The 139,912-nt window shown below is 55.3% G+C and overlaps 4 protein-coding genes and 2 long non-coding RNA genes across 27 annotated transcripts in view; 1 reads left to right on the top strand and 5 right to left on the bottom strand.

Moving 5' to 3' along the window:
- The window catches only part of NFIC (nuclear factor I C), an 82,292-nt gene extending 74,866 nt beyond the window's left edge, over positions 1–7,426 (bottom strand). For 5 of the 6 annotated variants that reach the window (XM_067734277.1, XM_067734275.1, XM_067734274.1 and 2 more), the window contains exon 1: positions 710–870. In XM_067734277.1, the coding sequence (XP_067590378.1) occupies positions 710–739 (30 nt within the window). In that variant the 5' untranslated portion in view covers positions 740–870. Of the gene's footprint in view, positions 1–709; positions 871–7,067 lie in introns of those variants that run through there. The other variant, XM_067734279.1, reaches the window with a different exon arrangement.
- Positions 7,427–38,049: 30,623 nt separating this feature from the next.
- On the bottom strand, positions 38,050–42,501 carry LOC137222684 (uncharacterized). The gene is made up of 3 exons (XR_010942551.1): positions 42,266–42,501; positions 41,872–41,991; positions 38,050–39,646 (listed from the first exon to the last, which is right to left on the bottom strand). It is a non-coding gene; the product is annotated as an uncharacterized lncRNA (long non-coding RNA).
- A 3,666-nt stretch (positions 42,502–46,167) lies between these two features.
- On the top strand, positions 46,168–52,794 carry LOC137222677 (uncharacterized). 2 transcript variants are annotated; one of them, XR_010942547.1, is made up of 3 exons: positions 46,168–46,235; positions 46,399–46,508; positions 52,319–52,794. It is a non-coding gene; the product is annotated as an uncharacterized lncRNA (long non-coding RNA). The 2 variants fall into 2 exon arrangements; XR_010942548.1 differs by lacking the exon at positions 46,168–46,235 and adding an exon at positions 49,056–49,295 and having other exon boundaries at positions 46,253–46,508; positions 50,147–52,794.
- A 553-nt stretch (positions 52,795–53,347) lies between these two features.
- CELF5 (CUGBP Elav-like family member 5) lies at positions 53,348–103,173 on the bottom strand. 4 transcript variants are annotated; one of them, XM_067734271.1, is made up of 13 exons: positions 102,872–103,173; positions 84,316–84,398; positions 70,769–70,820; positions 68,798–68,926; positions 67,239–67,318; positions 65,443–65,589; positions 64,545–64,686; positions 64,314–64,460; positions 62,761–62,823; positions 62,029–62,112; positions 59,278–59,421; positions 56,590–56,755; positions 53,348–55,246 (listed from the first exon to the last, which is right to left on the bottom strand). In XM_067734271.1, the coding sequence occupies exons 1-12, from the start codon at positions 103,128–103,130 to the stop codon at positions 56,628–56,630; spliced, it is 1,458 nt and encodes a 485-aa protein (XP_067590372.1). In that variant the 5' UTR covers positions 103,131–103,173; the 3' UTR covers positions 53,348–55,246; positions 56,590–56,627. The 4 variants fall into 4 exon arrangements, with proteins under 4 accessions (XP_067590372.1, XP_067590371.1, XP_067590374.1 ...); XM_067734270.1 differs by having other exon boundaries at positions 53,348–56,755; XM_067734273.1 differs by having other exon boundaries at positions 53,348–56,755; positions 59,278–59,380.
- A 6,478-nt stretch (positions 103,174–109,651) lies between these two features.
- NCLN (nicalin) lies at positions 109,652–129,135 on the bottom strand. Of its 13 annotated transcripts, none has more exons than XM_067734262.1 (18): positions 128,832–129,132; positions 128,569–128,742; positions 123,438–123,628; positions 123,166–123,310; positions 122,264–122,356; positions 121,437–121,531; positions 120,527–120,607; positions 119,033–119,136; positions 117,933–118,021; positions 117,711–117,850; positions 117,290–117,468; positions 116,361–116,448; positions 116,248–116,286; positions 116,009–116,172; positions 115,064–115,117; positions 114,891–114,969; positions 111,781–111,873; positions 109,652–109,746 (listed from the first exon to the last, which is right to left on the bottom strand). In XM_067734262.1, exons 1-18 carry the CDS (start codon positions 129,013–129,015, stop codon positions 109,654–109,656), a joined length of 2,085 nt encoding a protein of 694 aa, XP_067590363.1. In that variant the 5' UTR covers positions 129,016–129,132; the 3' UTR covers positions 109,652–109,653. The 13 variants fall into 13 exon arrangements, with proteins under 13 accessions (XP_067590363.1, XP_067590361.1, XP_067590359.1 ...); XM_067734260.1 differs by lacking the exon at positions 109,652–109,746 and adding an exon at positions 110,223–110,418 and having other exon boundaries at positions 128,832–129,133; XM_067734258.1 differs by lacking the exon at positions 109,652–109,746 and adding an exon at positions 111,033–111,689 and having other exon boundaries at positions 116,009–116,169; positions 128,832–129,135.
- Positions 129,136–135,129: 5,994 nt separating this feature from the next.
- On the bottom strand, positions 135,130–136,354 carry S1PR4 (sphingosine-1-phosphate receptor 4). Its single transcript, XM_067730202.1, has one exon. It carries the CDS (start codon positions 136,337–136,339, stop codon positions 135,182–135,184), a length of 1,158 nt encoding a protein of 385 aa, XP_067586303.1. The 5' UTR covers positions 136,340–136,354; the 3' UTR covers positions 135,130–135,181.
- Positions 136,355–139,912: the final 3,558 nt, after the last annotated feature.

Raw genomic sequence — 139,912 nt, 5'->3', positions numbered from 1 at the left:
TCCCGGCGGCGGCGGCTCAATAACTCACAATCGATGCGGCGAAAATATGGGGATGGGGTTGAGGGACAGGGGGAGGGGGGGAGAGGAAGACCGAGCCGGGACGTCGGGGCCCCCCTCCCCCCACTGCTGGCGCCTCCAACTTTGCGGGCCCCCTCCCCCTCCGCGCACACGTGGGCCAATAATGGGGGGAAAGGCTGTCCAGGGCCTGGGTGGCGGCACACAAGCTTGGGGGGGGGGTCCGGAGAACGCATCAGAGGGGTCCTCGTCTCAAGAGTCCCCGGGCATCCAGGGTCCAACCAGGACTCCCTCGATTCCTCCTAGGGGCAGGCCTGGGTCGAGGCCTGGGGCTCGCGCAGAGCCCCACCTTTGGCCTTCTCCCGGGCGCCCCCCGACCTTCCCGGCTGGGGTGGGGGAGCGCGTCCTGCGTCCGGGGAGGGCGAGGCTGTAGGGCGAGCCAGGGGGAGAGGTCGCGGGGGGCGGGGCGGGAGTCCCCGGTGAGGGTCCCGGGTGGGGGGGAGGTGTCCCCGGCCCAAACCAACCCCCCACCGGACCCCGGCCGGCGGCGGGGGCATCCCGGCCGCGGCGGCGGGAGGGACGCGCGCCTTTTTCGTCCCGCCTCCTCGGGCTTCCAAACTCCGGGGCCGGGCTGCGGGGGACGCGGGGCCGGGGCACAGTGGGGCGCGGGCCGGGGGCCGGGCGGGGGGCGTACCTGGGTCAGGCAGAGCGGGGACGAATACATCCCGGGCGCGGCGGGAGGCGCAGGGCCGGCCGGAGCGGGCGCGCTGAACTTACTGAGTCATTTTTCCAAACCCCCCCCCCCCGCGGCCGCGGCCGGCGCGCTCCTCGCCGCCTCCTCCCTCGGTCTCCCTCCCTCCTCCCTCCCGCGCTCTCCCTCCCTCCTGCGCCCGACTCCCTCTCTCTCTCCCTCTCTCTGTCTCTCTCTCCTTTCCTGTCCCCCCCCACCTCCTCCTCTGTCTCTGTCTCTCTCTGTGTCTCTGTCTCTCCTCCCTCTGGCAACCTCCTCTCTCCCTCCCCCAATTTCTCTCCCCTCCCACCCCGAACCTCCTACTTCTCAACATCCAACTTTCAAAGAAACGAGGGAAAAAAGAGCGCGAGCGAGGAACGAAAGTCGCTCCCCCTCTCCATGCCTCCTGAACCCCCATCGTTGCTTATTATTACGAATTTCCAGCCGCCCTGGGCCGGGCCACCGGACGGGGACCCACGGGCCCACGCACACCCCGACCACAGCGGGTCCCCCTGGACCGCCAGCCCGAGTCGAGTGGGCAGGGGGTGGGTGGCTGCAGGACATTTGGGGTCCATAGGTGGACTCTGAAGACCCCCCCCCCCAACCCGCCCCGAGCGAGCCGGGAAGTTGGAGAAAGGAGCGGGGTGGGGGTGGGGGGGTTGGGAAAGAACGAAGAAGTGACGTGTGCAGAGGCCCGGCGCGAGCGCGCCTCTTTCCCCTTAAAGATGTACAACCCGGGGTGCTCGGCGGGAGAAGGGGTCCCACGGCATCCTCTCCCCCTGCTCCTCCCGAGAGCCAGACAGGGGCTGCAGTTCCCAGGCAGAGGAGCTTGGCTACAACTGCCCTTCCGTGGCCAGAAGGGCCTCAACCAACAGGGGAGTCTCCAGAAATCTGCTGTCACCTCCTCAGCCAGCATCAAAGGGGAACTGGGAGTTGGGGGGTCTTCAGCCTCCCCCATACGTCGCCCCCGTACCCCAGGAGTAAGGTGTCCAGGCAGTACCTCAGGCTGGCCAGATAACACCTCGCAGCCTCTTCCCGAGTGTCTGGTAATTCCTACTGCCTACCCCCGCAGTGTGCCCATTTCATGGATCCAGAAACTGAGGCATGCGGAGTGGCTTGGAGCCCGGCTACCTGGCCCCAGGGCCCGCACTCTGCAAGCTTGGTTGTTCTCCCTCTGGAATAGATGGGCACAGAGCTGCCGCTGACAACTAGCCTCCCCCCTCCCCCAGTTCACTCCAAGAATCCTCCCAGGCTCGCTCAGAGGCCTCGGGCCACCTAGCAGACCAGCATGCTCCTCCATTGGTGTCCTCCCCTGTGAAGTGGACGAACAGTGCCCACCCCATGCGGTTGATCAGCATAAGAATACTGGCACTTAGCAGCGCCTTGACCTTCCGTCAAATATGCACAGAGACATTCTTAGAAAGCTTGGCCATTTTGCCCCGTGTGTCCCGAGTACAAATGATAACCTCTCGCCAACTTCGGGCAGCTGCCCCATGCCCAGGGGCATGGAAGACGCCAGCAACTCTGTTATTCTCCCGTGTTACAGGGGAGGAAACCGACGCCCCAGGAACGGATGCTACTGACCTGGGGCCCTGGAGCTGGACCAGAAGTGAGCAGGATTCATACAGGACACATATGCCCTCCGTCCCGCCGGCTCCCCCTGCACGTGGGTGACGGTCATTCAAAAGCACTTCACAAATGGTTTTTTTAAAAAAACCCACTGTGCAGCCATGGGGGGGCATTTAAACCCCAGAAAGAAAGGGAGAGGCAGGTGTCTAGGAATCCAAATGCCGACGTAACATAAAGCAATATTTTATTATTTAAAAAGACGCCATGAACACCTGGAGGGCAGAATCCCCAATTCACAGACATTTCCAAGTACACGTTGGCTTCGGAGCATTCTCCCAGGTGGCAGTGACCCCCAGACTGCCCCCACGCCTGCCCCACGGGCAGCCTTCCCAAGGCAGTTTAGGTTACTCTGGAAGGCACAGTTTGGAGACCACAGACTCTCTCTCTCTTTCTCTCTCTCTCTCTCTGAACCTCAGTTTCCACATCTGTAAAATGGCAACAATAGACGCATCTTGCATTTTGGAAGTCTGGGCAGATGGGAATCCTTAAGATAACGTGTGGGAAGACTGAGTTACTATATTAGTGGTGGCAGGTGCCAGTTCACAAACATCAGTGAAGCGTTACATATATATATATATATATATATATATATATATATATATATATATATATAATCCAGTTCAGCAGGAGCGGTCCCTACAGTGTACACAGTAGGTCCAAAGCAGGCCAGTTGCAGTGCAGGGTTGCAGTCTGGGTCTATGTCTTCTCCCTCCAGGAGCTAAAACTCCCTGTGCCTCAGCTTCCCGCTCTGTGAAATGGGACGATAATAGTTTCTACCCCTCTGGGCTGTTGTGGGTAAACCAGCCAGTGTTTGGACCGCACCTAGTGTTTTCTAAACAAAGCAATTGCTGGATTGGACCTGTGTGTATCACATCCCAGAAAGGGGCCGCATGATTTAGCTCCTGACACTTTGGCGCACAGTCTAGCTCATTTCAGTTTAAAAATGCACTCTCCCCATCACTCACTCTTAGGCTCCGATACGGACTGTATCTGGGACTGTCCCAGATACGGACGCATGAGGGTTGACTGTCACCCTGTAACACTAATGCCAACAATTTGGAGCCAGCCACCGTGTCCATCTGTGGGGACCAGTTCAGCAGTGCCACCCGGGGGCTCCACAAAAGAACAAGGGACCCCCACGTGGAGACGCCTCCAAGAAACGCGCAGGGGAAAGCATGCTGCAGCGCAGGACTCCTCCCCCCTCAGCATTATGGACCATCCCTGGTGGGGCCGTCTTGGGCACTGTGGGGTGGAGCAGCATCCCTGGCCCCCACCCCCTGGGTGCCAGAAGCCCCCCAGTGTGACAACCACAGGTGTCCCCGGACATTACTCAGTATCCCCTGGGACAGAACCACCCCAGTTAAGAACCATTGCTGTAGACTCAGCAAGTGGACTCAAGATCTCATTTGGGATTTTTTGAAGAAGAATATACATATATCCTTTATAAGAATATATGTGTGTCCTTTATGAGAATGTGTATCTGTGACATGTGGAGTTGCTCAGACAAAGCCGGATGAAATAGCGCTTTTCTGGAGTAGGGGTCCCAGCGGGGTGGGGTGATGAGGAAGGTCTGATTTTTACTCTGGGTACTTCTGCATCCTCTTTAGATGTTCATGAGTCGCTCATGTTATTAAAAAGCAAACTTAAAACATGTGAGTGGAATTCACAGCAGCACTTTCAAAAGTGAGAGCAGCTCAGGGAGGGATGATCAAAGCCTGAGACCACCAGGGAACTCCACAGCGGCGCCGTACCCAGCGAATAGAGGACACAGCCAGGGGGCCAGGACCTGTGAAAGCACGGCTGACATTGCCACCCCTCCCGCAACCTTGTGGGGCATCCTGTGTGTTCCCATTTTACAGATGAGAAATTGAGCCTCCAGAAGGGGATGTTAAGGTCCTCTGCCTTGAGAAGTAACGGGGTATGACGTATGGGCTGGTCCAGGCACAACACAGAGACACACACACACAACATGCCACAAAGAGACACAAAGACACACAGAAACACACCACACGGAGACACACACATTCTCACACGTCACACAGACTCCAGCAGATACAGACACCCAGACCCGAGGGGACACACACAGACTCATGCAGATTCCCACAGAGACACACAGACCCACACGAGGTCATGCACAGCCCAAACACAACACATGTGCAACCAGCCACAATAACACACACGCCAGAACACAAGTATACACTTACAAGCACACGAACCCATGGACAGAACCCCTCCCACTATTTATACACTGGCACACACACACACACACCCGGTGACACACAGCACCCGCATTCCTGCTCCCCCCTCATGGTTGTCCTCCCCCCAAATGCACCCACCGCTGGGGTCTTTGCTCTCCAGATCCTGCAGGGACCTGGTTCGGACGTGGAGGTGGGAGGAGGGCGCGATGGGCTTGGCTCCTCCCCCTCCCACAAACGCAGGTGCCTGTTTACGAGTGTCTGCGTGCCTCTGTGTGTGGCTGTGTGTGCACCTGTGTGGGGGCAGAATTCTGTACACGTGTGGCTGTGAACAGATAGCTGTAAGAGCGTGTCAGGAGCGTGTGCTGCTGACTGTGCACCAGGTGACAGGTGGGGATGGAGGCCAGTGTGGTGGAGGGCAGTGCCCGGGTGTGGGGTGGGGGAGCGCTGCGTCTGAGCACTGGCGGTGGGTGTAGGGCAGGGTGAGCACGGGGAACGGCGGGGCGTGAGGATGGGTGATCTTACCTGAGCGGGGATCCCTGAGTGTTGCGTATGGATGCACCCCTGTGTCAACGTGGGACCCCTTTTCTCCTCTTCCCAAACAGCCCCCCAAAAGGGAATGCAGGTTCAAAGTTGAAAGCAGAGACTCCCACCTGGCCTTGGGGCTTTTATATTTAGAAAATTATATAAAGCGCCCTGGGGTGGGGATGGGGGCGCGACGGGGATTCCCCTGGAGGGGAGAAAACAACCCTGTGTGCCCGCCAGGGGTTTGGCCCGGTCCCGGGCAAGCGCTGGGAGGTAGGGCTGGGGGCGCGTCTCCCTGCCCATCCGGGCGAGGGGGTCTCCTTGGCTACCCCCCTGGTCCAGACTTAACCCACGCGCTTCGGTAACCATCCATCCCTCGAGACCTCCTCTGGGGGGGAGGGGGGACACCCCGCCGCCCCGCCCCCCTCTGGGCCACGCGCACGCGCAGCCCCTGGCGGGAGACATCGGCGCCGAGTGATCGCGTCCCGGCGCCACCTCGCGCCCGAACCTCAAGCTGGGACCACCTGGGGCCGTGCAGATAGGGGACCCTGAGGCAGGGGTAATTGGAGCGGACGGGGTAGGGAGTGAGAGGAGAGGACAGAGATTTGGCGAGGTGGAGGAAGCACCCGTTCCCCATCCGGCAGCCCGGGTTACAGGAGAAAAGGAAATGGGCGGGGAGGGGGGGGGAGAGTGTAGACCCATCCCCAGGAATAGTCACTCAGCGCGTCAAACGCACACAGCGACACCCAACTGTCCCCTGAGACGCAGCCACCCGACATAGTTCCCCACTCACTGGCAATCCCCTAACCTCCACACACTCATACGTGGACACCCCCATGGTCATCCAGGGACATCACGTCCCCCGGGACATCCAACTCAGCCACACGGCTTCACAACACCGCCCCACGGGGACCCGTGGCACAGTCGCCCAGTTACCCTAACACACACACACACACACTGTCCCATAGCCGCACAATGCTCTAACAACACGCAACACAACACACACACACACACAGCCACGTGGATGTGCAGACACACAGATACATAAAGGAGAGGACCCCACGCCCGGGGACCCACGGACCCACGGACAGGCATGGGACCACCTAGCTGCACAGACCCGCGAATGCACCCCCGGATTCCCGTGCTGACTCGTTTGAGAGCACAGGGGCCTCCAAACGCACCCCTCGAGTGAAGATGCCACTGACACCGGCGGACCGGACACCGGAACCCTCAAGTGCAGCTACCGGCGCTCGCGGGCCTGGGGCGCGCCCGGCGTAGACCCGGTGACCCCTCCCGGCTGGGACCGCGGCGGGGCTGGGGTCGGCCGAGGGGCGGGGCTCAGGCGGCGCTAGGGCCGGCCGGGTGGCTGCCCCTGCGCGGCGCCGAGAGCGGCCGCCCTCCCGGCTCCAAGTTCAAGGCGCCCGGCGGCGGCCGCTGCACGCTCTCCGCCCCTCTCCGCAGCGGCCATTTTCCGCTAGCTGGCGCGCCGCGCTCGCCCGGGCCGGGGCAGCCCGCGGGGGCCGCCGCGACCCCCGCCCCGCACGGCCCCCTCGGGCGCCCCCTCACTGGGCCCGGCTTCCCAGCCGGCTGCGCGCTTGGGGGTCTTGCGCCCGGAGCCGCGCCCTCCCGCCTACCTTCTCCCGCCGGGCCAGGGAGGGGGCGGAGGCCTGGCCTGTGGGGGACCCTCTCCCGGGAGCCCCGCCCTCCCCTCCAACTCCTTGGTGCCCGCGAGGGGCCCCCCACTTGGGGTCCCCCGCTGCGCCCCGCGCGCCAGCTCCGCCCCCAGCCGCGGGGGTGTTGGGTTGGCGGGCGGGGGTCCCGGGGCGGCGGGTGTGTGTGGGGTCCCCGCATCGAGCCCCTCCCCCGGGCGGCCCCCGCCCCCTGCCCCCCCAGACCTCTCAACTTTCGCCCGGAGCCCACGCACCACCCCAAAAACTCCCCGGGCGAAAACGAAAGTGGGGGCGGCGACGTACCATGGCGCTGCTGCGAGGAGGCGAGGCCGGCGCCGGAGCGAGCGCGCTCGGTCCCCGGCGAGGGGGGGCCGGAGGCGGCGGGAGGAGGCGGCGAGGGAGGGCGCGCGGGGGAGGGAGCGAGCGCGCGAGGGAGGGGGCGCGCCGTGCCCGCCCCCCCGGCCCAGGACCCTCCCCTCGGCCCGCCCTCCCCCCGGTCCCGCGCGCCGCCCGCGCCTCAGGCCGCTCCGCGCCCCGGCCCCGGCTCTGGCGGCTCTGGCTGCGGCTCCATCCCCGGCCGGGCCCGCGCGAGGGGAGGCCAGGCGAACGGCCGCGGCGGCGGGTCGTGGGGCCCGGGTCGGGCTCGCTGCGGAGGGAGCGGATCCACCTTCACGGCGCGCGCGCGCTCTCTCACACACACACACACACACACACACACACACACGCAGACAGCTGGGGACACTCGCGGCCCGGGCCTCCTCGACTCCGACACCGACACAGAACACACACCGACGCGCCTGCGGCGTGTTACAGGCACACACAGTCTGCGGGTGTCACCTAGATACACCGGGGCCCACGCTCACAGCCGATGCGGTTCTTGGACGCACACCTCCTGCAGGATGCCACGAACAGACTCACACTCACAACCTGCGGTGTCACCCAGACAGACACACGGGGACCCACATGCTCACAGCCTTTGGGGTGTCACCCAGACACCCACAGCCTCCACGCTGTCACAAACACAGACTCACAGCCAGCAGGGTGTCACTCAGACAAGCACACAGATTGACAATCGTAGAAAGATATTTCAGACCGCGGGCTGAGCCACACGCCGACCCCCCCAGGACCCCTCCCCCAGGCCATCGCAGCAGCCACCCTTGCCCCTGAGTGCAGGTGTCCCGGATACACAGACACAAACACGCACAGCGGGGAGACGGGACAGATGGGGACACAGACAGAGACTAGGACACTGAGGGTGACAGACCTTGGGGGCAGGGGTTCCCTGGGGGTCCCGCAGGGGCTCCAGGCGGGGCGGGGGGCGGGGAGCGCGCGCGGCGGCTCGGTAGGTGTGGGGGGGAGCGGGCGCCCCCTCCCCGGGTCGAGATTAAGGGAGAAGCCTCCGCAGCGGGGGGAGGGGCCGGGCCGTGGAGGGTCAGCGCCCCCGCCCCTGCTGCGCGGGCTGCTGCGGGCTGGGAAGCCGTGCCGCAGCGCCCCCGCCCCCCACCACGCGCTCTCCCGCAGTCCCCCCTCCTCCGGCAGCCGCAGAGTAGGCACCGCCCCCTTCTCCCCGCCCCCTCTCAGGCTCTGCGTCTGGCGCAACTGGGGGACGACGGGAGGGGGCTCGCCGCGACCTGGTGGGGTGGAGGAGGTTCTGCTGCCGTCCTTCTGTCTGGGTTTCCCCCTGCCTGCGACCTCACTTCCCCCCAACTGGGGCTCCAGTATTCAGGGACCCCTTTGGGGAGGTGGTTCTCAGCTTCCCCAGGGAGGACGCCAGGGTTTCGGGCGGGGGCAGGCAGCACCCCGGGAACAGAATCAGGCCCTGGCCCGCCCTTCTGGAGCCATGGCTGACTCTGGGGTCTTCTGGAAGTTAATTCTGTGCGTTGTTGGGCGCCCCGGGGGCCGGAAAATCTCAGGCAAACGGTGGTTCACAGCAGCTCTGCCTACATAGTAGGTGTTCAGTATGTAGCCAATATCTCAGGCGTCCAGGGAGCGTTCGCTCTGGGACGCTGAGCTTTTCCGACTTCATCTGCACATTCCTTTCCCCATTTTTAAGAAGAGAAAAGTGAGGCCAAGAGAGGGGGAGCTCCTCAACCAGCACGTCAGAAGCCCAAGGATCCTAATCCTGACGGCTCTTCCAGGGTGCTTTGCAGGTGAGGGGGTGAGGTTCTGGAGGTGGCCTCCCCTCTCACAAACCTGAAGCCCAAAGGAGCCAGGGTGGATATACCGGCTCTGGCTCCGGAGAAGAAAGGGTCAAGAGGATAGAGACCCCCTGCTCTCAGCTCGACTCTAATCTGCCTCTGTTAATCCCCAGCTTGAACCCTCAGCTCCTCCCCTACCTCAGGGAATTAGGTACCTGGGAGGAGAGGCGAGGAGGGGGGGTGGACTGATGTCAGCCAGGCAGGGATTCGGGTCCAGATGGCAGTAGTAGGGGCACAGAAGCTGTCCCCCACCCATCATTTTCCCCACAAGGCCACCCCTGGGCCTGCAGGCATAGAGTTAAATGCTTTACACGAGGCTATGCACTTACCCTCACAGCAGCCCCATGAGGTGGGTGGTGCTATCACCTTTTTTTTTTTTTAATTTTTATTGGCACGTAGTTGATGGCTATTACCTTTGTATCCCCATTTCACAGATGAGGAAACTGAGGCTCAGATTGGTTTAGACTCTTGCCCAATTTTACCCAGTCGGTAAGTGATGATTGATGGTCCGGAGGACACTTTCCTGACAGTGAACCTCCTGATTTTGGCTTCTTTTGCGAGAGTCTCCCAAATTACCAAGTCCTGGTTCCTTTTTGCTTAACAGTTCTTCCCTCTATCTATCTCTTTCCTCTCACATTTTGCTATAAGCAGCGAGAAGAAACGGGGCTGCACCTTCGACACTTGACTGGAAAGTCCCCTCTGCTAAATATCCAAGTTCATCACTTACAAGTTCTGCTTTCTGTATAACTATAGGACACAACTCTGCTAAGTTACTGCCACTGTATATAAAAGATCCCCTTTCTTCCAGATGTGTTGGCTTACATTGCTTCCACCCTAGAACATTCCCAAAAGACAGACTGATTAGTAAACACATAAAAAATGTCCAGGCTTACATAGACCAAAGAAAGGATAATGAACGATGAGAACCTACCATGCTTTGGCACCCATCAAAATCAGTAAAGATTTCTAAGTTGATAAAACCCAGTGCTGGTGAGGATGTGGTAAAAACGGGCGTTTTCCTAAATTGCCTGGAGGTAAATGTGTATATGAACTGGGAAGGCAGTTTGGCAGGCATGGCAGAGGCCTAAGCCAAGTTCAAACCTTATGGTCCAATTTCCAGGAGTCTATCCTGAACTTGGGAAAAGGTATGTATGCCCCTCATCGCCATAGACTTGTGACAATTGCTATAAGTCAGTGTTTCTCAGCCTTTTTTCATTATCCCCCCCACTTGTTTTAGACATTTTTTTCCTAATCATCCCTTATGAAATTTTAATACCCAGATACACTGAGTATTTGTTTATATACTGTATGTATATCTGCGTTTTGTACATTAAAAGAGTAAGATTTTTTTTCACCCCCCCAAGAACTTATTTTTGTCCCTGCTGAGAATGCATGCTATAAATAATGGTATAGCCTTCTGATGGGATGATACAATCCTTTAAAAAGAAGTTTCAGGGCTTCCCTTGGTGGCGCAGTGGTTGGGAATCTGCCTGCCAATGCAGGGGACACAGGTTCGAGCCCTGGTCCGGGAAGATCCCACATGCTGCAGAGCAACTGGACCCGTGAGCCACAAGTGCTGAGCCTGCGCGTCTGGAGCTTGTGCTCCGCAACAAGAGAGGCCGTGACAGTGAGAGGCCCGCGCACCACGATGAAGAATGGCCCCCGCTCGCCACAACTAGAGAAAGCCCTCACACAGAAACGAAGACCCAACACAGCCATAAATAAATAAATAAATAAAAATAAATTTTAAAAAAGAAGTTTCAGTATGAAAAAGGCAGCTACCCCAAAAGAAAGTGTGCAGAAAGCACGCAAACAATGAAACACGGGTGGCCAATAAGTGCATGAAGAGATGTCCAACCTCTTTAAGGATCAAGAAAATGCCTGACAAAGCCACATCAAGGCCCCGTTATCATTGCCCCAAATTGAAAACGTCCAACAATACCAAATGATGGAGAGGCTGTGGGCACACAGGGCTCTTCCACACTGCAACCACTTTGGAAAACAGACTGATATTAATGACAACACTGAACATTCATGTGCCACATAACATAGCCTCTCCTCGCCTAGATACATAGCCACAAGAAACCCTGGCTTTTTGCCCCAGGAAACATGCCACAAAATCGTCATTACTGCACTGTGAAGAAGGCGGGCACCCAGAAACAACCCAAATGTGCTCATTGCTGAGAGAATGGAGAAGTGCATTGTGGGAAATTCATCCAGTGGCATATTAATCAGCAGCCACAGTGGTGTTCTCAGCCACAGGCAAACAGTAAGGATAGACTTAGCAACATTACACGGAGTGGAACAGAAAATCCCCAAATGTTAGACGCAGCGTGAGTCCCTCTTTATGAATTCAGAGTAACTAAAATGAGATGACATTTGGGGGAAATATATATTTGAGATACAATTATTTTCAAGAAAAGAGAGGATTCAGGAGGATGGTTAACTTTGGGGAGAGGAGCCCAGAAAGTAGGACGGGGAAGAAGCACTTTGAGGTGTGAGTTATTGTGAAAGTTCTGTTTACCCTGGTGGTATTTATTTTGAGGATTTGGGTATTTATTCTATGAGCAAACATTTAAATTTACTAATAAATGGAACAATGATAAGTGCAAGTCGTGAGTCAGACTGGGATTAAACTCATGCCAGCATCTAAATCCCAAATAAACAGCTAAATCACGAACTCAAAATTAGGATGTTCCGGGAACACTGTCAGCTCCATGGCAGGGGAGGGGAGGCTGTCTGTATGGCTCACAGCTGTGTCCCTGGCACTGAGAACAGTGCCTGGTACATAGTAGATGCTCAATACATATTTGTTGAATAAGTGAAAGTCTCCGAGGGACGACGCCTGTTTAAAATCCCATTTTTAAAAAGAATCATATGTGTGTGTATCTTCAGTCTTTATATACATATAAAAATGAATCACATAAAATTTATGTGTACTCAACATGTATTATGTAGCATATATTATGAACACATGTATCATTATTAAATATTATAATTTATATTTGTACATTTTATAATATGTGTATGTGTTACATGTATATTTAAAAGAATCACACACACGCACCAGCGTTCCTCAACCACAGCACTGATATGAGCTCATCTCCAAGATCCGTTATTATGCAGAGGAAAAAAAAAAGAAAACCCAAATCGCTGAATGATAAAGACACGCGTCCAACATTTACATAAGAACATGAAGAAAGCCACACAGATGCCCACACCTGTGCGTAGGTGATATGCTTAGCCCCATTTTTACAGATGTGGGAACTGAGGCCCAGAGACTGACTTACTGACTACCCAAAGTCACTTACGACTCAGCTCTGTCTCTAGCACAAAAGCAGACAGACAGTAAGTAAACCAATGGGCGTGGTCAAGTGTCAATAACATTCTTTTGTGTCTGGCTTCTTTCACTCAGCATAATTATTTTGCAGCTCATCCACATTGTTCCATGTACCAATAGCTTATGCCTTTTTATCACTGGCTAGTATTCCCTTGTCTGGATGTGTTAACCTTGTATCCGTTCACCTGCTGAGGGACATCTGAGTTGTTTCCAGTTCCGGACTATTACAAATAAAGCTGCTATGAACCTCCGTGCACAAGCCTTCGCATGAACATTTGCTTTTGTTCCTCGTGGTGGTAAACGTCTGGCAGTGGAATGAGTCGTATGCTAAGTGCATTTATGTCAAAGTCTTTCATGGCCATAGGCTTTCATTTCTCTTAGACAAAAGACTCAGGAGTAGAAGCTGGATCCCACGGTGGTAGGTGTGTGTTTAACTTTTTAAGAACCTGCCAAACTATTTTCCGAAGTGGTTGCACCATCTGACACGCCCTCCAAAGGGATGGGGAATTTCAGTTGCCCCACATCCGGTGGCCAAGACTGAACAAACACGGGAGCAGATGCATCATTGCAGACCTGGTGAGTTATGGGGAGAGTGCCAATCAGATGGCAGCAGGGGTGGGGGAGCGGGGAAGGTGAGGGATAAATCCAAAGCTTGCTGGATTCTGCAGAGCCCTGCTGGCCCCGCCCCCCTTCCCAGGCCCAAGGGAAAAGCAGCTACTGATTTGGGGCGGGGGCCCCCAAATCCACACCTGGATTCTACCCAAGCGTTGTCACTTCCCTGTCCTGGAAGAAATGGCCAGTTCTCCTGGCTAATCTCAGAGTCCAGGGCCTGCCTTCGGGAGGCCTTAGGTGGGGCTCAAGCATCAGACGCCACGTTGGCCCTAAGTGATCTTCAAATATATCCAGCGAGGACAGTTTGCCAGTGAACCAATGGAGTCTTTGAATCCTTGTCCCCCTCTGCTGCAAGGACTGGGCTTCTGGGTCTCTACCTCAAGGAACGAGGAGAGCGGCCCAAGGCACAGACAGGAGTCACGCAGCCTGGGTTCAAATCCCAGCAGTGTGACCCTGGGCAAGTCACCTCAATTTGCTGAGCCTCAGTTTGCCCATCTGTAAAATGGGGGAGGGGAACACAGTAGTCATACCAAGGATGAAATAAGTCGATATTTGCCAAGTGCCTAGAACAGGACCTAGCACCCAGTGTATGATGGAGGGCGTTTGTTGCATAAAAGCAAACTAGCTTGAGACATGAGGCTGTCCACCGCAGCTCTGCCTTAGCAAATAGGAACAACCTAAGTGCCCAGCCGCAGGGGATTGTGGAGGAGATGGCACAGGATGGGGGAGTAAGGCAGACTTTCAAGAATCCTCAGTGGTGTGGGGAAGAAGCTGGAGATTAGACATCGACAGGGGAAAAATAGCCCAGATTTAGTAACAGTAGTGGACACACCTGGACCAAGCTCATTTTGTGCCCACTGAAGTTCAAAGGAAGCCAGGGCTTGCAAACTTTTTCAGCAGAGAGCCAGAGAATGACTCTTTTCAGCCTTGAGGGCCAGAGGGTCTCTGTTGCACCCACTCAGCTCTGCCCTTGTAGCTCAAAAGCTGCGTTGGACAACATGTCAACGGATGGGCATGGCTGGGTGCCAATAAAACTTTATTGACAAACACCAAAATGAGAATTTCACATAATGGTCACAAAATATTATTCTTTATGATTTCTTTCAACCATTTAAACATTCTTACCTCGATGGCTGAACAGAAAAACCTAGCCCCTGGGATGTGGTTTGCTGACCTCTGCATTAACTCATTGTTACAGCTCCGAGTGGAAGGTACTGTCATCATTCCCATGGTATAGATGAGGATGCTGAGGCCCAGAGAGGTTGAGGGAGTTGCCCAAGGTCACACAGCCAGTATACCTTTTCAATGTTTCTGCAGGAGGTGTTATTCTAATGGAGGGGCGAGGGCTCCAGACTTCCCAACAGAAGCGATTGTCCCCCACTTTCTCAGCCTTCACAAGGTCCCTCTGCAAAGCATCATTATTCCCCTTTGAATCCTCCAGGGCCCTGGGAGGTTAGCCATAGCAGGTATCATTACGCCCATTTTATAGATGAGGAAATTGAGGCCCAAGGGTGGCCCTGAAGCCCTAATAACAGCTTACATTGTGTAGGCAGCCATCTCCGGCTATTATGCCATTTCATGCACAAACAGCCCTCGGGGTCGGCAGGAAAACCCTTATTAGATTGTGTGATAGAAGAGGCCTCATTCAGGCCCAGGGAAGGAAATGACTTACCCAGGGTCACACAGCGGGTAAACTGAGTGACCAGCGGGCCTCTCAGTGCTGGCGCTTTTCCATTATCGCTAGCGCCCATGTGGCTCTCTCCTTTTCAGTGTGTGTCTCCAGTGATGGGGGCCAGACGCCTGACCTTCGTATTCTTGGCCTTGTCTCCATCCCCAGGCCTTGGTTTCAGCCTGGCACAAACTAGATCCCCAGGGCTGAAACGTGGATGAGGCCAGTAGAGGCACTTATAGAGGGGTGCAATATTTAAGGGGGCACCAAAAGCTCAGTCATCAAGACAACTAATCTGTTAAAGCATCTGCAGAAAATCTGGGACAAACAAAATGTCACGTGTAAATAAAGTCAGGATTGGTATTACTGATTTTTTAAATTTTTTTTTTGGCCTCAGGCTCCAACCTCAGGCCTCTAGGCCCAGGGGGACGGAAGACCAGATCCGAGGTGGCCTGGGGAGACCCTGAGATGGATGGGAAGGGCAACCAGGCAGAAGGAACAGCCTAAGTAAAGGTGTGGAAGCAGCAAAGCCCGTTGAGCAGTTAGTGGGAGATGGGACAGCAGCCGGGGTTGGGGGTTGGTTGAAGGCCAGGTCTGCTGTCCTTCGAGGAGGCCACCCCCTATTCTGAGAAAGTGGTGCAGGCAGAGGAGAAGTACCATTGTCCCTTCCCGCCAGCCCCCTCCAGCTGCCGAGCGCAAGGCCAGGAGCGTGATTCAGAGCGAGCCGGGCCCAGGCTTAGCTCCAATGCCTTCCTCCTGCCAAAAGCTCTCTCTCCTCCTTTGGATTCTGTTGGAAAAAAAACAAAAAACAAAAAAACCTCTCCCTCCCCCCACCCCCCAACTGCTGCCGGGAGGAATTTGACATGGCAGCGGGCCCAGGCCTCCGCCCTCCCCACAAGGCTGTCTTCTGCCAACCATGACGTGGCCAAACCGGGGGACCCTCCGAGGATGGTACCCCCCAAACCCCGGACGCAGAGGCACTCCCTGCACCGGTGATGCCTCCAGGGGGGCTGCGGTGCCCCTCCAAGGCTCAGCCCAGCACCCCACTCCCCGCCAGGCCTGAGACCATCTGTTCATCATCGAAAACCTCAGCACCAGGGTTTGGCTGGCAGAGTTTCTGGAGCTGCGGGGCAGGGACCCTGGGCCCAAATACAGGAGCGGAGGGCTTGCCCAGGCCTCGGCGCCCCCCAAGATGAGCCAAGCTGGGCTTCTGGGCCGGATGGGGGGTCGAGACCCCTACACACGTCTGCACACACCCACATGGACCCGTTTCCTCGGTTCCCGCTCGGGAATCGGGCCAGAACTGAGTCCCAGCCAGCCGTCTAGCAAGGCCGCGCCAGGCCACCAGGCCACGAAGCCTTCCCACAAACACAAACATGGTCCGCCCCGATTACTCCCCCTCCTCTAATTCAAAAAGCAAATCCTGCGGACAGCGGAAGTGGCTGACGGCTGTTGGAGGGGGCTGCCCTGCTGCCAGCGCATGGGGGGCCCTGTCCAGACTCTGGAGCGCTGGGGGGCCCCTGCCTGGTACTTCTCACCACACCTGCTGTTCCCTCTCTCGGCCCAGCGAACCCCAGGGGCACCCCCCAGGGCTGGGGGTGGTGGGGAAGGGGTGGGCTGGAGGGGATGGACAGGGGCTGAGCTGGAACAGTTCGGGGGGAGGTAAAGATAATTAAAGTCTTCTTTCATTAATTCATCCGTTAACATTTATAGAGCACCTTCTTGTGCCAGGCACTGTTCTGGGCACTGAGGTTGCCATAGGGAACAAAAAAGGCAAAATTCCTGCCCTCATGGAGCTGATGGTGCAGTGGGGGAGACAGATAGGGAGCCAGATGTGGAGGGAGACGTCAGGTGGTGATGAGCAACACGGAGAAAAATAAAGAAAGGGAGAGAGAGGGAGGGGAAGTGGGGGGTCAAGCTTGGGGGTGCAATATAATAAGCTGGGACCTAAAGGAGGTGGAGGGGGAGCCATGTAGGTGTCTGGGGGGAGAGCATTCCAAAGGGCACAGCACGTGCAAAGGCCCTGGGCAGGGCCACGCCTTGTGCAATGGAGGAACAGCGGGGAGGCCTGTGTGTCTGGAACAGAGTGGGGGGGGGGGGAGAGGGAGGAGGGGAGGGCCGGGAGGGGACGGGGCAGGTCGTGCAGGGCCTTGTGTGTCCCAGGAGGACTTGGATCTTTACTGGGAGGGAAGTGGGAGCCCTGGAGGGTTGTGGGCAGAGGAGGGGGCAGGGCCTGACTCAGGTGCTCACAGGGGCCCCCTGGCTACTGCGCGGAGGACAGACTGAGGGCACGGGTGGGAGCTGGAAACCAGGATGAGGGGATGTGCTGGTTCAGGTGGGTGGTAATGGGGGCTGGGCTGGATCAGGTGAAGGCTGTGTACCCACCGTGTACCAGCTACCTTGCTGGAACCTTCCTTTACCGTCACATCAGCTCCCTAGGTAGGTATTATCACTCCCCAATTTGATGAATGAGGCGATTATGGCCCAGAGAAAGGAAGGACCGTACCCCAAATCCCAGTCCTTCGGTGGCACAACACATTATCCCACTGTCTAAAGACCTCCAGGGCTCCGTTGCCCTCACGATGACTAAAGTCCTCCCCGCGGCCCACAAGGCCCTGCACGACCTGCCCCGTCCCCTCCCTGCCCTCCCCTCCTCCCTCTCTCCCCCTCGCTCCCTCTGCTCCAGACACATGGACCTCCCGGCTGTTCCTCCAACATGCCAGGCCCGGTCCTGCCCCAGGGCCTTTGCACGGGCTGTTCCTCTTCCCAGACTCCTCTCCTTCAGTGTGGCTTTTCCTCCGCATCTGCCTTGCTCATCTTCACCTGCTCACTGCCCAGCACGTGGCAATTGATCAATAAATGTTTAGTGAATGACTTACTGAACTTTTACGTATAATTCTGGCTTTGATAAGGTGATAACAGCCCTGGGGCACATAACTGAGCAAGGAGCTCCCTCAAACCAACCCCGAGGCCCCCAAATTAAGAAGCACCAGCAAAGGGATGTCTGTAAGGGACCCAGAGTGCTAGATTTGGGGGACCAAATGGACCCACCCCGCACCCCTTCATTGGGCCAATGGGCTTCGCTTGGAGATGGGGCCTGACTCTTTGTGGCATTCTCATTGGTCAGCACGTACCCAGCTGTGTCCTGATAGGCCACACAGCAAGGCACAGTCTCTGATTGGGTCCTTCTCCTCCCCTCCCCGCCCCCACCGCCGCATCCCAATGCCTCGGTTTCCACCGTTTGTGCTGGTGCCCAGTTCTGAGTTGCTTTTTCTTTCCTGGCGGTGCCCACGGGGCCGAGGCAGTGGCACTGCCCAGGCATGCCGGCATGCCGCCCTTAGATTTTGCAACTGTGGCATGTCTTGGGCTCCTTCTGCCAGTTCCTGGAACCCTGGCATGGCCGGTGGCGTTGACTGCCCACCTCTCCCCAGGTGGGACCAGAGTCCTGCGCAGCGCGGGCGCCTGGGGCAGCAGCAGGGGCTGGCCCCACCCTGATGTGCTGTGCGCCCTCTCTGAGCCTGAATTCTCTCTTCTGCTAAAGGAGGCCTCTGAACGTGAGGGTGCTACTGAGGCCATGGAGGTTGTCAAGGGGGCGGTTCTGCCCCCCAGGGGATACTGAGGACATTCGTGGTTGTCATGACGGGTCGGGGGAGAGGGAGGCTGCTCATCGCCCACAGTGCCCATGACAGCCCCACAGAGAATGACGTGGCCCCAGATACCCACAGGGTCCACGCGGGGAGAATATCTGCAGGAGAGGTCGAGGCGTTTTGGAAGCTGAAAAACATTGTGTGCGAGAAAGAGGCTGCCTGAACGTCACGATTTACCCAACGAGCACGTATTTGCCTGCTGCCGCAGCCCAGGCCCTCACAGGGTGGATTTCACTGATCCTTCTGACAGCTATGGGAGGCATGGACAACAAAAGCACGACAGGTTTCTCGAGCACCTACTCTGTGCCAGGTACCTCCCATGCCTCTTCTACATGTGACTCCATCGGGTACACACATCCCCCATCGACGGGCCCATTTCTCCTCAACCCATTTCACAGGAGTGCAAACCGAGGCACCTACCCACCATCACACACTGAGCCCGAGACCAGCTCAGGCTCCCTCCGCCTCCTCACTGCCCTGGTCCTGTCCTGGGCTCTCTGTCCTCTGCCCTGTGACCACTGTGTCTGCTTCCCCAGGCTGCCCTGGGCTCCACAAGAACGCACAATTTGCGGGCCTGTGGTCCAGCTCACCCCCCGCCCCCCACCACGGTCGCTTCCCTGGGACACAGAGCCTCCTCTTCACCTATCCAGAGGTCGGTTCCCAGCGTCCATAGCTGAAATCTCTTCTTATTAGTCAGCCTGGGCTCTGCTACTCGTTAAATGCTTTGGGTAGCACCGCTGCCTGCAGTGTAGACAGACTCGCTCACTGGTATCATAATAGGAGCATCAATAGCCAATATCAACCAGTGCCTGCTGGGGGCCCGAGCCTGTGCTAACTCTTTTACACACTCAATGCAGGGATTCTCAAAGCTGCCCTATGAGGGGGTGTAGTACTATTGCCCCCACTTTACAGATGGGGAAATTGAGGCCCAGAGAAGAGCAGGTCCGTTTCAGGACTCTGTGGCCCCATGTGACATACAAGTTCTCAGGTCACCTCAGACTTGCACCCCTGTTTCTGCCGACCTGGGCCCTCCCTAGCCCTTCACCCCAACCCTCCCAGAATGTGGGAGGTGCTGCTGTCGACCTGCTCAGGGTGCAGCACACACACACACACCCGCAGCCCCCGGCTTCTCTGGGCTCATCGCTGCAGCCCTCCAAACAGCAGGGAAGGGAAGGGAAGCAGCAAGAGAGACTGGGGCTAGACACCTGGTAGCACTTCCTGGGTTTGGAGACCCGGGGAACAGGAAATTTACCCCGAATTTCTCCCCCTCTGGACACATTTCACGCCCTTGAAAGTGGAGCAGAGCAAAGAGCAGGTGAATGATGACCCTTCCGGACGAGACAGGGAAGATGTGAGCCCTTGCCTGTGGGCAGGGGGACTCCTGGCTGGCCGGCGAGCTGCATCCCTGAACGCTTTGAAATTCTCCAGACGCCTTGGCTCTGGAGTTGGGCTGAGCCAGGTTGGAATCCTGCTTTTGCCACATGCCTGCCCGGTGACCTGGAGGGGCAGCTTGCCATGTTTCGGGACAGCGAGAAGACCATGGAATGTGGCGGCCGGAGTCAAGCCCAGCCCTCCACGGAGGCGATCGGGGAAGGCCTCCACCCAGAGCCTTTGCCGGAGGGCCTGGCGCGGGCACCTGGGTGTAGGCTCGGGCACCGCCTGGAACTCCGAAACCTGCCCACACACGCCGGCCCCGGGCCCAACCTCCGAGGTCCTGCTCGTGTCTCTCTGGCATCTCTCCTTCAGTTGGAGAAACTGAGGCCGGATCTCACGGGGTGGGAGTTGCTGAGCCATCCGGGGCAGGCGCGGGGACACTGCCCACCTGGCCCCCAGTACTGCCCAGCTTAGGCATCTCCCACCGTCGCGTGGGAACTCAGGACAAGTTACTTCCAGTTTCTGGGCCTCATTTTCCCCATCTGTCCCAGAGGAACTCACTGACGTGCCTGGCAGGGGCCACTGCAGGGAAGAGACCATCCAGTTCCGTGCAACAATGGGAGCGGGAGTGGCACTGCGAGACCTCCTCCCCTCACCCCCACCCAGCAGGCCCCAGCAGTCAGGCCTTTGGAGGCTCAGACCCTAGCATTGCTGCTCACAGGTGGCGTGGCCTCAGGCAGGAGGCATCCTTGCCTCAGTTTGCCCATCTGTAAAATGGGCATAGTCATATGATGGCCGTGGTTGCCATTATTTGCAGGCTGCCCTGCTGGCTGTAGGCGTGTCCCCACAGATGCCCCCTCACGTCCCTTGAACGGGGCTGGGGTCTCCTCTTCCCACCATGGGGGCTCCCTCGCGCATCCTGCCAGCAGCTCAGAAAAGTCCTGCCAAATGGGAGGTTTCTTTGCCTTCCAGAAATCAGGAGGCAACTCCTGCTCCTCTAGATCTGAAAAGGGTGCTCCTTGGCCTTTGCCCTTTGCCCTCTGACCTCCAGCTGTGGGTTAGGAGGCAGCCAGTAAGCGATTTCCCAGGCGAGCAGCAGAAGGAGCCTGGTGATGGCCCCTGGCAGCCACGGTCACCCAGGTAGACATACCACTTGAGGGGGTTGGCTTCCTGGGAGTGGGAGCCTCGGATAAGGACTGGACTCCCTGGCTCTGCGGCCCGGGGTGGGGGGCGCGGTGGGGAGAGGGCGGCTGGCATCCAAGGTGGGCCATAACCACAGGAAGTCGGTTACAGAGGGAGAGAGTCGTTGGCACTGTGATTTCCGGCTGTGCTGCTGGGTTACGTAAAGGGGCAGAGTGGCAGGGTGGGGAGGGCGGGCACCCTGACATCGCCACCCACCCGGCCCATCTGTTGGAGGAGGGAAACAGAGGTTCAGAGCAGGGGTGGCCATGACTTGGAATCGGGCCATGGGGACTGATGCCCTCAGCTCAGTTCTCCATCTTAGCCTCCCCTCCACTGGGCGCCAACTCCCAGCCCCGTCCCGGACGCACAGGGGAACCCAGCCTCAGTTTGCCCATCTGTGCAATGGGCCTGGCTTATGTATTTATTTATTTATTTACTTATTTTTAGGTTCTAACTTTCTTTTTTCTCGAGGATAAGAGGCTTTTTAATTATTTTAATTTTTCAGATGACCACCATACATTTATCCATCATTCCATGTAGATACAAAATTAAAGAAATAGAAAAAAAAATTTTCCTTATGATGAGAACTCTCAGGATTTACTCTCTTGACAGGCTTAGCTGAGGGGAGGTGGCCTCCCCACTTCACAGAGGGCCGCACCGAGTCTTGGCGAGGGTCACCAGGGTCATGGGGATGGGGTCCCAGGGCCAGTCCCGGGCTGTCCTGTACCCACTGCCCCATGGTGGGGTTGGGCATCCCACCTCTTGGTTCATCAGAATGGTGACCGGCCCGCGTTAACTGACCACCTACTATGTGCTCGCTCCTTTCGTGGCCTTCTGCGCAACCTGGAGGTCGGGCCCCCTACTTTCTGGAGGAGGAAACTGAGAGTGGGGTCAGAGCCTGACTTGGGTGCCCTTGCTCTGGGCCCTATGCTCCCGTCTCTCAGACACGCTGCATCCGCTATGCCCACCCCTCCTCCCGGCACCCCTTCCACCACCTCGACCTGGCCTTGGGGGGTGGCAGAGGCCCCCACTTGGATCTTCATGGAGAGAGACGGGAGTGGCTGGGGTTCGGGCTGCAGAGAGAGGCCTGACCGGGAGCTCCGTTAACAGGGCGATTAAAGAATGACAGATGAGGGGAAAAGCCTGAAAGAATTAAGCCAACGAATGGAGAGGTTGGTTTATATAATCTCTAGTACAACGTGTCCTCTGGAGCCAGGATTAGGCGTTGGCGTTTCCCAGGCAGCCCTGGGGGTCAGAGGCAGCACCCTGCTCCCTCTCTGCCCTGCCCCAGTGTCCGCCCCGGCCACACCCCTCCCCAGTCCAGCCCTCCTGGACCCCTGCTGGGGGGAAGCTCAGGGCTGGTGGGGCCGGTGCAGCTGGGAGGATGCCAACTCTGCCCAAGGAGGGGAGGCAGGTCCAGGAAGTGTGCCGCCCGGCAGGTCCGCTCCCAGGCCCTGCCTGCACAACTGGCTCGTGACCTTGGACAAACCCGAGACCTCACACTCTCTTCTGGGAAATGGGTTTTGCAGGGTTAAGCCGCGATTGGAGCATGGTACACAGTTGGCACTAAATAATCGCAGGCCTTGGGAGGCCTTGTGTGGAACGTGGGCTATCCACACTACCCATTGGCTATCAACAACGCCAGGTGAAACAACAGTAAAGTCTAACGATCATTTCTGTTTTCCTTATGGCACTCAGGGTCCCTCAACACTGTTCTTCTTCCTTTGTGGTCTGTCTCTCTCCCTGGAATTCCAGCTCCACAGGGACCCGGCACCCGGGAAGCACCCTGCACACATTTGGGGAGCCCTTCGTGTGTACTGTATAGCCGCTCAGGACCATGCTCTGTCTGGGATGTTCACATGGGCATCCCTCGGGAGCCTCACAAAACCAGGAAGGGCTGTTTTATTGTTCCCATTTCCCGGAGGTGGAAACTGAGGCTCAGAAAGGGAGGGTCAACTGCTCAAGGTCACCCTGCAAAGAAATGACAGAGCCGAAGTTCAAATCCAGCTCCCTTTGATGTCCAAGACTCCCAGCCAAGTTGCTGCCCTGCTCCTCCTGGATCCAGGCGTCTGCGGGACCAAGGCTCAAGAATGCTTGGGGCAGCCAGGGATGCCTGGGCCTTTTTCTGCACCCACTTGTCAGACCTTGCAGGGAGCTGTGGGAGGGGTGGGCAGTGTCACTTCGGGGCGGTGGGGAACCTGTGTTGGGGGCAGTGTGGGCACAGTAGGGGGTAGAGAGTGCAGGGGGAGGGGAGGAGGAACCTTGACCCGGTACACATCATGGCCATGGTACCCTGGTCTCCAGCAACCAGACTGGGGACCCAGAGTGACCCCAACCCCAGGAGGATGCGCTGCAGCTACTCAGCTGCCTGACTTATTTTTCCGGTAACGATTACTCAGCTCCAGGATCCGGGAGAAAGGTCAGGGCCTCGGCTGGCAGCAGTAACTGGACTGGATGAGGGACAGGCTGGAATTCCCACTCCTCCCAACTCCCGGGCTGGCTGCCCGCTGCCCCTTGCAGGTGTCTGATGTCCCCGGAGGCAGGGAGGGGGCAGTAGAGGCTCCTTATATGGCCCAGGCCGTCCCACAGGGTGGTCCCCGTGCTGGCTTATGCCATGATCCACTCCCTCCCATCCCTACCACTAGTCCCCAGCCTTTTCAGGAACCACACCCATCATAGTAACTGAATCTACTAGGAAGTTCTGGGGAACCCCCCACCCCGTGACTGGCACAGACCCAGGGAGAGTGAAAGGGGAGAGGACAGGAGGGGTTCTGCCCCCGAGGACTTGCCAAGCAGGGCACGGCTTCAACCCTTCACCCTCTGTTCTGCACCCCCATTCCGTGCCTCTATCTTCCTGAAATTGGGCATTTACCCAGTTTCCGCCACTGCTCACACCCTGGAGCATCCCTGCGGGCCTACTGTGTGGGGGGCACTGACCGGGCCTAGGTGGTTTCTAGCAGCTCAAGTTAGACCTCGGATCTTCATCCGACTCCAGGACCTGCGCGTGTGAACATACCGTGGGCTCTTGCTCTGCTGTGGAGTAAGTGGGTTTCATGGTGCCATTTTACAGATGGGGAAACTGAGAATCTGGAAGGTGAAGCCATTTGCCCAACGGGGGCTGCTGCAACTCCTTTCTGGTTTCCTGGATTTCACTCCTGCCCCTACCCCATCCCATCTGTAAAAAGGCCCTCGATTTCTCCATGGTTCCCATCACCCTAAGAATAAAATCCCACTGTCCTCCCCACAGCCCACAAGGCCCTGCACGACCTGCCCCGTCCCCTCCCTGCTCTCCCCTCCTCCCTCTCTCCCCATCGCTCACTCTGTTCCAGCCACACGGGCCTCCTCGCTGTTCCTCCAACACTCCAGGCCCAGTCCTGCCCCAGGACCTTTGCATGGGCTGCGCTCTTGGCCAGGGACATCTTTCCCCAATTTCTTCAAGGCTGGCTTCTCATCTTTCAGGACACTTTCTCTATGAGGCCTTCCCTCCCTTCTCCCCTCCCACTTGCCACCCACCAGTCATCCTGTTTTTTGTTTCATAGCCTCCTCATTGTTAGAAGTTATTCATTTCTGTGTTTGTGCACATCTGTCTTGGTCACTGCTGTATCTCCAGTGCCCAGAACAGAGCTGGACACCCAGCAGGGTTTGCTAAACATTTAGGCCAGTGGTCAGCAGACTACAGCCCAGGGGCCAAGTCTGGCCCACCACTTGTTTTTAGAAATAAAGTTTTATTGGCACACAGCCATCCCATTTAGTTACATGTCATCTATGGCTGCTTTTATGCTGGAACTGCAGTGTTGAATAGTCATGACAGAGGCTGACTGGCCCACAAAGCTAAAAATATTGATTATCTACCCCTTTATAGAAAAAACTTGCAACCCCCTGCTTTACACTAACGGACATAAACAGAACCAATGAAAACACTCAACCTGCCCCAGCTTCCGGTCCTGACTCTACCCTCATCCTCCCACAGTATGACTTTGGGAGTTCTCTTCCCTTCCCCGAGCCTCAGTTTCCCCAACTGTCAAATAGAGTAAGTGTCCACACCTCACCAACGGCATCCAATGGGGCAAGATGTTTAAAATAATCAAATGAGCCCATCAGAGAGAGATGAGAGCCCATCAGAGAGATATGAGAGCCCAGAGGTGCATCCTCGGATATCTGCAGAGGTGATGCCTCAAGCCAACGACGAAAAGACTGGGGTGGCTGGACCAACAGCATTGAGGAAAACTGGCTTGCTCCATGAGAAAACTCAAACTGGTTCCCTGGTTGATGTCACCTGCAGATGGATGCCCCCCAGATTAAAGACCTAAATGTGAAAGAAAAAACGGGAACATTGATAGAAGAACATGTAGGAAAAGAAATTTAGGACCTGGGGGTGAGAAAGAACTTCTTAAACAAAGCCTCAGAAACACAAACCAGAAGGCAGAGGATGTGTGAATTCCATGACATTAAAATTAAAGATTTCTGTCCAGTCAAGGACACTAGGAACAGAGTGAATAGAGAGATGATGGGACAGGAGGAGAAATGGCAGGGCCAATAGCTGGAGTATACAAGGAACTCCTACCCAGGGCTGCTGTATTGCATATTGCAGGGGAAGTCATTCTCACTCTAGTCTAATTGAGTCCTAAGACAACCCAGTGGGAATGTTTGCCCTGGAGGTGTGCAATATACAGTGGCCCTGCTCCTCAAAACCATTACAAAAAGATGACGCCCCTAGAGCAAAGTGGACAACGTGTGTGAACAGGCGACTTTCAGAGGGAAGCAGAAGTGGTCAACCCAGGAGCAATAGCAGAGTAGCACAGCTGTATCACTTTACATCTGTCTGAGGGACAAAATGAGAAAGACGGGTGATGCTGAGGGTGCTGGGAGCCCACCTGTGTGTGTGTGTGTGTGTGTGTGTGGACTGCGGCAGCCCCCTGGGAAGCATCCTGTCACTATCAGTTGACACAGGTAGGTACACACCTAACAGCAATGCTGCATCTATTCACCAGAAGGCACATATAGGAACGGCCATAGCAGCTTCACTCATAAAAACCCCAAAATAGAAACAACCAGAATGCCCATCCTTACTAGGACAGATGAAAAAAGTGAGGTATGTTCATACAGTGGAATATTATACAGTAAGGAGAAAGAACCATCCACATTTATAACAGGGTACTACGAGTCAAATTGTATCCTCCCCAAATGCATACACGGGAGTCCTAAAACCCAGGACCTCAGAATGTGACGGTACTTGGAGATGGGACCTTTACAGAGGTGATCAAGCTAAAAATGAGGTCATTAGGGTGGGCCTTAATCCAATATGCCTGGTGTCCTTCTAAAAAGGGGAAATGTGGGCAGAGATGTGCACCCAGGGAGAGGCCGTGTGAACATGAAGACAGATGTCTACAAGCCAAGGAGGGGGATGGGGAACAGATTCTTCGACGCGGCCTCAGAAAGAACCAGCCCTGCGGACACCTTGATTTTGGACTTCTAGCCTCTAGAGCTGCGAGACAGCGAATTTCTGTGGCTCGAGACACCTGATTTGTGACATTTCTAACAGCCCCAGGAAATTAAGACATGGGTGTTGGCACGCTGTGGCCTATGGATCGAATTCAGCCTGGGATGGTTACATTTTGTGATCCCTCGTCTAAATGTTGCTGTGCAAGGATTGTGTAGATGCCGTTCACATTTGCATCAGTTGACTTTAAGTGAAGGACGTGGCCCTCCAGGATGTGGGTGGGCCGCGTCAAATCAGTCGAAGGACTTAACTGCAAACACTGAGGTTTCCTGGTGAAAGAAGGAATTCTGCCTCGAAACTGTAACACAGAAGTCCTGCCTGAGTCTCCAGCCTGCCTGGCCTACAGATTTCAGGCTCAAGGCTGCAACACTGCCTCATAACTGAATTTCCAGCATGCTGGCCTACCCTACAAATTTCAGACTTGCCAGCTCCCACATGGCATGAGACAACTCCTTAAAATAATTATCTTTATTTCTACATCTATCTGTCTATGTCTATACACACACACACACACACACACACACGCACACACACACCCTATTGGTTCTGCTTCTCTGGAGAGCCCTGACCAATACACAGCCCATCCCTGGCTATTATAAATAAAGTTTTATTGGCACACAGCCACACAGTCACTCATGCATCATCTTTCCAGGCATATTACCTACACATGCAACCTAACAAAATACATTTTCAATGACACATAGATGTAAAAAAGACACACGTTGAACACTTGAGACGTTTGCCTATGGAGGGAAAGTAATAGGAAAAAAGGATAGAAATACAGAGGTAAATAAAACAAAACAAAAAAGGTGGGAAACAGAAAGGAAACCTTCGGTAACGTGCGAACGTGTATCAAAGCGTTAAGGCGGGTCTCCCGGTCATGTGCTGCCCTCTCGCGGGACCTATAAGCATTGCAGCCTTTATCACTTGGTTTGTCCTAAGAGAGGGTTGCCCATCAACAGCCAAAGCAGCTTGCTAAGGACTGAAGTCAACTGCATGGATGCACACTTTAAAAAAAAAAAAATTGTGGTAAAAGATGTATAACATAAAGTTTAACATGCTAACCATTTTTAAGTGCACAGCTCAGTGGCATTAAGTACATTCACATGTCGTACAACCATCCCCACCATCCATCTCCAGAACTTTCTCATCCTCCCAAACTGAAGCTCTGTTCCCTTTAAACACTGACATCCCATCCTTCACCCCAGCCCCTGGTCCCCACCATCTACTTCCTGTCTCTATGGATTTGACTCCTCTAGGGACCTCACGTGAGTGGAATCAGACACTTTGTCCTTTTGCGTCTGGCTTTTTTCATTCACTATGATGTCTTCAAGGTTCATCCATGTTGGAGAGCACGTCAGAATTTCCTTCCCTTTTAAGACTGAATAACATATTTCATCGTATGGATGGACCACATTTTGTTTATCCATCATCTGTCGACGGACACTTGGGTTGCTTCCACCTTTTGGCTGTTGTGAATAATGCTGCTATGAACATGGGGTGTGCAAATAGTTCTTTGTGACTCTGCTTTTGATTCAGATGGGGATGCACCCAGGAGCGGAATTGCTGGGTCATATGGTGATTCTGTGTTTAAGTTTTTGAGGAACCACCATCCTGTTCTCTGCTGACCACGGTTTGTATAAATTAGTCTTCTCTTGAGGCTAATTTTCGTTGTTACCAGTGTTTGTTACCACAAACAATATGGTGCCAAATACCTTCACACACGTATCTCTGCAGACATGGAGGATATATTGCAAGAATTGGAAATGTGGTGTTGAAAGGTGTTTGCCGGGTTGGGGGGAAAGGTAAATTATGAGTTTGTGATTAACATATACACACTACAGGGACTTCCCTGGTGGTGCAGTGGTTAAGACTCTGCACTCCCAATGCAGGGGGCCCGGGTTTGATCCCTGGCCAGGAAACTAGATTCCACATGTGTGCCGCAACTAAGAGTTCGCACGTCGTAACTGAGGAGTTGGCGAGCCACAACTAAGGAGTCCGCCTGCTGCAACTAAGAAATCCGCCTGCTGCAACTAAGACCTGGTGCAACCAAATAAATAAATATTTTTTTAAAACCATATACACACTACTATGTATAAAATAGATAACCAACAAGGACCTACTGGATAGCACAGGGAACTAGACTCAATATTTTGTAATAACCTACAAGGAAAAAGAATCCGCAAAGGCCGCAGAGCAGCTAAGCCCGTGCACCACAACTACTGAGCCTGTGCTCTAGAGATGGCGAGCCACAACTACTGAGCCTGGGTGCCTAGAGCCCGTGCTCTGCAGTAAGATAAGCCAACCGCAAGGAGAAGCCTGAGCACCACAACTAGAGAAAGACTTTGCACGGCAATGAAGACCCAACGCAGCCAAAAATAAATAAGTAAAATAAATTTAAAAAAAAAGAATCTGCAAAAGAATATATACATAACTGAATCACTTTGCTGTACACCTGAAACGAACACGACATTGTAAATCAACTATACTTCAATTAGAAAGAAATTTTTTTAAAGATGTTTGCACTTTAAACTTTGGCAGATGCTATAATACCAAATTGCCTCTAAAAAATGTATGTTCTCCCAAGTAATACACAAAAGAGCTTGCTTCCTTATTGACGTTTTGGGCTGGAGCATTCTTTGCTGGGGGAGGGGCAGGCATCCTGTGCATTGTCGGGTGTTGAACCCCATCCCCTGACCTCCTCCCGCTAGATCCTAGTAGCCTCCTCCCCTTAGTCATGACAATCAAAAATGTCTTAAGACATCGCAGAGTATCCTCTGGGGTCAAAATCACTCCTGGTTGAGAACCAGTGCCCCATGGCTTACAATGCAGCATACAAGAAAACTTTAGCTTTTTAGCAATCCAAACGATAGAAATCCCATTGTAGCTTTATTGTGAATGTCTCACCCTATAAGGTCAAACATCTTTTCACAGATTTTGAATCCATTTTTATTTCTTTCAGGTCTTTTCTGGGATGGTCCGTTCATATCCTTTGCATCTTTTTTCAGTTGGTCTTTTCTTGTTGATTTGTAGGCACTCTTTACATATTTGTTGTCTGGCAAAAATCTTTTGCAAGTATGTGCAAATATTTCTCTCACATTTGTTGTTGATTTTGGGGCCTTTTTGCCCTCCATGAAATTTTATTTTTTATGTAATAAAACATAACATTTCTTTTATGACTTCAGGGGACTTTGTGCTTGCTTAGAAAGGCCTTTCCACTCTGATCCTATAAACAGTTTCTCCCATATTTTCTTCTAGTACTTTTGTGTTTTAATTTTTTTATGGCTTCACTGTTGACCCATTTGTAATGGATATTGCTGAAAGATATAGTATAGGGAGGCAATTTAAGTTTTCTTCTCCGAGGCTTAAAAAATTGTCCTGCCCCCTCACAGGAGCCACCTGAAAGAGCTCCAATGTCAAAGCCAAAAAAATCAAAGCAAAAAAATGAATAATGCAGTATCAGATGATAAACTAGAACCTAACATTAACATGTCATCAGTCCATACTGATCATAATAAACGAATTAATAAATAAATAAATGGAGGAGACGAGAACAATCTCCCTTGCAGAAGAATTTTACATAATTCATGTAGCTATTCCTCCCTCCTGGAGGCGAGTCTAGGGGTGCTAGACTTAGTGACTGGCTTCCAAAGAAAAAAGCACGAAAAGGGGACAAGCATAGCCTCACAGTGGGGAAAGCTGGTGGACCATCATAACCACGTGATCAAGGTTGACCTCAGTGTATAAACAGAATGAAAAGACAACCTATAGACTGGGAGAAAATATTTGCAAATGATGCGACCAACAAGGGCTTAATTTCCAAGATATACAAACGGCTCATACAACTCAATATCAAAAAAAAAAAGATGCTCAACATTGCTAATTATTAGAGAAATGCAAATCAAAACTACAATGAGGTATCACTTCACACTGGTCAGAATGGCCATCATCAAAAAGTCTACAAATAATAAATGCTGGAGAGGGTGTGGAGGAAAGGGAACCCTCTTACACTGTTGGTGGGAACGTAAGTTGGTGCAGCTGCTATGGAAAATGGGATGGAGGTTCCTTAAAAAGCTAAAAATAGAGTTGCCATGTGATCCAGCAATCCCACTCCTGGGCATATATCCGGAGAAAACTCTAATTAAAAAAGACACATGCACCCCAGTGTTCATAGCAGTACTATTTACAATAGCCAAGACATGGAAACAACCTAAATGTCAATTGACAGAGGAATGGATAAAGAAGATGTGGTATATATATACAATGGAATATTACTCAGCCATAAAATAATGAAATAATGCCATTTACAGCAACATGGATGGACCTAGAGATTATCATACTAAGTGAAGTAAGTCAGACAGAGAAAGACAGCTATCATATGATATCACATATATGTGGAATCTAAAAAATAATACAAATGAACTTGTTTACAAATCAGAAACAGACTCACAGACATAGAAAACAAACTTATGGTTACCAAAGGGGAAAGGCGAGGGGAGGGATAAATTACGAGTATGGGATTAACAGATACACACTACTATATATGAAATCGATAAACAACAAGGATTTACTGTATAGCACAGGGAACTATATTCAATACCCTGTAATAACCTATAACGAAAGAGAATCTGAAAAAGAATATATGAATAAATATGTAACTGAATCACTTTGCTGTACACCTGAAACTAACACAATATTGTAAATCAACTACTGTTCAATTTTTTAAAAAAGGTTACCCTCAGGGTGATGTCGTGTGCACGTCAGGGACCCCTGATGGGGTGTAATGAGAAGGGCATTTCACCTCTGTGTCTTCCTCCCCAAAACCCCGGTCTAATCATGAGAAAATATGCAAGAAACCCGGATCAGGGAATGTTCTCAGGATGCCAGCCAGTCCTCCTCGACACAGTCAAGGTCATGATAAACAAGAAAGGACGGAGAAATTATCATAGCCCAGGGAGCCTAAGGAGGCATGATGACTAAACGCCATGTGGGATCCTGGAGCAAAAAGAGGGCATTAATAGAAAAAATGGTAAAACTCAGGTAGTGATGTTAAAAGACGGAGTTTACTTAATACTACTGCCCTGATGTTAATTTCTTTGTTGTGACAAATGTACAGCTGTTAAGAAAGATTTTCCCATCAGCGCAGTCGGGTGAGGGTACATGGGAATTCTCTGTTACCTTTGTGACTTTTCTCTAAAACTATACCAAAATAAATTTTGGAGTTTTTTTTCCTTAAAGCTGTCCTTCGATCAAAATTTATCGAAGAATCCGTCATTTCTCCACCAATTGGAAAAGTCCCCCAATATATCGAGGTCTATTTCTGCCCTCTGGATTTGTCTTATCTCGTATGTAACTGAATCTTAAAAACGGAAAGTAAAAAAAAAAAAAGAGTGGCATCTATGAACTACTCTTTTAAAATCATCATCAAGTCAGCCAGAGCAGGGCGAATAAAGGTGCTGAGCTTTGAGAGATGGGAGTTTCTGACTGCGCTGTCATGCACATTATTTGTGTGATGTTTATCTACTTGTTTGTTCATTTTTCAATAAACATTTATTCGGCACCTCCTGTGTGCCATGTCCTATGTGGAGCGCTGGGGACCCAGAGAAGGCCAGGGCAGAAATCCCTGCTCTCATTTGTGGTCCAGTGGGAGATACAGAATTACACAGAATATAATTGCAACTTGTGCTTGTTGCATTCAGGAGAAGAATGGGGGAGGGGTAAGGACAGAACAGCAGAAAGACCGGCTTTAGTTGGGAAGGGGGGGCTGTCCGAGGGCCATTTGGGCTGAGAACTGAAGAATGAGACAAAGCCAGTTTGGCCAAAGGATATGGAAGAGCATCTCGAGTGGAAGGCACAGCCTGTGCAAAGGCCCTGGGGCAGCACCGTGCCTGGTGTGTTGGAGGAACAGTGAGGAGGCCCATGTGTCTGGAGCAGAGTGAGTGAGGGGGAGAGAGGGAGGAGGGAGGGCAGGGAGGGGACGGGGCGGGTCGTGCAGGGCCTTGTGGGCGGTGGGGAGGACTTGGGCTTTTACCCCAGGGAGGTGGGAGCCCTGGAGGGCTGTGGGCAGAGGAGGGAGGAGGACCTGCCTCGGGTGCTCACCTGCACCCTCTGGTGGTCCTTATGGGGAGGACAGACTGTGGAGACTAGGGTGGGAGCTGGGGGAATCAGGGCAGAAGGGATTGTCCTGGTCCAGGCACAACACAATGACGGTATCAGGTTAGTTTATCTAACTGTGGGCCTCAGTGACCCCATCCCTAAAATGGGATTGCCCAGCACATAGTAAATGTTCAGTAATTACCAGTTTGCCCTGAATAGCTCACTGAATCCTCCCAACAGTTCTATGAGGAAGGGGTTATTATCATCCCTGTTTTACAGATGAGGAAAATGAGGCACAGAGAGAGAAAGTGACTTACCCAAGGACACACAGCTGGTGAGTGGCAAAGTGAAGTTCTTGCTCTTAACATTATACATACAGGTGAGCAGGGCAGAGAGTAAATGATTGGAGGAGTTGATCTGGTCTGGGGAGGGCTTCCAGGAGGTGGTGCCATTGGGCCTGAGACTTAAAAGATGAGCTGAAACTACCAGGCACCCCCGCAGGAGGGATTGCAGGGCAGAGGCCCTGAGGGAGGACCCACCAGAATGCGGGGCCCAGGCTGGTCCATACCTAGAGCCCAGCACCATCTTTTTCCTGGATTCCCATCACGACCACCGTATGGCCCTTCCCCTCTCCCGGCAGCACTGTTTCCAGGGACCACCCCCTCCCTCTCCCTTTCAGATTGGGTGGCTCGGCGCTGATGCCCACCCCCAGCCACCTCCAGCTGGTAACAATCCCCAGAAAGGGGTCATTAAGTGGCCCAGCTGAGGCCGCCAATAACCAGCACACAGACACTATTTTAATTTTCCACTGATTTGTCTGCGGTGGGCCCCCTAGAGCTGAGCCATGTGTGTGTGGAGAGGAGTATCTAGCCCCACAGCTGTCTGTGGAGAGTGAGGACAGAGGAGAGGACGTGGGGGGGCCTCACTGCGAGAGAGTTATGGGGCAACTGACATGGTTTCTGCCCCCCCCCCCCCCCCCCCCCCGCAAATCTCACTGGCCTGGCCCTCACCAGGCTGTGCTGGGCCCTTTTTCCTTCACACTCAGGGTAGCCACTTCTGTCTTCAGCCTCCACCCACCCATCTGTCCATTTATCCATCCAATTGTCCATATGTTCACCCACCCATCCCTCCACCCGTCTATCCATCCATCCACAATCCATCCATCCGTCCACCCACCCACCTACCCATCCACCCATCCACCCATCCAGCCATCCAACCACCCACCCACCCATCCATCCACAATCCATCCATCCATCCACCCACCCACCTATCCATCCACCCATCCACCCATCCAGCCATCCATCCACCCACCCACCCATCCATCCACAATCCATCCACCCATCTACCCACCCACTCGTCCATCCCTCTATCCTTCTATCTATCCCTCCCTGACCCTCTGTCCCTCCCTCCCATGGATAAGCAGTTACTGATCACGTGAGATGTACCATGCACCACTTTAGGACCCACTGGTTTTCTCCACACCTTACTCAGCATCCCCCCCAGGACAACCCCTAGGATCCCTAGACTCAGCCTCTTCCCGCCCCTCCCCCACCCCATGTCCCCACTTCAGGGACGATTTCACCGTCGCTCACTGCCCCCGAGGCTGGGATCGCAGCATCGGCCTCCCCTCCTCCCCTTTCCCTCTCCGCAGCCTGTGGGTCTTCACGTTCTGCCCATTCTCCCCCTCGGGCCTCTCCCCCATCCATCCTCAGGTCTCCTTTTCTACCATCTGGATCACCGTTTCACTCTCCTCCCAGCCCCCATTCCCAATCCCACAGCTGCCTGAGATCTGGCCATGCCCCTCCCTACTCATTCACCCAGCATGGCTCCCTGCTGCCCGGGAGGGAAGGCCCAGCTCCCACCAGGGTCTGGCTTCACACTTCTCTCTCGCCTCCCTCTGCTACCTCACTCACCTCCTCCTGCCTTTAGCTCTGTCACACTCAGCACATTCCCACCGCCACACCTGTGTCTGCACAGTTCCTTCTGCCAGGAATGCCCTCACCACCGTCTCTCTGAGCTGAAAGCCTTAGCATCCCCCCAGGCTTGGCTGAAATGCCACTTCTTCCAGGGAGCCCCACCCCGGCCCCCGGCCAGGGCCCTCTCCCTGCTCCCTGAGTTTCCATCCAAAGACCAGGCACCGCCACCCTGTCTTTGGCTCTAGGCCTCGGGCTCTCGGAGCCTCTCAAGGCCACTAGGGGCGAAGGTGGACCGAAGCACCCTGTCATCAGCTTGTGTGGGGCTGGGGTGTGACACCCACTACCTGAGTGAAGTGACCTCCCCAAATAGCAGCCTCTCATGGATGACAGACAGAGGCTGGTCCTGAGGGTAAGCTCTGAACCACCGCATTATCCTGTCACGTCCCTTCGTCCTCATGCAGTGACCGTCCCTCTCCGAGCCTGTATCCCCATCTGTAAGATGGTGATCATGGCAGTTCCTTCTTCATAGGCTTGTTGGGAGGACTCCAAATGGCTATTATCTTGAGCTCTCGGCTCAGCACTGCAAATTTACAGTAGTTTGCTGTGTGACCTTGGGGAAAGTACTGTCCCTCTCTGAGCCATGGCTTTTCCTTCTCTTGACTTCTAGAATGAGCAGCAGCCCAGCTCTACCCTGCTCTTGGAGGGGCAGCCTCAGGAGCCCCCAGGGGAGGCTCTCAACACCCCATGTTTGCCTGCCCAGGAGAAGAAAGGATGGAAGAGAGGAAGGACTTCCAGAAGGTAGGAAAGTGCTGGGACCTGGAGCCGGGGTGGGGTGGGGAGCTGATGGGTGTGGTCAGGTACTGGTTGTGCCTCCGTTTCTCCGTCTGTAAAGTGGGGGGGCATGATGGTGACCCCTTCAGCCCTCTGTGCTGCCTGGGCCCACCCCCCCTCCCTGGCCCTGCTTTCTGTGTCTCCCCAACTTTCTTCTCCGGGGTTCCCCGCCCTTCCCCTCCTCACCGCCGACATTCCCGGCCCGGGCGCTCTGGGAAACATTCCGTGGTTTGCAGCAGACTGTCCGGCTCCTCGGTCCCTCAGATGTGGGCAGAGTGGGCGGCGGCCGGGCGGGCGCGGGCCGGGGGCTGGGGAGACTATGTGCCCCCCAAATCCTACCCCAGCGCCGGGCACACGGCGGGGGAGGCAGCGGGTGGCACTCACAGACAGGCAGAGGGACCCCCTCGGCAGATGGGGGAGGCCCTCTCCTGCTCACAGCCCTCCCAGGGCTCTCTAGTGCCCCTGGAATAAAACCCCAAGTCCTCCCCACAAGCCCACAAGGCCCTGCACGACCTACCCCATCCCCTCCCTGCCCTCCCCTCCTCCCTCTCTCCCCCTCGCTCACTCTGCTCCAGACACACGGGCCTCCTGTCTGTTATTCCAACACGCCAGGCCCAGTCCTGCCCCAGGACCTTTGCACGGGCTGTGCTCACTACCTCCAGTCCTTTGGTCCCTGAGATTACTCAGGCTGCAACTCAGAGAGGCCTTCCCTGCCCACCCGGCTTCCTCCTCAGGCCCATTACCCGCCCCTTTAATGTCTTTGCAGACTTCCTCCCAATTTGGAATTCTCTCACGCATTTATTCATTTTCTCTCTAACTCCCTAACCCCCGACTGGACCATGAGCCCAAGAAGGGCAGGGCTGGGTCAGCCTAGCTCACAGCTGACATGTAATAGGCACTCGCTGAATAGGTGGAGCGGCCACGGAAGTCCTCCTGGAATCTAACCACAATCTCTCCTGCTCTAGCTGTGTGAGTATCACACAGTTCCTGACCTGGGCACAGCCCTTAACAGTTTGCCAGACACCTCCATGGTCACTGGCTCACTGGATTATCCCACAAAGACCCTGTAGGAGAAGAGGCTTTATTCTTCACGCACCCCTCCCCCATTTTACAGATGAGGAAACTGAGGCACCAAGAAGTGAGAGAATTTGCTCTTTGCACGAATGAACAGACACTGAATGAATGTAGCTGCATTATGACTTTGGAGGGCCCGATGCATTTGGCCTTCCTCCCTAAACAATAAGATTATTAAATGTTATGTTTTCTGCTTGCGTTGGTATACATGTCAACATAATTCAGGCTAGATGCATTGCTATATATTCATTATTATCACATTTTGCGTTCTTCTGGTTGTAAAATAAATAAATAAATAAATTTAAATATTTCTGAGGGCACTGAAAGTCCCATGGACCCTGGGCGCCGTGCCTCCAATGGCTGCAGGAGATGGGAGTCTGCCTGGGATTTGGGGGCTGAGGCTGGAATCTTTGGCCCCTACTCACACTTCCCTGTCCAGCCCCACATTTTGAATGCTGCCTGCGGGTCCCTCACTCACCTAGGAATCTTTGCTGCTCTGAGCATAAAGAGACCTTTTTAGAATGGCCTGGTCCTCTCTACTTAAAAGGATGGAATTCCCACCAAGCGGGGCTTGGATGCCTCCTGTGACGATTACCTCATTACCTTTCAGCCAGGGGGGTGATAGTCCTTACCAACGTTGAACTGACCCCTGCGGAGGCTGAGCTCTGCCCTCTGGGGTTGCACAGACCACATCCCCAGCTCCCACATCAGCTTCCTGTGCCCAAGGGCAGCCCCACCTGGGGACATTTGAGAACTGTCTGGCTGGGTCTGGCTGTTTCAGCTCTTGTGTTGGGGGCTCCATGTGGGTGGGGCTGGGGCTGATCTTCTGTGGGGGGGCCCAGATGACCCAGCTTGGGACTGAGCCCAGAGCAAGGTGATGAATTTAACCAAATTTTAACCAAATTTGCCCAGGCATCTTTTTAGGGCTGAAGCCCTGAATCTCTCAATCTTTCTCCACAGGCTGCTGAACCCCATCCTCTTTCCTCTTCTGGATATACCGCAGTTTGACACCTGTCCTTAGCTGATTAGTGGATCCATAACCTCCTCTGTACTGGGGCTTCTACCTCTCTTGATAAGACCTCAAGTTTGCACAGAACAATTCTCCTTGTCACAGACTGCTTGACATTCCCAGGACCCTGGAGAAAGGTGATGCGGAATCACTCTCTCACCTCTGACCTCTAGCCCCAGGCCTCTTCTCCAGTTCTCAGCTCTGCCCTCCACTTGCCCTGTGACTTTAAGCAAATCACGCCATTATCTGAGCTTCCAATTTAATCATCAGGTTCTTGCCTTTCTTCATCAGAAACCCACCCACTTCCCTCCACCCCCAGGCCCCCATCATGGCTGGCCTGGATGCTGCCCTGGCCTCCCCTTGGTACCAGCTGCCACGTCAGCCTCAGACTATCCCTTCTCCCCACAGAAGCCCAAGGGAGCTTTAAAGAATGTAAAGCAGGCCCCGCCCCTCCTCTGCCCACAGCCCTCCAGCATTCCCACCTCCCTCAGGGTAGCCTGAGTCCTCCCCATGGCCCACACGGGCCTGCACGACCCTGCCCCGTGTCCCCTCCCTGCCCTCCCCTCCTCCCTCTCCCCCCCTCGCTCACTTTGCTCCAGACACACAGGCCTCCTGGCTGTTCCTCGAACACGCCAGGCCCCATCCTGCCCCAGGACCTTTGCATGGGCTGTGCCTGCTGGGGACGCTCTTCCCCCTTCTCTTCTAATGAATTCTGTCATCCATCTGCCAGGTCTCAGATGAGATGTCACCTCCTCAGTGAAGCCCTCCTAGATTGCCCAGCCTAACTCAAAGACCCCAGCTCCTTAGAACCCCTTCCACAATCATAATTAAGTCCGATTTTGTGCACTGATACTTTTATTTTCCGTCTCCCTCACTGCAACATCAGCCCCAAGAGGACCGTGGTCTTTGTCTGGGTCACTGCTGTGTCCTCAGCAGGAGAACAGGACTGGAGACACAGCAGGTGTTTAATCAATGTTGGCTAAATGAGGAATGAAAAATGAAACCAATGCGCGACGCTACTCAGGGATGTGGGAACATCTCTGTCCTCATGGACCCCAAAACCTTGATACTCTATAACTCCCGCTTCACCCAACCCACCTGAGTCACCTGAACCCCAGGGGCAGCAGTAATGAGGGGTCGTGGGAGGTCTTCCACCCAAGGCCCAGCTCTCCTCGGAGAACACTTGCTGAGAAGCCTGAGACGTCTAGGCCCCAAACCCATTTCCCTGGTAGGGGAACCTGAGGAACACAGAGGGCGAGCCACTGGCCCAAGGTCACACAGCACACCCAGGTTCAGACCTAGAACTGGATAGGTAGGTAGAAGATTTCAGAGTTCCACTTTGGGCGGCAGGCCAGCTCCTGGAGGGACAGAGGGATGGATGGACGGTGGGGCAGACAATGGTGCACAGGCTTGTGGCTTCATACTGGCTGGAGAGCCTCAGACAGCAAACACCCAGCCCCCAGGTGCCACAGCCTGCCTTGCCCCAGAATGTCTTCTCTCCCATCAGCTCGGTCCCGACTCAGGGAACATGGCCATCCCCCTCGAAGCTTCCAGAAGGGTGCCCAGTCTTAAGGGTGGATGCTACAGGGCGCCCAGAAATGGGGGCACAGAAATGGTCAGAGGTGTGGTCAGAGTCCCACAGCAGCTCAGTCTCCCGTCTCCTGTCTGTTAACCAGAGCCCCCCCACCCAGCGTCCCTAGCCCCCAGACCTCGCTCTACTCAGAACTTCCTATCGTAGGCCCTGGGGCAACGGAGTCATGGCTACTGCAAGGTTTCAGATCCAGCTAACATACTGCAAACCTTCCCAGAGGACGGCCAGCCGCGGCACCCTCCTGGCCACAGACACCGGCACATTCGGACTCTTAACCGCCTCTGGGCAGCCCTGGCCACGCTTCCAGGTGGGAGACTCCGGAATGGCTTTCTCTCCATTGTCTGTCCTTGGTTTCCTCGCTCCTGACCACCTCTCCACCATTTCCAAATGCCCAGGGAGGGGTCACTGCTGCCGCCAACCACGTCTGAACCCCCTTCACAAATGTCCAAGCGTCCCCGAATCCGAGAGGCCAGAGAACGGGGCGAGAAGCCCTTTGGCTCCCCGCTGTCCCCTCCTGCCCCCCAAGACTTCCACCCGAGGCGCACCCGGCACTGGTGGGTGCCTTCGCACTCACCATCCACCACATCTTGGCCGTCATGTCGTAGCAGAGCTGCCATTTGACCGAGGTCTCGCCCGGCTTGCTGGACACCAGGGGCCCGGGCACCTCCATTCTTGGAAGGAGGCAAGGGCAGCCCGAGCTGCCTCACTCGGTCAGGAGCACAGGCTGGGCCGGCCGCCTAGGGTGCAGGTCCAGGGTCCAGACTTCCATAGCCCCGAGCGAGGGGCTTTCTCTGGGGGAGTCGGAAGAAGGTGCCGGGGACTCTCAGAGCTGGAGATCACAGGCTTGAGAGAGAGGGGGAGGGATGCAGATGCATTGGTCTGAAACACACCAGGCCGGTCTCTTGCAAGTGGCCACCCACAGCCCAAGGAGGCCGTCGCAGGCCGTGGAGTGTGTGTGTGTGTGTGTGTGTGAGAGAGAGAGAGCGGCCGGTACGTGGATTTGTGAATGAGCCTCTGACTGGGAATACCCCCCTCCCACCCCCGGAAGGCGTGTGGCTCGTCCTCCCCTTCCCCTGCTGATTCGCCTTCCCATCAACTCTATCAGGGAAAAAAGCTCGGGGGCCAGAGGGAGTTGGGGTGCGTGCAGCGGGGGGCCTCGACCCTCCCTCCCTCCTTCCCACCCACCCCTGTCTTGGATGCTGGCTGGGGAGGTGCCCAGGCCCCGAGGCCTCATTAACTCCAGGCGGGGCCCTGAAGCCAAGGCACAGCAGATGGTACGTTTTGAGAAGTGGGGAGAGAGGCACTCTCGGTGTACAAAGAGGGTGGCATCCGAGGGCCCTGGATTGTTGAGTCCTGGCTGTGTGATCTCGGACCAGTCCCTGGGCCTCTCTGGGCTTCACTCTCCCTGTCTTGAAGATGTCAGCTGACCACTGAGGACGTGGTACGGGTGGGGATGGGGGACGAGACAAAATGCAGATGCGCAGAGAAGGGGGTGGGATCATCATCTCACTTTTTTCCTTCCTTCTCCCAATTTCTGAGCAGAAGCAAGCCAGGGGGATTCTTTTGATCTCATCATCTAATGGTTGTTGTGCATTTATGGAGCGCCGAGGGGGTGCCTAAGCTCGATGAGAAGGGGCTGGTCCCTGCTCTGTGTGGGCTGATGCCCTGGCCCGACACTGGCAGTAGGAGAGACTGAAGGTGGACAGCAGGAAGGACCCCCTGGCCTGGCCAGGAGCTGCTGGGAGCTCTGATGCGGCAGCAGCGAGGTCTGGCTGGAGAGCGTGTGGCATCTGGTTTTCCACTGGGCTTTAAGCCTGCCAATTAGGAGTGGACAGAGGGAATGGGAGATGGTGGCAGTAGGACTGGACATGAATGGGGACCGAAGCTGACCCCTGTGGCATTGGGAGTGAGCACAGTGGCACGCTGGGAATGGCTGCCCCAGGCCCGCCCCTTCTGCTCTGCCACCAACCTGGCGGATTCTTCCTAAAACATGGCTCTGACGGGTTCTCTTTCCTGCCTACCACCCTCCATGCTCCCCAGGCCCCCACTGAGACTGGGCCTGGCTTCCTCCTGGTCCCCTCTGTCCGGCACACCCTTCCTCCTTTCGTTACCTGGGGACGCCTATGCATCCTTCAAAACCAGCCCAATATTCCCCACCTGTCCCTGAGGGTGAGAGATATAGTCAGACAGAGATAAAGAGCAACAGAGACACTAAGAGAGAGAGACAGAGATGGAGAGACAGAGTGAGTGAGAGAGACAGAGAGACACCCAGCCATGCCCTGTCCACTGTCTGGGCTACACGTACACGCTCTTACCTCCCACCCTGAGAGGTTTGGACTATCAGCCACCGTTTTTTTTTTTTAATACCTATTTATTTATTTGGCTGAGCCAGGTCTTAGTTGCTGCATGCGGGATCTTTGTTGCAACGTGCAGGATCTCTCGTTGCTGCATGCGAGATCTAGTTCCATGACCAGGGATCAAACCCGGGGCCCCCTGCATTGGGAGGGCGGAGTCTTAACCACTGGACCACCAGGGAAGTCCCTCAGCCACCTTTTTCTTGTTGGAAAGACATTGTGCAACCCACACCCTCTGGTCCTAGGTTCCAACCCTGAGCACACGGGACTGAGAGTTTCTGCGTCTGGCCTGGGGACTCCCAGAGGACAGGACCTGGGTCTGAGCCCTAGCTGGGACTCCCACACACAACAGGCTCCACCGATCCCTGACCAAGCGCAAGGGTGTGGATCCGATTTGATTATTCAGATCACTGTTATTAACAGCAACTGTTTCTTGACCACCTACTACACGCCAGAAGCCGTGTAAGGTCAGTACAGACAGGAAAACGGAGGCTCCGAGAAGTTTAGTCACGAACCCAGGGACACACAGCAAGTAGAACTCACTTCTGTGATTTGGGGGGGATGCCGAACACCTACCCAGCTTCCACCCTCGCCTCCTTCGGGTCTCAGCTCAGATGACACCTCCTCAGGCGCCCGCCCAGCCCCCTGCTTAATAGTGCTTGCCACCACGCACATGCAGCCCCCTCCCAGCTTTATTTCCCTTAATCACTTTACTTATTGATCGTCTGTGGCCCCCAGCTGGAGGGGGGGGGATGTCAGCTTTTGTCTGTCTTCTTCACGGCTTTGGCCACAGTGTCCGGAACAGTGCCTGGCACAGAGTAGGCTCTCGGTAATCTATTTGCTGAAATGAATGAATGAGCGGGTCAGGGTTTTGCAAACATTGGCATTTCCTGTTGACTCTCCCCAAAGGCATTTTCCTCTTGGCACAAAAGCTGCAGGCCTGGCAAGGGGGGTGGGGAGGGGCAAGGGGCCGGGCATGGCTCTCGTGGCCCCAAGCGGGGCCACGCCTCGGCCAGCTTGCCCAGCTGAGGCCGGCAGGGCCCAGCCCAGCGGACGCGGTTCACCCACACGGAGGCCCCCGCCCCGTAACTATAATTTGCCTCAGTACCTTGTGATCGTAGGAGACCGTTACCCCCACAGATGTGCAGTGGGGGTCAGCCATTCAGACAGTGGGTCAGAGCCCCGTGGCGGAAGGCAGATGTAGGAGGTGGCTTTCAAACAGGAAGGGCGAGGGAAGGAGACTTCACAGGGAGAGCCAGGGAGAAACAGAGGGGCTGAGACAAAGAGAGACACAGAGAGACAGACAGAGAGACAGAACAAGAAAGGCCTAGAGACCCAGCCATGCCCTGTGCGACAGGGGAGCTGGTGAGGCTGCTGGGCACCCCTCCCCCCCCACATCCGGTCGAGGGGCCTGACTCGTAAGCTACATCTCCATTCAAGGAAACTGAGACCCCTGCGGGCCAGCTGGATGCCCAAACCCTCAGTGGCAGCTGAGCTGGACCAGGGCCCAGTGAGGGTCCCCCCAGCACCTCCCCCACTTCCCACCCCCCAATCCCAAGGACAGAGGGCCCAGGGCCACTCTGAACCTCAGTTTCCCCAGATGCCAAAAGAGGAGGTTAGGTAGGAAAGCCCCCCCCCAACCTTCTGCCACTCACAGACCACCCACCCCCTTTTGTCTGTGTCCGAGTATTACCGAACATTTTCCTTTCCATCCGACCGTTTCTAGAAAAAGACTTGGATGTGTTTAAAGAGAAAAGTACAACTCACCACTACAGGCTGCCACCAGTCAAGGTCAGCTGAAAAGATAAATACAATAAAAATCCTCCCCAGTCCTATCCAACTCTAAGCAGAAAACAAGCCTGAAGCCTGTTCTGTCTTTCCTAAAAAGATGATCAAGCATTAAAGAGGTGTTGTAGACGGGCTGGGAGCCCCCAAAGGCCATAGGACAAGATCAAATGATCTAACAAATGTGTAACTGGAATCTCAGAAGGACAAGGAAAAGTGGGCAGAAGGATATTTTGAGAGAGAATGGCCCAGCATTGGAAGCTCAGAGTCCTAACCACTGGACCACCAGGGGATTCCCTCAATTGACTTAAAAGAGAGAGAGAGAGAGAGAGAGAGAGAGAATGGCCCAATAATTTTCCAAAATTTAAGACACCGAATCACAGTTCCAAGAAGCTCAGAAAATACCAAATGGAATAAATATTCCCACAAATACATAGCCAGACATGTCATACTCAAAACGCAGAAATTTGAAAATGAAGAGAAAATTCTTGAAGGCAGCTGAGGAGAAAAAGACACATGGCTTACAGAGGGGCAAAGACAAGAATGATCACAGACTTAATTGTGAAAAAAAAAAGGATGTCTTTAAAGTGCTGATAGCAAAAGACTGTCCACCCAGAAGCTTATACCCAGTGAAAATATCATTTGAATATGGAGGAGAAACAAAGGCTTTTCCAGCAAACAAAAGCTGAGGAAATTCATGATTAGCAAGACACCCATTTTAAATACAAAGACATAGATAAGACTAAAAGGACGGGGGAAATATACCAAGAAAATAGTCATTTAAAATATACTGGGGGGCTTCCCTGGTGGCGCAGTGGTTAAGAACCCGCCTGCCAATGCAGGGGACACGGGTTCGAGCCCTGTTTCGGGAAGATCTCACACGTCACGGAGCAACTAAACCCGTGCGCCACAACTACTGAGCCCGTGTGCCACAACTACTGAAGCCCGCGCGCCTAGAGCCCGTGCTCCGCAACAAGAGAAGCCACTGCAATGAGAAGCCCGCGCACTGCAACGAAGAGTAGCCCCCGCTCACCGAAACTAGAGGAAGCCTGCGTGCAGCCAAAAATAAAATAAATAAATAAATAAAATTTTAAAAGCAGACAAAGCAGACATCATAGCAAGGGACGTATATGATAAAAGGGCCAATTTACCCATCTTGAATGTGTATGCATCTCACCACATACAACAGCAAACAATCCAACAATATACAGTCAAGACGCACAAAACAAAAACTGATAAAGATGAAAGGAAAAGTGACAGATCTACAATTATACTTGGAGACTTCAAACTATGCTCTCAGCAGTTGGTGGAAAAAGTAGACAGAAAATCTGCAAAGAACTAGAAGACCTTGATAACATTATCAACCAACTTGAAATGGCATTTCTAGAACACTCCACCCAACAACAGCAGAATATACATCCTTTTCAAGTTAGCATGGGACCTTCAACAAGATAAACCATATTCTTTAATCATACACACCAAGGTAGGTCATAAAACGAACCTTAAATTTAAGAAAAGTCAAATCATCCAAAGTATGTAACAAAATTAAACTAGATATCAGTAACTATGTGAAAAAAAATCAGAAAGCTATGTGAAAAAAATCTCCAAAGATTTGGAGATTAAACCATAAACTTCTTACTAACCTATATGGAAGAGCCATGAGAAAATACTTTTTATTCAATGAAAATGAAAATCAAAATTTGTGAGATGTAGCTAAAACAGTGCTTAGGAGAAAAATCATAGCATTAAATGCTTATATTATAAATTATATGAATGTACATTATATATTATGTATTATATGAATGTACATTAAATGCTTATATTATAAATTATATGAATGTATATTATAAATTATACATATGTACATATGTATATGAATGTACATTATATGAATGTCGTTGAGCTGTACTCCTAAAATGGTTAATTTTATGCTACATGTATTTAACTACAATTGGAAAAACCACAAGGGAGGAAAAAGTAACCTAACCGTGGGAGTGACGCCATCACCTTCGCATATTCCATTGGTTAGAGCAAGTCGCAGGCCCCTCCCACACTCAAGGGGAGGGGGTGACTCCCCAGTCTGGGCTCGGGGCAGATACGGAAGCTCTTTTCTCTGCACCGGACAGACCTTCCCAGCTCAGGACCTTTTTACCCGACCTGCAGCCCTGCACAATCTCTCCATCAGGTTTCCAGCTGGATTTCATCCTCCTACCATCGCACGACGTGACGCTCGCTCATGCCTTTCCTGTAGCCAAGAGTGCCCTCCTCTGGCCCTTGACCTTCATCCCTGTCTTTCCAGGCCCCACTCAAATGCCACCTCCCCCTGGAAAACTTCCATTACCACCAGAGGCCTTGACCTGGGGTTTGCTCAGGCATATTTCTTTCTTTGACTCTCAATTTCCCCATCTGTACAATGGATCCAATGATGTCCTCTTCGCGGCTTTGCTGTGAGGTCCCAATGCAATGTCAGATGTCTCCAAGCCAGGGTTCTGGGCATGGGACATTCCTTCCTTCTTTCCTTCCTTCCTCAGACTTTTATTGAGCACCTGCTGTATGCCAGGTCCTGCACTGAGCTCTGGGGGACATAGCACAATCAAGGCAGACCCCAGATTCTCCCAAGGGGAATTCTGGGGGGCCCTGGCCTCATCTAATCCACACCATTGCCCTCCTGGGAGCCGGCACAAGCCTCCTCTATTTACATAGTGGGCAGTTTGCTCTTCACACAACAGCCAGAGGGAAACTAAAAGATGCAGATGTGATTGTCTCACCTCTCCCTCCTATAAAACACTCCATGGCTCCCTATTGCCTTTGGGATAGAGACCAATATCTCTACCAGGTCTACAGGGCCTGTGATGCCTGAAAGTTAGCCCCCTGCTAACTTATCCCACCCCCACTCGCTGTGAGTGGAAAGGAGGTGATATCCAGGGAAAAGAGGGTTCTAGGCAAAGGGCTCAGCCAGTGCAAAGACTCTGAGGCAGAGCCATGCCTGGCATGGTGGAAGATCAGCGAAGAGGACAGTGTGTCTGGGGCAGAGTGAGCGAGGCGGAGAGAGAGAGGAGGGGAGGGCAGGGAGGGGACGGGGCAGGCCGTGCAGGGCCTTGTGGGCCGCGGGAAGGACTTGGGCTTTTACCCCCAGGGAGGTGGGACCCTGGAGGGCTGTGGGCAGAGGAGAGGCAGGGCGTGACTCAGGTGCTCACAGGCGCCCCCTGGTGGCTGCTTCGGGGAGGACAGACGGGGGGCGCCGGTGAGGACTGGAGCCGAGGGCCTGGATGGAGGGGACTGAGCTGGTCCAGGTGGGAGATCCTAGGGCTGCGTCAAGGGGAGGCAGAGGTGGGGGGAGAAGTGCGCAGATTTAAGATAGACTTTTGAAGGCAGAGGCGACAGGACTTCCTAATAGATTGGTTATGGAGTGAGCAAGCAAGAAGTCAAGGATAACATCAAGATATCTGTCCCCAGCACCTGGAAGGATGGAACTGCCATCTGCAGACATGGAGACGACGTGGGAGCAGCAGGGCTGGGGACCAGGAACAGTTTCGACCTAATGAACATCCGCCTGGAGATGTCAGGTGAATTCATAGATCTGGGGGGCTGGGCTCCTTTGAGGCTTGGATAGGGGGGCAGACAGGCAGAGAGAGTAGGCCCTTGTTCCCGTGGGCTGGCTGAGGGCCTAGGGCTCTTTTTGGACCCTGTCCCCAGAGCCCTCTACACACCCGCACACCCACCCACTCAGGGCCCGCTGTCTGGGCCCTGGAGCTGTCCGCGACCCCCGGTGCTGAAGCTCCAGCTCCAGGCAAGAACCCGGCGCTGGACAAGTGCCTGGCAGGGAGTGCGCGCGCCAAACGCATCCCTGACTTCACCCACGAAAGCAACACTCTTTCGGTGCTATTAGTCTGAGTTGGTTTCTATGCCTCGCACATCCCAACCTGTATTGTACAGACCCCCAAAGAGACGCAGGTGTGTGTCGCTCTAAATCTATTCCAGACTCCCTACTCTATAGGAGGTTACTGCGCCTTTAAGTATCACTGACTGCGTCACTCCTGACGTCACAATCACCCAGGCTCCAAAGACAGGCCTGAGTTCAGGCTGTGAATTGGCTGATGGACTAATGAATATGTAGATAACCTCCACCTCTACCTCGTTCTGGTAGGCTCAGGAAAGAGGGGGCGGAGAGGAGGCGGGTTTAGGGCGGGGCGATGCGCTGGGGGCGTGGTCAGGGGGTGTTTGGGTGCGTTTTGTTCCCGGCTGTGTCTCCAGTAACTACCTACAGCAGCGCCCGGCAAACCGCAGGCGCTCAGTAAATGCCTGTTGACGTTCGAATCCAGTAGGAGTGATGTCCGAGAGTTCACGTTTCTGATTCGGGAGATCCTGTGTTGCCTTCTCTCAACGTTATATTATAATGACAACGGCTGTTATTCGTGTGCATTAATCTTCTTGATCGTATCAACAATCCTGGATGGTGCATAGTATTTTACAGATGAGGAAACTGAGGCTTGGAAAGAGAATGAAGTTGTTCAAGGGCACGCACACCTTGAATAGCTCAGCAAAAACTGAGGACCCAGATGTGAGCATGCCGATCTCTGTCCTCGTGGCCCTCACGTCCGTCCAGTGACACCCTGTTTGACCACCACGTGCCCTGCTTGCATCCTCTGTGTAGCTTTGAGGCCAACCAGGCTGAAGGGCTCCCTGTTCTGTCACTAGGGCCCGGGTCATTCCCAACTCTACACCTTGGCCAGTACCGTTCCCTGTGCTCGGAAGATTACCTGTGCCTCCACCCCAACCCAGCGCCTCAGAACTCCAGGGTAGGAGGGTTTCCCGGCGTGGGAAACGCACGTGCAATGGCCCGGCAGCTGGACCACATTCAATCTGGAGAGAGGAGGGGGCAGTAGGGAGGTGGGGCTGATCCCACAGGCTTTAAGGGACGGGCTAAGAAATTTGGGAAAGGTAGCTTTTATGTCCCAGGAGAGAGCCCAGGGATCTCCTCACCACCTCATCCAGCCCCCAGCGCGCGCGCGGCACACGTTGGGTGCTCAATATATGCTTGTGGCATTTCAAGTGAAGGCTCCAGTACTACTGAACGAAGGCGTGAGTCTCTGCTGCCCCCTGCTGGTGGCCAGCAGCGAAGCCTCTGGAAAGTGAATTTTCCGCGGGATTGATTTATTTTGACACTTCTGTAGTGCTTACTCTGGGCTTTGTAAATATTAACTCGTTCATCCCCACAACAGCCCTCAGAAGCATGCCCGATTAGACTCATTTTCCAGAGGTGGGGGGGGACTGAGCTGAAGAGAGATCGGTCACTGGTCTCATAAACGTCATAACTGGGATTCAAACCCTGGGCAGTCTCCAGACTTAAGCTCAAGCTTCCAGACTTAAGCACTATGAGTTTAGGACATTTAGCGAGCAGATACTATGTGCTTGGCTCTAGGGAATAGAAGAGTAAATAAAACAGGACAGGCACCGATGACCTGCTATTTTAGTTATTGTAGCTTTATAATGGGTCTTACTGTTGTATAGGGTAGTGTGGCGCAGAGGTCCAGTGGGCAGGCTCTGCAACCAGCCACCCAACCTCTCTGTATTTCCATTATCTATCTGTGAACTAGATCCGACCACCTGGGGTTGCTGCGGTGATTAAATGAGTTAATCCTAATAACTAAAGCACTGGGAATAGTGCCTGGCACGAAGTATATGCTCAATAAACAGTCATTCATTTTGGTACATTCCAGCCTTGCTTCGCTTACAATTCAATTATGCACATGAACTTGAGAATAGGTTTATCCACTTCCAAGGAAACTATTGCAAGGATCTGAACTGTGATGATGTTCAAGGTTCATCAGGGAGAGAACTGATCCTTTAAGATCGTGAGTTGCCCTGGCTACCTCCGTCATCCACTTCACCACTTGTCTGTTTTTTGGTTTTTTGTTTGTTGGTTGTTTTTTTAAAAAATGTATATCAGTAAAATGTTACCGTTTTCTCTCTGCAGATTTTTCTGAGGTTTATTCCACGTACTTTGTAGTTTCTGTCGTTGTAGTTGATGAGGTTTTGCTGATGTGTTAGTTACCATTGCTGCATGATGAATTACCTTAAAACTTTGTGGCTTAAAACATTTATTATCTCAGTTTCAGAAATCTGGGGTGCTCAGCTGGGTCCTCTGCTTCAGGGTCTCCCACAGGCTGCAATCAAGGTGTTGTGCTGGGCTGGGGTCTCATCTGAAGGCTCGACTGAGGCAGGATCTGCTTCCAAGCCTATGTGGTTGCTGGTAGACTTCAGTTCCTCGCTGGCTGTTGGCTGGAGGCTGCCCCATCCCATTCCTTGCTCTGAGGGTCTCTCCGAAGGGCAGTGGAGCAGTTGAGTTACATGTAGGTACTTTCCCCCAAATAACTCTCACACCTGTCTTTCCCATTCTTTCATCTTTAAAAAAAAGTATTTAAACTTAATTATTAATTTCCTGAAAAATAAATATATTCACCTTGTAAAGATTGCAGCTGAGGTTCAACTCTGCTTAATCTTGGCCTCTAATTCTTCACTCCCCCCAAAGCCACCCCGTCGTCATTTTGGTGAATACACTTCTAGCCTTTTCTTTTTTTAAAATAAATTTATTTATTTACTTATTTAGTTTTGGCTGAATTAGGTCTTCATTGCTGTGTGCGGGCTTTCTCTAGTTGAGGCGAGCAGGGGCTACTCTTTGTTGTGGTGTGTGGGCTTCTCATTGCAGTGGCTTCTCTTGTTGTGGAGCACAGGCTCTAGGCACATGGGCTTCAGTAGTTGTGGCACATGGGCTCAGTAGTTATGGCACACGGGCTTATTTATTCTGTGGCATGTGGGATCTTCCCGGACCAGGGCTTGAACCCGTTTCCCCTGCATTGGCACACGGATTCTTAACAACTGCACCACCAGGGAAGTCCACGTCTAGCCTTTCCTTCTCATTCTTTTTTTTTTTTTTAAGATTTTTTTTTGATGTGGACCATTTTTAAAGTCTTTATTGAAATGGCTACAATATTGCTTCTGTTTTATGCTTTGGTTCCCTGCCCATGAGGGATGTGGGATCTCAGCTCCCTAACCAGGGATTAAACCCGCACGCCCTGCATTGGAAGGCAAAGTCTCAACCACTGGACCACCAGGGAAGTCCCATCTTCTCATTCTTACAATCATATACACGTCCTCAGAGAGAATGTTTTAAATATATGTATTCTTCTTTCTCTCTCTCTAGTTCTCTCACCACCACCACCACCCCCACATTGGATCACACTCTCTCTGGAGGAAGCCAGCTGCCACGTCATGAGCAGCCCTATGGCGAGGTCCACGTGGTGAGGAACTGAGGCCTCCGGCCAACAGCCATGGGAGGGAACCAGCTTGGAAGCAGCTCCTCCAGCCCCAGTCGAGCCTTCAGACGAGGCAGCCCTGGCTGATGTCTTGACTGTGACCTCCTGAGGGACCCTGAGCCAGAACCCCTCAGCTAATTTACTCCGGGATTCCTGACCCATAGAAACTGGGTGAAATAATAGATGTGTAGTGTTTTAAGCAGCTAAATTTTGGGGTGGGGGGTTAATTTGTTATGCAGCAACAGCTAACTGATATGCCCTGGGTGTCACTTAGCCTATTCCCCCTGGATGAACACCTACATGACAGCCTGGGCTCAGCCATCCCAAGCACAACCCTATTCTTCTCAGGTAGAATCTGTTTTGCACGGGTGCACATTCTAAATGTTTAATGACTCTGAGTTAAATTTATTTATGTACTTTTTTTTTTTCATGCGCTGCAAGGCTTGAGGGATCTTAGTTCCCCAACCAGGGATCAAACCCAGGCCCCAGCAGTGAAAGCGCCAAGTCCTAACCACTGGACCGCCAGGGAATTCCCTGACTTTGAGTTAAATTTAAAAGCTTAAATTGGACTATCGCAAATAACAACTTGAATAACAATACATTCAAATTGAAGCCACCACACAGGACAGGGAATTGGGATAGTATAGTGGTTAAGAGACCAGCCTGAGAGCCTGGGTTCAATTACTGCTGTGCAGCCTCGGGGAGGTCACTTAACCTCTCTGGGCTTCAGTTTACTGGCTCATAAAGTGGGGCCATTAATAGGACATACCTCACAAGGCTGTGGCAGGTTGAGTTATGTCGTGTAAAATGTTGAGGCTAGTGTTGTCCGAGAGAACTTCCCACGTGATGGATGTGTGACTCCTGAGCCCTTGAAATGTGGCTTAGTGTGACTGAGGAAGTGAAGTAATAGTTTGATAAATGGATTGAAATGTAAATAGCCACAGGTGGCTAGTAGCTACTATATTGGATGACACAGGCTTGAAACAATGCTTGGCAAATAGTAAGTGCTTAATAAATGCTTGGTAGGAATATTACTCTGCCCATGTTCTCCAGAGTGCCAACTTACACCCCACCAGCAGCACAGAGGCCAGCCAGGCATCCTCCTAACACCCCAACCTGATCACACCCCTCCCTTGCTCAAAATCCTCTGTAGCTCCGAACTGACATCAAGATAATGTCCCAGGGACTTCCCCGGCGGTCCAGTGGTTAGGACTCCATGCTTCCACTGCAGGGGGCACGGGTTCGATCCCTGGTCGGGGAACTAAGATCCCGCGTGCCACGGGGCACGGCCAAATAAAATAAAATAAAATAAAAATTCTCCCAGATTTGCTGGTCTCATTGTGATTACAACTTTTAGCGTACTTGAGAATTACTTTCTCTTGTGGGGACAGGGTACTTTTGATTTTTTGTCCAAAAGTACTTTCTCCTTGATTGAAACCTTGGGTGGGCGGGGACAAGGTCCGGCACACAGAAGGTGCTCAGTCGCAAAAGAACCTCTGTAACCCAGCCCCTGTCATCTCTGCATCCATCTCTTCACCCAGTGCTGTGGTCTTAGCCAATGATCCAATGACCACAACATGCCAAGCCTCTGAGCCTTTGCCCAGGCTGTTCCTTCCACCTGGAAAATCCTTCCAGGTGGACTCAGACTCACCTTTCCAGCTCCCACTCCAGATGGGCCTCGTTCTCTCTGCTGGAGCTGGAGCAAAGCACTTCCTGTCTCTGAGCCTCAGTCTCCTCAACTGTAAAATGGGATGAGTCCTTGGTAAGATTAAAAGACATCGTTTCTGCAAAGCCCCTGGCAGGATATTAAGTAGCTCATTAAATCGAGTGGTTAGTACCCCTCCCATGGATTTGGAAAGGCTCAGTTTTGGTGTGGCCATCCCCCCTACTCACACCCCTACTCCAGGATTTTACCCTGGAGCCCACGGTTCCCCATCCCAGCTCTCAGGAATTTTTTTCTTTAGGACCTTTGAGGCTTTCACTGGGGTGGGGCAGGGGCCTCAAACTGCTTTGTTTTTTCAGCCAAAGCCACATCATCTCTTAGATCTTATCTCCTCCAGGTCTCACCTCTTTGGCACATTTCTGGGTTCTTGACTGTGTCAGGTCCAATGCGGGGATTTCTCCCTCAACATTCCAACTCAAATCTATTGTGTAACAAGTATTGGTGAGGATGCGCAGAAACAGGAACTCTCACGTGTTGCTGGTGGGAACACAGTTACCAGGACCCAGCAATTCCACTCCTAGGTATGTACCTGAGAGAACTGAAACGGATGTTCAGACAGAAACATGCACACGAATAATTACAGCAGCATGATTCACAATGGCCAAAAGGTGGAACCAAGGGCCCACACACTGGAACATCACTCAGCCATGAAAAGGAGAGAAGCCCTGACAGTCGCTACAACGTGGATGGACCCTGAGAACACGATGCTCAGTGAGAGAAGCCAGACACAGAAGGACACACAGGGTGTGATTCCACCGATGGGAAACGTCCAGAACAGGCCAATCTGCAGAGACAGAGAGTGGATTCATGGTTGTCAGGGGCTGGGGGAGGGGAACGGGGCAGGGGTGACTGCTCATGGGGACGGAGCTTCTTTTTGAGGTGATGAAAACCTTCTGGAACTAGATAGGGGTGATGGTTGCACAACCTTGTGAATGTACTTAATACACTGAATTGTACATTTCGAAATGGTAAAAATGGTGAAATTTATGTTGCATGAATTTTTACCCCAATTGCAAAAATGTGTAATGAATAGTGAGTGTCCTTGAGGGCAGAGCCCAGAACCATCTGGTCACTGCTGCGTCCCTGGTGGCCAGCACAGGGTCAGGCACTCAGTAGCCGTTCAATAAACGTTTGTTGAATGAATGTGTGAATCAACAAACACAGGCACCAGCTCTTCTTGAGAAAGAACACTCCATTTCTTCAGTGTCTGGATGAATCCGTCCGAATCCCGGCCATGGGAATGTCAGACCCTTTTCCTCCCGCACCCCTTCACTCTAAATCCGATTTATCTCTAGCCCAGGCACCCGATCCGGCCAGATGTACTTCGTCTTTTTCGACAAGAGAGGGCAAATGAGGGAGGACCCAGTCCTTTAGCAAGTAAAATTTTTATTAAATAAACTTTCAGTTTCTCCAGACCAAAGAGAGGCGTTTTGGACATGAAGATGAAGTCTGCAGCTTCTCACCTGAAACACGCCACAGTGACAGGGACCTCGAGATTCAAACCAAGTCAACCCAAAGTTCCCTCCAAGTCTTTTTCTCCTCTTTCTTTCTCTCTCTGTGTGCGTGTGTGTGTGGCGCGGTTTGTCTCCAAAAGTCGGTTTGCAAGTTGAAACTTCATGAAATTACTTGTAGCAGAAATAAAGTACATCGTACAAATCACGTAGGTCTTTGATGTGGAGTATAAAAATGGTATTTACAGCCGGTAAACATGGACCAGAGGACACACGCCACTGCACGCCAGCACGCACTCCTAAGCAGGCCTGGCGGGGGCTGGGCGGGACAGACACGGCCGAGGCCCCGCCACCCCTGAGCACACGCGCACGCACACGCAGACGCACAGGACACAGGCGCACTAGACAGGGTCTCGGAACAATTATCAAACTCTGGAATATCGAAACAGGTTGGTCAGAAGATATTTTTTCTTTTTCTTTTTTTTTCTTTTTTCTTTTTTTTTTGCTATTTCTTTTTTCTTTTTTTTTTTTTCTGGGTCGGTCAACACATTTTGGTAGAAACAAAAGGGAATGCTTTGTTTTTCTTTTCAAAAAAATTTTTTTTCTTGAGTTTATGAAGTTCACTGGTGCCTCGTCTGGCGCGAGGCCCCACCGGATGTCCAAAAAACAAAAAACAAAAACAAAAAAAAACCGAACTTGACTCTGTGCTTCAAGGGGGGTTTTCACGGTTTGGGTAGCTATACAGAGGCACCCCACAGGATTTCCCTCCCCACCCCAACTAGGAAACAAAAATCCACTGTCGTTTGATTTTTCCCCCCATTTCTTTTCTTCTTTGTACCTGCTCAGAAAGATTAAAAAAACAAAAAAAACTTTGTAGAGGTATCTCCGGTGAAGGGATGCTGAGCCCGTGCAAGCTGGGCTTGTCCAGTGCACGTGGCGATCTTGGTCATGAGATTGTGAATTCCAGGCTGGTGATCCAAAGGCAGGGAGGGTGGCCGCCTACCCTTGGGAAGGGGCTCCAGGGGTGGGGGGCTCCCCCGACCCTGTCTGTCCCCGACGGAAAGCTAAGGGCTATTGGTCACATGAGTAAGGCTATGACTGGGGAGGGGAGAGGGTGGGAGAGGCCAAGGGGTCTGTTTTGTGCCTACAACTGGGGAAGGCAGGGCCCTGGAACGAAGGGGATGGGGGTTCCAGAAGCTGCAGCTAGGACCAGGGACACTGAAGCCGGCTGAGCCCACAGGCTCGCGAGAATCGTCGATGGTGGGGGGAGGGGGGTGTCAAAAGTCCTGGAGGTATATCGCGTTGGCTGATGATTCCCAGTGCTTGGCCGGCGCCCTGGTCTGACATGACAGCGGGAGGTGGGGGACACTGGGCTGCCCCGCCAGCCTCAGCCCTTCTGAGCGTCCCTGCTGAGTGACCGGCCCAGGGTCACCTTCTCTTGGATGGAAGGAAGTCGGAAAAGTTTGGTCCCTTGATCTATACTCAAAAAATATATATACTGTCTATAGCTCTATATATATATGCATATATATATATAGGAAAAGTTGCGATTTCATTTGGGGAAGCCACAAAGGTTGTGTGTGTGGGAGGAAGGTGGGAGCGAGGAAATCTCCCAGGAGGGGGCAGTGAACCCCTTGGCCCCCAACTCAGGAGTCCCCCGCAGACCATGAAGCCCCCTCCCCATTCCATGTGGCTTTGGGCAGCGTTCCACATTATGGGGAGGGGGTCAGGGGGGAAGGGGGGGGCTGGTGTCCAAACTCAGTTGTAATTTACGTAAAAGTCCTGGATCGGTTGGAAGTGGGAAGGCCCCTCACCTGGCGGAGAAGGGAGGGGCGTTAGGGCGCGGCGCTGGGAGCGGGAGAGTCACGTCGGCCGACAACATCACCTCCCACCCACCCCCTGCCCTGGCCAGGCTGGGGTCTGGGAACCAAGGGCCCCCACCTTTGCAGAAAGAGTCCATTTCGGGGTTTGGAGGCTGACACACCCGGCTTGGAAGGGACCGAGGGTCGCCAAGCCCGTGTCCTCATCCGGCCACTGGGGACAAACATTTCTTTCTGCCTCCTCTTCCCAGCTCCCTGCCCCTGAAGCTCCACGAAGCGGTTCCCCGCCCCCATTTCTGTTCGTTCGTGGTGCTGGAAACAGTGTCTGGCGCACAGTAGGTGCTTAGTGAGGATTTGCTGTCAGCATGTTCAAAGCACGCCGATATCCTGTTGTTGGCTTCTGGTGGCGGATTTCCGCGAGCGCGCCCCCGACGACCCACGACCCGGTGACTGAACACCCTCGAATCTGTGGGTGCTGCCCCGGCAGGGTCTGGGAGCAGCCCCTCACTGAGCACCTGCTTCGCACCAGACCCCAGAGGAGCCTCTGTGATGATGATGGTGACGGCGGTTAAGAGGAAAATATCAAAACGACTTATCCAGAGCTTTCCAGGTGGCTGGTCCTGGGCTCAGCCGGGAAAACACCGAGTGCCCTGTGACTCCGCCCCGCGACCCCTGGAGGAGGCCACAGGCACGGGCCCATTTCACAGATGAGGCTTGCCAAGGCTTGGGCTCACTTATAAGTTTCCCCATTGGCCCCTGAGGCTCACGGCTCATTCCCCAAAGAAGCGATGAGTTGACAAGAGGTGTTCACTCTGATGGCACAAACACTCTTGGGGATTTGCTCATTTGTTCGAGGGGATTTCCGACACACACACCCCGCCGCATGCTGTCGGGTGGGGCAAATATTCCACTCTCCCATCAACCCACTGGGTATGAATTATGCCAAATGAAGAGCTCCCAGAGGGGCCCAGCTGAGAGAACAGATTCTTAGGACAGGACAGAAACACCGCCCCAGAGCCCGCCCCCACCCCAGACCAAGCCCCATCTCTCAGGTGAACTTTTTTTCATCCTTCAAAGCCTTCTCCAGGAAGGATTCCCTAACTACCCTCCCCAACCCCATCCTACTGCTCCGGTTCCAGCCCTGACCACGGGGGTGGGGGGTGGGGGGGGATTGGGGGTGTCTTCGTCCAGCTCTGTCCCCGTCAACCAAACCTGGGGGCTCCTTGTAGCCTCTTGCAGCATCCCCCCAGCCTCGGGAGGGTTTGGAGAATGAGGAGGGGGTGCGGACAAGACCGGGGTGGGGGCGGGAGCAGGGGCGGGGCCGCCTGGCGGCTCACCTGGGCCAAGCCCGCAGCCTCGGGGCGCTGTGGGCCGGTCAGTAGGGGTGTCCCGGATCTTTGGGCCGCTTCAGCTGCACTTTGAGCCTCTTCATGCCAATCTGAAAGCCGTTCATGGCCTGGATGGCGGTCTGCGCGCTGGCCGGGTTGTCAAAGCTCACGAAGCCTGCGGAGACCGGGGTGGACCCACGATGGAGGGCAACGCGGGCGTCCTCTGCTCGCTCCAGCGCTGCAGCCCTGGCTGCCCGGCTCGCGGGGTCCTGGGGGCGGGGGTGTACGCTCGCAGGGGCAGACGGCCCAGGGAGGTGGGAGGGCTTCGCAGAGCACACACAGCAGCTCTGGCCTGGTTCTGACACGCACTGGGCTTGCGTGCCTGCGGGACGGGGCGCTCGCTCCTTACCTGGGGTCTGCTCTGCTGAGACTTCCCAACTGACGTGGGGGACAGGCTGGGTCTCTGGGGGCCCCGGGAGGGCCATGTTCTCCCTCCCCAGACCCCATGCCTGCCTCCTTCGAGGCTCTGGATGCCCACCCTGTGCCTCCTCTGAGATCTCTATCCATCTGAGGTCTTGTCTGCCCATGTGACTGTGTCTGTCTGTCTGTCCTTGTCTCTCTGTTTCTCTGTTTCTCTGTGTCTTTGTGTGTGTGTGTGTGTGTGTGTGTGTGTGTGTGTGTGTGTCTTTGTGTTTCTTCTCTCTGTTCCTCCCTTTCTGTCTCTTCTCTTTTGGTCTCTGTCTCTCTTTCCAGTCCCATTTCTCTGTTTCTCTCTGTCTTTGTGTGTGTGTGTGTGTGTCTTGGTGTTTCTTCTCTCTGTTCCTCCCTTTCTGTCTCTTCTCTTTTGGTCTCTGTCTCTCTTTCCAGTCCCAGACCCCCCCTCACCCTGGGCCATCAGAAACACTCCAGCATCCCCCCACCCCCGCCTTAAGCTTCCACCAGCATGACACCCTCCACCTGGCCCTACTCCTGCCCCTCACATGTTGGTCCTCACAGACTTCCTGGGGGACTGTGCAGAGACCACAGGGGCTGGGGAGGTCCTCCAGGGGGAGAGGACTGCATGTGCGGGCATTTGGGGGCAGGATACCTGAGCTCCATGGGAGAGGCTGGGTGGGAGGTCATGCAGAGAGATGGTGGGGTCAGGGCTGAGGGGTCTGGCTGAGGCCCATGGGGAGCCATAGGGGAATCTGGAGCTGGGGTGGGTGGATGTCTTCACACCACCCACACCTCCCATTACATAGAGGAGGAAACTGAGGCTCAGAGAAGGCATGTGACCCCCTGACTGCTGAATGTGACAGAGTAGGTTTTCCTCCAGAAATTTCCTCCTTCTTCCTGGAAGCAGGACGTAGAGGAGAGAGCCTGGGCACTGGAGGGGGGGGGGCTGTCCCTAACTTGCTGTGTGACCTCAAGCATGTCGCTTGACCATTCTGTGCCTCTTTTTCCTCCCCATGTAAATTGGGATAATTCTTCCCTTTTATGGTTGGATAACGAGTATATACAGGAGGTGCTTAATAAATAGTCAAAAGTCGACCCTTCCAAGAGGACAGGGTGGGTTCAGAGCCCAGATTTTGGAGTCAAACAGACTGGTTCTAACCTAGGTTCTGCCTCTTTGCTGCCGTGTGACTTTGGACAAGTTACGTGCCTCTCTGAGCCTTAATGTCCTCTGTTTCTGGGGACAAGGAAGTTCTCCCCACAGCCCACAAGGCCCTGCACGACCTGCCCCGTCCCCTCCCTGCCCTCCCCCTTCCCTCTCTCCCCCTCGCTCACTCTGCTCCAGCCACACGGGCCTCCTCGCTGTTGCTCCAACATGCCAGGCACTGTCCTGCCCCGGGGCCTTTGCACATGCGGTTCCCTCTGCCTAGAACACTCTTCTCCAAGACACCCCATGGCTGGCTCCTCATCATTCAGGTCTCAGTTGAAGTGTTGCCTCCTCCTTATCAGTCTGTATTTTCTCACCAGTTTTATTTTTGTCTACACCATTTATAACTCCCTGGCCTATATCCTATATTTGTTAATTTCCATCTCCTCCCCCTGGACCTGTGCTTTCCAATTTGGTCGGCAGCCACTGGCCATGGGTGGTTATTTCAACTGAAATTCATTAAAATTAAGTAAAATAAAAAATTCAGTCCTTTGGTCACACTGGCCACATTTCAAGCACTCGGCAGCCACATGGGGTGGTCGGCTCAGACAGCAGAGATGTAGAGCGTTTCTATCATCGGAGAAAGTTCTACAGGCAGAGTGGCAAGACTGTGAGCTTTCAGAGGGCAGGGATTTTTGTTGGCTTCTTGCACTGCTGTGTGCCAGGCACAATGCTGAGCGGTGGCACACAGTAGGTGTACCGTATGTCTATTTGTTGATGAATAAATGAACAAGGGAGTCTTAGAAATGCTGCATGGTGAGTGCTTGGCACACAGTAGGTGCTTAATAAGTGTTTACTTTGATTATAAATGTGATTCTTTTTTTTTCTTTTCTTTTTTGGCCACACCGCTCGGCTTATGGGATCTTAATTCCCCCACCAGGGATTGAATCCGGCCCTTGGCAGTGAGAGTATGGAGTCCTAACCACTGGACCTCCAGGGATTCTTTTGGACCAGACCTGTCTCATGGCTGACCACACCCTCCCAACCCCCATTCCAGGGCGAGGGGCGCGTGGGACGGGGCTGGCAAGCAGGAGGGGGCACCCGCAGCAGGGACTCACCAAAACATTTGCTCTGGTTGGTGGCCCGATCCATAAACACCTTGGAGGAGATGATATTGCCGAAGGGCAGGAACATCTGCGTCAGCTCCGTGTCTCCAAACTCCTGGGGGAGGTGGTAGATAAACAGGTTACAGCCTTCGGGACCTGTAGGTGGGGGAGAGAAAGACATAAAGCCCCCAAGGAGAGGAGGTGGACCCCCGGGGGAGGGGCATGGGTCCGGAGCCCACATCTGACATCTCCAGCTGTTGGGAGAGGGGTACCCCGTGACACTCAGAAAGAAGAGGCGTGGAAGTGGCAGGAAGGGGAGGCCGGGAGCCCTAATCCCTTGTCTATAAAATCCCACACTCAGACACTCCAAACCTCTAATGATCCTCAGGCCCCAGAGAACTTATAAAATTCGTATGATTCCTACCCTCCACAACTGCGATAAATTCTTCCATCCCAGACCCCAGATAATCCAAAAATCCCATACAACCCCAACCCCGGGAAATCCCTAAGCCTCCAACTCCTGGTCATTTACAGAAATCAGATCAACTGGGCGTAGGGTATACGGACACTCTGTACTGTCTTTGCAATAACTCCATAATTCTAAAACTGGTTTTAAAATGAAATATGCCTTTTTGAAAGTCTGATGATCACAGAATAAAATCAGACTAGTAATTGCCTGGTCCTAAACCCCAAATATCCAGATATTTTTCAAAACCTTGGACAACCCTCCAAACCTTGGATAATTTTCAAAACCTTGGATAATTTCAAAAATGATGCAAAAATAAAATCAAGTAAAATAGAGATTATTCTCTAGTCCCGAACCCCAGATATCCTGAAACCGCCGGTAATTTTTAAATGATATGCTATATCAACCAGAAATAATTTTTTAAAACACAGCTAACCCTCAGAATCATCCCCTCCCCCAGTAATCCCCAGTCATGGCTCATATAAGAACCATAAATAATAATAGCATTTTAAAACCTTGATTATCCAAAGTCATCAACAGTCCTCAAACCTGCCTCTAATCCAAAACCTACAGACAAACTTCTCCCAGGTCCCCCCACAAAAAGGTAGCCCTCAAACCACCGAGAATCCCCCCACCCTCACAATGAATATTCCCCATCCCAGAAAATACAAAATCCAAGATTACACATTCACATCCACATCCACCCTTATCTTCCTGATGGGGACCACAGTTCTGCTAACATGCTTCTTGTTGCTGTCGTTGTTGTTGTTTGTTTTTGTTTGTTTGGCCGTGCCCCGAGACTTGTGGGATCTTAGTTCCTCGACCAGGGATTGAACCTAGGGCCACGGCGGTGAAAGCACCGAATCCTAACCACTGGACCTCCAGGGAATTCCCTAACAGGCTTGTTTTTAAAATGCAAGTGTGTTCCCATACAACTGATATGTTATGGAACAGTTTTGAGCAAACAAGAATTTTGTGTTTGTCTGTGTGCTATCTCATCTCCAAGAAACACTAGGTGAATGCAGAAAACCACACGCAGCTGCACCGAACCTCATAAGAAAGCAAAATGTGCGTGCGCACGCACACACACACACACACACACACACACACACATACAGCTTCAACATCAACTTTCTCAGTTCTCCAAGTATGTTATGAGCAGGGCCCATCCCCGTCTGGGGTTCCGACTCTCCGTCTGATTTCAGACAAGCCTTTCCATCACTTCAAGGTAACTCACATGCTGCAACCCCTCGGATGCCACTTCCCCCTGCAAACTTGCGGTCTTTTCCAAGATAAAGTACCAAATTTATTGTACTCTTCGGGTATCTCTAAACTATCTAACACGCATAAAACTGTGCTACTGTTTTCATTAACATCTTATCTTTTTCCTTTTTTGGCACCTCACAGCCAACGTTTCTGAATGGTGTACCACGACCCCATTTCCCCCACGAGCCTTGTAGTTGGTATTGTGAGGTTCTGCAAACTCAGGTGACTTTCCAGAAAGCATACATCCTGTTACAGCAGCACGGACTGCATCGGGACCAGCTTTTCTCCACTGCACCCTGCCAGTGTTCCCCTTCCTGCAGGCCCAGGGCAAGGGAGAAATTGAACAGAGCCTCACAGAAATCAGTCTGCGGGCCAGGCCACCCGCAAGCTTCCCAGGTCGTGGGGCGATTTGGGGCTTTTCTGGTTGGTTGCCTCTCCCCAGCCCCCGCCCCCACCCCCACTAGATGGATGAAAGAGAGGAAGGGCCTCCCTGGCTGAGTGCCCACCATGTGTCAGGAACCGCCGCTGCTTACTCCACAGCAAGGGGAGTAAGGTGGTCGCCTGGGTGGCAGATGAGGAAACTGAGGCCCGGAGCAGTGAGGTGCCTTCCTTATGACGCTCACAAGTCAGAACTGGGTGGATTTGAATCCGGTCCTCCGACTCCAGAATCTAACTCCTCGCCCCCTTGACTTTACTGAGGAAGCCTCATTTGCCCCGAGATACCTCACCATGCCACCCCCTAAATTCGCTCAAAAAAATTTCAGAGAATCATCCCGTTCTGGGTCACTGCTATCCCTACTGGGTCGGGACTAGCCCCATTCCCACTTTCCGGAGGAGGAGACGGAGGCTCAGAGAGGAAGAGTCAGTCGCCCCCCCAAACACCCATGGGCTACGCCGGGGCTTGAACCCAGGTCTGTCCGGACCCCAGGCCGAGCGGTTCCCCGAGGCCAGGCCGAGCCGGGGGTCCTGGAGGTGGAGGGGGGCGGTCAAAGGGCGGGGCTGGCGCCCAGGGGAGGTCGCGGCCCCCTCACCTTCTCGCTGCTGCTGCTGCAGGAGGGGCGGCGGCTGGGGGACGCTGTGCGCGATGGGCGTGATGGCCGCGGTGGGGTACATGGCTGCAGAGACCGGGAGCGAGACACAGGGCGGAGCGGGCGTGAGGCCGGTGGGCAGCCGGTGCGCGTGGGGGCGGGGCTAAGACGTGAGGGGCGGGGTCACAGCTGAGGGTGGGGCCAAGACCGGGTCTAGGGAAGGTGGAGGGGTGTGGTCACATGGGAGAGACGGTCTGAGGGCAAGGCCAAGGACCCGTCTAGGGAAGAAGGAGGGGGCGTGGTCATTCGAGGACGGGCCTGGGAGGGGCGTGGTCGCATTGGAGGGAGGGGCCAAGGCAACAGGGAAGAGCAGAGTGGGCGTGGCCCTGGCTGAGGGCGGGGCCAAGGCAGCCTTTAGAAGACAAGCCGGAGATCCGAGCGAGGCCCTGGCAGAGGCGGGGTCAGTCTGGGCAGGACATGAGGGGCGGTACCAAAGGCAGGTTATGAGGGGCAGGGCCAAATGAAGAAAGGCGGGGCGTGGGGGGAGGCCAAGAACTGGGATTGGGCCCAAAGTAGGAAGCACAGGCAGAAGAGGGAAGGTAGGATGAGAAGACGGCTCTGAGGGCAGGGACCATATCTAGGTGTGGCTAGGGGCGTGGCGTGGCTAGCCCAGGTAGGACGCCGGGGGCCGAGGGGCAGGGTCACGCGCGGGGCGGGGCCGCGCTGCCTCCCTACCTGTGTACTGCTGTACTCCGGAGAAGGCGGGATGAAGGGTCTCGGCCACCGTCGGGCTCTGAGCTGCGGGGCAGACGGAGGGGCTGAGTGGGGCGGGGGCAGCAGAAGTCGTCCATCCACCCCGCAACACCCACTCCCAGCTTCACTTCTGCATAAACGTTTCACAGGTATGGAAACATTTTACAGGTGGGGAAACCAGCTGGCACAGGGCCGCTCAGGTAGGAAATGACAGAAGCGAAACTCGAATCCAGGTTTCTCAGACTCCAAAGAGGTTTAACAATCAACCCCAACTCTCTGTCCCCATCCTGACCCCCCTTGGTCCTCTCTTTTATTCTCTGGATTCTCCAGGACTCCAGGTCTCTGCTTTTGATCACCACCCATCCCCATCCCTTCCCTTTATCCCTCCCCACACCTTGATCATCAGACACCCTATGGATCCCCTACGTGGCTGTGACCTTCCGACGGTCCCTAGGGGAGGACACAGGGGTAGGGGAGAGCTTGTCTAGGCAACCAGAGCTGGAGAGTCTGGGGAAAATTGAGCAAAAAAATCTTGAATGGAGAGAGGTTGCTAGAAGATGGGGTGGTGATGGGGGAGAGGTAAGACAGTAAAGAGGTCGCATGAACGAATTACTTTATAGTGATGGAACAGTTCTGTATGTAGATTGTGGTGGTGGTTACATGAAACTATACCTGTGATAAAATGACATAGAACCACGCGCGCACACACACACACACACACACAAGTGCCTGTAAATAGTGAAGTCTGAGTAGGCTCTCCAACTCCCGTTGAGTTCATTGTACTGTACCAATGTCAGTTTCCTAGTTTTGACAACATACTGTGGTTACATAAGACGTTAGCATCCAGGGACGCTGGGTGAGGGGTACCAGGACCTCTCTATATTATTTTTGAAACTCCCCGTGAGCGCCAATCATTGCAAGGTAAGAATAAACAAATTCTCAGCGGTGGAAACGCAGATGACATACTTTACCTAAGCAAGGTGTGGGAAGATGTTTGCCTTGAAATTATGGTATAGGGTAGAGGAAAGTGAGACCTCTGCTTCAGGAGGGCAGAGCCCAGCCCAACAAATCAGTGCATGGCCAATATTGAATTAATGAATTAATGAGTGAATGAATGAATATGGGCACTGATATTTTCCCAAATGGTAACGATTACTAATGAAGATTGATGGTGCCATTCTTGGTACCAGGTGACGCGTTAGCATTTTACAGACTGACTGCCTCGTCAGTGCAATCTCATGAGATGACTGATGTTATCCGCCCCATTTCCCAGATGAGCAAACTGAGGCTCAGAGACTTAAAGAAACCTCCCAGGGCCACTGAACTGGAATTCGAACCCAGAAAGGTCTGGATGCAAAGTTTCTATGTTTAACCTCTTTCTCTGTGCCCACAGCTAGTATCTGTTCACCTGAGACTCCCTTTGTCCTGCCCCTTTGTTCCCTGGACACCAAGGCATAGGGACTCATGCTTGTCCCCGGGGACACCCTCCCTGCCTCCTACCACTCTCCTCGGCCCCCGGGGACCACCCGAGTTACCTGGGTAGGGCACAAGGCCATTGGCATATACGGTTTCTAGGGCGGGGTGCCCGCCAGGGAAGGGCACAACACCTGCGAAGCCGTTGGTGATCGGAGCCACAAGGCCGGGCACGGCGGTGGTGCCGAGCAGCGGGGGCGAGTGCAGTCCTGGGGAGCGGAAGAGTGTCACGGGAAGCCTGATCCTGGCCCCGGCCCTGCCCACCCATCCATGGGTCCCTGGCAGACTCTCACCAGAGGCAGGGGCGATGGGTGTGGCGGGCAGCCCGTTAAGGCTGACGGCGCCGATCTGCTGGATGTGGCAGGGTGAGAAGGCCACGCCAGGGCTCAGGTAGCTGCCTGAGGTGGACAGGACCGTTGTCTGCTGCTGCATGAGCTGGGGGTGGAGAGGGAGTCAACGTGCACAGTCAAAGTGGCACCTGACCTGAGATCACGGCTCATGAGGTGGGGGGCGGGTCCTCCAGGAACTAGGGGGTCAGGCCGGGTGTCTTGGCTCAGGTCGGGGTCAGGGATCAGTTAGGAATTGGGGCTCAGCCTGGCATTAAGTCTCAGTGTAGGATCAGGGCCTAGACTAGGTTCCAGGCTCATTTAGGAATGAGAGCTCAGCCAGGGATTAGGGCTCAGTCTAAGATCAGGAGTCAGTCTGGGACCAGGGCTCAGCCAATGTTGAACTCACTCAGGGTTGGGTCTCAGCTTGGAGTCAGCCAGGAGGTTTAGCTAGAATTCAGGCTAATCTAGATTTGGGGAACAGCTAGGATCTGGGGGTCAACTAAAGGTTGGATCTTCATTTGATGTTCACGCCGGGTGAGGGTTCAGGCTGGATGTAGGGGTTGAGTCTGGTGTCCTGTCAGTCCAGAGCTGGGGCTCAGCTTGGGCTCGGAGCATAGTCCATGGTTGGGGGCTCAGCTGGGGTTGGGGTCAGGAAGCGGCCTGGATTTGGGGACTCAGCCACAGCCAGAATAAGGCCCTGAGTCAGAAAGACTGGGCCAGAGAAACAGAAAGATGGGCAAAGAGGCAGAAGCCCTAGACCGAGAATAGATGGAGAAAGAGAGTGAGACAGACTGAGCCAGATCCCCAGAGAAGTCTCAGAAGCCCTGCTGGAGACAGAAGTGTGTCTGCTGGGGTCACTCACAGCCTGGGCGTAGGCACTGTAGGGGCTGAAGGGCAGGGTGAGGGACGGCGTCAGGATGCCCAGCTGGCCCACCATCTGCTGCATGCGCCGCAGCGTCCGCTCCTTGTCCGTGTCAGCAAACTTGACCACCAGGCTGGAGGAGGCACCCTGCAGGGGCAGCCGCAAGCAGGGAGGGAAAGAAGGGGGGACGTAGCCGGGACTCTGGGGTCCCTTACGAGGGGTGTAGGGGTGTGGATAGCAGCAGCTGTCAGCCCCACCCTCGAAGTCCCAGGTGCCACAGTGAGGACAGTCTGGAGATCAGCATCCCAGGTCTCGCACTTGACCCTGCAGCCCCCTCGTGCGCACAAGTGGGGCGTCCGGGCGCGGGGGGCTGCATCTGGGGCATAGTGAGGACCCTGACTGTCAACCACACTCTCAAAATGGGTGGAGAATCCAACTGCTGGAAGGGAACAATGGGGGCCCGCATGGAGGACCCTATAGCTGTCACCCATACCTGAGAACAGGTAAGGCTCCAACCATCAGAGAGGTTGAATACCTCCTCTGATGGAGAGCTCACTCCCTGTGCCGCCCACCAGCTCCATCACTGGACAGCTCGGAGCAGGAGAAAGCCTGACCTTCGGACGAGCTGACTCCTGCCCCTCTAAGGATTAAAGCTGATGCCTGAGGACCCAGAGAGCAATAGAAGGAAGGATCTGAGACTGCCCTGCTCTTCACACCCATTTCCCAGAACAACAGAGAGTGGGTCCCCAAGGCCTGTCTTCCCCGTGGCAGATTTGGACATTTATGTACAGTGATGGTGGCTCCCAGGGCCACTTTCCTGGGAGGCAGGGCCACCCCCAACACCTGTGTGGTTCCCTCCAGGCTCTCACTGCTGCAGGCCCACAGGCTCCCGGCTCCAAACTCGTCCCTACTCTGGCCCCACGGGGACATTTCCAAATGACCTGGTCCCTTCCCTCTGGGGCCCCCCATCACCCTAGGAGGAACCCCACGCTTCTCAGCCTTGAACTGCAGGCCCCTCCAGCCCCATCTCTCCCTGCTCCTCTGGGGCTCACACACATCTGCACACACTTACACATGCATTCTGCCCACACACTCACCATTGACACTCACACACACACGCATACACTCCCAAATACGTGCACATATACTCACACACTCACGTGCACACAGTCACACATGTACACACGTGACTGCCTACATTCACATGCATGCTCACTCCACACACAGACATTTGCCTTCACACTCCTACAGATGTACACACGTGCACTAGCTCCCCCCACATCACCCAGACACACACTCGCACATAAACACACATGTGCACTCAGATACATACTTGCACACGTGTGCTCACACGAACACACCCACTTAACACACTTGTGCATATGCAGTCACACGTGTGCACATGTGCGTATGCACCAGCGCACATGTGCACACGTATCCATACCCATTACACACACCTCGTGTGCACACTGACACCCACCTACTCACAACCACACGCTCACACACAGACATGCACACGTGCACACACCAACACACACAGTGGCCTGCGCGTACTTGCGTACGGGCAGCCACGTGCTGGCAGGACATCCATACACACTCCACACTTACTTGCAGGCTCACACACACAATCACACACATACATCCACCCATACCACCATCAGAGATTGCGCCTCTTCTCCCCACCATGACCTCTCTGAAGAAGGGCCAGGGGCTACCAGATGGCTGGGATGGTAAGGCCGGGCCCCCTTACTCCTTTCCCACCCCTACCCCCATCGCCCAGGGCAACTCCGACTCACCGGCATGGTCTGGCTGCCATGCAGGGCGTGGATGGCCGCCTGAGCCTCCGTATGGGAGGAGAACTTCACGAAGGCACAGCCTGCTCCGAGAGAAGGGGAACAGGTGAGAGGCCACAGGAGAGGGGCTGACAGCCCTGCACGGCCGGTCAGCGTGGACACAGGCAGCCCAAAAGTCGGACATCTGAGAGACAGCCAGCCATTTGTTCAGACAGACAGCTGGACAAGGAAGGATCAGACAGTAAGACAAGCACACAGCCAGCCAGCCAGATAGCGGTTTGTCCAAGACCTCATCAGAGGGTGTGAGGAGGTGCACAGGTGGAGAGGCAGGCCCTGCCCATTAGAACAAGTGAAGGGGATGGGCTTAGAGAACGCCCGCTAGCCACCAATGCCATGAGGTCCAGGGTTGTAATCAGATACGCAGAATTAGAGTGACAAACCATCAGACACAGACACAGAGAGATGCAGTCCTGTGGGCACACTCAGGCAGAGGTACACTCAGACCCAGACAGATACGCCCATGTGGCCAGAGTTGGATAGATGGGGATGAAAAGTCACCAGGCAAGGGGAGAATCAGGTGGACAGACAACCAGAGACCACCAGACACAGGCAAATCCAGACAGACGGTCATAGGCTACAGTTCCAGACAGAGAGAGGGCTATGGAAGAGCCAGGCAGATTTGGGGTAAGGGGGGTGAAAATGTTCCGGGACTAGATAGTGGTGACAGTTGTACAGTTTTGTGAATTTTGTGAAGCACTTCACTGTACACTTTAAAAGGGTGAATTTTACAGTATGTGATCATATCTCAATTACAAGAAAAGAGTCAGGCAAATAAACAGTCAGGGACCATCAGATACATTCAGTCCCAGTAAGATAAAGTCGCCAGGGCAGAGACAGGCAAACTGAGACTCAGTCCCAGACAGATGAACCTCAACACGTAGAATCAGGTAGACGGAGACCACCAGGCACATGGATACCCAAACATAAATAGCCATTTGGACACTCAGAAAGAGTGTCAGAGACTAAGAGACACAGGCGGAGTGATACTCAACCCTAGGTACATGCAGTAACGTGAGTAGACCGGAAAACAAGTTTCTGGAGATCATTAAACAATCATTCCTGCATGGTACAACCATACAGGAACGGTGGAGCAAGTAGGATCAGGCACAGGACATAGGCAAATCCAGACGGCAACAGCCCCATGGACAGAGTCAGGTGGAGACAGGCAGCCCCAGACGGACACGAGCACAAGAGTAGGACCGCGTAGGACTGGACAGTCTCTGCTCGCCCCGCCCCCCGGAGCCGGCCCCGCCCTCCCATGTGCCGCTACCGCCACCTGAGCGAGCCCCACCCTCTTGTGTACCTAGCGGGGCCCCATCCCTCCAGCCCGCTCTCCACGTGCTAGGCCCCGCCCACTGTGGGCCAGCCCCGCCCCACGATCCCGGCCACGCCCCCTGGATCCCGCCACGCTCTCCTGTGCCCGCTCCGCCCCGCCCCATCCCTCCAGCCCCGCCCTCCCACAGCCCCGCCCCCAGCAGCCAGCCCCGCGCACGGCCCATCACCTTTGCTGCTGCCGTCGGGCCCCCGGAGCACGGTGCACTCGTCTATGACCCCGAAGGGCTGGAACAGCCGCAGCACGTCCTCCTCTGACTGCTGCTTGTTCAGCATCCCCACAAACAGCTTCCGGTCCCCTGTGGGCGGAGACACCACCTCAGACGAGTCCTAGGCTCCGGGAATTTTCTCCGTCCCTCCAGCAGAGAGTGGAGGTAGCAGGGCGTGGAGCAGGGCGCCTGGACCCCCCCTCCCCGGGCCCTCTTCTGCGCGTGTGAGGGAGGACACAGCCACGCGCTTTCCCTGCCTAGGTCTCTCCACCTTTCCACGTGCCTGCGAGGTCCCACCTCATGCAGTGCCCCCTGCCTGGAATGCCTCTCTGTCCAACTGCTTCCACCCTCTGGGCAAAACGGCCTCTCCCTCCTATGCACTCAGAGTCCACACATAGTACCAGGGTTAGGAACTGCCTTGCCTGGCCCGGGTCCATGTCTGTCTGTCTGTCTGCCATCTAGATTTTCCAGGCAGGGGTGAGCGCTGAGGGCCCCTGCATCCTCACAGTGCCCAGAAGAGCTCCCTGCCCAACCTTGCCAGGGCTCAGGAGGGGCCAAGCAATCAACGTCTATTGAATGAATGAACAGTGTGTGGGCACAAGACCAGGTGCCTGGGGAGCCTGGGGTTGGCTTGGGGCCTGGCTGCAAGCCTGGCTGGGACCTGCCCAACTCTAAGGCCAGCGGCCAGTCTGGACCAGCCTCTCCCATGTGAGGTACCAGAACTCTGTCCCCCTCTCCCCCCGGGGGAATTGCACTGCTCCCCTGTAATCAGGAACGCGGCAGCTTCCTCTTCCAGGAAGGGTGAGCTTGGTTACTATGGAAACCCGTTCTCTGGCAGCTGTCACTCATAGGGGTGGGAGGGAGGGAGAGACATATGAGGGAGAGAGAGAGGGACAGGGAGAGACTGAGAGACAGAGACAGGCAAAGAGAGACAGTAAGGGGCAAAGAGAGATACACAGAGAAGCACAAAGAGAACCAGAGAGATAGGAGGAGAGAAAAAGATTAGGAGAGAGAAACAGAGATGGAGGGAGAGGGAGAGAAGGAGAGAGAGAATAAGAGACAGAGAGACAGAGATGAAAACATGCAGATCCCCCCCCTCTAGTCCCTGACCCACAGTGGAAGCCAGGCTGGAGAGTGTGAAAACAGGCTCCCATTCCCGATAGGCTTTACCAGGATCCTACACATACACAGAAGTCCTAACAGCCCTACCCGCTACAGCACCTCCAAGGCTGGCTGCTCTCCCTCAGCCCCCCATCCACCTGAGATGGGGAGGGGGGTCAAAAATATCCGAGAATGACTAGCCTTGGATCCCACTGGGGACAGCCAAGCATCTCCCCATGGGCACACAGCCACCCAGAGGTCCAGCCTAATGCAGACACAGGGCCCAGCCTGCACACCCACGCGCCCAGCCGGGAACAGTCAAGCACACACGCTTGAACATATACACCCACGCAAAGCCCAGGCACGCAGATGTGCACACAGTCAGGCAGGCACCCCCACTGCACCTGCCAGAAACACACATGCACTTGGGCACACACTCGCATACATCTGCGCACAGCCGTGCCCAGGAAGGCATGCTCATATACACACACCTGCACTTGCTCAGACATGCAAACATGCACACACACGCAGAGCCCAGAAACCAATCCATAGTCCTTCAGGGGCCCCATCCCCTCTGTGTCTGAAGATCCCCGTTATTGCACCCTGAGATGAGTGGGGTATTTCAAGTTCTAGGGGAAAGCAGCAGGACCTGGCCACACCTCCCACTGCTGGGCCTGTGGCCCTGTGGTTAGGAGGAGGGGACACGGCCTCCCTACTCTCCCCCCCCACCCCAGGCTGGGCCTCTGCCTCTCCCACCACCTTTGTGCAAGGATTTCCCTCCTCCCATTCCTCTGCCAACCCGCAGCCTGGTGGCCACGGAGAGATGACAACTACCTCCTCGGCTTTCGCTGTCCGCAGGCTTCACCTGGATTGGCCGTGCCATCTGTGGAGAGAGGGGGGAGGGAGGTCAAGGTGGGCAGTGGGGGTAGCATGGGTGGGAGCTTCACCTGAGCTCTGCTGGGCACTCCTGTCCACCTCCCCAGCCTCAGCATCCCACCAACCTCTGGCAGCAACCAGCACCTCAGTCACACCAAGTGACACATGGTCCCACCTACAGGGCTTTGCTCTTGCTGCCTGGAAAACTCCCACTTTGCCTTCATAGCCCAGTAACAATAACCCTTCATCCAGGGAGTCTTCTTGCCTCCCCAAGTGTGATAGATTGTTTGCAAAGATGGCCCAACTCCTGCAGTCCCTGTATGTGACGTGATTTTGTGGTTCTTCTCATCAAGAACTGGAGTCTATTTCTCCACCTTTTGCTTTTGGACTTGGCCATGCGACTTGCTCTGACCAAGAGAATGTGGTGGAAGTGAAGTTGTGAGAGTTCCAAGCCTTGCCCTCAAGAGAAGTTGCCTTTTTGGAACCATGGAGGTTGCCAGGTGGACAAATCCAGGCGAGTTACTGGAAGACGGGAGATCTCATGCACAGAGATGCCCTGCTGACACACAACGCATGGGAGTCCTGGCTCAGCTAGCCTCAGTCGAGCCCCAGTTGACTGCAACTGCATGAATGACTCAGGACAAACCAGTAGAAGTGCCAGCTAAGCCCAGCCTGAGCTTGTTAACCAACAGAATCATGAACAAATAAAATGGTTGGGGCAGTTTATTACTCAGCAGTAGCTGACTGATACACCAAGGCAGCTACTTTTAGCCAGCTCCCTGAGCCTCGAGTGGGGGGAACTGTCATACTTCAGTAGACTGGCCTGCAATCTGGACTTATTGTTCTGGACTCTGTCCCCCACTCCCAGCACTGAAAATGGAAGAAACCAGTGAACTGTTCAGTGGAAGAAATCCTTCTCTAACCCCCACTCCTGCAACTTACCCAGCCAGGGGTATCAGCTAATGTGAATATTTCAGAACAGATTTGAGGGATGTGGGGTTGGGTGGCATTTGCTTCTCTGTTGATTCTAGGACAGAATCTTCCTCCCAACCCGGTGCCTCTGGTGAACTCCTACTCATCCTTCAAAACCCAGCTCAAAAGTCCCCATGCAGGCAATCCTTCCACGTTTTTGGGTCCCTTCCTCCCTCTGCCTCAGGGCAGGAAGTGTCTATGTGTTGCTCTGTTTCCCTCCAGACTGAGACCATAACATCACAACCCCGCCCCTCAGGGCAGGGTACAGGAGAGAATCAGAGGAGTTTGCTGAACTGAACTGACGAGAAGGAAGTGGCCAACACCCACCAGCATAGAAAGGCACCTGGTCCCTCTGCACCAGGCCTGGGGTTGGAAAGAGTGCTGGTCCCAGCCCCCCTCCCAGGTCAGACAATCTCGGAGTAGATCCCCACAGCCATTCAGAGGTGCTTGATAAACATGTTTTTAAATCACAGTGCAGCTGCCCAGCAAGCTTTCAGAAAGATGCACAATTTTTACGCTGTTTTACAGATGTCAAAATCAAGGCCTGGAGAGGTTATTTTTCTGCTTCCCTTCCCCTTAGTGAGCCCCTCCCGCTCTGATACCCTCCCTCTTTCTGAGTGTGTGTCTGGGGCACATATGGGCCTCCTCAATGTGAACACAGCCTTGGGAGCCCCAGACCAGAGAAGCTTCTGTTTTCCCTACTTGGCCCCCACTTCCCCCAGCCCAATCTTCCTGCCACCCAGCCACACCCTCAGAGGAACGCTGACCACCTGGGAAAGGCCAAACCACATCCCCCTTCCCCCACCATACACACACACACACACACACACACACCCTGGGCCCTCTTCACCTGGGTGCCACACCCCTCTAGCTGGAGGCGGGAGGGGAGATTATTTCAACCCATGGGACCAGTTTCTGGGCTGAGGGCAGACTGAGGTGGTGAAGGGAGGTGGGGGGGATGGGGCACCTGGGCTCCAGCCTCCCGTTCCCCCACCCCTCTCACCCGCCTCCGCTGGCCCTCACCTCCCCCCCCCCACCCCCAGCACCTTGGACAGATGAGGATGGGGTTGCCATGGCAACGCTGATTCACCACACGGAAGCTGGCAATTGTTGTTGCCATGGAAACCGCCTCTTAGGGGCGAGCCCAGCTCCTGCCTTGCACAAAAGAGATATTTAAATATAATCTTCTGGAGATGGATAAGCCGAGGGAGGGAGCGAGAGAGGGGGACCACAGGGAGGGAACCTGCCCCCATCACGGCATCCTCCATCCCCACCCCATTCTCGCGGCCTGGCTACCTGCTTCCCACCTCCCCCACCCGCTGCAGAGCCTGGGACCTTCCGCCTCCGACTGGGAGGCCTCTTCCCCCTCCTGGGTCAGGTCGGCGGGGGGGTGGGGGGGTGGTCCTGGTCTGGCTCTGAGAAGCCAGGTGGGCAACCCCTTCCTCTCTAGTCGCCCACTCGAAAGCCAAGGCTGCGAGGCCCGGCCATCCACACCCCGCGGACCCGCGCCTCGCCTTACCCACCGGCCTGCAGACGCGCGCCAGGCTGGCATTCATGTGCCGCCTCCCGCCCGGCTGGCCCTGGGCGCACGGGCGCGCACACGCCGCACGCACACTCGGGCTCCGGGCTCCGCGCCTCGTTCTCCGCGCCTAACGCCCAGGCGATCCGCCCGCCAGAGGCCGGGCCCTGCGCGCGCTGCCCGCCCAAGCCGGGAGGAGGCGTGCCAGGGGAGAGCTGGGTCTCCCCCCCACCCCAACCCGCCCATCTGGCTCTGCCCACCTCCTTCCGGCTCCCTCTCTCCATCTGTCCCACTGAGGTCTTTGCCGAGTGCCCTTCCTCCCTCCTCCACCTTCTCTGGCTCCCCATCACCGCACCCTTTCCCTGCCCCCTCCCTTCCTCTTTACACTTATTCAACAACATTCCCCTGTGCCTCATGCTGAGTAATTCTGCAGCCTCAGGGAGCACCCCACTAGTCTGGCAGAGGGGGAAACAGAGGCATATGCAGACACTTCCAGACTCATGGGGTCAGGGTTGGGGCAGAGGGAAGGATCAAGTGCTGGGAGAGCCTAGAGCCGAGAACAATGAAGAGCCAAAGGCTATCATCCTGGGGGTGCACTGAAGATGGAAAATCTGCAGTGGGTTTTGAAGTATGAATAGGAGTTGGTGGTGGGGCGGGGGGAGCATGTTGGAGCCATACCTACGTCCACTGATTCATTTAATCTCCAAACAACTTTATGAGATGGGAACATGCCCCTTTTACAGATAGCAAATCAGAAAGAGAGGGGAGAAAATCAGAAGCAGGGGTCAGACCTACTACCAGTTTCCTCGGGGGCCTCTGAAGACACAGCCATTCCTCCAGTCAAGGATCAGGTGGGATAGGGCTCTGGGTGGGCATACATTAAGTGGTTGGAATCCAGTTCTTGCTCTGCCACCTAGCTTTTGCTGAGTGACTTCAATCAAGCCATACACCACTGGGAAAACAGGGTCCCGTATGTCTGACCTGTGTGTATTACCGATGGGGAAACTGAGGCCACTGTGGGGAGGAACTGTAGGAAGATTCTTCGGTAGACAGGCTGGGGCCCAAAATATTCTCCTGGATTTGCAAAGCTATGCCTTTAGATGTGGGGGCCCAGGGAAAGCCCCAACTGGGTGGTTTCTGGATGGTGAGGAAGGGAAGGAAGCAAAGTGGACCCCTATCTGGGCCGCCCGGGCTACCATTCCAGCCTCTTCCTCTCCCACCCGAGCCCCAGCCCAACCTCCAGACCAAGCCCCTCTCCTGGTCTAGATTCTGCCTTGGTTCCCTATTGCCCTTGGGGTAGAGTGACAGATCCTCATCCTGGCATTCGAGGCACCTTTACTGCTCAGTCCCAGCCATTCCGGGCCCCTCCTCCTCCCACACCCCGAGGACACAGGGCTGGAATGCGCCCCTGTACACCCCATCCTCGCCCCACAAGCCCCTTGAATGCCACCCAACCCCGAAGCCTTCCCCTCCATCCCCATCTGCTTTGGTTGCTTTGCCCAGGCATTGCCTTGGTGGTGACACATCCCCCAACACACACACCGTCCCTCTTTGGGATGAACTCCTGAAGTTAGGGCTGGGGGGCTCTGGGAACTCCTCCCCAGAAAGACCCAGCATAGGGTCCACAAATGACAACTGAGATGAAACGAGACGAGACCTATGGTTTCCAGACTCCTGTCCTATGGGCAAGAGTGAGGCAGGCGTGCTGGGCACAGTGCCCTGCACGGGAAGTAACCCAAGAGCTCGTGCCAGGCATGTCTGCACTGTCCCCATTTCACGGGAGAAAACAGGCTCGGCAAGAGACATGACTGGCCAGAGTCCCACAGCTCGACTTGCCTGGGACCCTGCGTTCATTCACTCAGCATCTATTTGCCAAGTGCGCGCTCAGCATCTGGCCTGTGTCACCTCAAAGGACCCTCAAAACACTCCGCAAACCCACTTTACAGACTAGGAGACTGAGGTCTGGGGAAGCCAAATCATGAGACATTCGGCACTTTGGGGCCCCCCCGCCCATTCTCAGGGTTGGCTTGACTCTGAGCCGAGTCATGGGATATGGGGCTGGATCGTGCAAAGGGACCACTTCAGAGACCCCTGTGTGCACAGAAGGGGCTTCAGGAGGGGCCTGTGGGGGGACTCATAGCTGGACAAACTCATCCTTTTCCAGGGTGCTCAGATGAGCAGCAGGGCGGCCGCCAGGTCTGGGGCATCCCTCACCCACCAAGGCCTTCACGAAGAAAGAGATGGCATTGCCTCACATGGCCCAGCCCCTCACCGTCCAAGAGGCAGGAGCTGGACCTGTTGCCTGTTGTCGATGGAGGTGAGGGTATGAGGAGGGGAGGGGGGATCCCTTCCACCCGCAGGAACCCCGTCCTGGGGTTTGACAGCCAGCAAAGAACTCCTGCGGGAATCAGAGACATCTGCCCAGCGTGGATTCCAGGGTCCTGCGGTCCATTCTGGGTTCTATTCTGGGCTTCTGTTATTCAATGTAGGATCCTATTCCAGAGTGCTGAGATTTGATTAAACTGCGTCCCCCACGGACGCTGCTGTCATACTCGAGGAGAGAACTGGAAGTGAGAGTGGGTGGGTCACTCGCTGCAGAAAGCAGCGTTATGGGGGGTGGGGGCCTGGGCTCTGCCAGGGCACAGAGAGATGCACCGGGTCGGCAAACGACGGGGACCACCCCCCTCCTGGGTCATCAAGAGACAGAAAAACAGAAGCATCCGCTTTATACGACTCCTCCAACACACACACACGCACACACACGGGGACAGGAGAGATGGTGGCTGTCCGTCTCTAGCGCCGCAACCCAGCCCCGGCCTCCCCGCCCCCCGACTCCCGAGCGGTGCGCGCGGGTGTGCGCGGAGACGTGAGCCCGCGGGGTGGGCTTTCTCTTGCGGCCGGCCGAGGCTCCATCCTCTGGCGGAGACGCCTGGGAGGGGGCTCGGACGCCTGTGCTCCGCTGCCGCTGACAGGCAAGGGGGTCTCCTGCGCAGTAGCCCCCACGCCTCCTCGTGCGATCGGCAAGCAAGCCTCCAGCGCTTGTTCTGAAAGGCTGATTCCATTTCTGCGGGTGTTCTCAGGCAGGGAGGCTCACCCCCCACATCAGCTTCTTCGCTCATCAGAATTGGAAGATACACGTACTCAGGGATCGGAACTCCTGGGTATGCACCTGACCCAAACGTGGCACGTGTCCACCAAAGACAAAACACCGGCAATGATCTCTATGCCTTAAGAGCAAAACTAGAAACAACCCAAATGTCCACCAGCAGGAGAGTGGATGAATAAATGGTGTGTCGCAGCCATGGAATACCACACAGCGATGACAAAGTGCAAAGCGCTGAGGGGTGATATTGAATCTCACGGGCGCGGTACCAGAAGAAAAGCAGGGGTTGGTTACCGTAAAAGTCAGGGCAGCAGCTCCTCCAACAGAAGAGAGGGGTTTGGGCTTGGGGACATGGGACGGGGTGGTGTCCAGGGTGCCAACTGTGTAGTGGTAACAGGGTGCTTGCTTTGTAATCAGTTGGGTTGCATGCACTTTTCTCTAAGTGTGCAGTATTTTTCAAATTTTAAGAAAAAAATTTTTAAGCCAGGCTCTACTCCCACAGAATGCTGCCCCAGTCAGGAGGTGGCCCCCAGGGGCCCCTCCGTCCCCAGGGTCCAGCCCCGAGTCACCTCCTTCTTCTTTAACAAACATCAGCCCGCACCTCCAGGGAGGAAGGGGGCCAGCTTGCAGGAACTGAGCCAGAGAAGCCAGAGGCTCAAGGTCTGTGGAGCTGGGTGGCTGGAGCTGCAGTCTTCACTCTGCTGGGTGACGTCAAACAAGTCCCTTCCTCTCTCTCACCACAGTCTCCCCACCTTTCAAATGGGGTGAGCAGCAGCCCTGGTGCCCCCCTGACATGGCAGATGGATGAGGTGCCCCGGCAGTGCTGGGAAACAGTGATAACCCTGGGGAAACTGAGGCCCAAGAAGAGAAGGGCATTGCTTGAGACTCCTCACCCATCCCCACTGTCAGCAGGTGTCAAAGAGAGACGGGGAACTCCCTAGCCTAGATGTATGATGACACTGCACCATGCTCCTGGTTCTAGAACATTGTAGCCTGCACTGTCTAACATGGTAGCTGACCCCAAGTCTAGAACATTCTAGCCTGCACAGTCTAACATGGTAGCTGACCCCCAGCCTAGAACATTCCAGGTCTGCACTGTCTAATATGGTGGCTGAGCCCTGGTCTGGAACATTCTGTGTCTGGGCTCTCCGAAACAGTAGTTGATCCCTGATCTAGAATATTCTAGATTTGCACTGTCCAGTACGGTAGCCCTTAGCCACATGTAGACATTGGAAGTTTAAATTTACATCTATTAAAATTAAATAACATTAAAACTTCAGTTCCTGTGTCACTCTTGCCCCTTTTCAAGGGCTCCATAGCCACACGGAGCTAGTGGCCACCCTATTGGACAGCGCAGAGAGAACACTTCCACCTTCAAGTTCTGTTGGACAGCAATGGTCTATAATGGGGATTGGCAAACTACAGCGCTATTCGGGCCCCCAATCTGTTGTTGTCAATAAAGTTTTACTGGCACACAGCCATGCCCATTTGTTCACTTGTCATCTGTTACTGTTTTACACTTTGAGTAGATGTGACAGAGGCTGTATGGCCGGCAAAGCCATACATTTCTGCTTTACAGAAAAAGCTGGCTGACCCTTGGCCTGGAACATTTTAGAACTATGCCATCCACTAGAGCAGCCGACAGCCACACGTGGCTACTGAGCACTTGAAATGTGGCTTGTGTGACCGAGAAACGGAACTGTGTTTAATTGTGTTCAGTTAAAATTAATGTAGGACTTCCCTGGTGGCGCAGTGGTTAAGAATCTGCCTGCCAATGCAGGGGACACGGGTTCCATCCCTGCTCCGGGAAGATCCCACATGCCGCGCAGCAACTAAGCCCATGTGCCAGAACTACAGAGCCTGCGCTCTAGAGCCCGCGAGCCACAACTACTGAAGCCCACACACCTAGAGCCCGAGCTCCGCAACAAGAGAAGCCACCGCAATGAGAAGCCCGCACACTGCAATGAAGAGTAGCCCCCGCTCGCCGCAGCTAGAGAAAGCTGGCGTGCAGCAAGGAAGACCCAACGCAGCTAAAAATAAATAAATAAATTTATTTTTTTAAAAAAATTAATATAAAGGTAAATCTAAGTCTAAAACCTGTTACTAGCCGACTTCACTCTTGGAAAACCTTTAAGTATGTTTAGGACAATTTGGGCAAGTGAATCTATTTTTTCAACTGTCAATTTTATAAAATGCAAATCCAGATCGAGCATCTCTGATAACCACTGAGTGTCCCACTTGAGATGGACCAGAAGTGTGCAATCCACACTCCGGATTTTGGAACACTTAGGATGAAAAAAAGGAATGTGAACTATCTCGTTAATAAGTTTTACGTGGGCTCTACTGACTGCCTCTTGATAGGATTTTGGAGATAGTGGGTTAAAATAAAAGATAGCATTAAAATTCATTTCAACTGTTTCTTTTTACTCATTAAATGATGCTCCTAGAAAAATCTAAATGCTATACATGGCTTGCATTCTATTTCTATTAGCACCGTTCTAGAACATTAACCGTCTCCTCATTCTCCTAAACAGGGTTTCTCAGCCTCAGCACTGTTGATCTGGGGCTGGGGAATTCTCCATCGTGGCGGGCCGTCCTGTGCACTGTAGGGTTTGGAGCAGCATCCCTGGCCTCTACCCACAAGACGCCAGCAGCATCTCCTGGTCATGACAACCACAAATGTCCCCAGACATTGCCCAGTGTCCCTGGGGGCAGTAAACTCGTCCGTCAGGCTCTCACATGTCCTTGCCCTCAGCAGGCCAGGCATGTTCCTGCTTCCAAGTCTTGGTATACCCCGTGCTCATACCACCCCCATCTGCCACAATCCTCCCCATTGCTCAAGACTCAGCTCAAATGCATCCCCCTCCAAGAAGCCACCCTGTTTGCCCTCCGCGAGGCCATCAACGCAGGTCACCTGGTTCTCCCTTGAGATGCTGCCCACAGTGACCCTTATATCTGGCTCTTCATTTTGTGGTCACCCCTTGTAGTGAGTTGAATGGCTGTCCTCCCTAAAAATATGTCCAAGTCCTAACCCCTGGAATCTGTGAGTGGGAACTTATTGGAAAAGGCATCTTTAGAGATGTAATTAAGTGATAGATCTGGACACGAGGTCATCCTGGATTTAGGTGAGCCTTAAATCCAATGACTGGTGTCCTCATAAGAGAAAGGCAGAGGGGCCTCCCTGGTGGCACAGTGGTTAAGAATCCGCCTGCCAATGCAGGGGACACAGGTTCAAGCCCTGGTCCGGGAAGATCCCACATGCCGCAGAACAACTAAGCCCGTGCGCCACAACTACTGAGCCTGCGTTCTAGAGCCCGTGAGCCACAACTACTGAGCCTGCACTCTAGAGGCCGTGCTCCGCAACAAGAGAAGCCACTGGACTGAGAAGCCCATGCACCGCAACAAAGCGTAGCCCTTGCTTGCCGCAACTAGAGAAAGCCCGCACGCAGCAACAAAGACCCAACACAGCCAAAAATAAATAAATTTATTTAAAAACAAAGAGCGAGAGAGAAAGGTACAGACTTCCGTGACGGCGCAGTGGTTAAGAATCTGCCTGCCAAGGCAGGGGACACGGGTTCCATCCCTGGTCCGGGAAGATCCCACATGCCGAGGAGCAACTAAGCCCGTGTGCCACAACTACTGAAGCCCGCGTGCCTAGAGCCCATGCTCTGCAACAAGAGAAGCCACCACAATGAGAAGCTCACGCACCGCAACGAAGTGTAGCCCCTGCTCGCCGCAACTAGAGAAAGCCCGCGTGCAGCAACAAAGACGGAGCGCAGCCAAAAATAATAAAAATAAAATTAATTAATTTAAAAAACAAAGACTCCTCGCTCCCAATGCAGGGGGCCCGGCTCCGATCCCTGGTCAGGGAACTAGATCCCACATGCATGCCGCAACTAAGAGTTTGCATGCCACAACTAAGGAGCCAGCGAGCCGCAACTAAGACCCGGCGCAACCAATGAATAAATAAATAAATAAATATTTTTTAAAAAGACAGAGCGAGAGAGAGAGAAAGGCAGAGGGAGGTGGGAGAGCTGAAGACACAGAGAAGAAGGCCACGTGATGTCAGAGGCAGGGGTTGGAGGGATGCGTCTACAAGCCAAGGATTGCCAGCGACCACCAGAAGCTGGGAGACAGCCTGGGATAGAATCTCCCTGAGAGCCTGCAGAGGGAGGGCAGCCCTGCTGACAACTGGATCTTGGACTCTGGCTCTTAGAACTGGGAGACTGTAAGTTTCTGTTGCTTTAATACACCCAGTTTGTGATGCCTTGTTAGAGTGGCCCTAGGAGACATCTACACCCCCGGATTTACTCCCATCCTGAAAGTCAGGGTCTGCCCTCAAGGGACCCCCAATCTAGGGGGAGACATAGGCAGACGCAGACACCCCCAGCCCCTAGGGGTCAGGGATAAGCAGAGGGAGGAGATAACAGGGGTCGCCTTGAAAGCAGCGTAGAGATTCTCCAGGTAGGAAGGCAGTTTCCCACACGTTCTCCACACAACCTAGAGGTTGGTGTTCTTTCTGGGTCCTTAGTATCTGGAGAGTGAGGAATTTCTAGGAACTAGGGGCTGCCGGAGACCAAAATATAAGAGCTTAACATCTCCAAAAATGGAATCTACTTTGTACCCACATTTTTTTTTTTTTTTTTTTTTTTGCGGTACGCGGGTCTCTCATTGCCGTGGCCTCTCCCGTTGCAGAGCACAGGCTCCAGATGCGCAGGCTCAGCGGCCATGGCTCACGGGCCCAGCCGCTCCGCAGCATGTGGGATCTTCCCGGACCGAGGCACGAACCCGTGTCCCCTGCATCGGCAGGCGGACTCTCAACCACTGTGCCACCAGGGAAGCCCTGTACCCACATTTTTTAACAACCCCCTCTCCAGCCTGGTCAGATGGACCTGGTGATGCCCATTTTGGAGACAAGGATGACTGAGCCTCTTAAGGAAAGATACTGTCAAGGTCACACAGGTTGGGAGGAGTGTAGCTGGGATGGGAACCCACAGGATCACAGAAGTGGGGGGGGGGGTGACACATGGAGGAGAGGCTCTGGAGAGCAGGATGTGGGGATGGCAGGGCTGGGGGGGATGGGGGAGGGAGGAGGAGAAACTTGTTCAAAGGGCATGCTGTGGCCATTTTGAGCTCTGCTGGGTCTGGGGTGCCTGGGAGAGTCACCAGGGGGTGGTTTCTGCACACAGAGCTGGCGAGAGAAGTGCAGCATAGGTGCTCAATGAAAGTTTGCTGGTGGCTGGATAGATGGATGAAAGAACTCGATCCATGGGCTGGGAGAGTGAGCAGAGAGAGGAGGACAGAGAGCCCTGAGCCTGACACAGAGAAGGAACCCCGGGCAACTGGCATCTTTACATCCTGAAGAGGCCTTGGACCAGAGACCAGCCTGGAAAGAGGGGCGGGGCATACAGGGAGGGATGGCTCCTTGACTCCTGGCCCTTCCACCGTCTGCCAGAGCCCAGCTTTAGCCCCCAACACAGGGGGAACAGGCCCTTGAGGCCTCAGGCAGCCAAAGGCACTGGCTTTGGATCTCAGTGATCCCATCAGGAAAATGGGCACAGGGGAATGGGGACGAGGGACTTAGCTGATGGGGGCGGAGGGAAACTTCTAGGAACGTTGGCAAATCTCCATGTGGGTATTGATTTCTCTGAACAGAGAGTCAGAGCTTCCAGCCAGGACCTGATGCCACAAAAAAAAAAAAAAAGGTCCACTGGATATGGAAGGATTGGGAAACAGCACTGGAGCTGTTGCTAGCATGGGGTCTGCAGTCAGACCATGAAGGTCATATCCCTGTTCTGCTGCTTGCTGGCTGCCAGAACTTGGACAAATCCACTACCAAACTTTGTCCCTCCAAGGTGTCCCTCCCCAAGGCCCCCTGGCTCCTGGCAAGTTGCCAGGACAGAATATGGCAGAAATGAGAGTGTGTCATTCTGAAAGGAAGACATAAAAGGTGCCGTGGCTTCCTCCTGGCTCTCGCCTGCTCCGATCACATGCCCTGGGGGAAGCCAGCAGCCCTGTTGTGAGGCCCCTCCCTCAAGCAGCAGGCACCAGGGAGATGCCCACGGGGAGAGACGCTGAGGCCTCCAGCCAACAGTCGAGCTCTGGCTGACAACTTCACTGCCACCTCAGGAGAGACCCCAAAGCCAGGACCACACAGCAAACTCATGCCCCAATTCCTGACCCCTGGCAACTGTGAGATAACAAATGCTGATTTTTTTTTTTTTTTTTTTTGCGGTACACGGGCCTCTCACTGTTGTGGCCTCTCCCGTTGTGGAGCACAGGCTCCGGACGCACAGGCTCAGCGGCCGTGGCTCACGGGCCCAGCCGCTCCGCGGCATGTGGGATCTTCCCGGACCGGGGCACGAACCTGCGTCCCCTGCATCGGCAGGCGGACTCTCAACCACTGCGCCACCAGGGAAGCCCGAATGCTGATTTTCTGAAGCCACTAAGTTGAGCAGTAATTTGTGGTGCATCAGGAGATAACTAATACAGTCCGTAGAACCCCACTGTGCCCCTTGACGCTAACCTGTATGGACGGACCTGCCCTCCAGTTTCCAGTTGATTTGGGGAGGTATTGACAGAAGGTCCAAGGGAGGGAGAAGAGTGAGTTCCGGATGGTGTTTATTCCACAGGCTCTAAGTCACCTTTGCAAGTCCTGTTCCTTCTCCTGGCATGCCCTGCCTTCTCATCTTTCAAGTCTCTTCTCAAATGCCACCTACTCTGTGAATCCCTCCATGACCTTCGGTACAGTTTCACCCCATTATACTCTTCCAATGCTGAAGACCAGAGAGGTTGAGTTACTGGCTCATTGTCACACAGCAAAAACAGGTGGGAGCTAAATGAGGAGCCCACTGATGTGGCCACCAAAGTGTATGCTCTTGCCTCTGCCACTTCACCTTCCAAAGAGGGGCTCTTTGTTCTGCAAGATAAGGTTGAGACCACCCCCTCCCAAACATTGTGATGCTTATTCAGAGTTGAGTTAAACCCATGCCACAGCTTCATGTCCCTAGCAGGCGAACCCCAGATTGTCCACTGTCAGCCGTGCTGTGCCCATGCTCCCAGCAGTGATGGCATGATGCCACCAAAGCATCTGCTGAATCTTCTTGAGGCTGAAGGGTCCCTGAGATTTCCAGAGGGAAGGGGCGACACCCCCACCCCCGAACTCATGGGGGGTGCCACAGTTCTCACTGGAGACCTGGCTTGGCTGGCTCAGGGGGACCATCCATCCTTTACTGGGGGCAGGGACCTCCTGCCCACCCAAAGAGGACAGGGCTGATAAGAGAGACCAGCAGGGACAGAGCCTGGGCCAGCTTTCCCTGGGGAGGAACTATTACATTAAGGGGCCATAGCTTCATTTGCTCCATAAGAACAAGGGGAAAGAGAACCCCTTCCCTTTTTATGGTGAGAAACAGGTAGGGTCTAGGCTCCTCCCTGAGGCCCACAGGCCCTGCACGTCTGCCTCTCTCACCTCCCTGCCCTCCCCTCCTCCCTCTCTCCCCCTCGCTCATTCTGTTCCAGACACGTGGGCCTCCTCGCTGTTTCTCCAACACACCAGGCCCAGTCCTGCCCCAGGGCCTTTGCACAGGCTGTCCCTCTGCCCTGCCAATATTTCCTCATCCTTCAGGTTTCAGTCCAATGACACTCGCATGCTAAGTCAGGTGCCCTTGTGCAGTATGCAGCCTGCACGCCACACAACAACCCTGATGTGAAGTGTACAGCATGGGATGCAGTAGGCACACAAGAAATGCTCATTCTGGTGATTTCTGTCTCCCTGTTCCTTATGCCTCTTTCTGAGTCCAGAAGCACGTGGGCTTCACAGCTGATCCCAGGAAGGGCCTTAGCCTTCCCCAGGCCAAAAGCATCTCCTCCGTGTGTTCCCTCCCTTCCCAGACAGCACCCAGGACTCACCCCGGGCAAGGTCTTCTGTTCGTGCAGGGCAGTCTGAGCTTTGATGGCGGAGTCCCTGGCACAGTAGGTGAGAAAGGCACAGCCTGGAGGGGAGACAAAAATGGGTGTTAGGAGAAAAGGATGCTGTATACCCATGTTCACAGCAGTATTATTCACAATACCCAAGAGGCAGAAACAACCCAAGCATCCACTAACTGATGAATGGATAAACTAAACGTGGTCCACCTGTACAATGGAATATTACTCAGCTTTATAAAGGAAGGAAACGGGACTTCTCTGGCGGTCCAGTGGTTAAAACTCCATGCTCCCACTGCAGGGGCACAGGTTCGATCCCTGGTTGGGGAATTAGGATCCCACATGCCGCACGGCACAGCCAAATAGATAAATTAAAAGGAAGGAAATTCTGACACATGCTACAACATACATGAACCTTGAGGATGTTATGCTCAGTGAGAGAACCAGACACAGAAGGATACTGTGTGATCCCACTCACATGAGGTCCCCAGAGGAGTCACATCCATAGAGACAGGAAGTAGATGGTGGGGGCCAGGGGCTGGGGGAGGATGTGGGGAGTTAGTGTTTCATGGGGACAGAATTTCAGTTTGGGGAGATGAGAAAGTTCTGGAGGTGATGGTGGGGATGGTTACACAACAGTGGGAATGTACTTAATGCCACTGAATTGCACACTTAAAAATGGTTAAAATGGTCAACTTTATGTTATGTGTATTTAACCACAATAAAAGAAATTTAAGGAAAGAAAAGAAGGAAAAATGATTAAGGTGGTAAATTTAATGTTATGTGTATTTTACTACAATTTAAAAAACAAAAAGAGAAAAGGAGGCTGGAGCCCCCTTTGGGTGTGGGGCAGTAGGAGTAGCTCAGCTCTCCCCTCCCACACGTACATTTCCCAAAGGGTGAGACAGGGAAAGGCAGAGAGGAGAATCAGCTGTTAATTAAATCCGTGGCTGATGCTAAAATGCGGGGCGAGGTGGGGGAGGGGAGAGGGGGCAGAGCTGCTGCCCCAGGGAGGAGGGTGGGGAGGGCACCAGCAGCCCCAAGGAGTCAGAAGAGGCCTCAACCCTGGAATGAGGAGCACAGTGACTCTGCCACTAACCAGCTTTGTGGCCTCGGATGGGACGCTGCCCCTGTGTGGGCCTCAGTTTCCCCCATCAGAGAGGATGGTCCGAGGGTACGGTGGGATTGACCCACCAAGGGGCGGGGAGCGGAGCTACAAGGGGGGGGTGTGGCGTCAAAGGGCAGGGCCAATCAGGAGAGGCAAGGGGCGGGGCCGGCCCTAAAGTAGTCTAGACAGAGGGTGTGATTGGAGGAAGTCCTGAATGGGGGCGGGGGGTGAGAAGCGTGAGAGCCACAGGGACAAGAAAGGTTGAGAGACAGACACAGAAGAGGAGCGAGCAGAGGGAGGCGCCCAGAGAAAGGCCAATGAGATCAAAGATATTTTGAAAGATGTTTGCCCGAGGCGGGCTAGAGGATGCAGACAAGTTCCCTGGGATGGACATAGGGATCCGGGCTCCAGCGCTGGGTTGCCTCTCTAACCCCTATGGACCTCAGTTTCACTGTCTGTGAAATGAGACCATGGTTGGCTGCTCTGATGCTGTCGAGTCCTGTGTCCTCCATGCCCAGCTCCCTCCCCATGGTCTCTCTGCCTTCCCCGAAGAGGACCCCCTGTGCAGAGCCCCTAGGAACAGCTCCGTGGGCACCACTTCCGCCCCAGGCTGGAGCTAATTAAAGCCGCATCCTGCTGGGCTGCGCTCACTACGCGGCTGCTCCCACCAGCTGGGCCTGGTGATGGGGAGGGGTCCCCGCCCCAGGCCTGAGAGGTGCCCTGCAGCCCTGGGGAAGGGGCACCAGGCAGAGCTGAGGACATCTTCTAGCATTTAAAAAACATTTAAATGTGTTGGGAATGTAAAATTGTGCGGCCGCTGTGGAGAACACTTTGGCAGCTCCTAAAAAAAGTTAAACATAGAATTACCATATGATCCAGCAATTCCACTTCTGGGTATATATCTCAAAAGAATTGAAAGCAGGGACTCGAAGAGATATTTGCACACCCGTGTTCATAGCAGCATTATTCACAACAGCCAAAAGGTGGAAACAACCCAGATATCCATCAACAGATAAACGGATAAGCAAAATGTGGTCCATCTATAAAAGGACCACAAAGGAAAGAAATTCTGACACCTGCTGCAACATGGATGAACCCTGAAGACCTGATGCTCAGTGAAATAAGCCAGACATAGAAGGACAAATACAGTATGATTCCACTCATAGGAGGACCCAGAGGAGTCAGATGCATGGCGACAGGAAGTAGATGGTGGGGGCCAGGGGCTGGGGGAGGGGGATGGGGAATCAGTGTTTAATGGGGACAGAGTTTCAGTTTGGGAAGATGAGAAAGTTCTGGAGATGATGGTGGGGATGGTTGCACAACAATGTGAATGTGCTTACTGCCACTGAGCTGTGCACTTAAAAATGGTTAAGTTGGTAAATTTTGTTATGTAATTTTACCAGAATAAAAACTTGTAATTGGGATATATTACAAACATCCCCTCTTTATAAATTTTGTGTGCTTATTCTTTTTTGATTATATTTGATGCCCATGTCTTCTTCCAATACATGCCTCATCTTTCCACTTTTTTTTTTTTTGGTGTTTCTATTTTCTGAATAGAATTTTCCAAGGTCTTCAGGGAAACGAGAAGCACTACGAAAATCGGCCATAAAGACTGAGAGAAATTAGGCATGATTGGCAAGAAACTGGGCTGCAGGGAGATGTAAAATAGGGGCAAAGCCCTTTCTCCTTGGGTCCTTTCTTGCCTGTGGAGCCCTATATGCAGAAGATGGAGTGTGCTGGCCCTAGAAGGGTAGGTGAGACCCCTGAATAACCCTCCATCAGCCTCTGGGTCTGGAAGGTTTGCAGCGAGAGAAAAAACCAAAACAAACACGCGAGCCGCTGTCCCTGGTACTGAAATGTTTCCCTGTTTTCTTGGCCCTATCTCCTCTCGGCCTCTTAGCTTCTCTTTTCTAATTGGTGAAAACGCGTCATGTTCACCAGTTTCTGGATAATAGAGCCTCGAATTTCAGGTTCTATTAGGGTTGAACTGTTTCCCTCCTCCCTCAAGCTCATATGTTGTTCTCCTAACCAACAGGACCTCAGAATGTGAACTTATTTGGAAATAGGGTCGTTGCAGATGCAATTAGTTGAGGTGAGGTCATAGTAGAGTAGGATGGACCCTAATCCAATATGAGACTGGTACCCTTATAAAAGGGGAAGACTTGAACACAGAGACATGCACACAGGGAGAACGCCATGTGAACATGAAGGCAGAAATCTGGGGGATGTATGACAAGCCAAAGAACGGTAAGGACTGCCAGCACCACCAGAAGCTGGAAGACCTGCATCAAATTCTCCCTAATGGTCTCAGAAGGAGCCAGCCCCCGGGGCTTCCCTGGCGGTCCAGTGGTTAAGATTCCGCGCTCTCAATGCGGGGGGCACGGGTTTGATCCCTGGTCGGGGAACTAAGATCCCACATGCCACACAGTGAGGCCAAAAAAAAAAAAGAAGCCAACCCTGCTGACACCTTGATCTCCGACTTCTGGCCTGTCGGACTAGGAGAGATTACACTTCTGTTTTTTTAAGCCACCTGGTTTGCAGCACATTATTTCAGCAGCCTTAACGAATAAATACGGTTCCCAACAGACACAGACTTTTAGTGATGATGTTAATAAAGCTCCTTAGTTTTGTTTTTGTTTTTTGCGGTACGCGGGCCTCTCACCGTTGTGGCCTCTCCCGTTGTGGAGCACAGGCTCCGGACGCGCAGGCTCAGCGGCCATGGCTCACGGGCCCAGCCGCTCCGCGGCATGTGGGATCTTCCCAGACCAGGGCACGAACCCGCGTCCCCTGCATCGGCAGGCGGACTCTCAACCACTGCGCCACCAGGGAAGCCTTAAGCTCCTTAGTTTTTATTGCTAATAAGCTTATACTCAATACTGACTCATTTAATCGTCACAATAACCGCACAAAGGAGCTGTTGGCATTGTCCTCGTTTTACAGATGAGGGCTTGAGGTACAGAGAGCAGAAGTGACTTGCCCAAGGTCACACAGTGGAACACCCCAGGCAGTCAGGCACCTCGAACTGTGTGCTAACCACTAGGATACACTGCCTTGAGTTTGCATCTTTTCTAAAAATTTCCCCCAGAGCCTATGAGGGAAATAGGCCCCCCAGGCCTATGTGGAGGGTCACAGGCCCCTGCCTTAACTTTCCCTGCAAGGAACCTTAAAATAGTACCACCTTTCTGACAGAATGTGCTGCTGGATCAAATGTTGAAGACGCCATGGACCCCATTTCAATTTAGGGGGTCTGGTTTGCTGCATCCTACTCCTAGAGGGACCCTCCCAGGGAAATCTCAGCCCAGCCAGTGCCCACAATGGGTGAGCCTCTCAGCAGATTCCAGCCCTGGCTACCCTCACCCTATACACCAGCCTCGTCAATGACAAGAGGGTGGGACCAGGTGTTCAGCAAAACACACTCCAAGCCCCGCGCTGGCCAAGCCCTGGGGTTCTGTAGAGGCGGGGCAGGTCAATAGGGCAGCCCCACCTCCAAGAACCAATAACCCAGAATGCTCAGTACTTGACAACCCCATGGTTCCCTTCACACCCACCCCCATTTTTCAAAGCCTGGACAAGAGCTGACCTCTCGACACCCCAGGTGGAGTAGGGACCAATGGGGGGATCCTTGGGAAACAAGAGATTTCCTCAATATAGGAAAATTGTCTAACAACTAGATCCACCTCATCATGGCTCTCTTTGGAGGGAGGCAGTGCCCTGTCCCTGGAGGCAAGCAAGCAGCAGATCCTCTTCTTTACTGGGAAACCTGAGGGTCCCTCCTCTTGACGAGATCCTCTGCTCTCTGCTCCAAGATCACAGCTTTTGGAATTTCATGACTTGAAGTTGTAATAATGACAGTAATAGTTGAAGTTCACTGAGTGCCAAGCATCTTATAGAGACATCACCCATATGAACCCTTCAAACCCTCAGCCTAGCCCAAGAGAATGGCACTATTGTATCTGTTTTCTCCCCATTTTAAGACGGGGACACGGAAACACCAGACATTGAGCTGTCACACAGCGACGGGTCCCAGAGGTGGAATTTGAACCCCGGAAGTCTAACTCCAGTCCCAGCCCTTCCGCACCACAATATTTCCCCTCTTATAACAGTAATAGCAATAACAGGGGAATCATTGAACACTTAGGGCGTTCACTGTCCTGGTTACCTGGCTCCACGCCCCTCTCTTCTCTGCAGGAATCCTATGAGGGAGGTGTTATGCACTGTATGGAGGAATTGAGGTTCAGAGAGACAAAGTGACTTGCCTATGATTGCACAGCAGGTAAGGGGTGGAGCTGGAATTTGGAGCCAGGGGTATCTGATGTCATGGGCTTCACTCTCATCCACTGCACTTTTGGGGCTTTTGTCCCCGGGGTGTGGAGTGGCAGAGGCACCCAATTCTGCCATCTTCCCTGAACTCACTCCACACCTTTAGTATTTTAAGACAAACGTGGCCTTAAGAGCATCCATGAAAAGACCATTGTGGGCCACCTACAATCTAGTCTAGGCACCAACTGTTTGATGCACAGATAAACTGAACCATTAATACAGGCCTCCCAAACATGGAGACCCAGGCCGACCCCACAGAGCCTACGATGGTAGGGAGAAGAGTGTCCACCTTACAGGTGAGGAGACTGAGGTTCCCAGTGGCCCAGGTCACCCACAGATAGGACAGGGCTAGGACTTAAGCCCATACCTGCATGACACATGACACAGGGCTCTTCCCCCAGCCCTGGGGATGCTCCTCTCTGAGGAAGGGGGTAGAGGTGGCCATTGTCCCTCCATGGCAACAGGCCTCTGCTCAGCTGGGGTTCTGGAGACAATGCTTTGACTAATGGGTGATGCTAAGGCTCCAGGCTGGGTAGAGGCAGAGATAGACACTCCCCTGTGTGTTGTCAGCCTGGGGCAGAGGTGGGGACACGGGGCTAGGGAAGCCCAGAAGATGAGAAGCATCTCTGCGCACTGAATGCTGGTCCTCCCAGAAAAGATCCATCCACTCCAGGAACCTGGGAATGGGACCTTATTTGGAAAAAGGGTCTTTGCAGATGTAAGGATCTTGACATGAGATCATCCTGGACAACATGTGTGTCCCAAATCCAATGCCAAGTGTCCTTATACGAGACAGAAGAGGAGACACAGACAGAAGACAGGGGAATATGGAGGCAGACACTGGACGGATGAAGCCAGAAGCCAAGGGACGCCTGGAGCCCCCAGAAGCTGGAAGAGGCAGGAGGGACCCTCCCCTGGAGTCTCCAGAGGGAGCACAGCTTTGATCTCAGACTTCTGGCCTCCAGGACTGAGAGAGAATCTGTGATCGTTTGGAATGGCTACCCCAGGAAACTGGTACCGATGGGGACCCAGGAGCAGCAGCAGTTTGGAAGGAAGAGGTGGAACCCGGTTTGGGCCCTGCTAGATCTGAGGGTTTGGGGGTCTTCATGGGAAGGACCCCCGCAGGACTGACTAAAAATCCCCCAAGTGGTACCACTCATGTGCGTGGAGCCAAGCCCTCATGCAGCTGCTCTCCCTGCCATCCCTGGATTCTCACACCATATATATATATATATATTTTTTTTTTTTTTTTTTTTTTCCGGTACGCGGGCCTCTCACTGTTGTGGCCTCTCCCGTTGCGGAGCACAGACTCCGGACGCGCAGGCTCAGCGGCCACGGCTCACGGGTCCAGCCGCTCCGCGGCATGTGGGATCCTCCTGGACCGGGGCACGAACCCGTGTCCCCTGCATCGGCAGGTGGACTCTCAACCACTGCACCACCAGGGAAGCCCTCTCACACTATTTTTATCCTCATGTTACAGAGGAGTTAACCCAGGCTCAGAGATGCTGAGCAGCTTTCCTGAGGTCATACAGCAAGTCAGAAACAACCCCTGGTGCTAAACCCAAACTGGGGGTGGGTAAAGGGCTTCTGAGTTCCAGAAAATTCCAGAGCCTTGGGGAACAACTTAAGTCGCTGGAGCTTGTTACATTGATCTAATGAACTAAAAAAACTTTTAAAAATGAAAAGAGGGGCTTCCCTGGTGGCGCAGTGGTTGAGAGTCTGCCTGCCGATGCAGGGGACGCGGGTTCGTGACCCGGTCCGGGAAGATCCCACATGCTGCGGAGCGGCTGGGCCCGTGAGCCATGGCCGCTGAGCCTGCGCGTCCGGAGCCTGTGCTCCGCAACGGGAGAGGCCACAACAGTGAGAGGCCCGCGTACCGCAAAAAAAAAATGAAAAGAAAAACAATTTTTTTTTCCTTTTTACTATTCATAGTCCTTATGTTCATGCATAAGTCTGGGATTTTTGTCACTTCCCAGGCAGCTTGGTAGGTCTGGGGACTGACCCTGATGGACACTGGTCGTGTCCCTGGCTGCACCCTGACCCTGGACACACCCCACGCCTGGCATCTCAATGACTGCCTTTGTTTTTGTTTCTTTTAATATTTATGTATTTGGCTGTGCCGGGTCTTAGTTGAGGCATGCGGGATCTTTTAGTTGTGGCATGCAGGATCTAGTTCCCTGACCAGGGATCGAACCTGGTCCCCCTGCATTGGGAGCACGGAGTCTTAACCATTGGACCGCCAGGGAAGTCCCTCGCTGACTACCTTTGAACTTGCCATTTTCTTGGTTCACACACCCTCACCCTCATCTTTGCCTGGCTCATTTCTCCTCAACCTGAAGGTCCCAACTGAGCCACTGCTCCTCGGGGAAGCCTCCCCAGCCCCAGCTGATGCTGGGTCAGGGGCGTGGAGACAGGTAGTGTCCCAGTCACTTATGTGTTCCCAGTGTCCAGCATCGGGCCCAGCACACAGCACATGCTCAGTAAGAATTTGGCCACTGTTCCTGGTCCAGCCCCACCTGGACCAACTCAGTCCCCTACCCCCTGGTCCCCAGCTACGCCCTGGCGCCCACAGTCTGTCCTCCCCAGAGCAGCCACAAGGGGGCGCCTGTGACACCTGAGCCAGGCCCCGCCCCTCCACAACCCTCCAGAGCTCCCACCTCCCTGGGGTAAAAGCCCAAGTCCTCCCCGTGGCCCACAAGGCCCTGAACGACCTCCCCCTTCCCCTCCCTGCCCTCCCCGCTCCTCTCCCCCTTACTCACTCTGCTCCAGACACACGGGCCTCCCGCTGTTCCTCCAACACACCAGGCCCCGTCCTGCCCCAGGGCCTTTGCACAAGCTGTTCTGGGATGTATTTCCCCCAGATCTCTGCACAGTTCACCCTCTCACTTCCTTCAGGTCTTGGCTCAAATGTCACACCCTCAGTGAAACCTCCATGGAGCACCCTGTTTAAAACGACAGTCCTGGGACTTCCCTGGTGGCACAGTGGTTAAGGATCTGCCTGCCAGTGCAGGGGACATGCGTTTGATTCCCTGGTGTGGAAAGATCCCACATACCGCGGAGCTACTAAGCCCATACACCACAACTCCCGAGCTTGTGCTCTAGAGCCCGCGAGGCACAACTACTGAGCCCACGCGCCTAGAACCCATGCTCTGCAACAAGAGAAGCCACCGCAATGAGTAGCCCTGCCTGGATGGAACTAGAGAAAGCCCGCGTGCAGCAACGAAGACCCAATGCAACCAGAAAAAAAACAAAAACATTCCTCAACCACCCCCCACCCTGTTCTATTTTTTCCTGTGCCTTTGTCACCATCTCAAATGGCACATAATTTTTTCTGTCTCCCCCACTGAAATGCCACTTCCAAGAGGATGGAGGGAGTTTGTGTTTTGTTCAGTTTGGGGTCCCCAGAACTTACATAGTGCCAGGAACAGAGTAGGTGCTCAATAAATACTGACTGAATGACTTTGTTTCCAAACTGACCTGCTAATATCAAGACCACCTCCTGGAGGGCGGCGACTACACTTGATTCATTTTTCTCCCTCCCCCCGCCCCCCCCCCCCATGCCCAGCATCAGGTCAGTCAATATTTCCTGAGCACCTGTCATGTGCCAGTTGTGCTGGGGAAACAAAAGCAGGAGAGACAGCCTTTTTCATTTCTCTCTGATCACCAACATCTCCTCCCCTCCCCAGCCAGGACTCCATTCATGACCGATTGTGCAAAGTCCTCGTCTCAAACCCCTCTGATCCCCACCCACCGCACAGTGGCACCCCAGGCTCAAGATCTTTCAATTCAGTGCTAATCAAGGGACTAAAGACGGGGAATTAACCCTGCCCGATGCCCTTCTGCTGTGTGATCTAGGGCCAGCCACTTTACTTCTCTGAGCCTCCACTTTCTCATCCATAAAATAATAATACCATCCACTAAAGATTATAGGAGACATTCCCTTCTGCTGTGGCACCACCTCTCCACCACCCCCTGTCCCCGGTCACCCTCTCCACCTCCTTGTCCATCCTCTCATCCTGAAGCCATCCCCCACTTTGCTGAGAATAGCAGGGCTGATGGGCCCCTCCCTCTGCTTATAAACTCATTGCTTCCTGTCCAAGAGGGCAAGACTAGGACCCAGGGCTCACACTCCATCGGGCACACCGTCTCTGGGCTGCCGCTCCTTAGCCTCTGTTGCTCCCTCCTCCTCTGCCCCCACCTTACACACTGGGGCTTCTCAGGGCTCATCTGGACCCCCGACTTCCTGCCTACGGCCATGTTGACTCCTCCCACGGATTTAGTCGCCATCGCTGCACCAGTGATTCCCCCATCCGTGCACTCACCCATCCATCCATCCATCCATCCATCCATACATACATACATTATCCATTCATTTATCCTCTCATTCACCTGTCCATCCTCATATCCATCCATCCATCCATCCATCTGCTATCCATTTATTTATCATCCAGTACTTTATTCATCCATCCATCATTCATTCATTTACCCATTCATCCATCCACACATCAAGTTATCCAACCATCCATACATACATCCGTGAATCCACCCACCCACCTGCTGTGTTTCAGGTACTTTTCTAAGCACTCGAGACCTATCAGTGAACACAAAAGGCAGAAATATCCCATCTTAATAGGGCTTCTAGTCTATTGGGAGGAGAGAAAAACCACTAAAATAAAAAGTAAAATCTATGGTACATCAGAAGTTCTCATTTTCACAGAAAAAAAAGGGGGAAAGCAGGGAAGAAGGGTTTGGAGTGCTGGAGAGTGGCTGAGATTATAAATCATGTCTGCAGGATGGCTTCACTGAGAAGGTGACGTTTGCAGAGGATGAAGGAAGAGGCATGTGATTATTTGGGGGAAGTGTGGTCCAGGCAGAGGGCACAACCCATGCAAAGGCCCTGGGGCAGGACCGGGCCTGGCGTGTTGGAGGAACAGCGAGGAGGCCCGTGTGTCTGGAGCAGAGTGAGCGAGGATGTGAGGTGGGGAGAGGGAGGGTGACTCCATGGTTCTATCCTGAGCACCCTGAGGGCTTGTCTACATGACACCACACTGACCACACATGACACCACACTGACCAGAATGTTGGTGTGATCCTAGATCGGGGTCCCCCCCTCAGCACTGCTGCCATCGGGGCCGGGTCATCCTCTGTGGGGGCCATCCTGGGTGCTGTAGGGTGTGGAGCAGCCTCCCTGGTCACCAGCCAAAGCCAGGACCCCCCCCCCAACTCATGACAACCACAGATGTCCCCAGACAACGCCCAGTGTCCCCCAGGGGGCAGGATCGCTCTGGGTGAGACACACCTCACTGGACCCCTTGCTCCTCACCTCCCCCCACCAAGAGATGACGATTTGACTTTTTAAATCACCACAAATCACCACCCTTAGGACCACTCAGCTGTGCTGACAACTTTCTCACAGCACATTGTGCTCCTCGTGGGCACAGGAGGTCTAGTTCACTCAAAGGTGGCACATAATAGGGACAAAAAAAAAAAAAAAACAGTTGAGAGAGGGGGTGGGTAGGTAGGTGAAGAAATGACCTTGCAGCCCTACCCACCCACTTGGGGTAGCTCTAGATGACACCAAAACCCTTCCAATATAGACATTGCTATGATGAACGTGCTGTGTGTCCTTGGGGTGGTGCCCTCCCCTCTCTGAGCCTGCCTTTCCCCATAAGGTTGCTCAGGAGACCCCTAGTTGTGGTGGGAATGCCTCCTTGGGTCCCTCCTCCTAGTAGAGGGTCACGGACAAGGACATAATGAGTGCCCCCTCCCCACCTCTCAGAAATGAAGACTCCACCCTTAAAGGCTGCTGAGAGAAGTAGGAGGACAGTTAGGGGAGGTCACAATCTACCCTACATGACATCTGCAGGCAACCCGCCATCTCTCAGGAGCCCCTCAGAGGAGCTGGGCTCAACCGTGGTGGCAGAAATCTCCGATGTTCGTCCAATACACCGGACCCCATCCTGCCCCAGGGCCTTTGCACATGCTGTGCTCACTACCTCCAGATTTTTGGGCCCTGAGACACACAGGCCACTATTCTCCCAACACAGCAAACTAATTCTGACCTCAGGGTCTTTGCACATGCCATGTCCTCTTCCTGGAATGCCTTTCCTTTGGGTTTAGAACAACAGCTTTCTCATCTGTAATGCAGGTCTCATCCCAAATATCACCTCCTGACATCTTCAGTCACTCAACGTCAGCTGTCACCCTCCAACACACATCTCATTTTACTTCCTCCAGAGCGACTCTCTCCTACCCAAATCTTATTCATCTGTTTGCTCACTTATTGTCAATCCCTCCTCCCCCCAGATTGCTTTGTGTCCCCCAGAGCCTAGCTCTGGCACATCCCAGAGACCTGACAGACAGTTGTTGACTATCTGGCTACCCAACCATTTACTGACACCAAGTATACGCAAGACACTACTGACAGTGATTGCATTAACCACATTCTATAAACTAATTCTAATTTTTACAACTACTCTGTAAGACGACTATTGATATTCTTTCTCTTTTACAAATGAGGACGCTAAGGCTAAGAAAAAAGGTAAGGTGGTTTGTCCAAGATCACACAGAAATAAAAAGCAGAGCCAGGAACAGGAACCAAGCCTGTCCGGCTGCAAAGCTGATGGTCATTCCCATTCAGGTGGGGAGGAAGGTGGTAAATGTTGGAGGGGTGTCCACCAACCCAGCCAGCCAGCCATCCGTCCCTCTATCCATCCACTCACCCATCCATCCACCCCTCTACCCATGTATTCCTCCGTCCATTCATCCATCCATCCATCCATCTATTCATCCATCTATTTACCCACCCACCCACCCATCCATCCATCAATCCATTCAGCCTTTCATCTGTCTACCCACTCTTTCATCCAGCAATGCACTCATACAGCCAAGTCACTGTCACCCATCCGTCCATTCATACCTAGACCTATCTACTCACGTATCCATCTATCCACCTGTTGACCAGCCCCCCCCCAATCCAACCACTCCCTTACCTTCCCATCCTCTCATTCCCTTAGGCCCTTGTTCACCCACATGATCCACTTCAAAATGGTGAACAAGACACAGTCCCTGCCGTCACAGAGCTTACATGTCAGTGATGATGACCATGACCCCAGACCAACAGAGCTATTGCTAGGTCAGTGTCTTCCAAACCTAGCAGCCCCTCCCTCTGGCCCCGGACAAGGACAGCCAGCATCCCTGGATGGCTTTCATCCTGAGTCTATGTCTCCACAATCACATCTCTTTCTCTGACTCCTTTATTTCTCTTCCAAAGTGGGTCAAGTCTCAGGTTGGGAGGTGTGACACCTAGCTATACTGCTGTGTGACTTGAGTCTGGGTGTTGCCCGTCTCTGAGCCCCAATTCCTCACCTATCCATGTGGGGGAGGGGAACCTGGTTTTCTAAGAACCACTGCGACCTGAGCACATGTCTGCTTCTTTGTGACCCTCTTGTCCCGTAGTGTGAGCCTCGCCCCAAGGGGAAGCTTCTGTTGTACCCATCCAGGTGTGTAGGAAATGTGCATATACTGAACAAGGCTGGGAGGCTGGAAAGAGGCCAATGGTGGCCATGACAGTTAACAGGACATGAAGCTCCCTTTTCATGCAGGTCTGAGATCCTCCCCTGCTCCATATTCTTCCATGGCTCCCCAGTGTCCTCAGGAAGGAGTCCAAGCTCAGTCCAGCATAAGAGGCTCTTCAGGGTCCAGCCCATGCCAACTCTCTGGCCTTACCTCCCATGCCTCACCTAATTCCTCCTCTACTCCATCTGTGCTCCTTCACTCCTCCAGGCCTTTGCAAACCCAGTTCCCTCTGTCCACATCCAGAAGGACAGAGACATCCACCTAGCTGACTCACTGCTTTTTTTCACACCCATAAAAGGGCCCAGAACAAAAAAAGTGCTCTGTGAATAAATACATGAAATGCTTTCTCCACCTGGCAAGCTCCTATTCATCCTTCAAAACCCCACTTCTAAAGCCCCTCTGCCATGCAGCCAGAGTCCCCAGGCAGAGCCTTCAACTTCCTATCCAGTTCCCTCAACCCTGCATCCCCTCCCTTTCATACAACCCTGACCATTCCAGCTATAGGTGCCAATGTCTAGCTCTGTCTACCAATCAGAGGGGTCTCAGATCTCTCTTGCCTAGTACAAGGCAAGGCCCCAAAAGGCTTTCCGGAAGTGTTGGCTAAATTAGTGAGTGTGGTCCTACTGAGTGCTCCTAATGGCGAGGGTCTCATCTGCCAACATCAGGGGTGAAAGAGAGAGTCACCGGCCTATTTCAGAGATAGCTCGTGGGTCCACCCCCCATGCCAGAACTTCTCAGAGGAGCCCTGCCAGATATGCCCCACATCAGAAGGGGACCCTGGGGCTCCCAGGACTCTTTGCTGTTTTCCCACCAGGGCAAAAACTCTGTCTTTCCCCTGCTTGAACTTTCCCAGAGTCAGCATCAGCATTGCTCTGGGCCTTTGCACATACTCTACCAGGAACACCCTTCCCCGTCAACAGATCTTTCCCACCCTTCAGGTCTCAGCTTACTCGTATAATAAGCATGGCTCTGTGCCCAGCCCTGTGTCAAGAGCTTTAACCACCATTCCGGTCCTCACATCCCCCAACCCTCTCCGAGATGGGAGGTCCCGCTGGCCTCCCAACTCTATAGATAACAGCCTCCTCTGGGTTGTCCCCGCTGATGTGTTTCCACCATCGCAGCCCTAACATCAGTGCCTTGTAACCTCCTGGTTCCTCACTGTGTCCCCCACCATGTGGGATCTGGGGGTGGGAGGAGTCTGGGAGAGGATTTTTATCTGTTTGCCCAACACTGTATCCCGGGTCTAGGACGGGGCCTGGGACACAGCAGGTGCTCAATAAATGTTGGTCATAGGGGTAGATGGATTTACGGCTTGTTGACTCCATCGTGCCACATAGGGATTCCTATTTGCTCGGAATCTCAGCCCCGCACCAACGCCGGCACACAGTAGGCGCTCAATCAATGCCCTCAGCCTGAAGGAAGGCAGAAACGATGTCACAGTCACCCTCAGAAAAGCCTGTTAAACCCATCATCATGGGAAACTGAGGCACTGGGGGGGGTGCCTGGCTCGAAGCTGCACAGCCAGCCCTGGTGGCTCTCCCCAGCCCCCCGCCGTTGTCCCCTCCCTCCATCCCCCCCGCCAGGCAGCGCCTGCCGGCCGCCCAGCCCGCCGTCTCCCTGGGGCTGGCACGTCACACTCGGAATCTCACGCCTCAATCGCGGCGTGCTCCAGCCTCCCCCCAGCCGCCAGCCGAGCAGCTGGTGCTCCCATGGAAACCGTAGGCCCCGACCCGCCCCCTCCACCTGCACCGGCCCCCCTCACAACCTCCGCTTTAAGACAAATATTGTCATTAACATGCAAATATATATGTGATTACCATAAATGGGGGCCGCGCGGCAGCGGACGAGCCCTCTGGCAGGCGCCTGCCCTGGGCAGGTTGGGTATTAATATTCAGCCCGATCGGGAGAGGGACGGCCCGAGCCACACCAGGCACCTCGGGGGACCCCACGTGCACCCAGCGCCTTCGGAGGGAGGGTCCCAGAGGGGGCCTGTCCCCCAGCAGGTGACTGGAGGGGGTGATGACTGGACACTGGCCACTGGGAGACCTCTGGCCAGTGGGAGCCCCCCCAGTGCCTAGCCTGAGCCCCGGGTTGGGCTGGGAGCGCCGGGGGAGGCCTCCTTTCTCTGAATGGGGCACCGATCTGGGCGGGGGGAAGGTCTCGTGGTCTCCCTGCCCCCCTTCTCCAGCTCTGCCCCACTCCCGCCCTCTCTCTGCCTCTTCCTGTGGAGGGGGGGGGTCTGGGGGCGGCTCCCTGGGTCTCTCCCTCTCTCCATCTCGGTGTATCTCTCTCCTTCTCTGCTCTTGCTGTGTCTCTCCACCTCTGTCTTCATCTCTCTCTCTTAAAAACAAAACACGCCAGCACCCAGGGGCCTGCCCTGTTCCTGAGGAATCTTCACTTCCCGCCCTGCCTTCTCCCCGCAACCCTGCCCCGCCTTCTCCCCGCAACCCTGCCCCATCCCCAGAGCCCAAGGACCCGGCTGGACTCCCTGCCTTTCTCCTGGTTCCAGCACGGCCCGTAGAAAATGAGGTGCCCCTACCCTCCACCCTTGGCGATGGCTGTCAGATGTCACAGCCCCGCCCCCTCCCCTCCCCCCCCCACCGCGGTGTGGGGTGGTCCTCATCCTCAGCTTGGGGAACACTGTCGCTCCTTCATCACACAGATATACTTCTGCTTCCTCTGGCCTGGGAGGGAGACAGGTGGGTGACAGCTGGGGGGCAGCTCTGGTCGGTCCTTGGGACCAAGTATTTGCCCCTCCAGCCTCAGTTTCCCTTCTGGATGAAATGCACAGGTGCTCACAAGCCCATGGGAGTGATGATCCCTTCACTGGGCATCAAAACAGGCCCCCAAATGTGAAAATTAAGGGTGTGATGGTGATCGTAAGAATAATGCGATACTGGATGGTCCTTCTCCCACTGGGTGCTGGGGTCACGGGGACCACAATGGGTGTTTTCACTTCACCCCACCCCGGCCCTTTCAGCTCCCCTGGTGCCCAGCCTCCGGCGGCCCAGAAAGCTCTCAGGGGATTTCTCTCCACAACCCGGCGTCCACACTCCCACCCCATGGCTCTCAGCCAGCACCCCCAGCAGGCACCCTGCACCCTGTAGGCTCCCCAGAAACGAAACCAGAGACATGTTGGCAGGAGGGGCCTGGAGCTCATCCCCACACCACAACCTCCCAGTCATCCTTCCACTTCCCTTTGGCTGAGCCCAGAGAGGGGCAGCCACTGGCCAGACAGAGGTCACACAGCTGAGCCCCACAAACAGGCCTCAATCCCAGCTGCTGGCCTTCAGCTCCCCCCAGCTCCCACCCACAGGTAAGGTCCTGCCAGGCCCAGCATAGGTGGGATCAGGAGGGGGAACCATTCGGGTCCTGATGGTATTGGGGGAGGGGATAGAAGGGGAAGACCCCCACCCCCATACCCCCCAGGCCCTGCATCCAGGGCTCAGCCCGACCCAAGTCTCCTGCAAAGTGGAGGTTGAGGACCAGGTATCATGGACACCCAGCTTCCTAATTTTCACCCTCCAAGGAAAGATCGCAAATGGGAAACACCCTGAGATGCCCCCGATCCCAACATTCTCCGGCCAGAAAAAAATAATCCCACCCACATTCATGAGAGCCTGCTCTGTTAACAGCAGGTAAACTGAGGCTCTGACCAGGTGAAAATCCAGCCACAGTTTCTCCCTCACCTTCCCACGCTGCGGGGGCGGCAGGGGTCTCCAGGGGAGATTTAAAAATGAGAAACGAGGGGAGGGCCACCAGGTGTCTCCTACTCCCTGTACCCCATCTGTCTCCCTGACCCAGAGCTCACTGACAGCCTTTCAATTCAACATTTGGGGGGGACCACGTGGACACTCCCCCACCCCACCAGAATCTCTCTAGAAAAGGGCCCTTCGGACACACCAGGGGGTGAGGGCTGTGGAAAGAGCCCTCCGTACAGCTGTGGACCCCTTAGCCTGGAGGAGTGCAAGCCCTCTGCCCTCCTAGGCCACAGGGAGAAGTTAGATTTTCCAGGCCCTTTTTTTTTTTTTTTGGTGATGGTTGGATTTGAAAAGAGGTGGGGGATGGGAAGAGTTGCTTTCCTCCCCCAGGGTACCGGCTGGAGGGTCTAGCTGAAGTGGCAGGCCTGGGCTCCAACCCACCAGACCCTCCCTGTGGCCTGCCCCGACCCATCATTCATTGATTCATTCACTCGTTCATTCATCCATTCATTCAACAAATACGTATTCATGCTTACCATGCCCGCCACACTGAAGGGAGGACAGGCATGAATGGGGCCTGAAATAGGTCATGGGACCTGATCCATCCCCAAGACCCCTCCAGGGTCTCACCTGGGGTGTCAGCACAAAGCCTGTACCATCCCCACCCGCAGTCCCCAGCCCCTGCCGGAAGAACTGTCAGGGCCACCCCCATTCAGATACTGGGCCGTGATCAGAGCCCAGGGCTGGGGCCACAGTCCCTGGCACCCCCTCCCAGCATGCCATCAGAGAATCAGGTGGCAGGGAGGCGGGCAGGCCTCCCCACCCCACCTGCCTCCCCCGCTGGGCTCACAGGTCGCCCACGCCTCCTCATCCACCCCAGGATCTGGGCTCTGCCAGATGGACGGTCCAGGCTCATCGTCTTTGGCCTCAGCCTTCAACACACTGCTAACAGGCTTGGCCAGTTTTAACTTGAGCCAAAGGTGGAGGCGGCATTCGGGGTGGGGGGGGCCATAGAGAAATGGAGGGGGGATGCTGCTCCAGACAGAGAGGGTGGGCAGGGGGGAGGGCAAACGGTAGCCTTTTAACCACCCGAGGCTGGTGCTCCCCCTGACTGGCTTAGCTGCCTGCACCCCAGACCCCCACCCCGCTTTCTTTGTAGTTACCGATTAGCCCGGGATCCTGGGCATCCGTGTCCCCCGTGGCCGGCTGGACCTGCCCCACCGGCCTGGCTTTGTGAAAATGACCAAAGCAATGGAGTCCAGAGGTGCAAACTTCCCCGACGGGGCCTGGAGAGGCCGAATGAATGGGGAGGGGGGGCGGCAGGGAGGGGTGGCAGCGTTCAGGCAGCTCCCCGAGCAAAGGGGCAGGAAAGAGTGGGTGAGGGAGGGAGGAAGGGGTGGGGGTCTAGAGGGAATGAGAGGGAGAGGGAGGGAGAGAGAGAGAGAGAGAGAGAGAGAGAAGGAGAAGGATGCTGGGGGGGGAGGATGGGAGGTAGAGGGAGATGGGAGAGGAGAGAAAAGGAAAGAGAAGAGAGAGGGAGAGAGAGAGAGGGAGAGGGAGAGAGAATGCCGGAAGGTGGGGAGGGAGGGAGAGGGGGCGGAGGAGGGGAGGGGGCCAGCTCGGATCTGTCAGCTGCACCCCCAGAGGGGGGAGGAGGGGGTGGGTGGAACAGGGTTTGGGGGGGGAGAAATGATGCCGTGGCAGAGGCAAGCAGAGGGAGGAGGTGAGGAGAGGAGGGTTGGTGGGGGGGCGGGGGGGAGAAGATGCCGGAAGGTGGGGTGGGGAGGCCGAGGGAGGAGAGGGGAGGGGAGGGAGGGGGCCGAGTGCCCACCTTTGTGCATGCCCGTGTAGGGGTCTTTGAGCACCGTGAGCTCATAGATGCGGCCGAACTGCTCGAAGAGCGGCTTGAGGTCCTTCTCGTCCAGGTTGCGCGGGATCTGGCCCACGAAGAGCTTGATGGCGTCCAGGTCCTTCATGCCGTCGGGCTGCCCCCCGGGGGGCTCGGGCCCGCTGCTGCCCACTGGCGAGGGCCGCGGCTGCAGGAGCTGCTGCTGCTGCCGGCGCGCCTCGCTCTCCGTTAGGCGGGCCATGGCGGGCGAAGGCGGGCGGCGGGCGCGGGACCGAGCCGGCGGCGGCGGCGGCGGGCGGCGGGCGGACTCGCAGCTGGAGCGACGGACGCCGCCTCCCGCCTCTCTCCCGCCCCGTCCCCGCGCCCTCCTCCCTCCTCCGCGCGCCCGCTCGCTCCAGCATCAGGACCACAAAAGGGCGGCTCCGCAGCGGCCCCTGGTGGCCGGAGCGCGCCTCGCCGAGGCGGCGACCCCCGCGCGCATCGCCCATCCAGCATCCCGCATCCCGCCTCCGCGCTCATCGCGCACCCCGAATCGCGCATCCCACATCGCACTTGGCACATCCTGAATCCCACATCCCGCATCCCGGCGCCCAGTCCGGCCCGGTAAACTGAGTCCACCGGGCCCGTAGCCCCTGCTTTCTGGGTAGGTGACGGCGAAGCTTTAGGCAGGACAGACCAGGCCCCCAGGTGGCACGGGCTCCTCTCACTGATAACAGCAGGAAAAACACTAAAAGTAGCGCACAGTTCTATACGGTGCTTACTTGGCATTTACAGGGCTGTCCTTGGAATGTTTAAGTATACAATCATGAATAATAAGAGCAACAAGAAAGAACACTTTGATAATACTACGTGCTAGGCACTGCGCTCAGCACAGCTTTAAGTTTGTAACTTATGAAATAGAAGTAGCAATCATTGTGTTATATCAACAGCAACACTTTCTGTCATACTTGCCATGTGCACATACTGTCCAAAATATTTCGAAGGATATGGACGCATTTGGGCCAAGTGCTCTATGGGCATCATGTCAACCCTGCTTAAAACTCTCCATCAAAACCACAAGGAGGTATCACCTCACACAGGTCGGAATGGCCATCATCAAAAAGCCTACAAACAGGGCTTCCCTGGTGGCACAGTGGTTGAGAGTCCGCCTGCCGATGCAGGGGACACGGGTTCGTGCCCCCGTCCGGGAAGATCCCACGTGCCGCGGAGCGGCTGGGCCCGTGAGCCATGGCCGCTGAGCCTGTGCATCCGGAGCCTGTGCTCCGCAACGGGAGAGGCCGCGGCAGTGAGAGGCCTGCGTACCGCAAAAAAAAAAAAAAAAAAAAGCACCTACAAACAATAAATGCTGGGGAGGGTGTGAAGAGAAGGGAACCCTCCTACACTGTTGGTGGGAATGTAAATTGGTGCAGCCACTATGGAGAACAGTAGGCAGGCTCCGCAAAAAACTAAAAATAGAGCTACCCTATGATCCAGCAATCCCACTACTGGGCATATATCTGGAGAAAACTCTAATTCGAAAAGATACATACACCCCAATGTTCACAGAAGCACCAGTTACAATAGCCAGGACATGGAAGCAACTTAAATGTCCATCAACAGATGAATGGATAAAGATATGTTGTATATATATATATATATATATATATATTCTGGTGTGTGTGTATATATATATATATATATATATATATATATATACACACACACACACACACACAACAGAATACTATTCAGCCATAAAAAACAGAATGAAATAATGCCATTTGCAGCAACATGGATGGACCTAGAGATTATCATACTAAGTGAAGTGAGTCAGACAGAGAAAAATAAATATCATATGATATCACTTAGATGTGGAATGTAAAATAAATGATACAAACGAACTTATTTACAAAACAGAAATAGACTCACAGACATAGGAAACATACTTATGGTCACCAAAGGGGAAGAGGGTGGTATAAATTAGGACTTTGGGATTAACAGATACACACTACCACATATAAAAGAGATAAACAACAAGGACTCACTGTAGAGCATAGGAAACTATATTCAATACCTTGTAATAATCTATAATGGAAAAGTATCTGAAAAAAGGGACTTCCCTCGTGGCACAGTGGTAAAGAAGCCGCCTGCCAATGCAGGGGACACGGGTTCGAGCCCTGGTACGGAAAGATCCCACATGCCGCGGAGCAACAGAGCCACAAGCCACAACTACTGAAGTCCGTGTGCCACAACTACTGAAGCCCACGTGCCTAGAGCCCGTGCTCCGCAATGAGAAGCACGCGAACCACAAGGAAGATTAGCCCCTGCTCGCCGCAACTAGAGAAAAACCTGCTCGCAGCAACAAATACCCAATGCAGCCATAAATAAATAAATAATATAATTAATAAATTTTAAGAAATATTTTTAAAAAGAATCTGAAAAAGAATATATATATATATAAAACCAAACCACTTCGCTGTACACCTGAAACTAACACAACACTGTAAATCAACTATACTTAAAAAAAAAAACCTCTCCAAAGATGTCCCAAAATTAAAACCCCAGTCCTTCCTGCAGCCCACAAGGCCATGCACAGCCTGCCCTGTCCCTTCCCTGCCCTCCCCTCCTCCCTCTCTCCCCCTCGCTCACTCTGCTCCAGACACACGGGCCTCCTGGCTGTTCCTCCAACACACCAGGCATGGTCCTGCCTCAGGGCCTTTTCACGGGCTGTGCCTGAAATTCCCTTCCCCCAAATGGTGCATGGCCCACTCTTTCAATCTCCCATCACTTTCTCTGTCCACCTGATCGAAAATCGTTCAGCTACCATTACTTCCTTTCTCAGGCTTCCTTTTTCCTCCATAGCATTTATACTCATTTTAATTTAATTAATTTAATTCTAATTTGCTATATACTTACTTGTTTATTGATAAGCCACATAGCTCTTTCCAGGCGCCAGGCTCTGTGCTAAGGGCTTGACATGTATGAACTCATTTGATCCACACAGCAAATGCCTGGGGTGGGTACAGACAAATAAACCAGATATTTTACACTGTCATCAATGCAATGGAGGAAACAGAAGTGGAGGGACGGCTTTAGGAGGCAAATTCAGGGAAGACTTAGAGAGGATGGCCTTCAAGCAAAGATGAGAATGAAGCAGCAAGTGCAAAGGCCCTGAGACAGGGTTGGAGAAACAGGGATCAGTGGCTGTAAGAGAAAGAGCACCACACAGCCACTGGGGGCAGTCTACCAACAAGGACTTCATTTTAAATTTATTTTCTTTGTTTTTATTTTAAAATAAAAACAGGATCAGTAACAGTGCCATACTGAGCCAAAGGAAACCTCAGTAATTCTGAGTCTATTTAAAATGTTGACATTTTGTTCACCACGGATTTTTTCAGCATTATTTTTAGGTTTTTTTCAATTATTGCATTGGACTGCCCTGGTGGTGCAGTGGTTAGGAATCCACCTGCCAATGCAGGGGACACGGGTTTGAGCCCTGGTCTGGGAAGATCCCACATGCCGCGGAGCAACTAAGCCCGTGCGCCACAACTACTGAAGCCCGCGTGCCTAGAGCCCGTGCTCTGCAACAAGAGAAGCCACCGCAATGAAAAGCCTGCGCACTGCAACAAAGAGTAGCCCCCGCTCGCTGCAACTAGAGAAAGCCCGCGCGCAGCAATGAAGACCCAACGCAGCCAAAAATAAATAAATAAAATAAATAAATTTATAAAAATAAATAACACAACCCAGATCTTCAAATAAAAAGAAAAGAAAAAGTTAGTGCATTAAAATAATCTTTATCTTGATGATGTTTTTTGGCACCCCCCCCCCTTAAACTTTGCTCCCCAGGCAAACTCACCCTCATAGCAAACATAAGAGGGAAGTATTGTACCCATACCCACTTTACAGAGGGGGAAACAGGCCCAGAGAGGTCAAGTCACTTGGGCAAAGTCACACAGTGAGAGTACTGGGATTTGAACCCAGCCAGCTGGACTCCAGAACCCACACGCTTCCCGTGATCCCACACCATCTTTCCCATGCTTTACACAGCCAAGCTTCCATTTCCTTATTTGCCAAGTGAGATTAAGAGGGTGAAGCCCCTGGCATGGATTCAGTGAGCTAACAGGTGAGGCTCAGCATAGCGCCTGGGACATCTTTATCATTCAATAAATGGCTATTATCATGACTGTTACCAGAAGCCACCTGCCCACCCCCAGACAGGAGCAGGACGTCAGGACTGGGGGAGGAGCAGAGCCCGGGTGAGGGGTCCAGAGTCCTCTTAGAACATTCCACCCCTTGGCCCTGCCCAGCCCCTGGTTCTCGGCTCAGCCCCAGGCTGGGCTTGTGGAGCCAGGCTGGAGACAGGCTCTGTCTCCATGGAGACAGGATGCTTGAAGCCCTGTGGCCCTCTGATGTGCCGGGAGAGTCATTTAAAAGAATAAAAATAAAACCCCACCAGCTCTCCTGTGAGTCAAAGAGGCATTTTTCTCAGCCTCTTTCTTCCACTGAGGGGAACAGCCCAGTCTAGCTTGAGTCTGACCTCCGGGAACTTAAATTCAGCATCCCACATCCTGAACAATACTCATCCCTAGAGTTTATTCCCTGACACACCTCAGCCGTATCAGGGAAAAGGTCATGGCAGAGAAAACTGAGGCTGTGCGCTTGAAAGCATCTGAAGCCCTCGAGGCCGACTCTCTGATTTATTATCAGCCAGAGGAAACCTTGTCACATTGGCATCATGGCAGGAGGCCCACGGTTTGGGCTGTTACTTAAAAGGCAATGAGGGTGGGAACAGAGCCTGTTGGGGGATCCGGGGCTGGGAGGTTTCTGGCAAGTTGCCTGGCTCTCTGGATCTGTCGTCAAACACCTGCCCCAGGACCTTTGCACTTGCTTAGTGTTCATCTCCCAGAATAGGGTTTCTCAAAATAATTACCCAAACTTAAATAAATTTATCTTAAAGGAAAACTGTCTACATTTGGGATCAGGTCATTCTCTGTGGGTGGCTGAGCAGCATACTTGCCCCACCCACTCGGTGCCAGGAGCACCCCCAGTCGTGGCCACCACAGATGTCCCCAGACACGGCCCAGGGTCCCCTGGGGGCAGAACTGCCCCAGGTGAGAACTGCTGATGTGGACAGGTAAGGTGCTTATCTCAGCAGAGGGGCCAGGTTGGAGTCAGAGGGCAGAGTGTGCACGAGACCACCTGGGCATCCTGCCAGGAATGCAGATCCCCATCCTGCGGGTCTGAAGTGCGGCCTGGGACTCTGCCTCCAGGTAAGGGCAGCAAAGTTATGAGGAGATATCCACTGCGTTCCCGTCTTGACTTTTACTAGCAAGACTCTCATTTCATAGGGTGTGGGTGTGAAGAAGGCTGAGCCCACGAAGGGAAATGTCCTTTCTGAGTCCCTGCCTTGTCCCTCTCTGCTTGAGGGTTATTGGTGGCGGCGGAAAGGTCAGCCAGCGGGACAGAGTCAGCAAGTGGGGCGAGGGGCCCAGCCTGGAGCTGCCCTGTGCCGGTGGCCCCTTCCCTTCAGTGGTCTCTGCACAGCCAGCCTGAGTGTCTTCCTGGGTGATGGTCAGCCGCACCCCGTCCCCTTTGACCCTGGTGCCCTTTGGCTCTGCCCCCTCCATGCCTCGAAGACCCTTACTGCCCAGGCTGTGTACAGCTCTTCTGGCACATTCCAGGGGGTTGAAGCCCTAGGCCCATCCTACAAGGGCCTAGGGACTCAGGATGTGTCCCCCAGAAACACTACACCGCAGTCCCCACCTGCCCCAGATGCCTGCCGCCTTCACACACCTAAGGACATAAAGCAGCCAGAGCTCTCCAGTTCTCGGTGCCTCCAACTCCACTGCCTTCCCTCGCTTGGGAAGGAGCTGCCCATCCACTTTCTTGCAGGGACCCTGGATCCTCCCCGGTCCCCACTATTTGGCTTCAGGGATGGGAAATGATTCCTCATTGGACCAACCCCGCCCTGTTCCCTCTTTCAGCAAACCCCACTCCCTGGACAGGACGGGGTCGGGGAGGGGGAGGTCTGAAGCACAGCTTGGCCAACCCTGAGAAAGCCTGGAGAAGGGGAAGGAAGGAAGGAGGGGCTGAAAACAGGAATAGAGATCCAGCCGTGGCCGCCCAGGGGCCGTGGCCCCTTCCCCCCACCCTTTCGCCACAAGAGTGGACACCTGCCCCACAGGGCTTCTTGCCCTGGGAATTTGAGCTTGGGAACAAGAGGGGCTGGGTGCACACCATGTTGAACACCAGAGTCGTCAGGGGTTTTATTTCCCCCCAGGTGAGAATGAGAAAGACAAGAATAAATTCCCGTTTCTGAATGAGCCAGCCTCAGTGTGATCCAGGCCCTTGCCATCAAAACCGCGTGGGTTTCTATATCGTAGGATTCCGTTTCTGTGAGGCGTCCAGAGCAAGCAAATCCACGGAGGCAGAGAGTGGCTTCGTGGTTGCCAGCGGCTGGGGGCGGGGATGGGAGTGACTGCTCATGGGGACGGGGTTGCCTTTTGGGGTGATGGAATGTTCTGGAATTAGATAGAGGTGACGGATGCACGTCTCTGTGCATGTACTAAAACCCACTGAACTATACACTTTAAAAGGGTAAATTTTATGGTATGTGAATATATCTCAATAAGGCTTTTTTTTTTTTAATTAAAAAAACCTGTCTGAATGCCGGCTGTGCCCTTTTGCCACGCGACCTCAAGGCAAGATGCTTCACCTGCCTGGATTTCCCTTTGGTTCTCTGTAAACTGGACATAAAAGCAGGTATGTGAGCCTGACCTGTACCTTTAGGAGGGATGGAAGGAGGGTCCCCGTTGGGCACCAGGGTCCTGGTTTCGGGCAGGAATCGTCAGTGGGCGCTGCTGACACCGTGGGGTGACCTGGAGGAGGAGTGGTATTTGCAGAGACTGAAGGATCTCCCTGCAAATTGCTTATTCATCACAAAGGGGGAAACAGTGACTCTCCGGTGAGATGCCCCGCAGACACTACATCACACTGCGCTCAGGAATGACACTCCCACTTCATTCACGGTTCCTGCAATGGCCCACCCGCCCCCTTTCCCCCCATCCCGGCTTGATTTCCTCTGGACCTGCTGCAGGTCAAATGGCGATTAAAATCAGTAGTAACTCTCAGAACTGAGACTGAAATGTCGAAAGAAGCCAAGGATGTATGTCCCCCGCAAAGGACCACAGAGCCACCCTGCTCTGGTAGCGGCCAAAGTTTTCCCACGATGAGAAAGGAGAAAAACCAGAGGGCAGATTGGGGGCCGCAGATTTTCCTGGAAAGAGCCGTAAAGGTAAGCACTTGGGGGTTGGTGGGTCCCTGGTGAGAAAGTAACCATGGACCATACACAGTCTGGTGGGTGTGGCCGTGTGCCAATAAAGCTTTATTTACAAAGACAGGGAGCGGGCCGGACGCAGCCACGAGCTACAGTTCTCTGACCTCTGGTTAAACACGCTCCCTCCCAAGAGGCACCTATGAAGGCTTGCGATGGTATGTCCATCAGCAGGGTGCCGGGTGGGTAAGTTGTGGTGTCTTCTGAGGGTAGAATACTACACAGCAGGGAAAAGGGGTGTGGGGTGTAAGTGGGAGATGCCAAAACAAGAGTTAATGCAAGAGAGGGACGGCACAATGCCACCCATATAAGATGTGTAGGCCACACACCAAGCAATGCTGAATATTGTCCCTGGATCCGTAAATGTGCACGTAAACGTTTTTAAAAGAATGACAAAGTTACAGACAGTGGACGATGCCTCTGTGCAGAAGCGGGAGGGACCGAGGTGGTTTCATGGGACGCTCTTCCTGTTTTACAGCCTTAAAACAAAGACCCCTGGGAAGAGATCAAAGCCACTGGATGTGACCCTCTGGGGGTCCCCGTGGGGGGTGCAATGCCCTCACTGGAGGACACCTTTGCCCAAATCGTTTGCTGCCGCCCAGGGTTGATGGGGACCTCGGGTGATGCTCATGGGCACTGAGGGAGCCCAAGGAATGTGGTCATCTTCATAACTGTCCCCTGGGAGCCAGTGACCTCTCCACATCTCTCCTCTCCTCAGCCCACCTCTCCCTACAGCTCCCCATCACACTGAGAGCAGAATGCAAACGCCCACCAACGTCCTGGGGGCCTCCCTGCCCTCCCCTCCTCCCTCTCCCCCCCTCCCTCACTCTGCTGCATACACACGGGCTTCCTCTTTGCTGTTCCTGCAACACGCCGGGCATGGTACTGCCCCAGGGCCTTTGCACGGGCTGTGCCCTCTGCCTGGACCACCGTCCTGTCATCCCGATTTCACTCAAGAGCCCCCTCATGTCCACCGGGCATTATTATTATTATTATTATTATTTTGTGGTACGCAGGCCTCTCACTATTGTGGCCTCTTCCGCTGCGGAGCACAGGCTCCGGACGCGCAGGCCCAGCGGCCACGGCTCACGGGCTCAGCCGCTTCGCGGCATGTGGGATCCTCCCGGACCGGGGCACGAACCCACGTCCCCTGCATCGGCAGGCGGACTCTCAACCACTGCGCCACCAGGGAAGCCCAAGGGCATTATTTTTATTTATCCGTCTTTCCCAGCCGACCGCGAGCCCCACGGTCTCCGTTTGGTGGCTGCGTCTGCAGGCCCCCGCACGGTACCTGGCATGTGGCGGGGAGGTGGGGAAATACTGGTTGACAGCAGTCGAACAAGACTGATCTGTAGTGACCAGACTAGCGGGTGCCTGGGGAGGAGGAGGGCGGAGGGAGGGGGTGTAAGGGGAGCCAGGGGCGTTTGGGACGATGCACACACCACGCCCTCCATGTGGGATGGCTTCATGGGTGCCTGTCCACTGTGCCTATGGACAGAAACACTTAAACCATTTTTATACATGAACCTCAATTCCAGAACGAGGTTTCGGGTACATACGTGTACACACATCCACGTACCTGGGGGTGTGAGGACAGGATAAGGCTCCAGCATGTAGATGGTGGCCATCTCTGTCTGCCGGGCCGGTGTTGTTGCAATTTTCCTTTTCTTGGCTACAGTCAATGGAACAGTTTTGTGGAAAACGAGGAAGAAATATCAACCTGTGTTGAAATGAGGAGATGAGGGACTGGCTTTGCCCCTGAGACGTGGGGAGTTTTACATGAGTCCGTGCTGGGGCCAGAGCCACCTTCCAGCCTCAGGACAGTGGGGGGCGGGGTGGGGGAGGAGAGTGGGGGGAGGAGAGTGGGGTCTGAGGAGAGGCAGCTGTGACCCTGACCCTATGGGCGTCACTAATGCAACTTGAGCAACCCCCTGCGGTCTGGCCCACACGGTCCCAGGAGCACCCTCCTAGCCCCTCCTCTGGGTTCGGGGAACCCAGCCCACTCCTCCCCTCCTGTGCCCCCACCTGGACAAGCACAGTCCTCGGCGCCTGGCGCCCTCCCCTGTCTGTCCCCCCGCAGCCGCCAGCAGAGGGCGCCTGTGAGCACCTGAGTCAGGCCCCGCCCCCTCCTCTGCCCACAGCCCCCCAGGGTCCCACCTCCCTGGGATAAAGGATCCCACAACCCCCTCCCTTGGCTCCCCCGATGCCTCGTCCAAATTGCACCCCCCTCACTAACTCCGTCGCCTGTGGCTTCATGTCCCCGCAGCATACGTCTCTGTACTGTGTATCCTACCCCACCCCCAGAACCCAAGCTCCTGAGGGCAGGGCTTTGTTCAAGGCAGACCCTCGGGAGCTCCCAGGCCAGAGCAGAGAACCTGACGCCGGAACCCCTGCGTTGAGCTGCACGGGGCACCACAGCCAAGCCAGGGCCTCCCCGTAGCCTGGTCTGCGGCTGGGTGGCGGGGCGGGGGCGGGGCGGGGGGTGGTGGCGGCGCCTGACCAGTGGGCGTGGCCTTCACACAGCCATTGCACCCTGCATCAGGTTGAATGGTGTCCCTCCAAATGTCACGTCCACGCAGAACTTCAGACTTATGGTCTTATGGAGAAATAGGGCCTTTGCAGATGTGATTAGCTGGCATGCAGTCCTGCCGGAGTAGGATAGGCCCTAAACCCAAAGACGCATCCTTATGAGAGAAGACAGAAAAGACGGCCACACGACACAGAGACCAGAAGCCGGGACAGACCTGGGATCCTCGCCCTCACAGCATCCAGAGCTGGGACACGACAAATCCCTGTTTTGAGACACTGAGTTCGTGGACAGCCACCGCAGGAAAGGAACATGGCCCGCTGTCCCATCAGCTCTGAACTGGTTTTTACCCCATTCTGCAGTGGGGAGTGGTAGCAGTCTCAGCTGGGGGCAGGAGGGATGCTGACCCTGCTCTCCATACGGGCACCAGGCCCCCCCCACCTCCCGGGGAAACGCAAACCACTTTCAGGTGGGCAGGACTGAACCCTGAGGCCCCAGCCCCCGACAAGACAGGACACGCAAGGCTGTCATTCATTATGGCTTTATTTCTGATCGTCCGGCCGCGTCCCACAAGCATCCTGACTCCAACTGGTCAGCGATCCTGACCATGCGCCCTGGGGAGGAAGGACGTTCACGCGGCAACCACAGCTCGTCCACGGCTCACACACTCACATGTGGGGAAGGATAGGATGGGCCAGGCGGGGCCGGGCCCATACCCGCCCCAGAGGTGGCGGGGCACTCGGTAAACAGTCTTTGGGGGAGATGGGCCACCAGGCAGGGAGAGGGTGGGATGAGACAGAGGACCTGCAGCCTCCACGCCTGCCCCTCCCAGGCCTGACAGGACGGTCCAGCGGAGCCAGGAGCCCCCAGGAGCCCGTTCCCTCCAGTGAGCGTCGGGAGGCTTTGGGAGCGAGCCAGTCCCCAGCCCCTCCAGGCCCCTCAGAACTGGAAGGCAGGCGAGCCCTCCATGGTGGCCAGGAGGCCCCTGGAGTCCCCTCTCCTGGACCCTGGCCCCCCAGCACTCAACACTTAACTGACTGTATTGCTAATGAATCTGGGTCTCCCTGAGGTCAGTCCCAGCCCTGCCCCCTCCACCCCTTCCGAGCAGCTCAGGCCCCACCAGGCACCTGGTTTGTGGGGCTCAGGCCCAGACCCACCCCCTCATGGTCGCAGGAAGAGCTGCTCCCATGGTCACGTCTCCTCCTGGGATGGGGGGGTGCCCACTCCCCCCGAAAGCATCCTCCTCCTTGCATATGAGGAAACCAAGGCCCAGGGAAAGGGGCAGAGGGGCCTCCCCCCACCCCGGGAGCTCCGCAGGGGGACAGGCTGAGCGCGGAGCCCCAAGAGTCCGGGGCAGGGGCAGGAGGGGCAGAGGCAGCGCGAAGCAGGGTGAGCAGCGCAAGGGCCCCTGGGGAGGCTGCCAGGTGTTCAAGGCGCCAGCCGCCCAAGGGGGCTCAGGGGAGTCATGTCCCAGGGCCAGCTGGGTGAGGGCACAAGGCTGCGAGGGGGCGGCCAGAACCTGGGGACCCAGAGGCAGTGCCACCCTCTCCAGACGGGAGAGAAGGGAGTACGCGGGTCGACGGAGGGGGTGGGGACAGCCTCGAGGTCAGACGCAGAGCCAGCACGGGGGTGGCCTGGCCCTGACCCTGTTGGCCTGTGACCACCAGGTCCACGGTCAGCATCATGGGCGGGGGTGAGGCCGAGGCTGAGCTGGGCACAGTTCCTCTTTCCTGGCGTGGCTTACGCGCCCCGAGGGCCACGGGGCCGACTCCAGGGCAGGGGCTCATCCACACGTCTGTCCCCGAGTCCGCGGCCAGGCCCCAGACCAGACAGACCTCCACCAGCGCTCCTCCGAGGGAGCTCAAAGGATAAACAAGAGAAAGAAGCCCCCAAATCCTCAAGAGCAACACAGAACAGCTCTGTAATTCAGGGTTACAGCCGCCGAGGCCGCGGGGCAAGGACCTGCCCTCCTGCCGGCGCCCAGCAGCCGCGTCACTGCGTCTTGGCCTTCAGCAGTCTCTGAACTGTTTTGTACAGGAGGTCGAAGTGCTGGGGGCAGCGGGAGGGCTCCAGTGAGGTCAGGCGACCCCGCCAACAGGAAGGCCCTCGGGCCGCCCAAGGGGTCTCCTGAAAGGCCTCGCATTCCCCAGTCCCCTGCTCACCTGGACCGCCGTGTAGGCCATCCCGAGGTAGGCGCCGATGCAGACGGCCAGAAGCAGGTCGAAAATGGCCGGCTTGACCCTGGGGAGGGGAGGGGGCGGCGGGGTGGGTCAGCGGGCTGCTCCCCAGCTGTCCCGAGGACCCAGTCCCCTGGACAGTGACCCAGGGCGCTCACCTGTAGGCGTTCATCACCTGCTTCAGCTGGTCATAGAAGACAAACTCAGGGTCCCTGGTGAGAGAGCGCTTTCTCAGCAGGCTCACCCTGATAGCAGGGCCACCGGAGGTCCCACCAGCCTAGGAACGTGGCGGGGGAAGGGGGCACCCCAGGTGTGTGCCTGCACAAGGCTGCCACTGTCCCTCCTGGGGAAGGACCGTGCTTTATTCTCAACTAATGTCTTTCCTGTTGCTTTCTGGGGTATACTCTCTAAAACAAAGTGTGGTTACTGTGGAAATTATCTGGTCTGGGAAGTCTTTCTATAGAGGGAGAACGACCACAGCCTAGGAATTGTAGGCCCCCAGCTCCACAGCCGTGGGTCCACTCTGAGCCTCAGTTTCTTCTTCTATTCAAGAGCTTGCTCTCCCTGGAGCACCAGGAGTTGGGAGGAAGGTGGAGAGCCAGGAGGGGCACCAAGCTTTCCGGGGGGGTGTCTCCTGCCTATGGATCCCCCAGACACCCCTCCCCAGTCCTTGTTCAGTCCAACCAGGGAGCATGGGAGCCCTGAACAGAAAGAAGACAAAACTCAGGAGGCCTGCAGTGGGGAAGAGCATCCCGAGGGCAGGAGGGGACCTGGGGTATGAGTCACCCGAGGCCCAGAACACAAAAGGTCCACGAAGAGTAGCTGGGAGTATAGGGCTGCCACATAAAACACAGGGCTTCAGTTCTACGAGGACTGCAGATACAGAAGAAATGGGCTTTCAGTGTAAGTATGTCCCAGACACTGCGTGGGCTATACTTACACTGAGACAATTGTGGTTCACCTGGAACTCGTTTAACGGGGCACCTGCACTTCTCACTTATCGTTTTATTTTTCGTCCAGTGTTTCTGTCTGCTCCATCTGGCCCTGGGGGAAGGCCCCAGAAGAGCCCACCCGCTGGCTGGCGGGGCGGCGCCCGGCCTCACCGCTTGTCGGCCTTGACGTGGTGCGGCCTGACCTCCTTCAGGTAGTGGCCGAGGTGGTGCTGCAACGTGCTGAGGAACGTGCCGTCCTTGCCCACCAGCTGGGCGGCCCGCGGCTGGGCGGTCAGCCAGTCCATCACGGAGTCCAGCTGTTCCCGCTGGATCTGCTGCGGGGAAGCGACCGTGGTCACGGGACCCTGCCCCACCCCACCGGCCCCCCCGCCTGCCCACCCGCACGTTACCATCTGCTCCGTGAAGACTGGCATGTCCGGGGGCGTCCCCTGCAGAGAGAGGAGAGCATGGGGCTGAGTCCAGAGCGGCCGGGCGGGTGGGGGGCCTGCAGGCGGGGGCTCACCTTCTCTGTCAGGTTGTAGATGACACGGGTCAGGGCCTCGGCGATCAGCCTCGTGTTTCGGGTCAGAGTTTTGGAGTCAACCCGGGACCTTCGAGGGCAAGTTTTAAAAACACATGTATCAGGAATTGGCATCGTTCATAATCGCCAAAAACCAAGAGCGAGCATATACCTGATAACGATAAAGACAAGCAGGGTGACGGCCCTCCCAGCAGACGGGCGCCCCCCACACTGCAGGCTCCTCTCTGGGACGGGCCCGCCCCCGACGGGGCTGCCCTGCACCCAGGGCGCGCGGGCCGAGCCTGCGCCCCGTGGACGCGCGTCTGCCTCAGTGACTGGCGGCCCCGGGCCTATCTCCTCCTCTGGACCTTGGGGGAGGTCAGGACACCCACACCTCCACGGGCTGCTGAGGGTGGAGTTGCTGTAACGCCCTGTAGTGGGGGCAACAGTGTCCCCCAAATTCACGCCCACCCGGAACCTGGGAATGGGACCCGATTTGGAAGTAGGATCTCCGCAGACGTTATTAGCTAAGATGTGATTGCACTGGAGTAGGGGGGCCTGAAGTCCCACGGCTGGTGTCCCTGTAAGGAGGGGAATTTGGTCACAGGCACAAGGGAGAGGCCACGTGACCACGGAGGCGGGGACGGTGGCACGGCCACAAGCCCAGGGACACCAAGGGCTGCCAGCAACACAGGACTGTAGAAGAGGAGCCTCAGAGGCAACACATCCCGACCTGAGTGAGCGTGGGCGTGGGGTGCGGGGCTGCCCCGGGAGGTACCCTGCCTCCCCCGCCCCAAGTCTTCCCTCCACCGAGCCACACCCTTCTCCTGGCTCGTGCCCCAGTTCTAGCGCCACCTCCTCCAGGAAGCCTGCCGGATGCCCCAGGACCAGTGGATGCCCCGGCCCATGCCTGCTCCGATGGCGGTGCTCACCGCACGTCCATGATGCTGCTGCGCTGGCCGTCACGGTGGCTCTCCAGATGGGACAGGGTGAAGGCAGGCAGCCGGCGGATGGCGAAGCGCTCATGCTCCCAGGCCAGGATGTCCTCCGCCAGGTTGATCTTCTTGTGCACCATGGAGAACCGCACCTCAGGGAACTGGTGGGCGGCCACCTGCGAGGGGCACTGTCAGGCTCTGCCCGGTGCCCGCGGGCTGTGCCCCAACCCCGCCTGTCTCTGTGGCGGTGGTCCCTCGCGTCTGGCGGGTCCCAAGTCCCTCCCCGAACCTCCTGCTTCTGGAACCCAGGGAGAAGCCCACCTGCCCCCCTCCCCGGAAAACCCACCTGAGGCTCACCCGAGGCCCCAGGGTGCACAAAGCTCCCATGTCCCAGCCTTGCCTCCGGCGGGGCACCTACCGTCTCGAGCTCCCGCAGGAAGGAGTGCTGTAGCGTCCCCTCCCTGGGCGGCTTGGACACATGCAGGTGCAGGCTGTCCCCCCGGCCCAGGGTGTCCAGGCAGAGGACAAAGGCCACGTTGTCCTGGAGCAGGCTGGAATCTGAGTGCAGTGAGGGCTGGTGGGTGGAGGTGGGGGGAGTACCGGCGGCCCAGACCCCACCCTGGCCACTGGGGCCGCTCACCTGTGTGGTCCAGATTGTCTTCTAACCAGCGCTTGGTGCCCTGGTAGTTGAACTTTCCTCCTCCAGACGCAAAGAACAGGAGGTTGTACCTAGCGGGAAGCAGTGGGGCGCCAGCGTTGACACGTGGGAGTCCAGGTCCCCGACAAGGAGGAAGTGGTTCCCCCCCCAAGTATGAAATCCAACCAGCCTTCAGGGCTGGGCCTCCCTATCCTGGCACTGCTGACATCGGGGCGTCCTGGGTGCTGTGGGGTATGCAGCAGCATCCCTGGCCCCCACCCAATGGATGCCAGGAGTCCCCGAGTCATGATGATCACAATGTCCTCAGACATGGCCCAGTGTCCCCAGGGGGCTCCAGGTGAGCAGCACAGCTCTGTTGCCCCTCTGGCGAGAAGCATTGCTTCAGGGGCCTCTCTGAACTCTTGAAACCAGGAGAGACTGGGTGGACCAACCAGGAAATAAAAAGTGACAGGTGATTCAGCACCCTGTCCCTCGAGAAGGACTGAAGCCAGGGGTGTCGTGAAGGACCATGTCCCCGTGCCACCCCCCCCAGCCCCATCCATCCCGCCGTGGTCACGGCGATCCTTATAGAAGAGGGAGACACCTGGAGGAAGAGAAGGCCACGTAAAGCTGGGACCGAGGAATCCATCACTGCTGGAACCCGGCAGCAGCAGGAAGGACCCTCCCCTGGAGTTTCAGGAGGAGGCGCGGTCCTGCTGACACCCTGATCTCAACCTCCCCTCCCTGCCCAGGACGTAAGCACTCCTGCTGCTCAGGGCACCTGCATGCGTGGAGCCAGGCCCGGCAGCTCAGGGAGACTCGCTCGTCACTGGGCCCCTGCCGTCCCAGGGCAGCGTGGCATAAGGACGAGCGCCCACACCGGTGACCAGCTGTGCCCAGGGCCGCAACGGGGAGACGCCAGCCTGAGCGACCGGCTCGCAGGTATTTCTGCTTCTTGCCGTTGGAGTGTCCCCGGCTCTTCCAGGAGCGAGGGCAGCCCAACCTCCTGGGGAGGATTCCCAGGGGTGCACCCGGGAGGAGCTGGGCCCCACGACCTGACGCTGTGATTCCAGGGTCGGAACCGCTCTGCCCCCATCACTTACGCGGCGTGGGTGCGCTTGTAGGTATAGAGCCTGGAGAAGAGACGGGTGAGCTCCAGCAGCACAGAGATGCCACTTCCATTGGAGTCCGCGCCGTGCGACAGCCACTGCGGGTGTGCAGAGAGGAGGCCGAGGTCACCCCACGTCCACATGTGGCGCCTCGCACCCCCCCAACCCCCCTCCGCATCTCACCCCCGGTCCACATCTCCAGCGCAGCTGGGCTCACCCGCCCTGCGCGGCCCAAACCTGAGACCGACGGCCCCTGGGTGCCGCCCGGCCCCCACGCACGTGGGAAGCCCCGTGCGCAGCCTCCGTCCAGCCTGGGCATCTGCCCTGGGAGCTCCCTCCAGCTGGACCTCCGGCCTTCTGCCCCCCCGCGCTGTGAACACCACCACCACCACCGCCCCCGCCCCGGCCCGGCGTCTGAGTCCTGCGCTCTAAGGCGACATTCCCCACGGGGAACGACTGGTTCTTGGAGAGAAAAAAACTGGGTTGTTTGCATGGCTTGGGACCCTCCCACAGTCACAGTGCACCAACTGACACACGACGCTGTTCAAGTTCACAGGGAGGGGCCCACAGGGTGCTCAGTGAGGGAAGCCAGACACAGAAGGACACACAGGCTGTGACCCCACTGAGGGAAAACGTCCAGGACAGGCCGATCCACAGACACCGAGAGTGGGTTCCTGGCTGTCAGGGGCTGGGGGAGGGGTGGGGTGACTTCATAGGGACGGGGCTTCTTTTGGGGGGATGGAACACTCTGGAAGCAGAAAGCGGTGATGTCTACACAAATTTTGTGAATTCACTAAAAATCTCTGAATTGCGTGCTTTAAAAGGATGGATTTTATGTTATGGGAATCACATCTCAAAAATTTAAGAAAATTTCACAAGAAAGGGAAAACGAGGACACAGGTGTCTAAAAAGGCTCCGTGGGGGTGGATGATGAAAAGGGTGAGACAGTGGCTGTGAGCCGACTGTCCAGGGCCGGCCTCTGGGCCCCAGCGTCCTCAAGGACAGCCTTGGCCTCCCAGGGGAGGCGGCCCGCAAGGCGCGGTCAGGGGCGCACGCCCGGCTGCAGGCCCTCCCAGCACCCACTGTCCGGTTCAGCCGGCTGTTGATTCTCCAGCAGGAACCTCCCACCCCAAAGTGCCGGGGGCTCTGAGGGCACAGCCCCGGGTGGCCTGCAGCCTGGAGGGACGCTGGCCAGGCCAGCCCTCAGGGGTGCCGGGAACCGGACTTCGGGGGCCCCCTGTCCCAACACTGCCTGTGCAGACATGGGGTCCGCACGGGCACCTGCTCTCCTCTTGGGTCTGGGGTCTCAGCCATGCCGGGCCGAGGTGCCTGCATGACGGGCCCCCAGTGAGAAGCCCGGGCTGGGTCTCGTGGGCCTCCCCGGGGAGCGCCCCTCCCTCTGCTGTCACGTCTCGTTTGGGGGAGTGAAGCTTCACGATGACACCGGCCCCGCAGGGTGTTCACGGGGCCCTGAGGGCACGGACTTACCGGGGCCACCCCGAAGGCGTCGTAGTGGGCCACGATGACGATGGTGGGCAGGTCCTCTCCGCCCAGCCCGGTCAGCCGCCCCTGCAGAGGCACAGGCATGAAGGGGCAGCCGGCCCGAGGCCGTGGCCGCCCCCCACCCGGCGGCAGTGTTCTCGGCTTTGCCGGCTACACTGTGGACACGGGGGTGGGCGGGTGGCCGCGGGAAACCAGGCCCACCCTTCAAAGGCCGAGCCCTGCTGATGGCAGGCATGGCAAGGTCCTGACAGCGCAGGAAGAGCTCGGGGGGTCGGGGTCCGGCACCCTGGCCGGTCCTCCTGCGTAAACCAGCCCCCGGTCAAGTCCAGCAGGGAACAGTCGGGAAAGTCATCCTGTCAGGAGCAGGGCCCACGGGGCCGAGCCGGGGGCAGCATGTGCTGAGGCCCCACGCCCCTTACTCTCTGGACAGAGGGCAGCTCTGCAAGGCCTCAGCTGCGGCCTCCTTGTGGGGGGAAGGGAACAAAACCGCCAGAGGCTTTTTTTTGGGGGGGGGGGCGGGTGCAGCGAGACAACCCCATGGGCGGCCCGTGAAGCTGACCCTGGTGGGGAGAGGCGAGGGGGAGGACTTGGACCTTGCTCTGGCCTGGATGCCTACATACACCCACCCTCCCGGTGGGAGATTAGGCTTTAATTGCTGCCCAAAGCTCTGCTCTCCGCCTGCTCGGCCGAGCTCCCGCGATGTTACTGTTAGGGGAAGGGCCGGCCACTCGGGGTGGGGGCTCTCGGTGGGGCAGGGGTTGGGGGAGGAGGCAAGGCAGGGTGTGTGGCTGGAGGCCCATCTCTCCATAGGGCGGGCGGGCGGCCACCTGACCCGATTTCCCGGTCAGAGGCTCCCTCTAGTGGGGACGGGCAGTGAGGCACGCCGGGCACCCACCTCCACGCTGGTGATGAGCCAGTCGCTCACGGCCTTGCTCTGGACCCCGCTAGTGACCATCTGGAAGCCGTTGGCGGTGGCGGTGTGCAGCAGCACTGAGGACAGGGGCGGGGAGGGTTGGCCTGAGCCGGGGGGGCTTCCCGGACCAGAGCCGGCATGCTCACCACCCCAGCACCCCAGACTCCAGGAGTTCAGTCTGAGCAAAAGCAGAATTGACCACACAGACTAGAACACAACGTGGTAACTGGACACGGGAAAGAAGCTGGGTGTCCAGTATAAGAGCCGGTGAAACAGTCACCCGGACACCACTGAGGCCGGTGAGGAATGCGTACGCGCCCTCGCCCTGCAGGACCATTCCTAAATCACAATGGCGCGTGCACGACCTCTGACCCAGCTTCCCAAGGATCACTTCAGCAGTGACCCCAAAACAGGAGTTTCCCATCACATGGCTCAGGACCCTCCAGCCCAGCCCCAAAAGCGAAGATGGCGTGAGAACTCAAAGTTTCATAAGAAGGAAAGTTCCGTTCTGTCCTGAGCCTAGGTGAGGTGGTGCCCACCTCGCTCCACGTAAGCCAGTGGTCCACTGCGCCTGCCACTTTTTCACCTGGGGCAGCGACTGCCCTAAAATGCCCATGAGCTCACCCTGTCTCAAGCCCTTCCGTTCTTTACACATTTAAAAATACAACAGTGGGACTTCCCTGGCGGTCCAGTGGTTAGGACTCGGTGCTTTCACTGCCAAGGGCCTGGGGTTCAATCCCTGGTCGGGGAAGTAAGATCCTGCAGGCCGTGCGGTGCGGCCGAAAAACGACGACGACAATGACACAAACCACAATTGTGATGGCCATGGGAGGTGTCATCACTGGGGGAGCTGGGAGGGTGCCTCTCAGGAACCGGAGTATGTCCGCAACTTCTTATAAACCCTAGCGTTATTCCAAAACAAACAAGCTACGCCTAAGAAAGTGTTGTGATCCTGATCTATGATCTTATATTCTGTTTTCTCCACAACCAATGTAAAATAAGCACTTTCTCACACCCGATGCCGTTTCTTAACGGCTGCATAATATTTCACCAGGCAGCTGACTCCTCCTCCTCCCCTCCGCTCTAACTAGAAATTAAGATCTTTCCAAAAACTCACTCTTGTGCTGCCACAATGGAGAAGGCCACTGTCCAGACTTTAATCCAGACGAGGGTTTGGCAAACCTTCGCTGTAAACTGCTAGAGTCGAAATTTTCAGCTCTGTGGGCCAGTCTGTCACAGCCACTGAACTCTGCTACTGTAGTGTGAAAGCCCATAAGCCGTGTGAAACACTGGCTGTGTGCCGATAAAACTTTATTTGCACAAACAGGCGGCCGAGGGCCACAGTCTGCCACCCCCCAGTCTAGCATCCACGCAGCTAATAATCTGGCCAGGAGGAATGACCCTTCCTTTACAGCTTAAACATTGTTTCCCCAAGGAGCTGGGTGAGTCCACTGGGTGACTCCGCTGTGTGGACAAACCTGCCTGCCTTGCCCACTCCCACCAGCTTCCTTTTCCTACACCAGCGATTGGATCCTTTTGGCTCAACTCTTTGACCACTTTTGCTAGCTCACTCTCCCCCATGGCCCCCGGACCGGTCAAACAGCAGAGCTCCCGACTGCCAAGCTCACCGCAGCATCCCCCAGCCCGGGAGAGGGGGTCCTGGAAACTGCACAGCGGGGCCCCTCTCCGCACATCCCCACCCCGAGCTCACCTTCAGCGGCTGAGGCGGAGCCCTGGGAGGTGGACGCAGCCTGCGTCTGCTCGTAGATGGACAGCAGGGCGTCGTCCTCCACGGCGAAGTACACGGGCACGATGGTCTCCATGGCCAGCATCTCGGGCTCGATCTCCATGAATTGCTGCGGGAGAGACAAATGTTCAGGCGGCTTCTGGCAGGGGGGCCCGGGGCTGCCCCTGGAGGGCGGGCACCGGGGACTGGACTGGATGGAGCCGGAGCCGGAGCCGGTGGGGCGGGGCGGGCCTCACCCGGATGACGTCCTGCGGCACCGCAGCCATGGCCCGTGGCAGGATGATGACCACGGCACCGGCCGACTGGCGTAGGGCGCGCTGGTAGCTCTCGTACGAGAAGTCCAGCAGCCGCATGAGCACACAGCGCCGGCTCAGCACGTCCGCGTCGATGGTGCGCGCCTCCGTGTTAAGCACCGCGTTCCGCGTGCCTGCAGGGAGTGGTCCCTCAGCTGGCCGCCCACCCACCGGAGCCACACCCACCCCAACCCTCGGCTCGCGGGGCCTTCCGAAAACTCAACAAAAACGAAGACCCTTCTCCTTGGACCAACCCCCCTACCCCTACATTCCTAAACCAGGGCTGGACCCACTGCTCTGGCACCCTCCCCCCGCCACTGCACCTCGGCCACAGTCATCCCTCATAAAGTGACGTGGTCCCTGCCCACCCAGCCGCCCCGCGAAGATGTGCGGGCTGCCTGCCAGGCTGGCTGCTGTGCCCCACCCCCGCCCCATGTCCCTGCGGCAGCTCAGGGGCGGATGCCCCCACCCCAGCCCACAGAGGCAGCCAGTAACCCCCCCAAGCCACCCACCCGGAAGGCAGGACCGTCAGCAGGAGCCCCGGGATTGGAACCCAGTCGGTCCTGCTCCCCCAGCCCTCCTCCCCTAGGTTCCCCGTGGCTCCCGGGACGCAGGGCCCCACAGGTGCCTCACGCCCTGCCCAGGGTGTCAGGAGACCCCCAGCACAGAGCCCAGCACCCACTCCAGGGTCTAGTCCCCAGCAAAGGGAGCCCCCAGGCTACAGGACTGCCCCCCACAGTTGCCAATGACCTGAGGAAAACCCAAACCCTGCCCTGGCCGACCTGATCAGTGGCCCCCGTCCCACCCTCCCCAGACCAGGGTCCCCTCCCCTCACAGCTCTAACACGGCCTTGTCCATGTCCCCGGGGCCCTTGCTATCTACTCCCCTAACTAGCTTGGGGGTTCCAGGGGTAGGGACCTCGTTCACCACAGCGCAAACCCAGCATCGCCTGGCGACTCCCAGCCCAGCAGGCTCAGGACATGGAACGAACCAACGCCCGGTCTCCCCGAAGCCCCTCAGGAAGGGAAACACCAGGGTTTGTCCATCTTCTTCCAGTCAGGGCTGCACTGTTCCCCCTGGGCCGTCCTGGGTGCTGTGGGGTGTAGAGCAGCCTCCCTGGCCCCGCCCCCTCGATGCCAGGAGCCCCCTAGTCAGGGTAACCACAGATGATGCCAGACGTGGCCTGGTGTGCCCTGCAGGCAGGACCACCCGTGTTTCTCTCATCTGGGAGCTCAAGAAAGAGCCAGAGAATCAGGGAGGGAGGGAGAGGCTGCTTCCGGCTTGGACCCCTCCCCGCTCACAAGCTTTTCCAGGCAGCTGCCCCCTCCCCGCCTGAGCAGAAGTAGGCTACAGCCAGGACTGCAGGGCGCTTTCCTAAGGGGAGCAGGTCCCCTCAGACACAGAGCACTGCTGTCCTGAGAGCTCTACTGGAGAAAGGCGGCGGGAAGCTGCGTGGACATTTCAGCGGAACGAGGAGGGGGCGCCAGCACCCACAGGTGCACGGCATGCAGCGGCGGGCCCTCGGGGCCATCCCTGGACTGATGGGAAAGGGGGCTCAGGCAGGCCCCCAGCTGCCAGGGCCACCAGCACCCAGGTGACAACGGCACACAGCGAGCCCAGGCTGACCCAGCGTGCACAAAACAAGCAAACAAACCCTACTGCACACGGGGGCCAGACACGGCCCTTAGGGCCTCCAGCTGGAGACCCACACAGTGAGCGTCAAAATCATAACGCAGAGAAACAGGTCTGCTTCCCCCAGGGAGCCAGAGCGTGCTGCCTGGAGGTCAAGCCTGCCGGGCAAGGCGACACCTGTGCCCAGACGGACTCAGGCTCAGGGCCGGGAGCGAGGTCCCCACCTCTGCTTCCCAAGAATGTGCCGTCGGGAGAAGCGTGGCTTCCTACAGCTCATCCTGAGGGCTGGTCCGCGGGAGGGGCCCAGCAGAACACAGAAAGGACAGCGCCCCAGGTGGGAAAGGGCAGGGCTGTCTCAGGGGCGGGGTCTGTGACCAAGGAGCCAAGCTGGGCTGTACGCCCCAGGCTGGGGGCTGTGTGCCTCTCCCCACCCCACCCTCCCGGGGCCTTTCCTCTGCTTTAGGGCAACGTGGGAGCCTGGGAGGGCCTGGCGGGGGAGAGTGGCAAAAACCTTCAGGGGCCCCTGAAGCTCTGGGAATGCCGGACAGGCCCCTCCCCCGTGTCCCACGTGTCCAGCCGCAGCCTCCCAGGAGCCCGCAGCCTCCCAGAGTCGGCTTGGATGTCACCTGTCACCTCGGGGTGGGGACACAGAGGACCGCCTGTGGAGCCTACAGAGACCGGCTTCCCAGGGGATGGGAAGGAGGGGGTGAGAGCGGAATCAAGTGGACGCCAGCCCCCTAAGTGCCCCCAGAGGCTGAGCGCCCCAAGAGCAGAGACCGTCTTTGCTGGCATGAGGCTGAAGCCAGCGCAGCCTCGGTCACCCCTGCGTCTGGGCAGCCGCTGGACACCTGGACGGAAGTCGCTGGTTCCCACAATGGGACCACACCTGGACAGAGGTCACAGACTTCTCTACCGAGGGCCCAGGGCCAGTCCTCTCTCCTTGCGGGTTGCACTGGTCCTTTGTAGCGCGAAGCCACCGACCAGCAAGGGGCGGAGAGCCCGTCCCCGTGCCCGGTGTGGGTGCCCACATCCCCACCTCCCAGGGCTGTTTCTGAGGGGACCAAGTGGGATGGGCGCGAGCGGCCCAGCCCAGAAAGGCCAGAGTCCATTCGCGGGGCGGGGTGGGGGTCACACCCCAGCTCAAAGAGCACACGCCTCCCCTTCCCGGCACCCTGCCCGCCTGTTTCTCAACAGGAGCGAACAGGAAGTTGGGAAAGGAGGCCCAGAGCAAGGGTTACACCAGGAGGCAGGAGCCAAGGGCGTGCGTGATGCTGGGGACGCTGCAATCAGCAGTGACCCAGCAGACCAGCCCTCAGAGGCTCCGCAACCGCAACCGGGGAGGAGCCGGAACTCCCTCTGCACCACCGGGCCTTCCCGAACTATCCCGCCAGTATCTCCCCAGGCAGCGGTGGGGACCTCACATCCCTGCCAATGGGGGACGCTGCCTGGTGTGATCTGGGTGGAGGTGTAGACGTGCGAGCTGAGACGGGTGGGCGCCCTGCCAGGCCCCTCCGCTCACCCCCGAGCCCACTCGGCATCCGGGTTTCTCACCATGAGCAACAAAGATGGGGGCCGGAAAGGAGGACATGTGGGGTGGGGGGAGACACCGGGTCAGAAAAAAGAACGGGAAGGAATCCAGGAACAGGGGAAAGAACTCAGGTAAAGGAAGGGAAGAGGGAAGGAGGGCAGGGAGAAAGGAGAGAAGGTTCCCGAGGACCTGTGAGGAGAATGATGCAGTCAGGGAGCGGGTCTGCGCACCTGTCTGGGACGGGGAGAGGGGGCCACAACTGCAAGCAGGCCAGCGCTGAGCAGGCGGTGGGGGAATCCCGGGCATCCAGGCTGCTGGATTACAGCTGCCCAAGGGTCCCGGAGTGGAGCTGGGTGTGCTGGGAGAGCTCCCGGCAAGGCTCCGAGTGCAGTGCGAGAGGGGACAGCGGAGTGACTGGGTGCGGGAAGGACTGCCGGGTTGACCTGGAGAGTTCTAGGATCCTGGACTGCAGGATCCGCTAGACCAGAACGGCAGCCGCTAGTCACACGTGGCTATTCAAGCTTATTACAATGAACCACCAAAAGGTGCTGAAGATCCCCTTCTTCCACTGCATGAGCCACATCTCAAAAGACCACCTGCGACAGCACCGACTGAAACCCTCTCCCCAGGGGGATGTCAACAACGCATACAAACTGCCCCACTCGTTAGGGGCTCCTGGCCTTCCTCCCCACCGGTCGAGAGCCTGGGGTCTAGAGACATCACTGTAACCCCAAGTTCTCCCCCTCAGCACTGCTGACAATCTGGCCCAGGTCATTCTCTGGGAGAGGCCGTCCCAGGCGCTGTGGGGTGTGGGGCAGCACCCCTGGCCCTACCCCCTCGATGCCAGGAGCTCCCCAGTCATGACAACCCGATGGCATCACTCAGCGACCCCTGGGTTGACAACCACTGCACTGAACAGAAACGACGTAACTCTGGGGTGATGAGGAATCTGAGGGGAATCTCCCAACACTGGGGCTCCCCAGGGGCCTGGCAGTGGCAGGGGATCCAGGGGGCTCAGGCTAGGCCTGATGTCCCAACAAGAGACGCTAATCCAAGAGAACCAGAGCTCAGACATGAGGGGACCAGGGGGACTGGGGAGGGCGGGCCTTGACTTGTGGGGGCCTAAGGCACCGGGCTGGAAGAGAAACCAGAGGCTGGAAGAGAAACCAGAGGCCAGAAGGTTCTGGAACACCAGATACAGCAAGGCTGGGGAAAGAGAGGGAAATTCAGAATGACTTGGGCACTGGGGTCAGAACTTTGACAGATGAGGGAGCAGGGCCGGGGAACAGGAGCTGGGCAGGATCCAGCCGCGGGGACCTGAAATCCTGGAAAGAAGGAGCCAGGGTGGGCCGGTGTTGTTCCAGGAAGCTGAGGGGTGGGTATGCACCTAAGGGGGGAGCAAGAAATAGGGTGCAAGGCATTCCAGGAGCCCAAAAGGAGGGGACTGAAAGATTAGCTAAGGAATTCTGAGGAACCTGGCTCATGAGTTGGGACCAGGGAGCAGAGCCTGGGGAGAGATGGGCCTTGACACGGAGCCAGGTTGGGGTCAGTGATCAGAGCTTCTTGAGCCCTAAAGGGGGTCAGAATGCAGACACTGGACAAAACACACCGGGGTGCCAGGAGCTGTGCAAGGGTGGCCAGCTCGGCCTGGCAGAACCGCGCTTAGAGGCTCCACTCCAAGTGAAGAAGACCCAAGGTTGCGGCTCTGTTCCAGCTGGGAATCAGAGAGAGAGGACCCAGGAGAAAAGGAGCAGGGACAGCTTGGCCTGAAGGTGGGAGGAAGCTCTGCGTTCTGGAGCATGTAGCCCTTGTCGGGGACGGGGACGGGGTGCTGTGGCAGCCAGCGCAGCGGGTCCCTGGGGCAGAGAGAGCTGGGGGCCTAGCGTCGGTCCAGGTATCCAGGCTCGGACTTGCCTGGGATCTGGGTAAGTGTCTGGCGGCCCAAGTGAGGTCTGCGGGCTGGACTCCTGCTGGACAGGTGGGACAGGCAGGTCCTGGGGCCCGGGGAGCAGAGACCGAACCGAGGGAGGGGGCATCCTGGCCGGCATAGGCCGGAGCCCCGGAGACGGGAGAGGCTGAGCGGAAGGTCTGTTGCGGGGAGGCAAAAGTGGGGGAGGTCAGGAGCCCATGGGGAAAGCCCGGCCCCGGGGGGAGGCCAGGGGCCCGGGTCCACGCACCGTAGGGCTGTCCCTGCAGGTCGTACTGCTGCATGCGGTACACGGTGAACTCGTGCGCCGCGTCAGCGGCGGGCAGCGGCGGCGCCACGAGCAGCAGCACGGCGGGCAGGAAGACGATGAAGCCAAGCGGCAGGCAGGACGCCTTCAGCATGTTCTCCAGCACCTCTCCTGCTTCCTCCAGCATCCTGGCCGGCGGCGGGGCCGCGCGGGGCGGCGGCGGGGACGGGACGGCGGCAGCGGCGGCTCACGCGAACTCACCTAGGCATGAGTAGGTGCCGGGGTCCTGCGGGCGCCGCGCCGGGCAGCCCGCGCCCGCTCCGGGGTCCTGCGGGCACCGCCGAGGGCCGCCCGCCCGCCGCGCTGCCTGCTGGGAGTTGTAGTCCGACCGGCGCGCGCTGAGCCACCTGGGAGTTGTAGGCCTATTCCGTTACTCCCCGAGAAAAGAAGCTGTGGTGGACCGTTTGACTAAGGTTTCACATAAACCCCAAGTCAGAAAATACGGAGACTTAAAAATATATATATAATCGGCGGAACTTACTGAGGCCCTGTCTTTGCTGTGATAGAAGGTGGAGTGGGGAAGGGGGTTGTGCAGGACGTGACCTTGCGACCCGGAGGAAAGTTGGGAATAAGGAAGAGAGGGGCCGGCCTGATGCGCTAGGTCTCCTGGGAATTGTAGTCTCATTGAACAAGCACAAGGGGTCATGGGAGCTGAAGTCTTCCTGGCAGAAGTTCGGAAAAAAAATCACTTAAAACTCCCAAGAAATATAGATGTTAACACCATGAGGGCAAAGACTTGTGTCTGCTTTGTGCACTGATGTATTCCTCAGAGCTTAACACAAGGCCTGGCACACAGTGGGTGGTTTATATAATTTTTGGATAAAAGAATGAAAGAAGTATCAAGAAATCATGACAGAAGGTTCCTAAAGGGATGTCGCAATGGATTATGGGACTTGTAGTCTGCAGCTTGGTGTTGTGCGGGGTTGGTGATATATTTATACTTAGGCGTATTTATATTTGGGACATACTCAGTAAAAAAAATAATATTCGTTCATCAGAAATTCAAATTTTACTGGGTGCCTTAAATTTGTATTTTCTAATCTGGCCCCCCTGAGAACCCAATTCTCTCTGGGCCAGTGGCCTTAAGGGGCATCAGTAACTCACACCCCCTTGTACAGATGGGAAGACTGAGGCCAGAAGGTGCAGAGCACATGGCCCTAGCCCACAGGTTCTGATACCGTTGCCTAGGGAAGTGGGACTCCCTTCGGTCCCAAGTGAAAGGTGGCAGTTGTGTTGATTAACAGCATGAGTTCAAGTCCCAGCTCCTCCACTTCCCAGCTGTGTGACCTTGGGCAAGTCGCTTCACCTCTCTGAGCCTCCATTTCCTCAGCTGCCAAATATGATGATAAATAATCAAACACTCTTTCCCGGCTCCCCAGGGGTGTGTGAGGATTCAATAAGATAATCCACGTGAATGCACTTAGAAAGGATGAGGCATACGTGAAGCGCTCAATAAGTGTTGGTATTATGAGAACGCACCAAGCTCGTGCAGCCTCAGAGCTGCCGCATCCACTGTTCCTGCAAAACACTCGCGGGCCCCCTCCCACTTTCTGCATGGCTAGTTCCTTACTGAAATGATGTTGGACATTTCTCAGTTTGACGTTTGCCACCCCCAGCAAATTGTGACCTTTCCGCGGGCAGGTACCAGGTTGTTTATAGCTGCAACCCCATTGCCCAGAATAGAGCCTGACACACAGTTGTTGAGTGAATGAATGAATGAGTCATGAAAACACCAACACACCAGCCCCTCCCTTCCAGCTGTGTCCCTTGCTTCCAGCCATCCCCAGGCAGGTCCTAAGCATGAGGAGTCAGGAGTGGCTTGGCAGGGCAGGGAAAAGACTGAGAAATTCTGGCCCACATGGTCTTCATCAGCAAATGTTTATTACCTGCTTCTCCATCTACCCCCACTCTTCCAGGCCAGGCTATGAACAGGAAAGACATGCACACTCACCTAGAGATAAAGCAAGAAAGGGGCCTAAACTTGGCTCAGATAACGAGGCTTGGACTTTAGGGCTGCCCATTCCGCCTCCTCTCCTGAGCCTTTTTTTTCTGTCTGTAAAATGGGGAGGTTCAACTAATCCTGCTTTGTGGAGATCAAACCTTGGGGCAGCCCGAAGAATGAAATGGAACATTCATTCTGAGTTTTCCAAAGGAGAGAAGGAACTGGTATTCATTCCTTCATTCATTCATTTATTCATTCATTCATCAAAGAGGCAGTAACAGACAGGGATCCAGAAGTCACCCGTGGGGACTTCCCTGGCGGTCCAGGGGTTAATACTCCACGCTTCCACTGCAGGGGGCGTGGGTTTGATCCCTGGTCAGGGAACTAAGATCCCAGAAAACAAAAAAAAAAAAGTCACCTGTCTGGGTTTGAATCCCAGCTCTGCCTCTTCCCAGTTGTGTGACCTTGTGTAAGCTACCTAACCTCTCTGGATCTTAGTTTCTCCATCTATAAAATGGAGTTATGATGGTACCTTCCTCCTGGAGATTTTCCAAGGATTAAATGAGTTAGTACAAAGGTGACTAGGATAACGTTGAGTGATATATAAGGCATTTTAAAATGTTGTCAGGGGGTTTCCCTGGTGGTGCAGTGGTTGAGAGTCCGCCTGCTGATGCAGGGGACACGGGTTCGTGCCCCGATCTGGGAAGATCCCACATGCCGCGGAGTGGCTGGGCCCGTGAGCCATGGCCACTGAGCCTGCACGTCCAGAGCCTGTGCTCCACAGCAGGAGAGGCCACAACGGTGAGTGGCCCGCGTACTGCAAAAAAAAAAAAAAAAAAATGTTGCCAAACGCAAGTTCCTGTGCCCAACGCACAGTGAGGACAAACAAACCAGAAGTTGGAGTTTGGAGCAGAGAAAGGTTTATTGCAGGGCCATGCAAGGAGACCAGTGTCTCATGCCCCATAAACCCCAACTCCCCAGAGGGTTTCAGCAAAGCACTTTTAAAGGCAAGTGAGAGAGAGACGTGGTTAGTTGCTGCAAACTTCTTGGTTTTGGAATCCTTTGTTCTTGCAGCTGTGCAGGTCAGGTCAGGTCAGGATGTTCCTGTAAACCTCCAACAAAACAAATGTTATTCCCTATTCTGAAACATTTTACCTCTATGTGAAGGGACTCTTAAACGTCAGAGCCTTGAGAATAGGCTCACCTGCATATTTCAGGCTATAGGCAACATTCTTGTACAAAAGGTACAAAGCCACCATGACTAAGCACAGGCAACAGGGCAGAAAGGTTAAAGTAAAAGGAACAGGTCTAAAAAGGAGTCAGGGGCTTCCTCGGTGGTGCAGTGGTTGAGAGGCCACCTGCCGATGCAGGGGACACGGGTTCGTGCCCCGGTCTGGGAAGATCCCACATGCCGCGGAGCGGCTGGGCCCGTGAGCCATGGCCACTGAGCCTGCGCATCCGGAGCCTGTGCTCCACAGCGGGAGAGGCCACAACAGTGAGAGGCCCACGTACCGAAAAAAAAAAAAAAAAAGAGTCAGATTTGTTCTTCCCTATTACAAAATCAGACACGTAAGTTTGAGGGCCTTTATATTCCTTGTCTTAACAACATCCCAGGAGGGCAGGGGATATCAATATCCTCATTTTACAGATGAGGAAACTGAAGCCCATGGTGAGCGGCAGAGCTGGGGAACGGTGATGCGTTACAGACACCTGAGCCACCTAAGAGCAGAAGTCAGGATTCATGGGAACAGTTTCATCGTAGTCAGGGAGGAAGGTGGGGGTGGAGAGTAAGGAGGGGAAGAAGTTTCCCAGGCTCATTGTGAGGCATGATGCTAGGACTAGTTCTCCCAACACTCTAGGTCATGGAGCACCTGCTATCTGCTGGGTCCTGTGCTGGGTGCCAGGGACATAGCTGTGGCCCAAACACTGTCACTACCTCCACTCTCATGGAGCTCCAAGTCCAGGGGAGAAGGTGGATGAGTAACCAGGCGCGATCGGATCTATGATGGAGTTGCACAGGCAGGTGTGGGAGCCCGGAAGAGGGCTGAGGAGGAGAAATCAGGGAGACTTCCTGGAGGAGGTGATGCTAAAGCTGAGACCTGAAGGATGGGCAGGGCACGTGCCAGGCAGGCCACTCTACTGGGGACAACAAAGGCAGGTGCAAAGACCCCAGATGGGAGGGAGCAGCAAAGAGTGCAGCTCAGTCAAAGCAAAGTGTGACACCCCACAGAGCAGAGGGGGCCACAGGGCCAGCTCACACAGGCCCAGGACACAGGCTGAGAGCTTCAAGGAGGCCCAGGCTCCACTCACACCAAATTCCACCGAGACCTCACCCTGCCTGCCACTGTCCTGAATAAACACACGTGGACCAGGAATTAGGAAAATGTAAGAAGTATCCCAGCTTATACATGCTTGGAACGTTTTCCAGTCCTGTCCAACAGAATTTTCTGTGATGATGGACATGCTCTGTGTCTACACTGTCCAAAACAGTAGCCACAAGTCCCATGTCCCATCAAGCACTTGAAGTGTGGCTAGTGTGACCAAGTGTTATGGGCTGAATTGTGTCTCCAAAATTCACATCTTGAAATCCTAACCCCCAGGACCTCAGAATAGGACCTTATTAGGAAATAGGATGGTTATAGGTGTAATTAGTTAAGCTGAGTCACACTGGAATAGGGTGGCCCTAATCCAATAGGACTGGTGTCCTTATAAAAAGGGAAAATTTGCACACAGATGTGCACACAGGGAGAACCCATGTGAAAATGGAGTCTACAAACCAAGGGATGCCAAAGATTGCCAGCAAACCCCCAGAATCTAGGAGAGAGGGCTCAGAACGAACCAAACCTGTTGGCACCTTGATCTCAGACTTCCAGCCTCCAGAACCATGAGAGGATACATTTCTTTTCTCTTTTCTTTTTTTTGACCGCAACGCTCAGCATGCAGGATCTTAGTTCCCCAACCAGGGATCCAACTTGTACCCCCTGCAGTGGAAGCGTGGAGTATTAACCACTGGACCACCAGGGAAGTCATGAAAGAATGCATTCCCGTTGTTTAAGCCCCTCGGTCTGTGATACTTTGATACGGCAGCTCCAAGAAACGCACCAAGAAACTGAATTTTAAAAATTCATTTTAATTAATTTTACGTACCCACATGTGGCTAATGGCTGCTTTATTGAAACAGCGCAGTAAACAGTTTCCCATCGCCGCATCCCCCATCCTGCAGGGGAGAAATGGAGGCTCAGAACGGAGCTATCCCATCCAGAGTGGCAGACGGGATGCTGACCCAAGAACTTGGCAAGACGGAGGCAGAAGGACCTGCGGACACTTTCTTGGCTAGGAAGATGGAAAGAGAGCACTTTCTACCAGCCAAAGGTGGCTACATCCGGAGGGTGGACCCCTGCGGCGCTGTCCCATACCATTGCCGCAAGTCCTGTGAACTGTCTAAATGCAAAGGAATTCCAAGTTCAGTCTTCAGTCGCACAGGCCACTTATCGAGGGCTCAGTAGCCACATGAGGGTCCCACACTGGCAGCACAGATGTAGAACATTTCCACCGTCGCTGAATGTTTTGTCAACACACTGATGCCACGCGCCATGGCAAAAACACTGAGCCAGTACCGACCGCCTCCCGCGGTGGGTTCCGTCTGCTATAGGCCCATTTCACAGATGGGGAAGGAAGAGGCAGGTAGTGCTAAAGGGAGAAGTGGTGAGATTTCCCCGAGGTCAGGAGGGCCAGTCGGCTCCCCCTCTGCTGGTCTCCAGACTGAGTTCCAAGAGATGCAGAGGCCAGAGGTGGGGGAAGGAGGCCGCCCAGGACCCAAGATGAGAGATAGGGCAGGGAAAGGGGAAGTGAACAGGAAGGGGCGGGTGTCGTGGCCCTCCCTGTGCTGCAGGCACAGCTCCAGCAGACCCACAGCCCTCATCCCATCACCCTGATGCCACATGTGAATAAGGGGCTGCAGCATCTCATCCCATCATTGAACTCTCGCGTTGCCGGGGCATAGACACCCCCCTACCCAGCCTAACCCTGGCAGCCTGGGAGCCCCACTGAGGCCCACTGTGGGGCTGGGATTTCCTCAGAATCTCACAGGAGGGGGACTGCGTACACAGCAAACGCATTCATCCCTATTCCAGCGCGCTCTCTGTTCCTCCTGTTGCCTCCTGCCCCACGGAGACCGTGGGAAATCCACTCGGCGTCAGCAGCCTCAGGAGGCTTCGGGGAGGACTGCAGGGCCCTGGGACGCATGCCCCCGGCCGCCCTCTTCCTTCCTCTGCATCCAGCCTGCCTGCTGCTGCATCCCTGCGCGCCCGGGCGTGCACCTGGCAGCTGAACCACTGCCCTAACCGTGGGCTCAGATGCTCCGTACGCTGGAGATACTGGACAGGGGCTCCCGCATCCGGAAGCTGTGCGAGCGGGAGCCCCGAAAGCTGTCCCTCGGCCTCAGCGAGCTGTCGGTGGTGGAGGCGACGGACTGGGCCTCGGCAGCCCGGGCCAGGCAGTCCCCAGGCCCTCGCAGTCCCAACCGGAGACACGCACAGCAGAGGAAGCCCAGCACGGCCCGGCACACCTCCCGGCTGCGGAAGGAGTAGATGACCGGGTTGACCGCGGAGTTGAGCACGGCCAGCGCCAGGATCCAGTCCATGCCCCGCAGGTACTCCTGAGCCCAGACGTTGGAGCCAAAGATGTCGGCCAGCAGCAGGCCGAAGAGCGGGCCCCAGCACACCACGAAAGCCACCAGGATCATAAGCACCGTCTTGAGCAGCCGCTGAGCCTTGCGGCGGGCCGGGGTGCACGGGGCCTTCTGCCCGTTGGAGCGCACCACTCGGAAGATGGCCCCGTAGAGCACCATGATGGTGGCCAGGATGCAGGCGAAGACCACCACGCAGAAGAGGATGTAGCCCTTGGAGTAGAGCGGGAGCAGGCTGGAGCAGCGCTGGAAGGCGCAGACGCAGTTCCATCCCAGCAGAGGCAGCAGGCCCAGCAGGGCTGCCAGCAGCCAGCAGAGTCCGATGAAGCTGCACACGCGGCCCCTCTTGGTGGCCCCGTTCTCAGCCACCGGCCGCACCATGGTGGCGAAGCGCTCGCCCGCCGTGAAGAGCAAGCTGAAGGTGGAGGCGGCCAGCGCCATGAAGAGCAGGCCCTCGCGCAGGAACCACTGGGCCGGCGCCAGGCGGAAGGTGCGCGACCCGGACAGCAGCACGTTGGCCAGGTACGCGGCGCCCGTGAGCAGGTCGCTGAGCGTGATATTCACCAGGCAGTAATAGACCCAGCGGCGGGAGCGCATGCGGCTGGCGATGGCCACCAGCACCAGCAGGTTCTCCAGCACCACCAGGCAGCTCACGGCCACGAAGAGCCCGCGCAGCACCCCCAGGCCGCCCTCCTCGGGCCCGCCCCGCCCCGCCAGCCGGCCAGAGTGGTTGTAATGCAAGACGATGAGCCGGCTGTGCCCGATGGCCGCCAGCAGCTGGCAGGACTCGGGGGCCTCGGTCGGGGCCCCCGTGGCGTTCATTGCGGTCCCCGGGGGCAGACTGAGGCCCGGGGTGGTTCGCCCCAGGCAGGGTGGAGCCGCTCGGCTTGCCCGGTCTTGGTTTCCTGTTATTTGAAATTTCCTGTTATGTTCAAGGTACCCCCAGGGTGAGGGTGAGGGTGAGGCCGGGACGGGGAGGGGCATCCCAACGGTCGCTTCCCACCCGGACTCCCGGAGGGCGCTGCGGCTGCTGCCTGCTGCGAGCCCGCGGTCCCTCATTGCGGGTGGGGTCGCAGAGCGGGGGAAACCTGTTCCCCTGTGACACCCGGGCTGGATGACTTCCCCGCCCCCATGAGCTACTCCCTGCAGGACCCGCTGTTCCGTCACCGGCTCCCCAACTGCTCCAAACCCGCCTGGCACACAGTAGGTGCTTAATAAGTGTGCGTCAAGCGGCCGCACACACAGGAGCACCACCAGCTTCCTCAGCGATACCGCAGATGCACCCCGTTTTAGCCTCACGACAGGGCCAGGACCACGCAGTCCACAGAAGGGGAAACCGAGGCCTGGAGAGGCTGTGTCCGCCCCGGGTCCCGCAGAAGAGCACACAGCCAGGAGGTGAATCCCACGCACCCACACGTTTACCCGGGGCTTCCGTGGCGGGACCCTCTCTCCCCAGGTTTTCCGTTGCCTCTCCTGCCCCTGAGCTGGCTTTGCTGGGAGTAGAGCTGCTGGGGACCGCCACCCGGGGCAGCACCTCACATCTGGAGGGGGAGGGGCTCACAGAAGTGGGGAACTCACCCCACCGCCACCGCACAGCCATCCTGACCCGGCTCACACTGACTCAACCAGAGAAGGGTGAGGACGGAGGTGTGTGGGCACCAAGGCAGGGAGAGGAAGTCGGGGATGATGTGTGGAGTGATGTGTGGGGGGCCTGAGGCGGGGGGACACTGCCCTGGCCAGTGTCTGAGGGAGGAGACACAGGTGTCTGAGGGGCTCTGGTGTCCCCCGTGAGTGGCGGGTGGGCAGGACACAGGGGTTGAGGACAGCCCAGGGACTGTGGCCCCCTGAACCCTGAGTTCATTGCTCAGCTCTGGAGCGGGACAGTTACAGGGAAGCTCAAAGGGAGGGGCGCCCTGGGGAGTAGCAACATCTGGTCACTGGAGGTGACCAAGCAGAAACGGATCTGAAGGGGGGGTTGTGAGAGGAGGGGCTGTGCAGGCAGCTGGGGGGAGGGGGGAGGGGATGAGCACCCGAGCCCCAGTCCCGGCCTCACGTGGGACCACCTGACCCAGGCACGTTCACAGGGAGACACATGGCACGTTCTGAGCCTGGGCCCTGGACTGAGCCCTGATCCCAGGCTGAACCCTGACCTTGGCCGAACCTGTGACCATAGGCTGACCCCAACTCTGATCCCTGACCCAGGCTGACCCCCAATCCCAGCTGAGCCCTGATCCCAGGCTGAGTCCTGACCTTGGACTGAGCCCTGGTCCTAGACTGAGCCCTGGTCCTAGACTGAGCCCTGATCCCAGGCTGAACCCTGACCTTGGACTGAGCCCTGATCCTGGACTGAGCCCTGATCCTAGACTGAGCCCTGGTCCTGGACTGAGCCCTGATCCCAGGCTGAGTCCTGACCTTGGACTGAGCCCTGGTCCTAGACTGAGCCCTGATCCTAGACTGAGCCCTGGTCCTGGACTGAGCCCTGATCCTGGACTGAGCCCTGATCCCAGGCTGAATCCTGACCTTGGCGGAACCCATGACCACAGCCTGACTCCAACCCTGACCCCTGACCCTGGTTGAGATTTGACCCTGAACTGAACCCTGACCCCAAGCTGAACCCCAATCCCAAGCTGAGTCCCAACTCTAGTGGAGCCCCAACCCCAACTAAACCCCAACCCCAGCTGAGCCCCTCACCCCAGGCTGAGAGAGCAAATTGAGAACTAGACTAAAATGCTATGAGAGAGCAGAATTTGGCTAATTTGAGGCCAAGCTGCCCAACAGTGGTGACCTTCTGCCATGAATTACCTGCTGACTGGGTGAAAGGCCATACGTGCATTATACCTTATTTAATCTTACGATTATCCCCATGCTACAGAAGAGCAGTCCCCCTTCTAGCAGTCTGTCCTGAAAACACAGCTTTAACAATACACAAGTGAGTACACAAAAGGTTACTCCTTGTCATTTGTAAGTGTAAAATATTGGAAGCAACCCAGATGTCTGTACACAGGAGAGAGGCTGATGCATTACACTGCACTTCACCGTGGAGTACTATGCAGCCATGAAAAAGAAATGAGGGTGATCTCTGTGAGCGGAACAGGGCGATTTCCACGATGTATTGTTAAGTTGAGGGGGAAGTAACAAGTATGTTACCTTTTGTATAATAAAGAAGGGGGGAGTAAAATACCCATATATCAGCTTGTTTTTGCAAAGGAAAGATAAACCAAGAACCAATCAAATTGGTTACCTACAGGAGTGGATGGGATTGAAATTGAAGAGAGGAGGAGATGACACCCTTTGAGTTTTCCTCTCTGTATAGTTTTTAAACTGTTAATGCTTTCTATATTCAACAAAAATTTAAATCAACAACGATGGAGGACGGAAGCTTTAAGATGGACCATAAATAGAAAACAAATGAACTGAACGGTATGTCAAATGAAAAACGTAACCTCACAGAAATAGAAAAGAACCAGCTTATGCAACTTCTGGACACACTACTCACTCTAAAGGCAAAGGGAACTGCAAAAACAAATTTAAACTTGGTTCAGTACGTTCGTTTTTGGGAGTGGCATAGATGTAGTGATTCTGAAACTATCCTGTACTGTGGGACTGAGTGAAGTAGCAAATGTGGCGAAGTAGCAAGTGTGTTGATATTATTAGGAATCAGGTGTTCACTGGGGGAGAGAGGTGCAAAGATGAAATAGAAGAGCCCCGCAGGGATGAAATGGGATTAAAGTATCCATGTGGACTTGATATTTAAACACAAATCAATTTCCTAACTCCATCCATTGAGATAACCCAATAGGAATGAGCACACCTAGCACCCAGATCTTGGCTTCTAAATATCATGCCCTAAAAAAAAAAAAGAAGGGATCCAGGACTCTAGGGAGAAATGATTGATTCCAGGGATGGGGCAGGAAGCATACAAGGTGAGCCTGGAATGTCTTGATGCACCAGAGAGTAAGGAAGGGCTCCGAGAAGGATGGGGACCCGTGGGAGAAACACAAGCTGGCCAAACCTGAGACAATTTGAGCATCAACGATGAACAATCTTAAAATCACACAGACTTGGGGCTTCCCTGGTGGCACAGTGGTTAAGAATCAGCTTGCCAGTGCAGGGGACACGGGTTCAAGCCCTGGTCCAGGAAGATCCCACATGCTGCAGAGCAACTAAGCCCGTGGGCCACAACTACTGAAGCCTGCACTCTAGAGCCTGTGCTCTGCAACAAAGAGAAGCCACTGCCATGAGAAGCCCGAGCACTGCAACAAAGAGTAGCCCCCACTCACGGCAACTAAAGAAAGCCCGCGCACAGCAACGAGGACCCAACACAGCCAAAAATAAAATAAATATATTTTTTAAAAATCACACAGACAGAAAGTAGGATGGTGGGTGCCAGGGGCA

The sequence above is a fragment of the Pseudorca crassidens genome, chromosome 3 (assembly GCF_039906515.1).
Source record: "Pseudorca crassidens isolate mPseCra1 chromosome 3, mPseCra1.hap1, whole genome shotgun sequence".
In the NCBI taxonomy this organism is placed as follows: domain Eukaryota; kingdom Metazoa; phylum Chordata; class Mammalia; order Artiodactyla; family Delphinidae; genus Pseudorca; species Pseudorca crassidens.
Note: the sequence above shows the minus strand (reverse complement) of the source record. Positions and strands in the feature narration are given on the sequence as shown.

Bases quoted from the DNA above. Each gene is read 5' to 3' on its own strand.
- CELF5 (XM_067734270.1), bottom strand. From the start codon at position 103,130: ATGGCCCGCCTAACGGAGAGCGAGGCGCGCCGGCAGCAGCAGCAGCTC. The intron at 67,319-68,797 runs GTGATGGGCCGT...CTCTCGGAGCAG, and splicing joins GCCCGACGGCAGCAGCAAAG to GCTGTGCCTTCGTGAAGTTC. The intron at 64,461-64,544 runs GTGAGAGTCTGC...TCCGCTCCCCAG, and splicing joins ACCCATCGCCCCTGCCTCTG to GACTGCACTCGCCCCCGCTG.
- NCLN (XM_067734257.1), bottom strand. From the start codon at position 129,015: ATGCTGGAGGAAGCAGGAGAGGTGCTGGAGAACATGCTGAAGGCGTCC. The intron at 121,532-122,263 runs GTTTGTGTCATT...CCCTGTCCTCAG, and splicing joins CCATGGCCATCACAATTGTG to TGCTGCTGCACACCGCCACC. The intron at 116,449-117,289 runs GTGAGCACCGCC...TTGCCCTCGAAG, and splicing joins AGCAGCATCATGGACGTGCG to GTCCCGGGTTGACTCCAAAA.
- S1PR4 (XM_067730202.1), bottom strand. From the start codon at position 136,339: ATGAACGCCACGGGGGCCCCGACCGAGGCCCCCGAGTCCTGCCAGCTG.